We start from the raw sequence: 127390 nt of genomic DNA on the forward strand, positions 1-127390 counted from the left end.
CAGTGCCAATTCTGCTGCATACAACTGACCAAAGCAAGCTCTAGGACCAGTGCAGGTTCAGGGGGAGGGAAACAGACCTCATCTCTTGATGGGAAGAGGGCAAAGTCACGTGATCTTTCCAAACAACCTGTTACAGGTAGAAATGAATGTCCTGCCCCATGAAACTGTCAAGATCCCAGGCTCCTTCTAGCTCCCTCTCCACCATCCCTAGAATGGGACCCTCGTCTTCCAGGTTCAAGGTAGTGACTAGAGTCCAACTGTCATACCCATAGTCCAGGTGGCAGGTTGGGGGGATGGACAAAAAAGATGAGAAAGGACACATACATCAGCGGTCTTTTAAGAAAGGTTTCCAGAAGTTGCCCCATTACATTTCTCCTTATATCTCACTGACCAGAGTTAGGGACATGGCCACACTTAGCTGCCATGGAGGCTGGGAATACAGTCTTTATTCCAGGTGGCCAAATGCAGGTTCAGAATCTGGGGTTTTATTTCTAAGGAGCGAGGGGAACACGGACATTTGGAGCCCAGCAGTTTCTGCCACGGCATGGAACTTCTGCCCCTGGGACGGTATAGTGTGCTGGAGGAGGTCACCCCAATTCCCTTAGGATGGAGAACTTTTCCCTGCAAACGTTTAGAAATAAAACCCATACTATGGTATATTTAAGGAGCCCTGGTGGTGCAGTGGTTAAGAGCTATGGCTGCTAACCAAAAGGTCGGCGGTCTGAATCAACCAGCCGCTCCTTGGAAACCCCATGGAGCAGTTCTATTCTGTTCTATAGGGTCACTATGAGTCAGAATTGACTCGACGGCAAAGGGTTGATGGTGTATTTAAAGTATTCATAACACTGAAGAGATTTTCTGGCATGTTAAAGTATGAACAAATTAGCCTTGTGACTCCAATTTAAAATGTGTAATTGATTTTAGACTTGTGATTCTCCCATCAAGAAGTGTAAGACTCTTCTTATACTAAAGCTCTAAGTGATTCCAGAATGTATGAGAGACCTGGAGATGCACTATATGTATACATTTTTAAATTAGATTTTCCAAAGTGGTTTAAGTACTTGGGAAAGTTTTGCTTTTTGGGTCAGGCAATGGAAATGTTTAAAAAGGAAATTGAATGTATTAAATTAGTAAGCCCTGTGGAAAATGTTGAAGATAATTTAATTAACCAAGTTTGCAAATGGGCTGGATCATTTAACTGAGTCTGAGTAGACTGACCATGAATCAAAAGCCCCTTGAAAGTGACTGCATCGTGTAGAATAATAACTTCTGTAAATTGAACTTGTTTAATTACTACTGAAATATGCTGAGTGTTAATTAAATAACAAGCATTGACGAGGGGCCTTTTCTGTATGTGAAATTTCTCTCCCACATTGACATTCCCAAGATGATTCAGGTATGAGTTGGGGTTTCTGCTTGTTCCCCTGGCCACACAGTGGCTGCCAGCCTGGGTGGGGGACATCAATGTGATGGATTGGCAGGACATGGTCCCTGACTGGTTGAGGCAAGCCAGGGAGGAGGTGTGGAGAAATAACTCCCCATAGGCTGCACCCGCACCAGTGCACATGCTCAGAGAGCCCACGTGGGCTGGGAGCACACAGAGTGTCCCTGCCTCTGTCTCACCTCATCTGAACTTCTCGAGGTTACACATTGTTCTTCACTGGAGACTTTCCTTTGGAGAGAGGAATGGGCTCCTGGAAGACGCTCATAAAAGAGTTGAGGCTGAGCATGGAGGCCTCAGAGGAGCCCTGGAAGAGAGGGCATCTCCCAGAGGCGCCTTTGCACTCTCTGCCTGGGAAGGGCTGAATCCTGGACATAATGACGCCCATAATGATGTTGTTAACTGCTGTGGAGTCGGCCTTTGACTTATGGCCGCCCCATGCACCACAGGATGAAATGCTGCCCAGTCCCATGCCAACCCCATGATTGGGTTTGGATCAGATTATTGTGATCCGTAGGGTTTTCATTGGCTGATTTTTTTTGGAAGTAGATTGCCAGGCCTTTCTTCCTAGTCTGTCCTAGACTGGAAGCTCCACCGAAACCTGTTCAGCATCACGGACAGAGGGGTGGTGGCTGTGCTTGAGGTGCGTTGGCTGGGATTCCAACCTAAGCCTCCCGCATGGAGGGTGAGAATTCTACCACCAAACCACCACTGCCCCGACACCATAACCTGACACCAATCACCGCTGACCTTAGGAGTAGATGCTGTGGGGGGCCACATCCAGGTCCCCATTTCTGGCTGGTCCTCCCCTCCCGGGTTGAGCCCAAGCTGCTAAGGCTCACAGCGGTCCCCTTCTCTGGAAAACTGCCGGCTTCCCCAGGAGTCTGCCCCCAACCCCGGAACTGGGGGTACAAAGGCCCAGTCCCTCACCTCCTGGTAGTGCAATTTACACTCCAGAGCTTATCTGGGACCAGGCTGAAGCTGGTCCCCAGCGCGGACGGACCATTTTTTTTAGCAAAATGCTATGGAACGTCGGACTGGCTGCCAATAAAACTCATCTGAAGGCCAAACTTTCCCCTCGACCCTCAGCTTCCTCACCTTGCTGGATAGTGAGCCCCTGGAGGGCAGGGACCATAACTTAGTGCACAGATGGACTGGGGAGGTAAGCACAAGGCCTGCCCCTCACCGCTGGCCTCTAACGTGTGGAGTGAATGGCTTGAGTTATGGAAAAACCTGGCGCACAGCAGGCCCACAGTTTCGTTTCTATCGCCCAGCGTTTTTATAGTTACCCAGGGAAGTCTCTAGGAACGTCCTGTCCCTGCGTCTGGACTTCCTGGAGATCTTAAGGGGCAGGAGACCCCTGGCCCTTTTCTACCGGGCAGATCTGCAAAGAAGCGCCTTCCCCAGGAGGTGGCAGCAGCAGGGCAGGTGGGCTGCAGCCGCCTGTGTCTGATCTGGGAGTGCCCCCTCGTGGCGAGACAGAGCAATGCACATTGAGGGTGTTTTTCCCAGCAGTCTAGATGGCCTTGCTGTGAGTCGAAATCCACTCAACCGCGACGGTTTTCGGTTTTCGTTTAGATGGCTTTGTGGTTTGAACTTCAGGGGACAAAAAGAAAATGAAGGGATTAAGGAGGGAGCTCAGGGGCTAATATAAATGGGCGGCCGTTATCGTTAAGTGGAGAAGTCTCCATACTTCCTATTGAACGCTCTTCTCCAGTGCTGTCTTTTCTCTTTGGCTGCAAATATATGATCAAGCAATTTCCTCGTCACAGAGAAACGGAAGTAAGGTTTGCCATAGCTCTCATCTGCACCATTGGAGAGTGAGCGTCAACCATGGGCTTTCAGAAATGTAAGCCTCACTCCAGAACAAAGCACCTTTTCCCCCCACCCACTCCATCCTTTCTCCACTGGAAATTAAAAACAAAACAAAACAACAAGAAAAATAGGCCCCCAGAACAGTCCACTTAACCCTGCCTGAAGCTCTGGGGAAATTTTAAACAGTGATGATGATGATGACGATGATGATAAAGGCAACAATAATAAACTATATAACTGATAAGGGCTCTCAACCAAGACTGAAATGACCAGGATGCAGGGAGGAGCAGTGGGTTAAGGTCAACTGCTTAGCTGTATGAATGAGAAAGTGCACTTCTGTTAGAGACAAGGGCATGCTAGGGGCTTTGTAAGAGGAAAAAAAAAAAAAATCCTGGAAGGATTTCAAGTTATATACAGTCTCTTCCCAGGAAGGAACTAACATTTGCTGAGCCTCTGTTAAGGCCATGTAGAAGTAAGGATAATTATGCCCATTTTACAGATGGGGAAACAGAGGCTCAGAGAAGAATACAGATGAGCTCAGAGTGATATCGTGTAAAAGTGAAGGGCTGGAATGAGAACCCAAGTCTCATCTTTCTCTCTGTCTTTTTTTTTCTTATATGATTTCATTTATATAAAATGTCCAGATTAGGGAAATCTAGACACAGGTTAGTGGCTACTTAGGAGTGTGGGATGGAGAGGGATTGAGAGATAGGAGGGTGATGGCTAAAAGATCTGGGATTTCTTCTAGAGTTGATGAAAACATTCTAAATACGACTCTGGTGATGGTTGCACATATTTGAAAATACTAAAAACCACTGAATTGTACACTTTAAATGCACACATTTTATGGTACGTAAATTATATCTCAATTAAACAAACAAACAAAAAAACCCAAACCCACTGCCGTTGAGTCGATTCAGACTCATAGCAACCCTATAGGACAGAGTAGAACTGGCCCACAGAGTTTCCAAGGAGCGCCTGGTGGATTTGAGCTGCCAACCTCTTGGTTAGCAGCGGTAGTACTTAACCACTATGCCACCAGGGTTTCCCATATCTCAATTAAGCTGTTACCAAATAGAAGAAGTAGTAGTGCACATACTTATTAAGTAAAGAAATGGGTTGAAGAAACCAATTTTTACGAGCTTCTTGACTTTTTCTACAAAGGGATCTTGTGGGTTGTTGAGGGAATCGATGTTCACTCCAAATGACGAGCTGGTGATCGCATCCATGCTGCAGGCCCTGAAGATGCTTTTCAATGCCACAGGCTTGCCTTTCTCTGCTTCTTCTCTCAGATGCTTCACCAACACGTCTCCATACTGGCTGATGACGGAGAGCCCAAGCCTCTTAATATCTATGTCCCAGTGTTTACAACTGCACTGGATCAACTGGTCATTAGTTCATTCATTTATTCAACAAATGTTTACTGAGGACCTTCTATGCACTGAGCACAATTCTAAGCACTGGGCATACAGCAACGCACACAACCAGCTGAAGAGATTAGGACTACAAATGTTGCTTGGGTGGCCCGAATTACCCATGGCGTTTACTCATTCACCACTCTCAATTGTTTACTTACTCACCCATTCACTTGTTCTTTGTTTTGTTCATGCACAGTTTATTCAATTCTTTATCCATCCCTTCATTCTCTGGATCAGTTAGTTCCTCATCCGGTATTCTCTTCCCCACTCGTTCACCAGTTTGCTTGTTTATTCCTTCTTATGGTCATTCTCTGATTTACTCATTTGTTTATTCACTTGCCCATTCTATTACCCCCTCAATCACTCATTCATTTACTGATTCTCTGACTAATCCTTACACTCACCTATCTGTGTATCTTTCCTTCCTTCCTTCCATCCATTGATTCATCTACCCATTCCTTCATCCATCAATTCCTCCATCAGTCCCTCCCTTTCTCCTCACATCTACCTACCCATCCATCTTTCCATCCGCCCTCCCATTCTCCCAGTCTTTATGCTGACCCTGAAAAGTCAGAAATGGATAAAACCCAGCTCCAGTCTCAAGGCACCACCAGCGAGTGGTGGCCTATGACAAGAAGAAAAGCCATCAAATCACTGTGATTAGAATGATGACAAGGGGGTGGCAGAGCACAGAGGAGGGACCCTAAGTCATCTGAGAAATGGGAAAGTCCTGGAGCAGATGGAGGTTGAGCCCCAAAAGAGGCGTTAGCCACAAGTGGAGCAGGATGGAGGCAGCAGGGCTTTCAGGTAGAGAGAGCAGCATGCACACATGCTTGGAGGTAGAGCAAGCACAGAGCTATTGGGGACCTGCAAGTGGGACTGGATTTACATACAAACAGGGCAAAGGGCAGGGAGGCAGCCGAGGGTAGGTCTGGTTGCCTGAGATCACACTCGTCTCTCCCTGAGGTTATTGCCTCCTAAGGCTCTCGGCTTTGTGTATTGTGAGGATGGCCATGTTTGGCCTCCATCAGCCCTGTGTCCATGGTAACGGAGCACACTCTCCTGACCACTGAGAGCCAGTGGCCAGAATCATCCTCATTTGTGCTATTGCTCTGGGCAGTTGCGCCTCCCCACGAATATCTTCTAGATCAGCTCCAGTACAGCCTTCCCCAGCGTCTGCTTCCTGCCCCATGTCTGCTAGATTATCAGGCCCCACCTCTTCCACCTCTTCACTTCACCCATTCCTCCTTGTCACCCACTGATATTTACCTAAGCCAGATCCCCATTATCTCTTGCCAGCATCTCCCTACCTGCCCGCTGCCTTAGCTCTCTGCCTTCAGTGGCCTCCTCAGCCCCTACTAGCCATTCCTCTGCCTCTGGAGTGGTCTCTATGAAGCTCTAGTAACCCCCTACATAAAACTCTTGTTCCAGGCTAAGTAGTCAAGTCCAAACTCTCCGGCCTGGCATTCAAAGTTGTTTACCATTTGGCACATTCTATTTCTCCAAGCTTACCTGGCTCTACTTCCTCACATGTACCCTCCATGCATACCACACCCCTAGAAGCTTCCCAACACCTCCTGCTCTTACTCACCTCTGCCTCTTGGCACCTGACTGCCCTCTGCCTGAAGTGGCCTTCCCTGCTTGGCTACCCAGAAAGCTCCTGCTCATCCTTCAAAAAGGTGCTTCCACTATACTGCTGTTTCACTGGTCATCATGTTCTATTGCAAGGACTTCTGTCTGTTTCCCTCAACTGGACTGTGAGCTCCTGGGAGTCAGAGACCTTTTCACAGCCCTCGCCTATTCCCATGTCTAGAACAGTGCCTGGCACACAATAGGTGCTCCATAAATATTCTCTGAAAGAATGAATGGACGAGATATCTCTATGGATGCCTGGGTCTAATAACTCTTTCTTGGTCCTCTGAATTTGTGTCTAGCAGCTCTGCAGACATTGACAAAGGTCCACTACTCATCACCAGGGGATGCAACGTCAATCTAGTTGTTTGACATTTAAGGCAGCTTTTGAAGAGCTTGTCTGTATAGGAAGACCCTTTCTCTAATGCTGACCCAACAGAACACTGTCTTGAGGGCGGGCTGGGCCACCCAGAGGTTACAGGCTGCTGGGCTGACAGTCAGCTGAACTCTGGAATCAGAGCCAAGGCCCTGGGGCAGAAGGTGGTGGCAGAAGAAGGTAGGGAGGTGCTGGCAGCTGTTGCCCGAGGCTAACTTGCCTGAGGCTAACTTGCTGCTGCTCTGCACTGATACTCTGTAGCAGATGCTGGGAAGGCTCCTACATTCTCAGCCCCCAGCACAGATGGCCCTGCCTTCCACTTTGATCCCACAGGAAAGGGACCACACGTTCAAGAGGAGGCAGAGTGAAATGTCAGAGGACAGCTGCTGGGACCAGCCGGCTCCACCTCTTACTAGGAGGTGACCTTGATAAGCTCCTTCAGTTCTTTGGACCTCAGTTTATAACCTCAGCCATAAAATAGGATCTACCTCATGGGGCTGCTGGGAGGATTAATTTTAGGTGAGATAATATCTCAAACTGTACCAAGGATTACATTCCTATTGTTGAGTCGATTCCAACTCATAGTGACGCTATAGGACAGAATCCCATAGGGTTTCCAAGGAGTGGCTGGTGGATTCAAACTGCTGACCTTTGGGTTCGCAGCCTGAGCTCTTAATCACCGTGCCATACATTAGCTGTTATCATTTCCCAAGTCTTTACTATGAGAGTAGCAAACCCAAGTGCCTAAAGGGGCCAAGCAGGCAACCCAAAGTCATCCAGATGGAGATTTACGCTCCAGCGAAGGCCAGGGTGAGAACACCACTGACTGCACGTTGGAGGCACCCAGGGCTTGAATCACAGACACCAATGCCCAGGTCCAAGCCTAGATCAATTGTCTTAGTCATTGCGTTGGTCATTTAGTGCTGCTATAACAGAAATACCACAAGTGGATGGTTTCAACAAAGAGAAGTTTATTCTCTCACAGTCCAGTACTCTAGAAGTCTGAATTCAGGGTGTGGCGCCAGGGGAAGGCTTTCTCTCTCTGTAGGCTCTGGAGGAATGTCCTTGTCATCGGTCTTCCCTTGGCCTGGAAGCTTCTCAGGTGCAGGTCCAAAGGACGCGCTCAACTCCTGGTGCTACTTTCTTGGTGGTATGAGGTCCCCCTGTCTCTCTGCTCACTTCTTTCTTTTATATCTCAAGAAACTGCCTCAAGACACAATCCAATCTTGTAGATTGAGTCCTGCCTCACTAACACAACTGCCACCCATCCTCCCTCATTAACATCATAGAGGTAGGATTTATAACATGTAAGGAAGTCACACAATACCAGGAATCATGGCCCAGCCAAATTGATACACATATTTTTTGGGGGACACAATTCAATCCATGACAGTTGTGCAGTGCTGCTATAACAGAAATACCACAAGTGGATGGCTTTAACAAACAGAAGTTTATTCTCTCACAGTCTAGGAGGCTAAAAGTCCAAATTCAGAGGACAGGGGAATGCTTTCTTTCTGTGTCGGCTTTCTGGGAAAGTCTTTTTATCAATCTTCCCTGGTCAAGGAGCTTCTCAGCTCAGGTACCCCAGGTCTAAAGGACGCTCTATGTTCCCAGAGCTTCTTTCTTGGTGATATGGGGTCCCCATGTCTCTCTGCTCACTTCTCTCTTTTATATCTCAAAAAAGATTGGTTTAAAACACAATCTAATCTTGTAGATTGAATTTATATAACTGCTGCTAATCCCATCTCATCAACATCATAGAAGGGAAATTTACAACACATAGGAAAATTACATCAGAGGACAAAATGGTGGACAATCACACAATACTGGGTATCATGACCTAGCCAAGTTGACAGATATTTTGGGGGTACACAATTCAATCCATGACACCAATGAAGTCAAGATCCCTGGGAAATGGGCCCAAGACATTAATATCTTATGAATTGACTCCTTTATCATTATGAAACAACTGTCTTTATCCCTGGCAATATTCTTTTACCTGAAATTAGTTTTATCTGAAATTTATATGGCTACACAAATTTTCTTTCTCTCTCTTTTTTAACTGTTGTAAATATAATATGTAACAAAACATTTGCTGTTTCAACACTCTTCCCATGTACAATTCAGAGCTGTTTTTTTTTTATTATTGTTTTAAGTGAAATTTTACAGTTCAAGTTAGTTTCTCATACAAAAATTCATACACACATTGTTATGTGACCCTAGTTGCTCTTCCTATAATATGACAGCACACTCCTCCTTTCCACTCTGTATTTCCCATGTCCATTCGACCAGCTCCTATCTCTTTCTGCCTTCTCATTTCATCTCTGGTCAGGAGCTGCCCATTTAGTCTCATGTATTTTTTTTTTTTTTTTAATTTTATCTACTTGAGTTAAGAAGCACGCTCTTCACAAGTATCATTTAATGTCTTATAGTCCAGTCTAATCTTTGAAGAGTTGGCTTTGGGAATGGTTTTAGTTTTGGGCTAACAGACTGGGATGCCTCCAGTCTCAGTCAGACCATTAAATCTGGTCTTTTTACTAGAATTTGAGTTTTGCACTCCACTTTTCTCCTGTTCTGTCAGGGACTCTCTGTTGTGTTGCCGGTCAGGGCTGTCATTGGTGGTAGCTGGGCACCATCTAGTTCTTCTGGTCTCAGGCTGATGGAGTCTCTGGTTTAAGTGGCCCTTTCTGTCTCTTGGTCTCATATTTTCCTTGTGTCTTTGGTGTTCTTCATCCTCCTTTGCTCCAGGTGGGTTAAGACCAATCAATGCATCTTAGATGGCCACTTGCCTGCTTTTAAGACCCCAGAAGCCACATTGGTGGGATGCAGAATGTTTTCTTAATACGCTTTGTTATGCTAATTGACCTAGCCATCCCCTGAAACCATGGTCCTGAGAGCCCTGCCCCTGTTACTCTGTCCCTTAAAGTGTTTGGTTATAATTAGGAAACTTCCTAGCTTTGGGTTTAGTCCAGTTGTGCTGACTTCCCCTGTATTGTGTGTTGTCCTTCCCTCCGCCTAAGATAATTCTTGGCCACTACCTAGTTAGCAAATAACCCTCTTCCTCCCTGCCCCACCCTTGTAACTATCAAAGAATATTTTCTTCTGTGTTTATACCTTGTCTTGAATTCTAGGAGGTCTCTCACAGTATTTGTCCTTTTGAGACTGTTTGGTTTTTAATTTCACACAGCATAATACCTTCCAGGGAAACCCTGGTGGCATATCGGTTAAGGGCTATGGCTGTTAACCAAAGGGTCGGCAATATGAATCTGCCAGAAACTCTATGGGGCAGTTCTACTTTATCCTATAGGGCCGCTACAAGTTGGAATCGACTCGACGGCACTGGGTTTGGTTTTTGGTTTTAATGCCTTCCAGATTCATCCATGTTAGGAGATGTTTCTCGGATTCATCATTGTTCTTTATTGTTGTGTAGTATTCCTTTGTGTGAATATATCATAATTTGTTTATCCATTCATCTGTTGATGGGCACCTAGGTTGTTTCCATCTTTTTGCTATTGTGAACAGTGCTGCAATGAACATGGATGTGCAAATATCTGTTAGTGTAAAGGCTCTAATTTCTCTAGGATATATTCCAAGGAGTAGGATTGCTGGATTATGTGGTACTTCTATTTCCAGCTTTTAAAAAATTTTTTTATTGTGTTTTAAGTGAAAGTTTACAAATCAAGTCAGTCTCTCATTCAAAAACTGATACACACCTTGCTGTGTACTCCTAGCTGCTCTCCCCCTAATGAGACAGCACATTTCTCCTCTCCACATGTATTCCCCACGTCCTTTCAACCAGCTCCTGTCCCCCTCTTCCTTCTCATCTCTCCTCCAGACAGGAGTTGCCCAAACAGTCTCATGTGTCTACTTGAGCCAAGAAGCTCACTCCTTACTGGTAATCATCTATCTTATAGGCCAGTCCAATCCTTGTCTGAAGAGTTGGCTTCAGGAAAGGTTCCAGTCTTGGGTTAACAAAGGGTCTGGGGACCGTGACCTCCAGGGTCCATCTAGTGTCAGTCAGGCCATCATCCCTGGTCTTTTTATGAGAATTTAAGACCTGCATCCCACTGTTCTGCTCCATCAGGGATTCTGCGTTGCGTTCCCTGTCAGGGCAGTGATCGGTGATAGCCAGGCACCATCTAGTTCTTCCAGACTCAGGCTGTTGGAGTCTGGTTTATGTGGCCAATTCTGTCTCTTGGGCTCATCTTTACCATATGTCTACGATGTTCTTCATTCTCCTTGCTCCAGGTGGGTTGAGACCAATTGATACATCTTAGATGGCTGCTTGCTTATTTCTAGATTTTTAAGGAGGCTCCAAATCAATTTCCAAAGCGGTTGTACGATTTTGCATTCCCATGAGCACTGTATAAGTGTTCCAGTCTCTCTACAATGTCTCCAACATTTATTATTTTGTGTTTTTTGGATTAATGCTAGTCTTGTTGGGGAGAAATGGTATCTCATTGTAGTTTTGATTTTCATTTTTTTTTTTTAATGGCTAGTGATCGTGAGCATTTCCTCATGTATCTGTTAGCTACCTGAATGTCTTCTTTGGTGAAGTGCCTGTTCATATCCTTTGCCCATTTTTTTAATTGGGTTGTCTTTTTGTTGTTGAGGCTTTGCAGTGTCTTGTAGACTTTAGAGATTAGACGCTGGTCAGATTTGTCATAGCCAAATTTTTTTTCCCAGTCTGTAGGTTGTCTTTTTACTTTTTTGGTCTTTGAATGAGCCTGTTTGATTTTTAGGAGCTCCCAGTTATCTAGTTTCTCTTCTGGTGTTTGTGCATTGTTAGTAATGTTTTGTATTCTGTTTATGCCATGTATTAGGGCTTCTAACATTGCCCCTATTTTTTCTTCCATGATCTTTATGGTTTTAGACTTTATATTTAGGTCTTTGATCCATCTTGAGTTAGTTTTTGTGCATGGTGTGAGGTTTGGGTCTCGTTTCATTTTTTTGCAAAGGGATATCCGGTTGTGACGGCACCATTTGTCAAAGAGACTGTCTTTTTCTCAGTTAACAGACTTTGAGACTTTGTCAAATATCAGCTGCTCAAAAGTGGATGCATTTACATCTGAATTCTCAATTCAGGTCCATTGGTCTGTGAATCTGTTGTTGTACCAGTACCAGGCTGTTGTGACTACCATGGCAGTATAATAGGTTCTAAAATCCGGTAGTCTTCACATGTGCAATTCAGTGACACCAATTATTAATTGTTTTTATGTTGTGCAACCATCATCATTATCCATTTCTTAATTTTTCCATGACCCGTAACAGAAGCTCAGTATCCTCTAATTGAATCCTCCTTTCTCCCTCCCTCTCTCCCACCCCTCGTAGCCACTAATAAACTTAAGTCTATTATATACACTTGCCTATTCTATATATTTCATATACATGGAATCATACAGTATTTGTCCTTTTGTGACTTATTTTCACTCAGCATGGTGTTTTCAGGGCTCATTCATGTTGTAACATGCATCAGGACTTCATTTCTTTTTATGGCTGAGTAATATTGCATTGCATGTATGTACCATGTCTTTTTTAATTTTTTTTTTTTACATTTAACATATTTGTACTTAAAGTGGGCTTCTTGTAGGAAGCTTTTTTTCCTTTTCTTCTGCCTTCTTTTTGATTGATTATTTTTTATCATCCTATTTTATCTACTTTGTCAGCTTATTAGCTATAACTCTTTGTTGAGCTATTTTAGGGGCTGCTCTGGAGTTTATAGTACACACCTTTAACTTCTCACAGTCTACATTCAAGTCATATTGCACCACTTCACACGTGAGGACCTCACAGCATTATACTTCCTTTTTTCCCCCAGTCTTTGTGCTATTGTTATTACATATTTTACAGCTATATACAGTATAAACCCCACAGTACATTGTTGTTATTTTTGCCTTAAAGAGTCAATTATATTTTAAAGAGATTTAAAAAATAAGAAAGTATAACTACTGTACCACTAGTTTTTCCTGATTTTGAACTTCGTAATATGTCTTTGTATTCTTTTGGGACTGGCTTTTTTGGGTCCAACATTATGTCTGTGATATTCATCCATGTTATTGCATGTAGCAGTATTTTGTTCATCTCATTGTGTAAATATATCACAATTTATCTATCCAAAGGACAGTTGAGATGCTTCCAGTTTTTGGCTTTTATGAATAAAGCTGCTATAAACCAAAAAAAAAAAAAAAAATTTTACCCAAGTAGTTACCATTTCTGATGCTCTTTGCTCCTTTGTGTAGATCCATGTTTCTATCTGATATCATTTTCTTTCTGCTTGAAGGACTTCCTTTAATATTTCTTGTAGTGCAGGTCTGCTGGAGATGAATTCTTCCAGCTTTTATACCTGTGAAAACATTTTGATTTCCCTTGCATTTTTTTAAAAGATGTTTTCGCTTAATGTAGAATTCCAAGCTGACATTTGCCCCTGTTTCTTTCAGCACCTTAAAGATGTTACTCCTCTGTCTTCTCACGGACATTGTTTTTCTGAGAAATCCAACAGCCTTTTTACATTTGTTCCTTTGTACATAACCTGTTCTATTTCCTCTGGCTGCTTTTATGGTTTTGAACAATTTGATTATGATGGGCCTTGGTGTAGTTTTCTTCATGTTTCTTATGCTTGGGGTTCATTGGATTTTTTTGGACCTGCGAGTTTATAGTTTTTGTCAAATTTGGAAAAATTTCAATCATCACTTTCCCTTCAGGGGCTCCAATTTATTTCTCTCTCTCTGCGTTTGTGTGTGTGTGTATGTTTAAGATCCCCCGGTGGTACAAATGGTTTGCACTCGCCTACTAACCTAAAAGGAAGCCCTGGTGGTATAGTGGTTAAGAGTTCGGCTGCTAACGAAAAGGTCAGCAGTTTGAATCCACTAGGTACTCCATGGAAACCATATGGGGCAGTTCTACTCTGTTCTGCAGGGTTGCTATGAGTCAGAATTGACTCAATGGCAGTGGGTTTGGTTTTATTTTACTAACCTAAAGGTTGGAGGTTCAGGCCCATCCAGCAGTGGCATGAAAGAAAAGCCTGGTGATCTGCTTCCATAAAGATTACAGTCAAAAAAACTCTATGGAGCAATTCCACTCTGTAGTATATATAATATATGGGGTCACCATGAATTGGAATCCACTTTACAGTTATATATGTATACATATGGTTGAAGTTGTCTCACAGCTCACTGATACTCAGATTTCTTTTTCAAGTCTTTGTGTGTGTGTTTTTTGTTTTTGCAAGGTGTGGAATACCCATGTAGAAAGCAATGTGGTCTTTGTTCTCAGTTCTTTTGAGCTGGCCCCACACCTGAGGCTAATGAGTGGAGGCTGACTACACCAAGGTGGATCACTGGTGGACTGATGTTGACTAAGCCTCAGGAGGCATGAAGTCATCCATCATGACCACATTCTGAGGCTGATAAAAGCTTACTGGCTGGTGACCATATGGGAGAGAGTAGTGTGTCCTTCTTTTGGATGTGAAAACTTCTCATTGGGACTCCTCCCAGACCTCACTCTATGTGTCTCTTCATTTGTATCCTTTTAGGTAGCTTTAAGTATGGTAACTCCCCATGAAGTTCTTTGTGTTGTTCCAGTGAATTAACGAACCCACTGGGGCAGTGAGAGGCAGTAGGGGCTGGCATCTGCCTATTTGGCAGTCTGAAAGAAGGTATAAACTTGTGTGCTCTGATCCACCCAGGTGCCTAGCGTTGGAGAGAGAGAGTGTACCACTTGGGCGGCTGGTGACAAGGATGAAGAAGTGCGATGGTGAGGACTGGATCCATTTCCACACGTTGGGAATTGGGTTCACTCTGATCTTTACCACGCAGTTAGTAACAAAGGTGCAATTTTGGATAATATGTCTTGCTATATCTTCAAGTTCACTAGTCTTTTCTTCTGTGATGTCTAATGTTAATCCCATCTAGTGCATTTATCATTTTACACATTGCATTTTCATCTCTAGAAGTTTGATTTGGGTCTTTTTTATGTCTTCCTTTTCACAATTTAACATCCTCCATCTTACCTATACCTTCTTGGACGTATGAAGTACAGCTATAATGTCAGTTTTAATGTCTTTGTCTATCTATGTCATTTCTGGTTGATTTCCAGTGGCTGCTTTTTTCCCCTCCCCATTGATATGTTAAATTTTCTTGCTTCTTGCATGCCCAGCAATTTTTTTCTTTAATTTAAAAAAAAATTTTTATTGTGCTTTAAGTGACAGTTTACAAATCAAGTCAGTCTCTCATACAAAAATTTATACACACCTTGCTATATACTCCTAATTGCTCTCCACCTAATGAGACAGCACACTCCTTCCCTTGGCTCTCTATTGTCGAGTCCATTTGGTGGGCTTCTTACCCGCTCTGCCATCTCATCTCCCCTCCAGACAGGAGATGCCAACGTAGTCTCATGTGTCTACTTGATCCAAGAAGCTCATTCTTCACCAGGATCATTTTCTATCCCATAGTCCAGTACAATCCCTGTCTGAAGAGTTGGCTTTGAGAATGGCTCCTGTCTTGTGCTAACAGAAGGTCTGGGGACCATAACCTCTAGGGTCCTTCTAGTCTCAGTCAGGCCATTAAGTCTGGTCTCTTTACGAGAATTTGGGGTCTGCATCCCACTGCTCTCCTGCTCCCTCAGAGGCTCTCTATTGTGTTCCCTGTCAGGGTAGTCATTGGTTGTAGCCAGGCACCATCTAGCTCTTCTGGTCTCGGGCCGATGCAGTCTCTGGTTTATGTGGCCCTTTCTGTCTCTTGGGCTCATAATTACCTTTTGTCTTTGGTGTTGTTCATTCTCCTTTGCTCCAGATGGGTTGAGACCCATTGATGCATCTTAGATGGCTACTTGCTAGTGTTTAAGACACCAGAAGCCACTCACCAAAGTGGGATGCAGAATGTTTTCTTAATAGATTTTATTATGCCAATTGACTTATATGTCCCCTGAAACCATGGTCCCCAACCCCTGCCCCTGCTACGCTGGCCTTCGAAACATTCAGTTTATTCAGGAAACTTCTTGGCTTTTAGTTTAGTCCAGTTGTGCTGACCTCGCCTGTATTGTGTGGTGTCCTTCCCTTCACCCAAAATAACTCCTATCCACTATCTAACCAGTGAAAATGCCTCTCTCTCCCTCCCTTCATCGTCCCTCTTGTAACCATCGAAGAGTATTTTCTTCTCTGTTTAAACTATTTCTCCAGTTATTATACCAGCGGTCTTATACAGTATTTGTCCTTTTGCAGCTGACTAGTTTCACTCAATGTTATGCCTTCCAGATTCCTCCATTTTATGAAATGTTTCACAGATTCGTCATTGCTCTTTATCAATGCTTAGTATTCCATTGTGTGAATATAACATAATTTATTTATCCATTCATCTGTTGTTGGGCACCTTGGTTGCTTCCCTCTTTTTACTATTGTAAACAGTGCTGCAGTGAACATGAGTGTGCATGTATCTGTTCTTGTAAAGGCTCCTATTTCTCTAGGATATACTCCAAGGAGTGGGATTGCTGGATCGTATGGTAGTTCTATTCCTAGTTTTTTAAGGAAGTGACAAATAGATTTCTGAAGTGGTTGTACCATTTTACATTCCCACCAGCAGTGTATAAGTGTTCCAGTCTCTGCACAACCTCTCCAACATTTATTATTTTTTGATTTTTGGACTAATGCCAGCCTTGTTGGTGTGAGATGGAATCTCATTGTAGTTTTGATTTGCATTTCTCTAATGGCTAATGATCATGAGCATTTCCTCATATATCTGTTAGCTACCTGAATGTCTTCTTTAGTGAAGTGCCTGTTCATATCCTTTGCCCATTTTTTAATTGGGTTGTCTTTTTGTGGTTGAGTTTTTGCAGTATCATGTAGATTTTAGAGATCAGATGTTGATCAGAAATGTCACAGCTGAAAACTTTTTCCCAGTCTGTAGGTAATCTTTTTAGTCTTTTGGTGAAGTCTTTGGATGAGCATAAGCATTTGATTTTTAGGAGCTCCCAGTTATCTAGTTTCTCCTCTGCATTGTTAGTAATGTTTTGTATACTGTTTATGTCATGTATTAGGGCTCCTAACATTGTCCGTATTTTTTCTTCCATGATCTTTATTGTTTTAGATTTTATATTTAGGTCTTTGATCCATTTTGAGTTAGTTTTTGTGCATGATGTGAGGTATGGGTCTTGTTTCATTTTTGTGTAGATGGATATCCAGTTATACCAGCACCATTTGTTAAACGGACTATCTTTTCCCCTATTTAATTGACTTTGGGCCTTTGTCAAATATTAACTGCTCATATGTGGATGGATTTATGGCTGGATTCTCAATTCTGTTCCACTGGTCTATATATCTGTTGTTGTACCAGTACCAGCCTGTTTTGACTACTGTGGTGGTATAATAGGTTCTAAAATCAGATAGAGTGAGGCCTCCCACTTTGCTCCTCTTTTTCAGTATTGCTTTACTTACTCAAGGCCTCTTTCCCTTCCGTATGAAGTTGGTGATTTGTTTCTCCATCTCATTAAAAAATGTCGTAGGAATTTGAATCGCAACTGCATTGTATCTATATATCACTTTTGGTAGAATAGACATTTTTACAACGTTAAGTCTTCCTATCCATGAGCAAGGTATATTTTTCCACTTACGTAGGTCTCTTTTAGTTTCTTGCAGTAGTGTCTTGTAGTTTTCTTTGTATAGGTCTTTTACATCTCTGGTAAGATTTATTCCTAAGTCTTTTGTCTTCTTGGGGGCTACTGTAAATGGTATTGGTTTGCTGATTTCCTCCTCAATGTTCTTTTTTTTTTTTTTAATAACTTTTATTAAGCTTCAAGTGAACGTTTACAAATCCAATCAGTCTGTCACATATAAGTTTACGTACATCTCACTCCCTACTCCCTCTTGCTCTCCCCTTCTTGAGTCAGCCCTTTCAGTCTCTCCTTTCTTGACAATTTTGCCTGCTTCCCTCTCTCTCTATCCTCCCATCCCCCCTCCAGACAAGAGTTGCCAACACACTCTCAAGTGTCCACCTGATATAATTATCTCACTCTTCATCAGCGTCTCTCTCCCACCCGCTGACCAGTCCCTTTCATTTCTGATGAGTTGTCTTCGGGGATGGTTCCTGTCCTGTGCCAACAGAAGGTCTGGGAAGCATGGCTGCCGGGATTCCTCCAGTCTCAGTCAGACCATTAAGTTTGGTCTTTTTATGAGAATTTGGGGTCTGCATCCCACTGATCTCCTGCTCCCTCAGGGGTCCTCTGCTGTGCTCCCTGTCAGGGCAGTCATCGATTGTGGCCGGGCACCAACTAGTTCTTCTGGTCTCAGGATGATGTAGGTCTCTGGTTCATGTGGCCCTTTCTGTCTTTTGGGCTCTTAGTTGTCGTGTGGCCTTGGTGTTCTTCATTTTCCTTTGCGCCAGGTGGGTTGACACCAATTGCTGCATCTTAGATGGCTGCTTGTTAGCATTTAAGACCCCAGACGCCACATTTCAAAGTGGGATGCAGAATGATTTCATAATAGAATTATTTTGCCAATTGACTTAGAAGTCCCCGCAAACCATGTTCCCCAGACCCCCGCGCTTGCTCCGCTGACCTTTGAAGCATTCATTTTATCCCGGAAACTTCTTTGCTTTTGGTCCAGTCCAATTGAGGTGACCTTCCATGTATTGAGTGTTGTCTTTCCCTTCACCTAAAGCAGTTCTTATCTACTGATTAATCAATAAAAAACCCTCTCCCACCCTCCCTCCCTCCCCCCCTCGTACCCACAAAAGTATGTGTTCTTCTCAGGTTTACTATTTCTCAAGATCTTATAATAGTGGTCTTATACAATATTTGTCCTTTTGCCTCTGACTAATTTCGCTCAGCATAATGCCTTCCAGGTTCCTCCGTGTTATGAAATGTTTCAGAGATTCGTCACTGTTCTTTATCGATGCGTAGTATTCCATTGTGTGAATATACCACAATTTATTTACCCATTCATCTGTTGATGGACACCTTGGTTGCTTCCAACTTTTTGCTATTGTAAACAGAGCTGCAATAAACATGGGTGTGCATATATCTGTTTATATGAAGGCTCTTGTATCTCTAGGGTATATTCCTAGGAGTGGGATTTCTGGGTTGTATGGTAGTTCTATTTCTAACTGTTTAAGATAACGCCAGATAGATTTCCAAAGTGGTTGTACCATTTTACATTCCCACCAGCAGTGTATGAGAGTTCCAATCTCTCCGCAGCCTCTCCAACATTTATTATTTTGTGTTTTTTGGATTAATGCCAGCCTTGCTGGTGTGAGATGGAATCTCATCATAGTTTTAATTTGCATTTCTCTAATGGCTAATGATCGAGAGCATTTTCTCATGTATCTGTTGGCTGCCTGAATATCTTCTTTAGTGAAATGTGTGTTCATATCCTTTGCCCACTTCTTGATTGGGTTGTTTGTCTTTTTGTGGTTGAGTTTTGACAGAATCATGTAGATTTTAGAGATCAGGCACTGGTCGGAGATGTCATAGCTGAAAATTCTTTCCCAATCTGTAGGTGGTCTTTTTACTCTTTTGGAGAAGTCTTTAGATGAGCATAGGTGTTTGATTTTTAGGAGCTCCCAGTTATCGGGTTTCTCTTCATCATTTTTGGTAATGTTTTGTATTCTGTTTATACCTTGTATTAGGGCTCCTAGGGTTGTCCCAATTTTTTCTTCCATGATCTTTATCGTTTTAGTCTTTATGTTTAGGTCTTTGATCCACTTGGAGTTAGTTTTTGTGCATGGTGTGAGGTATGGGTCCTGTTTCATTTTTTTGCAAAGGGATATCCAGTTATGCCAGCACCATTTGTTAAAAAGGCTATCTTTTCCCCAGTTAATTGACACTGGTCCTTTGTCAAATATCAGCTGCTCATACGTGGATGGATCTATGTCTGGGTTCTCAATTCTGTTCCATTGGTCTATGTGTCTGTTGTTGTACCAATACCAGGCTGTTTTGACTACTGTGGCTGTATAGTAGGTTCTGAAGTCAGGTAAGGTGAGGCCTCCCACTTTCTTCTTCTTTTTCAGTAGTGCTTTGCTTATCCGGGGCTTCTTTCCCTTCCATATGAAATTGGTGATTTGTTTCTCTATCCCCTTAAAATATGACATTGGAATTTGGATCGGAAGTGCATTGTATGTATAGATGGCTTTTGGTAGAATAGACATTTTTACTATGTTAAGTCTTCCTATCCATGAGCAGGGTATGTTTTTCCACTTAAGCATGTCCTTTTGAATTTCTTGTAGTAGAGCTTTGTAGTTTTCTTTGTATAGGTCTTTCACATCCTTGGTAAGATTTATTCCTAAGTATCTTATCTTCTTGGGGGCTACTGTGAATGGTATTGATTTGGTTATTTCCTCTTCGGTGTGCTTTTTGTTGATGTAGAGGAATCCAAGTGATTTTTGTATGTTTATTTTATAACCTGAGACTCTGCCAAACTCTTCTATTAGTTTCAGTAGTTTTCTGGAGGATTCCTTAGGGTTTTCTGTGTATATAATCATGTCATCTGCAAATAGTGATAACTTTACTTCTTCCTTGCCAATCCGGATACCTTTTATTTCTTTGTCTAGCCTAATTGCCCTGGCTAAGACTTCCAACACGATATTGAATAAGAGCGGTGATAAAGGGCATCCTTGTCTGGTTCCCGTTCTCAAGGGAAATGCTTTCAGGTTCTCTCCATTTAGAATGATATTGGCTGTTGGCTTTGCACAGATGCCCTTTATTATGTTGAGGAATTTTCCTTCAATTCCTATTTTGGTAAGAGTTTTTATCATGAATGGGTGTTGGACTTTGTCAAATGCCTTTTCTGCATCAATTGATAAGATCATGTGGTTTTTGTCTTTTGTTTTATTTATGTGATGGATTACATTAATGGTTTTTCTGATATTAAACCAGCCTTGCATACCTGGTATAAATCCCACTTGATCAGGGTGAATTATTCTTTTGATGTGTTGTTGGATTCTATTGGCTAGAATTTTGTTGAGAATTTTTGCATCAATGTTCATGAGGGATATAGGTCTATAATTTTCTTTTTTTGTAATGTCTTTACCTGGTTTTGGTATCAGGGAGATGGTGGCTTCATAGAATGAGTTGGGTAGTATTCCGTCATTTTCTATGCTTTGGAATACCTTTAGTAGTAGTGGTGTTAACTCTTCTCTGAAAGTTTGGTAGAACTCTGCAGTGAAGCCGTCTGGGCCCGGGCTTTTTTTTGTTGGGAGTTTTTTGATTACCGTTTCAATCTCTTTTTTTGTTATGGGTCTATTTAGTTGTTCTACTTCTGAATGTGTTAGTTTAGGTAGGTAGTGTTTTTCCAGGAATTCATCCATTTCTTCTAGGTTTTCAAATTTGTTAGAGTACAATTTTTCATAATAATCTGAAATGATTCTTTTAATTTCATTTGGTTCTGTTGTGATGTGGTCCTTCTCATTTCTTATTCGGGTTATTTGTTTCCTTTCCTGTATTTCTTTAGTCAGTCTAGCCAATGGTTTATCAATTTTGTTAATTTTTTCAAAGAACCAGCTTTTGGCTTTGTTAATTCTTTCAATTGTTTTTCTGTTCTCTAATTCATTTAGTTCAGCTCTAATTTTTATTATTTGTTTTCTTCTGGTGCCTGATGGATTCTTTTGTTGCTCAGTTTCTATTTGTTCAAGTTGTAGGGACAGTTCTCTGCTTTTGGCTCTTTCTTCTTTTTGTATGTGTGCATTTATTGATATAAATTGGCCTCTGAGCACTGCTTTTGCTGTGTCCCAGAGGTTTTGATAGGAAGTATTTTCATTCTCATTGCTTTTTATGAATCTCCTTATTCCCTCCTTGATGTCTTCTATAACCCAGTCTTTTTTCAGGAGGGTATTGTTCATTTTCCAAGTATTTGATTTCTTTTCCCTAGTTTTTCTGTTATTGATCTCTAGTTTTATTGCCTTGTGGTCTGAGAAGATGTTTTGTAATATTTCAATGTTTTGGACTCTGCAAAGGTTTGTTTTCTGACCTAATATGTGGTCTATTCTAGAGAATGTTCCATGTGCGCTAGAAAAAAAAGTATATTTTGCAGCAGTTGGGTGGAGAGTTCTGTATAAGTCAATGAGGTCAAGTTGGTTGATTGTTGTAATTAGATCTTCCGTGTCTCTGTTGAGCTTCTTACTGGATGTCCTGTCCTTCTCCGAAAGTGGTGTGTTGAAGTCTCCTACTATAATTGTGGAGGTATCTATCTCGCTTTTCAATTCTGTTAAAATTTGATTTATGTATCTTGCAGCCCTGTCATTGGGTGCATAAATATTTAATATGGTTATGTCTTCCTGATCAATTGTCCCTTTTATCATTATATAGTGTCCTTCTTTATCCTTTGTGGTGGATTTAAGTCTAAAGTCTATTTTGTCAGAAATTAATATTGCTACTCCTCTTCTTTTTTGCTTATTGTTTGCTTGATATACTTTTTTCCATCCTTTGAGTTTTAGTTTGTTTGTGTCTCTAAGTCTAAGGTGTGTCTCTTGTAGGCAGCATATAGATGGATCGTGTTTCTTTATCCAGTCTGTGACTCTCTGTCTCTTTATTGGTGCATGTAGTCCATTTACATTCAGGGTAATTATAGGTAAATAAGTTTTTAGTGCTGTCATTTTGATGCCTTTTTATGTGTGTTGTTGACAATTTCATTTTTCCACATACTTTTTTGTGCTGAGGCGTTTTTCTTAGTAAATTGTGAGATCCTCATTTTCATAGTGCTTGACTTTTTGTTAGTTGAGTCGTTACGTTTTTCTTGGTTTTTATCTTGAGTTATAGAGTTGTTATACCTTTTTGTGGTTACCTTATTATTTACCCCTATTTTTCTAAGTAAAAACCTAACTTGTATTGTTCTATATCGCCTTGTATCACTCTCCATATGGCAGTTCAATGCCTCCTGTATTTAGTCCCTCTTTTTGATTATTGTGATCTTTTACCTATTGACTTCCATGATTCCCTGTTATGTGTATTTTTTTTTTAATTAATCTTAATTTGTTTGTTTTTGTGATTTCCCTATTTGAGTTGATATCAGGACGTTCTGTTTTGTGTCTTTGTGTTGTGCTGATATCTGATATTATTGGTTCTCTGACCAAACAATATCCTTTAGTATTTCTTGTAGCTTTGGTTTGGTTTTTGCAAATTCTCTAAACTTGTGTTTGTCTGTAAATATCTTAATTACGCCTTCATATTTCAGAGAGAGTTTTGCTGGATATATGATCCTTGGCTGGCAGTTTTCCTCCTTCAGTGTTCCGTATATGTCGTCCCATTCCCTTCTTGCCTGCATGGTTTCTGCTGAGTAGTCAGAACATATTCTTATTGATTCTCCCTTGAAGGAAACCTTTCTTTTCTCCCTGGCTGCTTTTAAAATTTTCTGTTTATCTTTGGTTTTGGCAAGTTTGATGATAATATGTCTTGGTGTTTTTCTTTTTGGATCAATCTTAAATGGGGTTCGATGAGCATCTTGGATAGATATCCTTTCGTCTTTCATGATGTCAGGGAAGTTTTCTGTCAGGAGTTCTTCAACTATTTTCTCTGTGTTTTCTGTCCTCCCTCCCTGTTCTGGGACTCCAATCACCCGCAGGTTATCCTTCTTGATAGAGTCCCACATAATTCTTAGGGTTTCTTCATTTTTTTAAATTCTTTTATCTGATTTTTTTTCAGCTATGTTGGTGTTGATTCCCTGGTCCTCCACATGTCCCAGTCTGCATTCTAATTGTTCAAGTCTGCTCCTCTGACTTCCTAGTGTGTTGTCTAATTCTGTTATTTTATTGTTAATCTTTTGGATTTCTACATGTTGTCTCTCTATGGATTCTTGCAACTTATTAATTTTTCCACTATGTTCTTGAATAATCTTTTTGAGTTCTTCAACAGTTTTATCAGTGTGTTCCTTGGCTTTTTCTGCAGTTATCCTAATTTCATTTGTGATATCATTAAGCATTCTGTAAATTAGTTTTTTATATTCTGTATCTGATAATTCCAAGATTGTATCTTCATTTGGGAAAGATTTTGATTCTTTTGTTTGGGGGGTTGTAGAAGCTGTCATGGTCTGCTTCTTTAAGTGGTTTGATATGGATTGTTGTCTCCGAGCCATCACTGGGAAACTAGTTTTTCCAGAAATTCCGCTAAAAAAAAATGCAGTCAGATCCCTATCAGAGTTCTCCCTCTGGCTCAGGCTATTCAGATGTTAATGAAGCCGCCTGGGGAGGGTCGGGGAGGGAACAGAGAGATAGGAGAGTAGCACCTCAGAATATAGCCAGAGTTGCTTGTCTTGCTTGGAATGACTATTATATCTGAGACTCCCGCGGGCGCGTCGCCTATGTGTGCTGGCTGTGTGGAGATTGCCCCCGGGGGGTCTGGCCCGCTGGAGTCACGGTCAGATCCTCCGCTTCCAGCCCCATGCCCAGCATCAAGGCTCCCCTACTGGGACGGTGCACTCTCGACTCCAAAATCAGTCGCTGCCTCCCGGGGACTTCTCGTCCTTCCAGCCGCGTGGCCGTGCCGCCTCCGAGAGCCAGTTGAGCCTCCTCCCGGGGTTAGTTCAGATGGGTGGAGCAGCTCCCCTTGCTTGTGCCGTGACCGAGTGTCCCAGCTGGGACGCTGTTCTCCCCACTCCAACACCAGTCGCTGCCTCCCGGGGACTTCTCCTACCGGCTGCGTCCCACGCTGCCCGTGCGACCCAGCTGGTCCCCTTCCCAGGGTTAGTTCAGGGGGGTGGAGCAACTCTCCGTGTTTATGCCGTACCTGCGTCCAGTCCAAATCTCTGCGGGACGGTTCCCCGGCTCAGATGCTGCTCTTTCTGCTCCAAGACCAGTCACTGCCTCCCGGGGACTTCTCCTACCGGCTGCGTCCCACGCCGCCCGCGGAACCGGCTGGTCCCCCTCCTGGGGTTAGTTCAGGGGGGTGGGGCAGCTCTCTGTGATTGTGCCGTACCTGACTGGTATGCTGGCTCCAGGCTCTGGAAACAATCGCTGCTTCCCCGTATTAGTTCGTTCTCCATCTCTAAATCTGTGTTTGTTGTTCAGGGTTTGTAGATTGTTATGCATGTGATTGATTCACTTGTTTTTCCGTGTCTTTGTTGTAAGAGGGATCCGAGGTAGCGTCTGCCTAGTCCGCCATCTTGGCTCTGCCCCCCTCAATGTTCTTTTTGTTGGTGTAGAGGAATCCAACTGATTTTTATATATTTATCTTGTATCCTGATACTCTGCTGAACCCTTCTATTAGTTTCAGTAGTTTTCTTGAGGATTCCTTAAGGTTTTCTGTGTATAAGATCATGTCATGTGCAAATAGAGATACTTTTACTTCTTCCTTACCAATCTGGATGCCCTTTATTTCTTTATCTAGCCTAATTGCTCTGGCTAGGACCTCCAGCACAAAGTTGAATAAGAGCAGTGATAAAGGGCATCCTTGTCTGGTTCCCGATCTTAAGGGAAATGCTTTCAGGCTCTCTCCATTTAGAATGATGTTGGCTGTTGGCTTTGTATAAATGCCCTTTATTATGTTGAGGAATTTTCCTTCTATCCCTGTTTTGCTGAGAGTTTTTATTATGAATTGGTGTTGAACTTTGTCAAAAGCCTTTTCTGCACCAACTGATAAAATTATGTGATTCTTGTCTTTTGTTTTATTTATATGATGGATTACATTAATTGTTTTTCTAATGTTGAACCATCCTTGCATACCTGGTATGAATTCCACTTGGTCATGGTAAATTATTTTTTTTGATATGTTGTTGAGTTCTTTTGCCTAGAATTTTGTTGAGAATTTTTGCAACTAAATTCATGAGAGATATAGGCCTATAATTTTCTTTTTTTGTGGTATCTTTACCTGGTTTTGGTATCAGGGATATGGTGGCTTCCTAGAATGAGTTTGGGAGTATTCTGTCCTTTTCTATGCTCTGAAATACCTTTAGTAGTAGTGGTGTTAATTCTTCTCTGAAAGTTTGGTAGAACTCTGCAGTGAAGCCATCTGGGCCAAGGCTTTCTTTTTTTTGGGAGTTTTTTGATTGCCTTTTCAATCTCTTCTTTTGTGATGGGTCTATTTAGTTGTTCTACCTCTGTTTCTGTTAGTTTAGGTAGGTAGTGTGTTTCTAGGAATTCATCCATTTCTTCTAGGTTTTCAAATTTGTTAGAGTACAATTTTTCAAAGTAATCTGATATGATTCTTTAAATTTCAGTTGGGTATGTTGTCATACCACCCATCTCATTTCTTATTAGGGTTATTTGTTTACTCTCTTGTTTTTCTTTTGCCAGTTTGGCCAATGGTTTATTGATTTGTTGATTTTTTCAAAGAGCCAGCTTTTGGTCTATTAACTCTTTCAATTGTTTTTTGGTTTTCTATTTCATTTAATTCTGCTCTAACTTTTATTATTTGCTTTCTTCTGGTGCCTGAAGGTTTCTTTTGGTGCTGTCTATGTGTTCAAGTTGTAGGGATAATTCTTTGATTTTGGCCCTTTCTTCTTTTTGGATGTGTGCATTTATTAATATAAATTGACCTCTGAGCACTGTTTTTGCTGTGTCCTAAAGGTTCTGATAGGAAGTGTTTTCATTCTTATTGGATTCTATGAATTTATTTATTCCATCCTTAATGTCCTCTATAATCCAGTCACTTTTGAGGAGGGTATTTTTCAGTTTCCAAGTGTTTGATTTCTTTTACCTGCTTTTTCTGTTATTGATTTCTACTTTTCTGGCCTTATGGTCAGAGAAGATGCTTTGTAATAATTCGATGTTTTGGATTCTGCTAAGGCTTGCTTTATGACCTAATACGTGGTCTATTCTAGAGAATGTTCCATGTGCACTAGAAAAGAAACTATTCTTGGCTGCTGTTGGGTGGAGTGTTCTGTATATGTCTATGAGGTTAAGTTGGTTGATTGCAGCATTTAGAACTTCCGTGTCTTTATTGAGCTTCTTTCTGGATGTCCTGTCCTTCACAGAAGGTGGGGTGTTGAACTCTCCTATTATAATTGTGGAGCTGTCTATCTCACTTTTCAGTGCTGCTTGGATTTGTTTTACGTATCTTGCAGGCCTGTCATTGGGTGCATAAATATTTAATATGGTTATATCCTCCTGGTATATTGTCCCTTTAATCCTTATATAGTGTCCTTCCTTATCCTTTGTGGTGGATTTAACTTTAAAGTCTATTTTGTCAGAAATTAATACTGCCGCTCCTGCTCTTTTTTGATTGTTGTTTGCGTGATATATTTTTTCCATACTTTTTTTTTTTGAGTTATAGTTTGTTTTTGTCTCTAAGTCTAAGGTATGTCTCTTGTAGGCAACATATAGAATGGACCATGTTTTTTTATCCAATCTGCCACTCTCTGTCTCTTTATTGGTGCATTTAGTCCATTTACATTCAGCATAATTATGGATAGGTATGAGTTTAGTGCTGTCATTTTGATGTCTTTTTTTTGCATGTTGTTGACAGTTTTTTATCTTTGGTTTTGGCAAGTTTGATTATAATATGTCTTGGTGACTTTCCTTTAAAAATCTTCCATATGTGGAGTTCGATGAGCACCTTGGATAGGTATCTTCTCATCTTCCACTGTGTCAGGGAAGTTTTCTGCCAACAAATCTTCAGCAATTTTCTGTATTTTCTCTTATCCCTTCCTGTTCTGGTACTCCAATCACTTGTAGGTTATTTCCCTTGATAGAGTCCCACATGATTCTTAAGTTTTCTTCATTTTTAAAAATTCTTTTATATGATCTTTCTTCAGTCATATTGGTGCCAAGTGCTTTATCTTCAAGTTCACAAATTTTGCCTTCCACTTGCTCAATTCTGCTCCTCTGACTTTCTATTGAGTTGTCTGATTCCGTAATTTTATTGTTAATCTTCTGAATTTCTGATTGCTGTCTCTCTATAGATTCTTGTAGCTTATTAAATTTTCCATTATGTTCCTGAATAACCTTTTTAATTTCTTCAACGGCTTTATCTGTGTGTTCTTTGCCTTGTTCTGCCTATTGCCTAATCTCCTTTCTAATCTGGTTCCTGAGGTCTTGAAGAGTTCTGTATATTAATCTTTTGAATTCTGTGTCCGGTAATTCCAGGAAACCACCTTCATCCAGAAGATCAGTTGATTCTTTGTTCTGAGATCTTGTTGAAGCAATCATGGTCTGTTTCTTTATGTGACTTGATATTGACTCTTGTCTCCGAGCCATCTGTAAGTTATCATATTAGTTTATTTTATACTTGCTTATTGTATCCTACCTTATATGTGTCTGTCATTTTGTCATACTGTGGGGGCTTGTGTGTTGCTGTGATGTTGGAAGCTATGCCACTGGTATTCAGATACCAGCAGGGTCACCCATGGAGGACAGGTTACAGCGGAGCTTCCAGACTAAGACAGACTAGGAAGAAGGACCCGGCAGCCTACTTCTGAAAAGCATTAGCCAGTGAAAACCTTATGAATAACAGTGGAACATTGTCTGATATAGTGCTGGAAGATGAGCCCCCCAGGTTGGAAGGCACTCAAAAGATGACTGGAGAAGAGCTGCCTCCTCAAAGTAGAGTTGACCTTAATGACTTGGATGGAGTAAAGCTCTTGGGACCTTCATTTGCTGATGTGGCATGACTCAAAATGAGAAGAAACAGCTGCAAACTTCCATTAATAACTGGAACCTGGAATGTATAAAGTATGAATCTAGGAAAATTGGAAATCATCAAAAATGAAATGGAACACATAAACATCAATATCCTAGGCATTAGTGAGCTGAAATGGATGGGTATTGGCCATTTTTAATTGGACAATCATATAGTCTACTCTGCTGGGAATGACAGCTTGAAGAGGAATGGTGGTGCATTCATCGTCAAAAAGAACATTTCAAGGTGTATCCTGAAGTACAATGCTGTCAGTGATAGGATCATATCCACACATCTACAAGGAAGACCAGTTAATACAACTATTATTCAAATATACACACCAACCACTAGGGCCAAAGATGAAGAAATAGAAGATTTTTATCAGCAGCTGTAGTCTGAAATTGATCAAACATGCAATCAAGATGCATTGATAATTACTGGTGATTGGAATGCGAGAGGTGCACACAAAGAAGAAGGATCAGTAGTTGGAAAATATGGCCTTGATGATAGAAACAATGCCGGAGATCGAATGATAGAATTTTGCAAGACCAACGACTGCTTCATTGCAAATACCTTCTTTCACCAACATAAACGGCAACTATACACATGGACCTCACCAGACGGAACACACAGAAATCAGAGTGACTGCATCTGTGGAAAGGGACGATGGAAAAGCTCAATATCATCAGTCAGAACAAGGCCAGGGGCCGACTGTAGAACAGACCATCAATTGCTCATATGCAAGTTCAAGCTGAAATGGAAGAAAATCAGAGCAAGTCCACAAGAGCCAAAATATGACCTTGAGTATATCCCACCTGAATTTAGAGACCATCCAAAGAATAGATTTGATACATTAAACACTAGTGACTGAAGACCAGATGAGTTGTGGAATGACATCAAGGACATCATCCATGAAGAAAGCAAGAGGTCAGTGAAAAGACAGGAAAGAAAGAAAAGACCAAGATGGATGTCAGAGGAGACTCTGAAACTTGCTCTTGAGCGTCGAGCAGCTAAAGCAAAAGGAAGAACTGATGAAGTAAAAGAACTGAATAGAAGATTTCAAAGGGCTGCTCGAGAAGACAAAGTAATGTATTATAATGAACATGTGCAAAGACCTGGAGATGGAAAACCAAAAGGGAAGAACACGCTTGGCGTTTCTCAAGCTGAAAGAACTGAAGAAAAAATTTAAGCCTTGAGTTGCAATAGTGAAGGATTCCATGGGGAAAATATTAAAAGATGCAGGAAGCATCAAAAGAAGATGGAAGGAATATACAGAGTCATTATACCAAAAAGAATTAGTCGATATTCAACCATTTCAAGAGGAGGCATATGATCAGGAACCGATGGTACTGAAGGAAGAAGTCCAAGGTGCTCTGAAGGCACTGGCAAAAAACAAGTCTCCAGTAACTGATGGACTATCAATTGAGATGTTTCAACAAACAGATGCAGTACTGGAGGTGCTTGCTCATCTATGCCAAGAAATATGGAAGACAGCTTCCTGGCCAACTGACTGGAAGAGATCCATGTTTATGCCTAGTCCCAAGAAAGGTGATCCAGCCAAATGTGGAAATTATAGAACAATATCATTAATATCACACGCAAGCAAAATTTTGCTGAAGATCATTCAAAAACGGCTGCAGCAGTGTATCAACAGGGAACTGCCAGAAACAGGCCGGTTTCAGAAGAGGGTGTGGAACCAGGTTATCATTGCTGATGTCAGATGTATCCTGGCTGAAAGCAGAGAATACCAGAAGGATGTTTACCTGTGTTTTATTGACTATGCAAAGGCATTTGACTGTGTGGATCATAACAAATTATGGATAACATTGTGAAGAATGGGAATTCCAGAACACTTAATTGTGCTCATGAGGAACCTTTACATAGATCAAGAGGCAGTTGTTCAGACAGAACAAGGGGATACTGATTGGTTTAAAGTCAGGAAAGGTGTGCGCCAGGGTTGTATTCTTTCACCATACCTATTCAATCTGTATGCTGAGCAAGTAATCCGAGAAGCTGGACTATATGAAGAAGAACGGGGCATCAGGCTTGGAGGAAGGCTCAGTAACAACCTGTGTTATGCAGATGATACAACCTTGCTTGCTGAAAGTGAAAAGGACTTGAAGCAGTTACTAACAAAGATCAAAGACCACAGCCTTCAGTATGGATTGCACCTCAATATAAAGAAAACAAAAATTCTCAGAACTAGACCAATGAGCAACATCATGATAAACGGAGAAAAGATTGAAGTTGTCAAGGATTTCATTTTACTTGGATCCACAATCAATAGCCATGGAAGCAGCAGTCAAGAAATCAAAAGACACATTGCATTGGGTAAATCTGCTGCAAAGGACATCTTTAAAGTGTTGAAGACAAAGATGTCACCTTGAAGATTAAGGTGTGCCTGACCGAAGCCACAGTATTTTCAATGGCATCATATGCATGTGAAAGCTGGACCACAAATAAGGAAGACAGAAGAAGAATTGATGCCTTTGAATTGTGGTGTTGGCGAAGAATATTGAATATACCATGGACTGCCAAAACAACAAACAAATCCGTCTTGGAAGAAGTACAACCAGAATGCTCCTTAGAAGCAGAAATGGCGAGACTGTATATTACATACTTTGGACATGTTGTCAGGAGGTATCAGTCCCTGGAGAAGGACATAATGCTTGGCAAGTACAGAGTCAGAGGAAAAGAGGAAGACCCTCGATGAGGTGGATTGACACAGTGGCTGCAACAATGAGCTCAAGCATAACAACGGTTATAAGGATGGCTCAAGACCGGGCAGTGATTCGTTGAGTTGTGCACGGGGTCGCTATGAGTTGGAACCGACTCAATGGCACCTAACAACAACATCCTAGCTTATTGCTTTGTTTTGTTTTGATTTGCCCAGATGGGTTGCTTGAGTGAGCTAGCTTGATTACTTTTGTCTTTGAAGCTCTGACATCCTGTCAGGAGATGGTTTGATCTATTATCAGGTATATCAGTCTAGGAGTCCATTCACTTGTGTGAATTCAGCTCATGTGTCCAGGTAGCTCGTCATCATTTGTGCGGTACAGCCTCTGTCCTACAGTCTTAGAGGGGCAGGTGTAATTGATGTAGGTACCGGTATGTAGTTGAAGCAGGGGTCATGCTCTGAACAAGGCAGGGGGCTGGGAACTGTCCCCCAAGTGTCTGTGAGCAAAGCGTGTCCCTGTTCTCTAGAGTGTACAAGTGGGTGGGTTCTGCAGGCAGACCATGGGCACCCAATGCTTTTGGTTGTAAGGACTGGGAGGTACCACTTTTCCTTGAACCCCTGTCACAGGTGGCTGAGTGACCCAAGTGGAGCCACCAGTCCTCAGACCCCTGATGTGGGTAGGTGAGGACTCTGTTCAATAGGCAAAGCAGTGTCAAATATCAAACACCCACCTCTTCACCGCACAGCTGAAATGGTTGCAGTCTGCCAATAAGGGTCTATTCTCCTGCAATAGGACTACACAGGTCCATGCAAGGGAGAAAGATATTCAAAGTCCATGGACCATTTATGCCTGGACAGTAGCTGCTTCTGTTCTGAGCTCCCCAGCTTAGTGGAGCTGGCACATTATCTTTTCCCCCAATTGTAAATTTATTCCTACTCCAAGGCTGGCAGGATGGCTCCGGGTGGTCAACAGGACCTATCTCAGGCCTAGGGAAATCAACAGCCTCTGAAGCTGGCTTGGGGGCAGGGGCATGGTAAAATATATGCAAGTACTTAGCTTTGGCTGAGTGCACCATTCTTCTCTCGTTTCAGAGGTGTGAGTAGGCTGTGCGGCTGGCTGCTTCTCCCTGAGGAAACTGCGGCCAAACACTACTACCAGCCCACCACAGCCGCTCACAGGGATGGTGCCTGAGGGATCCGGCCAATTCAGGTCCAGCAGCTCCTCTCCACTTCTGAACCGTATCCCCCTCCCCCTGCTGCTCAGTCCGTTTCTAACTTTGCCTTTGATGTTCAGGGCTCCTAGCTTGTCATAAATATAATCATTTCACTTGTCTTTGTTGTAAGAGGGATCACAAGAAGCATCTGGCTATTCCTCCATCTTGGCCCAGCCTTTTCTTTTTTTTTTTAATTTTTATTGTGCTTTAAGTGAAAGTTACAAATTAAGTCAGTCTCTCATACAGAAATTTATATACACCTTGCTATATGCTCCTTGTTGCTCTCCCCCTAATGAGACAACACACTCCTTCTCTCCACCCTCAGTAATTTTTTACTGGATATCGGACATTGTGAATTTTACCTTGTTGGGTGCTGGATTTTTTTTTCTTAATTTCTATTAATAATTTTGACTTTTTTTCTGGGATGAAGTTAAGTTACTTGGAATCAGTTTAGTCTTTGCTTTTAAGCTTTGTTGGATCTGACTATGGTAGTATTTAGTTTACAACTAATTTTGCCCCACTACTGAAGCAAAACCTTGTAAGTATTTTGCATTTTGCCCTGTGAATTTTCAACTTCAACTTCTGGGCACAGAAATTATTCCCAGCCCTGTGTAGGCTACTAGGAGTATTCCTTTTAATCCTTCCAAGTGGTTCTTTCCTGGACTCAGAAGCATTTGGTCATCAGTGCTCAGATGAAGACTTAAGGGGTCCTTCTGCAGATCTCCGAAATTTTCTCTCTTTCTGCAGCTCTCTCCTCAGTTATGCTCAGCCCTGTGGACTCTAGCTGCCTTAACCTCCCAGCTGCATCTTTTCAACTCCGGGTGGCCACTGGGCTCCACCTGGGTCCCCCTCTTGTGATGTAAGCCTCCAGAGAATAAGCTTGGACAATTGTAGGGCTTACAATTTTTGTTTTCTGTCTCTTAGGGATGTCCTTTGTTACCTGATGCCTAATGTCCTGAAAACTGTTGTTTCATCTATTTTGCCCAGAGTTTTGTTTCACGAGAGGATAAATCTGTTCCCCATTACTCCACGTTAGCTGGAAGCAGGAGTCAGTGAATGAGCTCAGATCTTTTCTAAAAAGGAATCAGTATATCTCTAGGTATTACTATTGGGTAACTAGCATGGAGAACTATTAATCGAAACTGTTCTCATTTCTCTTTAAACTTTTTTTCATAAACACTGGATGGACCAAAAAAGACCTTCTTTAAGCTATATTTGGCCCTTGGGCTGCCATTTTGAGACTTGTACCCTACCTATTTCCAGACATTTTTTTACTTGTAATTGAACTAGTTCAAGCCTCAAAATAGTCTTTCCATTTCACAGGTGGAAAAATGAAGACTCAGAGACATTAGGCAACTTGCCCAAAGTCAGAAGCTGGAAGAGACAGGGTTTGAGCCCAGCTTCCCTCTGACTTCAAAGCCAGTACAATTTCTTCCATGAAATTTCTACCCCTCTGTCCCCATCTACACGGTTACATTTCACATCGTTTTGTTCCCTGTGTGCACATCTCCTGGACTTCGAGAACCTTGAGGAGCCGGGTACTCTCCTCCCTGCCTTTGCACCTTAGGTGTTTGGCAGAGCGCCTGATCCACGGGAGATGATGAGGAATATTTGTTGAACAAATGACTTCTCTCCTCTGTTTCCCTCTTAATGATTCATGGTTTCTCTAATCCACACCTGCCTATTAAGTGGGAGGCATGTTATCGGCAGCATATGTGGGGTTTCAATCAGGCAGCTGTTACCTGTGAGACAACACCTCTGCTTCCACAGGGGTGAGGAGTGTGGAATGACGCCCAGAGAGAGAGATTCAGTTCATTAGAGGGGAAAAGGGCTGGTTGACATCATGTAAACACAACCTTTGAGGGACCGTTTTTTTAACTTAAAGTCCTAAGAAGGGGGGAATATTCAACTTCAATAGTCATCAAAGAAATCCAAACCAACAACATATTGACGTAATTTTTAAAAACAGTAACACAGGGTATTGATGTGAATATCCTTCGTAAAAGTGTCCTCCTGTGCTGCTAGTGGCATTATAAATCGGTATTATTTTTCTGGAAGGCAATTTAGCTAAACTTATCAAAAGCTTTAAATATGTTCATGTCATTTGACTCAGCAATTTCATACCAATAACATTATATCCTGAAGAAATAATCAGACAGGTGCACCAAGATTTATCTACCAAAATGCTCATGGCAGCACTGTTTATATTAGTGAATCCATTAACGCGAAGGACAACCCTACAGCCTTTATAAACAAATATGCAGAAGAATCTCCACCCACTGGCGTCGAGTCAGTTCCAACTCATAGCAACCCTATAGGACAGAGTAGAACTGACCCATGGGGTTTCTGAGACTGTAATTCTGCCACATCTTTCTCCTGCAGAGTGAAGGGTGGATTCGAACCACCGATCTTTTGGTTCGCAGCTGAGCACTTTAACCACTGTACCACCAGGGCTCCTTTGCAGAAGAATAATGGCATGAAAAGTGTTTAGGAACAATTTTTAAGAAAACTCAATTATAAAATGACATGTATATTAATCATAATTAATGCTGCCTGTGTACTTTACAGCTATGAACTCATTTAATCCTCATGAAAGTCTTATAAGGCAGGTACCATACTTGTGGATAGAAACCCTGCCAGTGTGGTGGTTAAGAGCTAAGGTTCCTAACCAAAACATTGGCAGTTTGAATCCACCGGGTGCTCTTTAGAAACTCTATGGGGCAGTTACTCTGTCCTATAGGGTCGTTATGAGTTGGAATCAACTCAATGGCAAGATTTTTTTTTTTTTTTTATCCTTGTGGGTATAGAAACTCGAGTATGGAGAGGCCAACCGACTTCTCTGTGGGCAGGTAGCAGGTGACAGAGCCAGGATTCCAACCTGGTTATTCCCGGAGTCCAGGCCCTCAACCTCTATACCAGTGGTTCCTGAAGCGTGCCCCCTGGACCAGCAGCTCTCTCGGTATCACCTGGGACTTGTTAGAAATGCTTATTCCCAGGCCCCACTCAGACCTCCTGTACCAGGCTCTGTGTGGTGGAGCCCCACAATCTGTGTTTTAACAAGTCCTTCAGGTGATGCTGATATTCACTCAGGTGTCAGGACCACTGCTCTGCATGATTCTACCTCTCCTTGGAGTTTTGTTTTAAGAAAAGTCTATATGCAAACAAAAAATGTCTGATGGACTGGGCACTAAAATAGTAATGGTGTCATTTCTGGATGGTAGGATTCTGGATGATTTTATTTTTTTTCTTTGTGTGTGTGTGTTGTATTTTGTTTTGTTTTTTGCAGTTACCAAAAGTTACACAATGAACTTTTGGGACCAGGAAAAAAAAAACATATATATATAATTTTTTATATATACAGTAAAGTGAAAAGCAAAAGCCTGAACCCATATGAGGTGGAAACCTGTCAGAGAAAGAAAACTCAAATACTTTCCACTAATAGAGAGTGAGGGAATGGGGTAAGACTGCACCCTGCCAAAAGAGGCAAAAATTGCAAGACCTGGAAAAACAAGGCAGTCCTATCAAGTTCTGACTCTCACAGGTTTCGCTGTACCTGTACAGGTGGTCCCCAACTTACAGTGGGGTTCCATTCCCATGACTCTGTGGTAAGTCAGTTCTAACACAAGCCAAATACGTCTTTTTGTTTGTTTTTTTTTTCAGTTTTCATTATTTTTGTCTTTTATTATCAGTATCTTTATAAATCTGATCTTTAGTTGTCTTGGGATATCACAAAAAATACATACAAATTTACAGATATATTTTAATATGTACATGCATAAAAAAATACACAAATCATAAAAATTAACTCTGACAATGAAGAAGAGTTGGATGACATTGGCATTTTGTCAGTTGGGGTAATAACTCCACTTGTGGAAGGTTCTGGATCATCTGGATTATGCCTGGGAATGGGGATGGCATTTCTCTTCAGAAGATTAGTGAGCGTTGTCTGTATGGTCTTTTTCTTCATCAACTTCAAATAACATCTCACTGCTTCCTGAATCTGCCTATTAGCTTTAGCAAGGTGATCAACGTTTGGGTCCATGTTTTTAAGCAACTGATTTAGTTTAGAAAAAACTCCAGCCAACCCTTCCACTGAAAAATCTTCTTGACAATCTCTCTCCTTCCTCTTCCTCATTATTTCTTTCTTCTTTAGCATTTCTTTCCTCTTCAAAATCCATTAAGTCCTCATCTGTCAATTCCCCTTCTTCATTGATCTATGAGCTGTTCCATATCAGTAATATCAAGTTCTAAACTCAGCTTTCTCGCCATATGGACGATTTTTCCACTGATCTCTTCCACCATATTATCCTGATCAAATGCTTGGAGCGTGTTCACATAACTCAGTAAATTTTTCCATAGCCCCTGCGTACATTTCCTCCCAGGAAAGTGCAATGTTCTAGATACACTGACTGTCATAGCGCAGTTCATCGTAACTCGAATACATTGTACGTAAGCCAGGGACTACCCTTATATAAAAGTTCCCAAGGAGAAGGAGCTCTTTTCTTTCGGTGAGGTATGAAAGGAAATAATTTTCCTAGAGCATATAGAAACACAAGCAGTGGTCCTGGAATATGTGCCAGTCACCAGGGCTCTTGTTAAATGTAGATTCTTATTCAGCCCGTCAGGGTGGTTCAGAGTCTGCACCTCTAACAAGTTCCCATGTGATGCTGATGCTGCTGGCCCAGAGACCACAGTTGGAGTAACCAGGGATCAGAGAGATGCAAGCTGTCAGCTACCAAAATGTAAGCTCCGTGGTGGGAGGGGCACTCTCTGGTCCAATGTCTTATTCCCAGTGCTGAGAACAGAACAAAAGTATCGTTACTGAATAAATGAATGGAGACAATGCAGCCCCAGGGGCCCTGATGGAACCTAGGAAACTGCGTTTTGGTCAAGGTTCTACACCTGCTTCTGGTGTCCCCTGGGATACGCTGTGGCCTCCTCATGATGATGGTGTTCTCTGGGCAGATGACAGCTCTGGGGACTCCTTTTCTTTGACACAATGGCTAAGAGCACCCAGGACCCCTATCCCACCGAGCCTGAGCCAGGTCTACCCAAGATTTTGGCCTCGCTTAAATCAAAAAGTACCCAGGAAACTTGGGTTCACTAGGCCAGGTAGAGTTCTGAGAAGCCCAAGGAAAGAAGTCAGAAGTGAAAATCGAAGCTGAGGTTTCCGTAGAAACATTAACTCATCCACATAGCCTGCGTGCTGCATTTGGATTACAGGTTAGGCTTGTGAGCCTGAAATAAATTGCATACTCTTCGTATTATTCAGCTCCATACTGTATAATAATAAATTATACAGTTATAGGCCTCAGCCCAAGTTATAACAAATTACACCACAGCATATAATTACTCTGCACTGCACCATATAATAATAAATTAGACAGCTACAAACCTAAGTTGTGATTCCAGAAAGAGATATGAGAATGAACGGGTGCTATTGATCCATTCCTCTGACCAGACCCTTGTTGCCAGACAAGCCTGCGGCCAAAGAGAAAGGGGTTGACCAATCCCCCCCTCCTTCCTTCCTCCCTCCCTTCCTCCCTCCCTCCCTCCTTCCCTCCTTCCCTCCCTCCCTTCTATCCTTCCTTCCTTCTGTCATTCCAGGCAAGGAGAAGAATAAAGATCAAGTCTTAGGCTCTAGGCGAACATCAGGTTCTTCCAGGTTGTTGTGTGAGCTGGGCAAGAGATGAGCTGGGGTGCAGGTAGGTCCTTGAAAGCCTTCCTAAGGGACTCAGACTGTCTCCTGAGAGCAATGGTGATCAATGTGAGGAGTATGGGCTTCTTGGGGACTTTCCAGATTCACAAAGTGATCTAAGATGGGGTAAACTGAGGCCCTGCCAGGACCAACCTTAGCTACTCCATCCTCCATGGCTCTTACATGCTGATTGAGTGCTTACCTGCTCTTCTCGTCATGCCTGGCTAGTTGAAGATGCTTAGTTAGCTCAGTCTCTCTGGAAGGGCATCCATTGGGGGGTGGAGATAGGGTTGTCAGATAAAATACAGGATGGCCAAGTTCAGTTAAATTTGAATTTCAGATACACAACAAGTACTTTTTAGTATACTCTACCAAAAGCCAAACCTGTTGCCATCAAGTTGACTCTGACTCATAGTGACCCTATAGGACAGAGTAGAAGTGCCAGCAGCTGAGCACTTAACCACTGTACCACCAGGGCTCTTTTTTAGTATAAGTATATCCCAAATACTGCATGCGATGTACTAAAAAAGCATTCTTTCATTTAACTGAAATTTAAATTTAACTGAACATCCTGTGTTTTCATGTGCTAAATCTGGCAGCCTTCAGAGAAGAGGAGCGGACCACTTTCCAGATAAACTTCAAAGCCCCGTTCGTCAGTCAGGGTCCGTCAGAGAAGCAGAACCTTAATCAATGTTACAGAATAAGGGGTTCACCATGGGGTGTGATGGCAGGTAGTGTGGGAGCTGGCAGGGCAAGCTTTGCCTCTGTCTGCACCTTGTGCTGAGCTGGGAGTTTCTGAAGGTCACCAGAAGAGAGAGCTGCCTGTGGACAAGAGCACAAACTAGAACAGCAAGTGTCTTTCACCACCTCCAGCCTTGACTCCGCTGTGGTGACCTGCAGGACAACCTGGCGCCCTTCCCCATGGAGCTGCTCGCACGCTTGGCCCAGGACTCAGAAGCTGGAGAAGGGTATCTGATGGGAGCTGCAGGAGTCAAAGGCTTAGGATGCTGCCCGGTGCCAACAAGATGAGCCACAGATCAGTGACAACACACATGAGTGGCCACTCTGCCTGACACCTTGCATTGGCCTTCAGAGTGTAAAATTATGGTGGCGTCTTCACCCATGCTTTCAAAACCTTGAGCTAAATGTCACTTGTGGCCAGTGCCAACCCAGAACCACACAGGGAAAGGAATCCTGGAAACATAGTTCCAGCTGTGCCAGGCTGACACTCTACAAAGCCCCTACACCCAGCTATGATGTTGACAAACGAGAGAAAAGCCAGTGGTGAAAACCGTGATTGCAAAGTGAGGGCACTGGTGAGTACTGGGTTTGCACCCCACTTCTGTCCTCCACTAACTCTGTACCTTGGGCAAGTTACTTGGATGGTGCTTAACTTTTCAACGTCCCCATTTCCTCATCTGTAAAATAAGTACAAAACTCAGACCTCCCTTATTGAGTTGCTGAAGATAAAATGAGACAATGAATCGAGCCTGGCACCTGATATCTCATAAGCAGTTCATTAATAATTCCTATTTGTGTCAGCACGTTTGCTGTTCTTCTATTTTGCTATGGGAAAAAAAAGTCACTTGTCTTAAAGGATAAAATATTAAGAGGCAGTATGTTGCAATATCCTCTCTCACTTAAGTAACTCACCAGGTCAGTCATGGAAAGATGAGATAAACCATCTTCAAAAACATCTTCAAATGCCAACATTAAAATCAGACACTGCATGCATGCTAGTTATGAATTTCTGAAGTCTTGTTGTTGTAAGGTGTCTTCGAGTCAGTTCGGACTCATTTGACTCAGTCTGTGAAAAAACAGAATGAAACACTGCCTGGTCCTGTGCCATCCTCACAGTCATTGCTATGTTGAGCCCATTGTTGCAGCCACCATGTCAATCCATCTCATTGAGGGTGTTCTTCTTTTTTGCTGACCCTCTACTTTACCAAGAGTGATGTCCTTCTCCAGTGACAGGTCCCTCCTGATAACATGTCCAAAGTAAGTGAGATGAAGTCTCACCATCCTCACTTCTAATGAGCATTCTGGCTGTTCTTCTTCCAAGACAGGCTTGTTCATTCTTCTGGCAGTCAATATTCAATATTCTTTGCCAAAACCATAACTCAAAGGTGTCAATTCCTCTACAGTCTTTTTTATTCATTGTCCAGCTTTTGCATGCATACAAGGCGATTGAAAATACCATGGCTAGGGTTGGGTGCACCTTAGTCCTCAAAGTGACATCTTTACTTTTTAACACTTTAAAGGGGTCTTTTGCAGCAGATTTGCCCAGTGCAATATGTCATTTGATATCTTGACTGCTGCCTCCAGGGGCATTGATCGTGGATCCAAGTAAATTGAAATCCTTGACAACTTCAATATTTTCTCCATTTATCATGAAATTCCTTATTAATCCAGTTGTGAAAACTTAGCACCCCCCCCCAGAAAGTAAAACTAAAAGAAACAAGCCCTTAAATGATGGGAAATAATAAAAGAATGTTTAAATGCTGTTGCAGATGTTGTGGCTGCTGATTAAAAAATACTTTCTTGAAAAAAAAAAAAGGAAAGGACACTCTGGCGGCAGCATGAGCATGGAATGGAAGCTGGGAGGTAGACCAGCCTGCCACAGCCAAAAACAGGGGACACAGATGAGGTATGAGGTGGGGAAGTCGGGGTGGGGGGTGGGACCCAGGGGGCTGAAAGGTAGAAGATTCAGAGGACTGGGCTTCCTATGTTCCTGGGATTCGGGAAGCAGCGAAGAGAAGGGTGTTCCAACTGCCCTTCACCATTTGTAAGGGCTTATTTCCACTGCCCCCTTCCTCCTCGCTGCTTGCTTTCAAGGCTGAACAGAAAAGAAGCAAATGCCCTGTCTGTGGAAACCAAAACCCGTTGCCGTCAAGTTGATTCCTACTCACAGCGACCCTTTCGGACAAAGTAGAACTGCCCCATAGAGTTTCCAAGGAACACCTGGTGGATTCTAATTGCTGACCTTTTGGTTAGCAGCCATACGTCTTAACCACTATGCCACCAGGGTATCCTGTTGGTAGAAGAATAGTGATAAATTGGCCCTTTTCAAGGTCTGACTTATGTGGAAAGAGGGGGACTTTGGGTGGTCTTTTTAGCCACTTAGCCTGGTTCTGAGCCCCTGGGTGGTGCAGTCAGTTAAAATGCTTGACTGCTACCCAAAAGGCTGGAGGTATGAGTCCATCCAGAGACACCTCAGAAGATAGCCCTGGCACTCTACTTCCGAAAGTCAACCATTGGAAACCCTGTGGAGCAAATGCCTCCTTTGCTATGAAACCAGAAGACCTGGATGGTGCCAGGCTACCACTACTGAACATTTTGATCAAAGGTTCTATAAAAAAAATCCTGATCAAAAGAGGAAAAATGTGGAACAGAATTCAAAATTCCCATGGAACCCAGCATTTCTGAAGCCATAGAGGCAAGATAAACCCCCGAAACTGTTAACCTTGAGATAATCTTTAAACCTTCAATCAAAAATATCCCCCAAAGTCTTTTTTAAACCAAAAAAAAATTTTGCTTATTTAGTCAAGAATGTTTGCCTTAAACACTGTGCTCTTTTGAAGAACTATCTATTTAGGAACAAACTGATGACAGCAACTTGAAAGGTCAGACAGGAAGCTTTGGGGGCAGTGAGTTCATGCTAATGGGGGAGGAACACCTTAGAAAAGGAGGGCAAGAATGGTTGCACGACTTGGAGAATGTAATCAATGTTACTAAATTGTAAATGTAGAAATAGTTGGTATAAGTTTTGCTGTATATACTTTCAACAACAATAAAAGAAACAAAAGACAAGAAGAAAACCCTGTGGATCACAGTTCTACTCTGACACACAAGGGGTCGCTGGCAACTGGTACTGATACTAGGCTAGTTCTTAGGTTTTCTTCTTAACAGCTTATATGCTTTATATATTTTCTTCTCACTTATTGACTGTCTCATTATCTGACATTTCACATTTATGGCAATTGTAAAAAATCTATCTGACTATTTTGCACATTAACAATGTATGTCTGACAGTAACGAATGTTGAAGTGCTGGTTTGGATGGTTAAGCTTATGTGTCTACTTGGCTGGACCATGATTCTCAGTGGTTTGGCAGTTTTGTAATGATGTAATTTGGCAGTTATGTAATGATGTAGTCATCCTCCATTTTCACATAACACTGATTTTGTGTGATGACCTGGTCTTTGGAACCTAACCATGTTGGTAAGTGAAGAGAGAGTGTAATTCCAGATTGCAACGAGAAATACAAACGCATTCAAGATCCTGGTTATGTTGGGGTGGAGGAGGCTGAAAGGAGGTGAGAAAACTGTTCCCAAGAGCACAGCAGGTGGAGAATATTCAGAGTGAAAACTGCCAGTGTTTGACGGGAGTGAGATGGAAGGCAAGTTGGCAGTTGGAATATAAAAAATGTTCATGCCTTTAACCCAACATTCCATTCTAGGAATTTGTGTGCAGTGATGTTTATTACAAAATTACTTACAAGTAGGGAAAATATAGAAACAGCTCAAATCTCTGCCAATGGGGAATTCGTTAATTAAATTATCATGGTGACATCATTAGTGGTAACTTGTTTCTCCTTTCCCTTCCACTTCTTTTCCCACCATCACCTGGTCCCGTGGCTCTACCATGGAGGAGAGTTCTAAGCTGGAGGCTCCCTCCCTGGTCCCTTCCCACCATCAAGCCTCTGAATTCTGCAGTCTGCCCGCCTTTCTCATTCCTCCGTTCATTCCTCTCCAATCCACTCCTACATAGTGGCCAAAGTGGTTTGCAAAAATACCTGTCAGAGCATGATGCCCCCTCGCAGAAAACCCTCAGGGCTTCCCATGGCCCTTCATGAGAAAATCCAAACTCCTCACCGTGGCCTCCCCGCCCTACCTCATCAGGCTTGGCCTGCCTCATTTCAAAAATCCTCTTTCCCTTCATTCTCTCCCTCCAAGCTCAGTCCATCCTCACAACTTTTGCCGTTGTTATTCCCTCAGCCTGGAATATTCTGGCTCAGGTCCTTTCCGTGCTTACTCCTTTTCTTCCTCCGGGTAGCAGAAAAAATGCCATGTTCTCAGGGGCTTAGAAGGCTGGTGGCTAGGTTCAAGGCAAGTGTCTCCCCTCAGAGCCCCAGGCACTAGCAGCTGTCTCCCCACAATGCCACTCCCACTGCGCTGGAATGCGCTCCCTGGGTGGCCCAGCCCGTGGAATGTGCAGGGGTCATTTTTGAAATAGCTGAGCTCAGGGGTACAAGTTGCCAAAAGCAGGAAGGCAGGCGATTTCGAAGGGGCTTTGCCGCATCTTCTGAAAGACAAGACTTTAAAACTTGTCTGCATCCACTGAATACATAGCTCGGAAAGGAAATCAAGTTACCAGAGGTGGCTCAGGAATTTGGGGCAAACCCGGGCAGGCAGCTCATTCCACACAGATCCGTGAGGAGGGCAAAGGCCGGGTTGGGATTGCGCGTTTGGGTTCCCCAGGCCTCCTCTCTGAGCTCTTGTCACCGACTGCAACTTCACACTTATTTTTCTGATGATTTGCTGGTCGCCTCTCTCCCCGACTAGGCCACGTAGTCCACAAGGGCTGGGGACTTGTGTTCACTGTGGGACCCAGAGTAGACGCTGAGTGTTTCTTGAATGAATGAAATTTCCCCTTCTGCCAGTTTCATCATGTTGGAAAGTCCCTGAGGTTTAAATCCTGAGATTGCATCTGGCCTCTAGGGCTAATTAGCTGGGTAACTTTGAACTTTGCCTTTAAAGGTGTGGGCTTAGAAGTCAGCCTGCTAGAATTTGAACGCACTTCATGTTACTTCTCTGTGCCTCAATGCCCACAACTGGGAAATGGGGCAGTAACCGTGCTTACGTCATGGGTTGGTGTGAGGGATTAAGTGACTTAATAGATAAAAAGCGCTTACACCAGGGACTGGCACACAGTCACGTCTAGTTAAATATTGACTTGTATGATTATTATTTATTTTAAACAAAATTTATTAAGGAATGACTTACAAACAATAAAATGGGCACATTTTAAGTATACAGTTTGATGAGTTTTGACAAATATATACACTCAGGTAATTACCACTTCAGAGTCCCTGAGGGGTGCAAATGTTTAAGTGCTCAGCTATTAAACAAAAAGCTGGTGGTTCAAATCCACCTGGAGGCACCTTAGGAGAAACCCCTGGGGATCTACTGAAAAATCAACCACTGAAAACCCTATGGAGCGCAATTCTACTCTGACATACATACAGTTGCCATGAGTCAAGGTCAACTTGATAGCGATTGGTACTGGTCATCATCTCCTAAATCAAGATAGATAACATTTCCATTTCCCCCAAAAGTTCCCTGTGCCCCTTCGAGTTAATTCCTCCCCCTACCCCCAGCACCCACCTCTCTGTCACTAGAGATTTATTTTGCAGGTTCTAGAATTTTATATGGAGCCCTGGTGGCACAGTGGTTAAGAACTCAGCTGCTAACCAAAAGATCGGCCGTTTGAATCCTCTAGCTGCTCCTTGGAAACCTTATGGGGCAGTTCTACTCTGTCCTGTAGGGTCGCTATGAGTCAGAATCTATTCAATGGCAACGGGATTAGAACTTTATCTAAATGGAATTGCACGGTATATACTGTATAGTGCCTGGTGTCTTTTGCTTAGCATAATGTTTTTTGAGATTCTTCCATGTTGTTGTGTTCTTTTTTGTTGTAGTTTGTTCTTTTTTTATTGCTGAAACTCGTGTTACAGTATTACCAATTATGTTCTGAGTCTCAGTTTCCTCCTCTGTAAAATGGGGTTAATAATTTCCACCTCATAGGATGTGGTGAAGATCAGCATGACTGTGGAGAGAGTAACTAACACTGCTGTTGCTAACACCATTTACTTCACACTCCAGAAATGCCAACTCCCACCACCTACGCCCTTCTTCCCCTTTCAACGTTACAGGAAGCCTGGAGCCAACAGGGTCAAGGGCGTTGCGGAGTGGACGGGGGAGAAACCTCAGGAATGGATGTACAGCTGCGAGATGATAGCCGTGTTTATGAAGCAGATTAGTTTCTAGTTCTTTGCCTTGTGTTCTTTCCCTACTTCCCTCTTTTAAGGATAATTAAAATGCAAACTGGCACTCCCTGCAAGGAGACAGCTGAAGATTTAATTGCCCCAAGAAAAATTTCCCAGTGAAAGGTACTGAGGTAATGGCACCTCCCCGGCCTGGCTGCTCCTCGCCTTTCCATCCTGCACATAACATTAGCGATAATGCATTAATCTGCCTGACCACGGGGTCCATTTACAGGCACCAGGGAGCGTTGGGAGAGCAGAGCTGACAGCGTCAATTGGGCCACAGCCTTCTCGCCTTTGACTCTCACCCGGCCTCGTTCTGGAGACAGGTCTGTGGCCCAGATCCATGAGGCTGGCTGCTGCACCAACTGACCTTGCTCAGAGCTGGCCACAGGGGCAGAAGGCCCGGGAGGTGGGCTGGAACCTTTTACCACGAGGGCTTGGCCTGTTGTCCTTGACATGGGGCTAGGAGGACTGTTTTGCTGTGTGGCCAAGCCCGCCAGCTCTTGAAGTTGTGCCATTTTCAGGTAGCTCCAGGGTTATGCAGTTTCAGCATGGAGAAAGATGCTATGGTCTTTCATCCTGATTTCTTAAGTAGAGCCCCAGTTTCCCCAGATGAGGCACAGTTGGCTCAGACAGGGGTCACTGGTTCCTCGCCGGTTGGGGAGCATGCACCACTTTTTAAAAAGTGATTGTTCTGAACTCAGGATCTGTAGGAAAGGCAGAGTAACTCAGTGGGAAAAGTCAGAGGTACTGGAGTTTGAATCCGGGTTCCTGCTACTGGGGGGCTTTCAGTTCTCCTAAGACGCCAATCAGTCTGCAATGTCCAGGCTTTTTTCAAACTCTCCTTTCTTTTCTCCCTCCCTTCCTCCCTGCCTTCCTTCCTTCCTTCTTTTCATCCTTCCTTCTTTACTCCATGTTCTCACATATCTGTTTATCCATCCATTTATCCTCCTTTCCATTCATCCATTGCTCCATCCATCCTCCCACCCATCCAACAAGTATTTATTGGATGTTTCCTATGGGCTGAGCACAGGAGTTACATTGGTGAGTGAAACCAACACTATCTTTGTCCTAATAGAGCATCCAGGGCAGTAGAAAAGACAGATGTGAATCAAGTACTGTATTTTTTATGCAAATAACGTACACCTTCTTTGTTTGCCAACCGCCCTCCCCCTGCAAGTATTTTTGTAAGCAAGCTATGCTAATTTTTTTTACAGCAATATGTAAAAAAAAAAAAAAATTGGCATAGTGGCACTTACAAAAATAACTCTTGTTGGGGAGGGAGCAGTTGGCAAACAAATATAGAAGACATGAGTTATTTGCATAAAATACAGTAATCAAGAGGTTAATATGTAGCTATAAACTACAGCAAGCATTACAAAGGAGAAGTTCTGGATATGGTTACTATGGTGTATAATAAAGGAACCCGGCCCAATTTCTGGATTACAGGGCAAGCAGGGGGGAACCAGGCAGAGGGAACAGCATGTGCAAAGGCCCTGTGGTTCTTTTCAGAAGCTGTCAGAAGGCTGGTGTTGCCAGTGCAGGAAGTGATGGGCTTGCAGGTCTTGGCAGGGTCCAGCTCCTACAGGGAAGTCTTGCCTCTGCTTGGCATTGGCTCATTTGCACCCTCTTTATCTGGCTCATTCTTACTCATCCTTTAGATATCAGCTCAGGGATTTCCTCTTCAGGAAGACTTTTCTGCTTGATGTAGGCTGAGTAAGGCCTATGTATTTTCCTTTAATAAGAAAATTTATTCAAAACTTGGAAATAAGGCAAAGGGAGGTGGCATTGTCTAAAACACCTACTAAAGGATTAATTATAAGGTCCCCACCCAATGGTACTATGAAAGAAAAAGCCTGGTGACCTGCTTTCATTAAGATTACAGCCAAGAAAACCCTATGGAGCAGTTGTACTCTGTAACACGTTGGGTCACTGTAAGTTTGAATCAACTAGGTAGCAACTAACAACATTATATCAGAGCTTGACTTTGATATTTGATTAGGGCCCAGATGTTGTACAGTTTTACACTAATTTGTAGATTTTTGTCCAGTAGAGATGGAAATGATTTCTGTCTGGTAGAAAAGAAAACTTGAAAGGATATGGTTTTATTGTCCTGTAGCACACTGAGTAGTTTTGTATCTAACCTAGAAATCTTACACTAACATTCTTTTTTCAAAAGCCTGCATATACCCATTTACTCTTGGAACCAGCTCTACCCTCCTGCTGGCTCACTCATGAATGTGTTCATTCTGTATTTGCGTCATGTTTCATAACTTCCTGGAAATCACATGTTGACATCTCCTTGTCCTGGAGGCATTCATCCAAGTGTTGGGACTGGCAGTTGCTCTGGCCCCCTCACACCCCACGAGCTCATGAGGCTGTGGCCCATCTTTTGTCAACATTATATCCTCAGAGTCTTGACCGATCCAGGCTCACAGTAAGAGCTCGAGAAATAATGATTGAGAATGAACGCTCTTGAGCTTATCCCTTCACCTCTCTGAGCCTTGATTGTCTTATCTGTAAAATGGTCATGATAACATGATATCTCCAAAGGATGTGAAGACTCTGTGAAATGAAGAGTTCCAGTGCCTAGTATCCTGTTTGGCACATGCTGGGCTTTAGTCCCCCTTTTCCTAGGGGTTGGACCCCAAGGGTAGGAAATGAAGTTCTGGGTGGGGAGTTCATGATCTGGTTGGAGGGATACCAAGTCACAGGGGAGCAACTCACTGTGGGGCCAGAGCAGTCAAAGGCGGCTTTCTGGAGGGCATGGGCCTGAACTGGCTGGAGAGGATTTCACCGAAGAGTTGGGTGGTGAGATCCAGAGTGTCCAGTCTGGGCTGGGGAGGAGCAGGGAACGCCCTTATATAGGTCAGGTTGGGTAAAGGAATAGGGCCCTGAAAACTAAGCTGGGGTATTGGACTCCCCAAACCTGAGAAGATGGAGCTTTCCCAGGTTAATGAGGGAAGGAGGGACTTGATGAGATTATTTCAGTGAGGAGAGAGCCACCATTGTTGGTGTGTGCCTGTGAGTGTTCACGTGTGTGCATGTGTGTATATGTATGTGTGGGTGGGTGCACACTTGGGCATGCCTGTGCATGTATATGTGTGCGTATGTTGACTGCTCACTTTGCTACTATCTTAAATCTATTGTATCATTTAACCACCATTAGAACCTCATGCAAGGATCCCTCGTGGTGCAGTGGTTAAGCACTCAGCTGCTAACCAGAGGGTTGATGGTTTGAACCCACTAGCTGCTCTGAAAGAGAAAGATGTGGCAGTCTGCTCCTGTAAAGTCCTATGAGGAAGTTCTACTCTGCCCTATAGAGTCGCTATGAATTGGAATCAGCTTGATGGCAATGAGTTTAGAATTCCATGTGGTGAAGACAGCTTCTATCTCCATTGAGCAGGTGAGGAAATGGAGGCTCAGAGAGGTGAAGCTGTTTACCCAAGATCACAGGGCAAGGAATCTGTGATTTGAGTGCCTCCTCTGATACCCATAGGTAGAGGGAAGAGGGGTGTGGGTCATAGAAGAGTGGGGAAGGAGGGGAGAGGAATTCAGTGTGTCTCAGTAGATGAAGCGATGACAGCTAAATGGTTTTATCCTTGTAGCTGTCCTTGATCTTCGAGCCCAGTTTAGCACTTTTTCTTTCAATGTTTCATGTGCTATTTTGGTCAGGGATGCTATCTTTTCAAATTAACTCAACAACATTCCTCAGGCCCTTTGCCAGGGCCAGGCCCTGGGCTGGGCCCAGGGGACCAAAGATAAGTGGTGACATCATCTTCGAAGCTGTCAGTCTGGGGCATCAAAGGGCCAGGTGGGGGGAGGTGTTTGAAATCTCAGGGGGTTGGGGTCCCAGGCTCTTTTAAAAATTTGAGGTACAATTTACACTCAGGAAAGGGCAGAAATCTTAAGTGTGCAACGCTATGAATTTTAACGTGTAAACCTGCATGTTAACGGGTGAAGATATAGAGCACCCCATCACCCTCAAGGCCTCCCTCCATGGGTGATCACTCTCCTGGCCTCTATCACCAAGGTTTGGCCTGTTTGTGAAGATTTGGGACACATGTCTTTTCAAAAAGCATTTTCAATTTCATAATTCTGTATTCAAGAAACAAGCTCAAACCTCAGTCAAGCATAGTGCCATGGTTAAAGGGAACAGTGGGGAACAGAGGTGGTGGGCTGAGCCCTGGGGGGGTGTAAGCCGGTGAACAGGCGATGCAGGACCTCCTTGACATTCTCATGCTTTGGTGGAGAGCCCATCTGTGTATCTTCTGGCTACCAACCATGCCTGTGCTCCCCAATCCTTACTGTCAATGGCTCTCACTGTCTTGCTAGTAACCCAGGCCCCACTACACCCAACCAGTGTGGGACTTGGCCATGCCCACAGCAGTATCACTTTGCAGATGGGGGTCTTTGAGCAAGATGCGCACCATTATTTTTGCGCAAATAACATTTGCGTTAAATAGTTTTTTTTTTGTAAACGAGCTGTCACGTGTAATATGACTGTGCACATCATTTGCGGGGCACATTTTTGCACAAAAAATACAGTAATCTCTCTGAGCTTCCATTTCTTTATTGAATGGGGCTAATCATAGTACCTACCTTGGAGGTTTAAAAAGATGGAAGTTAATATTAAACAACTTAATAGTGTCTGTTATGTAGCAAATGCTAAGTCAAAACTAAAATAAAATAGACTTGGAGGGAACATGCCAGAATTCTCAGGGGCAACTGGGCATTAGAATCTTGACGAAGCGCAGAAATTTTGCTGATGATCGTATAAAGTGGGCAGAGGCTGCAGAGGGCAAGGGCCTCCGGCTGGCCTTTGTGGAGGGAAAGTCCTCTCACTCTCCTTTGCACAACGAGGAACCCAGAGGAGGGGCGCAATAAATGCCAAATGGTTGACTGGTTTCCTGGAGGGCAGAAAAAGGATCACTTGGCTCCCATTAACTTTCATTTTACCTGCCAACTTCCAGCCCTGGAGATTTGGGCCATGGAGAAGTGAGGCCCCAGAGCTGCATGAAATACTTCCCCCAAGTCTCTTTGCCTGGACACGCAGGTCATCATCCCCACCTGCCCTAGAACAGGAGGGCAGTGTCCTGCCTACTTGGCCTTGATGCCCACTGTGAACAGCCCAGCCCTGCAAGGGCCACAGTATTTCACTGGCTTAGGCCCCCAAGGAGAGGCTGAGAGCTGAACCTGGGTCAAGGGCCAGGAACCTGCAGAGTTCTCGGTCATGGCCAAGGTCGTGGCCTGTGAGGCAGATGACCTCCCTGAGCCTCACAGGAGGCTCTTTGACTCAGAGGTCCCTGATCACATGGACCAGGCCAACGGTGCAGAAGAGATTCCTGGTGGGCTTGTGGGTCTGAGTTAAAGTCCTGACTCAAATAAAATTCACTATGTGATTGGCCAGGTTATGTGCACTTCCCAAGCCTCAAGTTTACTTCCCTGCAAAACGGGCACAACCAAGCCATCTGATAGTTGTAAGAATTAAACAAGGCACTAAGGTGTGGTGGGGAAGAGCCAGATTCTCTGGGTTCCAGCCCTGGCTCTGCCGTGGGACACTGGGGAAAGGACCTAACTTCTCTGTGCCTTGGTTTCCTCATCTGTAAAACAGGGATAATGAGATCCTACCTCACATGGAGGTTAGGAGGATTACACAAGTTGATTCATGTAAAGCACTTAGCATATTACTTACCAAAACAGGTATTAGCTATTACAGGTAGTCCCTGATTTACGACAGGGTTCCATTTTGATGACTCTCCCGTCAGTTAGGTCTGATGTAAGTTGAATACCTCTTTTTTTTGTTTTCATTATTATTGCTTTTTATTATCAATGTCTTTATAAATCCGATCTTTGTCTTGGGAGGCTGGGTCAGCAAATTATGCATTGTAACATTGTATGTAGTACGTAAAGATGTTAAAAAAAAAAAAAAAAAGGCTAGCTTTAAGTGTGATTAGTCATGACTTCAGTACATCCTAAGTCAGGAACTACTTGTATCAAAGTTGTTGTCAACTTGGCACATAGCGCCCACTGCATGGTGTATTGAGTTAGGCTGAAGTCAGACATCTGCAGTTTGACTCTTAGCAACATCACACATCAGCTGTGTGACCCTGTACATGTTACACCACCTTTCTGTGCCTTGTCAGGAAAAGCGGGTCAATAACATTACCTACCTCTTCGAGTTCTGAAGTTTAAAGGAGTTAACATGTAAAGTGCTGGCACATAGGAAGTACTAAGTATTACTGTATTAATATTGTATTGTAATTACATGATTATCATTATTAGCATTCGAATGGAGGGAGGGTAAGGAAATGAATATTTATTGAGCACCTACTATAGGATAGCTGTCAGTCAGAATCGACTTGACAGCAACGGGTTTTAATGGGTACTACATACCAGCAGGAAACCCTGGTGGCATAGTAGTTAAGAGCTATGACCAAAAGGCTGGCAGATCAAATCCACCAGGTGCTCCCTGGAAACCCTATGGGGCAGTTCTACTCTGTCCTTTAGGGTCACTATGAGTCAGAAATGACTCAATGGCAACGGGACATATCAACACTTCACAGGATTTGTCTTCTAAGGACCAGCACGTCACATGCATCATCTTAAGAGGATTACCATAGGGTAAGCAATAGATTTCTGCATTTTTAGGAGAAGAAAGTGGGCTCCAAGAGCTCCAGCCAGCTGCCCAAGAGCCCACAGGTAGTGAGGGGTGAGTGGCTCAGTTGGGCGATGTTTAGGGCAGAAAGGGAAGAACTAGCGCTTAGTGAGAGCCTGCTATGCACTCAGGATGGGGCTCGGTGCCTTGTCATATCCTTTTATCCTCACAGCAGCCCTAGGTGGTGGTTATATTCTTATCCCCATTATACAGGAGAGGGCCTGAGTCTCAGAGAGGAGAGTCGTTCCAATTCTTATAGTTACTAAGGGTGAAGGAGCCCTTGTGGCACAGTGGTTAAAGAGCTGCTAGCCGAAACGTTGGTGGTTCAGGAGAAAGATATGACAATCGGCTTCCCTAAAGATTTACAGCTTTGGAAACCCTATGGGGCAGTTCTACTCTGTCCTACAGGGTTGTTATAAGCCAGAATTGACTCAACAGCAGTGGGTTTGGTTTTTGGTTTTGGTTACTAAGTGGTACAGCCAGATTCAAACTCAATTGTTTGTCTGGATTCTGCTTAAGCAGGTATTTTGGTCACAGTCATATATGACTCCCACTGAGCAAGGGGACCCAAAAGCCTTTATCTACAGCTATAAAATGCAAGTGAGAAGACTGACCACTGGGGCCACACTGGATTCTCTTCCAGGCTCTTGGGCACAGGCTGTCACCTCCAAGGAGGCCCCCAGACACACTCATAGCGACAAAGACGATCAACATCCAAAGGGATCATTGTTACCCAGAAATCTTTATTACAAAAATATTTTGCAAGCCAAAAAGTTTAAGTTGCAACTATATACAAAATGGGGCCTGTTTCCTTCCCAGCAGTCTGAAAATAAACTCCCCAAACCACGCTTCTTCCGCGGCGTTTGTCAGCCTCTTCCTCTTCCTGAGGTTCGATACACAAGGAGTGGCGGAATCGCCAGGCTGCCAGGCTGAATGAAGCTGAAGCTACATGTCTTCCTTGGCCTCATTCCCTTATGCCCCCTCCAAAAGTGAAAATAAAATCAAAGAAAAATGGCACCAAGAAAACGTTCTTTTTAAATTCTGTGTGCGTGTATCTGTGTATACATATGTGCAAAAATGTGTATCTGTGTGTATGTAGGCATGCATGCCTGTGTGTGTACGTGTCTATGTGTATGTGTGTGAGTATGTGTATGTGTGTGCACATGTGATCTCTCTGGGTAGAAGAGAGGGAGACCAAGGTTTATAAGCCAACCCTTTGGAACCAGAAATGATAGAAGCCAGGTGGCTGGGCCACTGTGGCTCCAGGATGCCACAAAGGAGCCCTGGCTTGTCAGGCCAGGTGTGCCCACATGGCATGCAGGCTCAGTTAACTCCTGGATGCCATTATGCAAAACATCACCCCATCATCCCCCAGAGAGCTGGGTCTGTGCTGAGTTCCCCAAACTCCACCTGTAGGTCCCACCAGCGCGCCAGATCACCAGCCTCTCGCTCTGACGGACTGGGCCAGGAATCCCCTGGGCACTGAATGCCTAGGCCAACCAAGGGGGCCGTGAATATTAGCGCTTTTAACTCTACGAGTTGATCAGTTACAGCGAAGACTGAATGAATGGGGCTTGCTTGTGCTGGGGCATCAGCTCCCCGAATTGGAAGGGGTCACTGCTTCTATCAAGCCTCCTGAGATGGAGGGACAGAAGGCAAAACAGCCCTGGCTTCATAGCTGCTCAGTCTTCCTGGCTGTCTTTGATTTATTCCAGTTTGATCCCAAGAGGCTTTGAGAGAAGAAATGGAAGGTTCCTCGTTGAGGGATCAGCTCAGAGAGCTGGGGTAGGGAAGGTAGCTAAAGGGGTGGAGAAAACAGCCAGGCTCAGCTTCCCCACCCTGCAGATTCCTAAAGTGCTTGTGAGAGATGGTGGGGAGGGATGGCATCTTTCCTCTCCCCATTCTACAGATGAACAGACTGAGGCATTAGGTCTTGAAAAGACTGTACTGCCAAGGAAGTGGCCAAGAGAAGCACTGGAAGATTGGGACTTACCACAGTGGGTCAAGGACGGCAGGAGTACCAGCCACATGGCTCCACTGAGAACTTGGCCAATTTAGTCCTGGACAGAAGGCTTAGTGTCTCCACGGACCAGCCAAACTGGCCCTTCCTCCCCGTCCTCAGGGCTCTGGGACTTGGTGGAATTCAGTCTCTGCGATAAGAAAATCCTTTCAGGACAACATACTGTTAAACTTTAGACTTCACAAGACCCAACCATGTACTTCAACACATGACAAAGAGTCAAGACAATGTCATTGTTGTCTTAAGGAAAAAAAAAACAAAAAAAAAAAACACCACAGATCAAAATTTCTAATACCTCAGTTTCAAGATTGCACATTTCACATTTCTCAATAATTTACAGGCGTCCACAGCAAGATGTCGTGAATTAGTACTAGCTGGAGAAAGCAAGCTGGGCTAGAGAGAAGAGGTGGCTCTCCGTGGAGTGCCACAGTCAGGGCGATGGGTCCTTGAGGAGTTTTGGAGGGACACAAGGAGGAAGAGGAGGAGGAAGAGAAGGGGGTTTCACTGGTGGTCCTTCGAGGGGGTTCCTGGGAGGGTTCCCTCCTCCCCCAGGGCCTGCGGTTCCTCAGCCCAGGGATGAGGAAGTCCAGGACTATTGGCAGCAACCTCACCAGGGGTTGGGATGTGGGTCCCAGGGTTTTTGTCCAGCTTCTCCACGGATGGAGCAGTTCGGTCCAAAGGGAAACCTTTTTCCAGAAGTCCCAGTTGGGTGGTGGTGGCAGCAGAGGAAGTGGAATCTTCTCCCTCCTCACCCTGTGAGATCAGGCTGTGGAGCGTCAAGGGTGTCCAAGACCGTGACCAAGATCCAGGCATTGGTGGAGCAGAGGCATGAGTGCTCTTGGGCTCCTGGCCGCTGTGGTCAGTCCCCAAGTCGGCTCCCCAGTTGGTTTGGCAACACCAGCCTCTATGTGTCGGAACGTGTGGGGCCGTGGTGGGTCTGAAGTGTTGGAGAGCCAGGGTGGTGGGGAGACAAGAGCTGCCCTCACCCCTGGGTCCCAGGGCCTCGCCATCCTGGTGTTCCAGGGACTGGGCTGCTGTCCCCATAATGGTGGCTCCACGCAAGACAGGAAGCTTGTGGGGAACAGCCCTAAGATGACCAAGGCCTCTCACTTCCTCTGGACCTGGACGCTGGCATACTCTGAGAAGGAGGGCTCGGGCTTGGGGGCAGGGTGCTTGGGGGCCCGGTTGAGGTGGACCATGTCCAGGTCGGCATAGGTGAGGTTGTCCTCCAACCTGGGTGGTGGGCTGGCCCGAATGCTGGCATACTCTGTGTGGCTGTTGGGCTCAGCGGCCTGGGGTACAGGCTTCCTCCCCTTGGGCAGGTTCAGGTCTGCATAGGTGATGTTGTTCATGTCATTTTTGTCTTGTACCTAAACAAGAATGAGAGGGTCATTCTGGAGCCTCTAGCCCACTCACCGATCCACCGGGTACCAGGTCCTGATGCTCTGTCTTCCCTTGGCCCTTTCTGGCTCAGCCCTAATTCAGGCACCCTTTACTCTTGCCAAGGTTATCCTACCAGCCTCCTCCCTGGTCTTCCTGCCTCCAGCAATTACGTCCTCCAACCTACCTTTCTCCCCATGGCCTGAGGGTCATGCCACAGCCCAGCTGCAACGCCACGTCCTCCTGCTCCTCCTCCTCCTAGCCTGAGCCACCTGTAGTTCTCTTTGCCTTTCCCCATGCTCCTCCCTCTGCCTGGAGCATCCATCGGCCTCCTTCTCCAAAATTTAGCTCAACCATCACTTCTTGCAAGACCCTACCTACCTCCGCTCCCCCTGGCTGGGTCCAGGGCTCCTTCTCTGTGCTCCCTCAGTCCGTGCTGCTCCAACACGGCACCCACCACCCAGATCTGTGAGGGTCTGTTTGGGGGCCTGACTAGATGCTGATCTCCCAGTGGGTGGAGACATTCATTCATTGACTCATTTACTCAACACATGTTCACTAGGGCATCTGTTATGGTGCAGAAGATGCCGGATCAATGTTGAATGAATGAATGAACGGCAACAATGTCAGCTACGAGATTTTGGTAGCCTTACTCTGGGTAAAACTGGGGGCTTCGAGTGAGAGAACAGGGGCTACGTAAGAATGAGACCAACAGTTTGTGGGTGGTACAGGTTCTGGAGTCAGATGGGCTGGGTTTGAATCCTGGGTCTGCACTCTCTAGCTGAGGCACTTTGGGTAATTCACTTAGCTTCTCTGGGCCTCAATTTTTCCCAAGTGGGGATAAAAATAGTATCTATCACGAGGATTGCTGTGAAGATTGAATGAGATTATCCAGCCAAATCTCTTAGAACAGGGGCTACACATAGTAAAGCCTCAATAAATGGTATCAATCATCAACTCCTTAGCAACTTTAACCTCATCGCCCCCAACTGCTGTCTTAAAATGACACATGATGAATTAGCAACTCTGTGGCACCTGGGCTATAGACATGGAGTGAAACCACCAACAACCACCACGACTCATTCTTGTCACACAATAACAACCGCAGCTCTCAGCCACCGACAGCTGATAAGCACCACCCTTTCACATGCATCACCTCAACAAGGCTATGCCACAACCCTGCTAGGTAGGAATTATTAACCCCATTTTACAGGTGAAGAAACTGAGACCCGGGGAGGTAAAATAATTTGGTTAAAGTCACCCAGATGGTAAAGAACCAAAGTCTGTTGGATTCTAAAGCTGTGTCCTCTGTCACACAGGTCCTCTGTCCTGGACCTAGCACGCTCCCTCCCCGGAAAGGGCTGGTGTCTGACCTGGGAATCTGAGACACAAGACCACAGCTCCAAAGAGCTGGGCTGTGATTGCCTTGCTCACCCCACAGGGTCAGGCACATAGTACGTGCTCAGTAAATCTTTGCTGAATGTGAGTTCTATAGAGGCTTCAGTGACCAACTCTCACCACTGTCCTTTCCCCAGAAAGTTCCAGAAGGAAATTCAGAAGTAAAATGCCTGAGGAAAAAGCATCCCACTCTCACCATTGGAAATTATTGTGTTTTTCCTAATTACGACCTGAGCTTATGCCCGGAAGGCCAGGACTCAGGGCTGCTGTCGGGGTGGCAATGGGTCAGGAGATCAGGCCACTGTGTTCCAGCTGACAAAGAGCACGCCTTTCATCAGCCTGACTCCCTTCCGCAGATCACATCTAAAATGATGACAACCGCCTGGGAGATGTCAAGGACAGCTGGTGCTCTCTCGTTCTTGGGTTCAGAGCAGGGCCTGCCTCATTACCAGACGCCAAGAAGCCCTCTGCCTCCGAGGTCTGAAAGCATCAGCGGGTCGTAAGTGGGGCTAAGTTTCTCGGAAACGGGCCAACCATGTTGATGGAGAAATCTCAGCTGCAGGGAGAGTGTCCTCGCATGGGGTAATTAATGACACAGGGTCTTCCCATCAGCAAAGACTACAGAGATTCTGGCAGTGCTGGGCGGCATGGACTCTGGTTAAGCTGGGCTGCAAGGAGGTGGTGGGGAGCCTGGGGAGGGTGCTTCTGGTGGAAGGACTGGCCCGGGCACATGCACTGAGGCAGGAAGGCACAATCCACACCAAGGGAGGGCTGCAGCCTGACTCCAGGGCACCATTTATAGAGAACACGTTGTGAACAGTGCCCCCTGGAGTTGTACAACGGGTGGCAGTGAGTTAAGGAGCCTGTGGCCGACTCCCATGCTGGCTGGGGCAGAGAGAGGGAGTGTGCGAGGACAAGGCGGGGGACCAGGGATGTAAGGATCCGCGTCATGTTCCCACCCTGGGCAGGGAACATGTCTTAATTTAGAACAGGATCCGCAGCTCCGGCTGATCTGAGGAAATCACTATCTAGGTTCCCCAGAAGGGTGTCTCACCAAGGACTGTACCTGGGTTATCTCTCTGGCGTTCTTCTCAGGCTCATGCAACCTAAAAAGGAAAGAGACGCACAGATAAAAATATCCTCCCTATCTCAAGTGCTCACACAAACTGATAAGAATAACATTTAAGTTATACTTCCTTTATGGGTGGAGGACATGGATGTACAATTCAAACAAGAAATACAGCCGCTTATCAAATGTGAGGCAAAAGGGTCAATCTCAGTAAAAAGGAGTTTTAAACAACGCACTATCATTTTTCTGCCTACTATATCAGCCAGTTATCTTGAAAAAAGTTATAATACTCAGTGCTGGGGAAGGTGTGGTGAAACTGGCACTTTCACGCTGGCGACGGTGGGGAGCAAACCCATAGGACCCTTTTGGAAAGCAGCTTGGTAATACAGATCAAGAGCTCAGAAAGTGTCCTCAGCTTTTGACTCATGATTGCACTTTTTTTTTTAAATCCAAAATGCAGGAAAAGCTTTATGCGCAGACATTTGTCACCTGTGTGTTTATGCGGCACAGCTCTGCCAATTGGGACTGGTTACGGAAAGGTGGGTGGGCTCAGGCACAGATTTAAGAGGCTTCTAAGGACATTTTTCTTATTACAAGTAATTATATTAAAATGGTAAGTGAAAAAGCAAAATTCTCTGTGGAAAGACCTCAATTATGAAAAATGCATGGATAACACTGAAAGGAAATGGAAATGCTAACAGGTTTTCAGGTGGCATTTTTTCTTCTTCCCAGTTTCCCATATCCTCCAAACATTCTATATTATAAATATTTATGTATTATCATAAAAAAGAAAAAGAAAGACCAAGACATCTTGGCAAAGAGGTTGGTTCATACACTTGATTCTGTAACTGGAGGCCAGGCTTGGCTTACTTGTGGGGTCAAGGTGGTGAACAAACCTGCACCGCTGGTCCTGCTGAAGCCTGATGATTCTCAAGCCAGAAACCCTGGGGATGTGAGCCTGAATAATGTCGGAACTGAGCAATGGGGCTTCGAACAGGTTATTCATGGCATGAGTGCTGGCCTGAGAAGGCAGTTCTGGAGCATGACAAGCCCCATGTGGCCACAGGGACAGCCCATCAGGAGGGGAACAAGTCTGGTAGGGGATCACACAGATCTACCCATACCTCACCAGCTTCAAAAACTTCTGGGGTTCAAGCACAGCTCCTCTCTGGTTCAAGGGCAACTCCTGGCCATGCTCATAAGCCCTGCTGTGGTCTGGCCCCTGCTGACTCCCTCAGGCTCATTCACTATCCCACTTATCTACCTACTGAATATTTAGTGAGAGATACGTACTTTATGCTTTAATAACAGCCTAGATTGACCTTCTTGACCACTTCTTCTCCTGACTAATTCCTGTTTATCCTTTAAGACTCAACTATGGCATTGTTTCCTTGGGAAAACTTCTCTGACAGCACTGGGCTGGCTGGGATGCCCCTCCTTGTCTATTTTTATACCTAGTTTATATATCTGTCTGCCATGCTTCCTCAACAGATGGGAGCAGGTGCTCAAGAGGAGACTTGGAATGAATACCAGACTGGCCCAGGGCCTTTGCTCACTCAGTCCTGCCTTTCTCTCTATCTGCTTCATGCCATCTCTTCCTTAGATCCTCCTAGAGTCCTTTCTTGGGATACCATCACTGAATCCCCCAACCCCACTCTCAGCACACTGGGTTCCTCTGTCAGAGCAGTATTTCAGGCTGTGATCAATTATCCATTTTCCAGGTTCATTTCCCCTTCCCTGTCTTTCCTATCCCAGTGAATGACACCCACAAGATCCATCCTTGTGCTCAGACTCAATTGGGGTCATCCCCGATTCTCCCTCCTATTACAGCCCATGTCTAATCCATTCCAAGGCTCATCAGCGCTGCCTCCAAAATATACACCAAAACCCACCACTCTGTCATTGTCACTATCCCCATTCCCTCGTGTCCTGAAGAGCCTCCTCTCTGGTCTCCCTGCTTCTATTCCTGTCCCTCTGCATTCCACTGTCCACACTTCAAAGGCATACATGATGTCACATCACCGTTCTGCGCAGAACCTTCAGCCCCTTCTCACCAAGCTATCTGGCCAGTCCTGCCGACTGCTCTAGTCTTCTTTCTCATTCTCTCTCCCTCGCTCCACTCAGGCTGCCCTGACCTCCTTCTCGACGCTTCGTGAACATATCCAACTGCTCCCGCCATGGGCTCTGTGCCCCACTCTTCCCTCTGCCTGGTTCATTCCTGCTCCAGATCTCCCCGTAGCCAGAGACTGCTTGTCCTTATAGTTATTTTCTAAATGTCACCTCTCACCTCCACAGACATGCCTTTCCTGACCCTCCCACCTCCCTGCTCTGCTCCATCCCCTTAAAAAAAAAAAAAAAAAAACTCATTGCCATTGAGTCGATTCTGCCTCATAGTGATCCTATAGTAGCACTGCCCCATATATATTTCCAAAGAGTGCCTGGTGGATGTGAACTGCTAACCTTTTCGTCAGCAACCATAGCTCTTAACCACTACACCACCAGGGTTTCCTCCATCCCCTTATGTGGGTGTATTTTATTTAGTCAGCACCTGCATGACATCATTTCTTAACCTCCCAGCTCATCTGGTGACCTGCCTCCCTGCTGAACCGTGAGTGCCATGCGGGCAGAGACTCTCTAGGAACATGAGAATGGAGTTTGAGGGATGGAGTTCTGAGAGTGGAGTGTGGGGGTTCAGCACAGGTTTCCTAAGAAACCTGTTTAAAACAGGATCTGAGGAAGAGACATAGTGAAGCAGATGAAGAGACAGGGAGGGCTGAGTGTGCAAAGGCCCTGGGCCAGTCTGACTGGCATTCTAAGTCATCTCTTGAGCACCTGTCCCCATCTGGTGAGGAAGCATGGTAGACAGACAGACACATACATCAGATATGAAAACAGGCAAGGTTTGGGATTGCTATGGAGGGGCGTCCCAGCCAGCCCAGCACTGTCAGAGAAGTGTTCCCAAGAGGGTAATATGAGAGTTAAGTCCACCACCAAAGCCCCAGCACCTAGTACTGAACTAGCACAGGCTGGAACTCTCAAATACTTGCTGAATGAATGAATATCTCTCCCACTGTATCACAGGTGCCATGAGACCAGGGCTACTGTCTTCTTTGTTTCCCTCTGCAGTCCTCCAGCTCAAGGCCTGGCACTGAGCTGGGCTAATCCAGATGAATAAATGAAAGAACCAGGGAAGCTCTAAATATTCCAAGAATAAGTGCAGTGAATGTCTGACAAGTGAATGAATGGCTGACTGAATGAGCCCCAGTGCCCAATTAAGGGAGTAGAGCCACATTTTTCTCTCGTCTGAGCTGAGAAAGATTACAGACAATGTTCTGCTTCTATGTTCCTAACCCAGAGAGTTAGCAATCACCAATCCCTCCATGGCCTCCTTGCAACCGGAAGCGCCCTTTGAGCTCACAGCAGTGGCATTCCCCCAACACCCCCACCCCCCGCCGCCCCGGCACCCTCTAGGCTGGGTTGTTACCGTGGGCAGCGTCCTCTGGAAAGTGTCTGATTCTGACAAGCAGAAGCTGAAAGTGGTCTCTGAGAGGGAAGCTACCATTACTGCTCGCTAGCTACCACTTTGGTTTAGCCAGATGAAAGGGAGTGCACACTCTCATGGCTCCCTTGGTAGGCTCATTTTAGAAAATAAAAAACAGGCCAAAAATGGCTGGCTTCTCTGGGGAAGATGAAATAGGCAGTAAGAAGCATCCAAGCAGTGATGAAAAGTACCCGCTTTAGGCAGTCCTTAGCAAGTGGCACCTGGACCTGTAACTCCGCTGCATGCCAGGCGCTCAGGTCCCGCTGCGCCAATTTAGGAAATGAGAATGTCCACAGGTCTGTAAAGTCACAGATTCTGACAGTGTTTGGTTATATTGCCCTTGCTATTGGTAGAGAGTTTAAAAAACACCTTGAGGTATTATTGAACACTCTTCAGCGGGGCTCGCAAGCCCAGGTGGGCACGTCAGACTATGACACAGGGCATTATCTGAATGAGCTGAGGAAAGGCTGCTTGGAAGCCTATACTGGAATTGTCCAGGGATTGAAGGGAGATCAGGAGAACGTACACCCGGATGTGGTACTGGTCTAAGCCAGAGCAGAATGTATTGTTTTTCACTGACCATGCTCCTGAAAAAGAGGATTATAGAGATGGAGCAGCAGCTCGTCCTGCTGGACTGACAGAGGATTTATGTACAGCGTTTGGGAAGGACGTAGTACAATTAGTAGAAACTAGGCCCACAATTCATGAACTTTTAAATGAAGGAAGGAGATCAAAGACTAACAAAGCAGAAACCCTTGCTACCTGAGCAACAAGAGAACTGAGGAAACTGAAGAACCAAGCTTCATCTGTTACCGTTGGGATGATAACCAGACCCCCACTGGAAGTCTCCACTCTTCTGAAAAACCCGGAAGTGAGGAGAGTACATGGATGCTGAATGTTTGGGAATGAGAGGATGAGCAGGTGAGGCTTGGAAACACACCACACTGCAAACCCTCCCACAGCAGCCGCTGTAGCTTCCAAGAGCAGCGCTGTCATGAGGTTAAGTAAGCATTGTTTTTGTAGAAAACCATAATGTCAGCCATCTTGGAAAAGAGAACAAACAATGGACTTACCAGGGAGGGAGGGAGGGAAGGAGGGAAGAAAGCAGGAAGGAAGCCAGCCAGCCAGCCAGCCAGCCATCTCTTCCCAGGAGAGGCTAAAATCATCTTTTCTGTTTTTTGGCTGGTGCTATGTGGAATAACTGGTTTGGGAGAAGAGGGACTGGGTTCAGCTGTGGTGCCTTGTTATAAAACGCAGCCTGGCCTTTGCTATCGATAAGAAAGATGAAGCCTGGGTCTCAAGCCCACCTTCAGTGTACTTTTGCCACATAGTACTTAAACGGGTGCTGGCTAAAAGGAGGGTAAGGGATTCTTTTCAGTCTGAGAATGCATGTGTGTGAGTGAGGCCGTATCCATATTCTCCCCTTGAAGTCACTGCAGTTTCTTCACCTTCCCCCGCCCCGCAAAAAAAAAGGGGGTTAAATATTGCAATTCATAAAACTAACCGATGTTCTGTCTACTGATGCAGCACCAGTGATGTTAAAAAGAAAAAGAAAAAAAAAGGAAAGACACTCTTTAGGGTTTGTTCTGTTGTTGTTGTTTTTTTAAATTATTATCTTTTAGGGAAAACACCGATGAATGGTCAGAGCTCCCATCCTGATATTTTCATCCAGGTGCCCTTCCTAATAATATGGTTCAACTGTGGATACAGAAGTGGGAGAGGCCAGGGTGGAGGGCCGTGAGGTGAGCGAGGCCCAGCAAGGGGAGCGCAGAATGGTTGAGCCAAGGACTGGGTATGGGTCATGAGGGGGTCTGTCCAGTCAGTGCGTTTAGGCCAGGGGGTGCCTAAGGGCCTGGTTAGGGAGTCAGGACTTTATCTTGAGGGGCTCGGGGAACCACTGAAGGCTTAGGGAGAGGGTGGAAGTAGTGCTTTGCCCTTGGAGAGCATGTACCAGGTGTGGGGCACACAGTGGGCAAAGGTACGGTCAGAGGAACACAATTCCTGGGAGGCATGAGGGGCCTGTTCTACTGTGGGGCTGGCTCTGCCTGCTTAGGGACTAAGAAGGGAGGGTAGGCTGGGAGAGTAGGCAGGGCTCAGAGGAGAGAAGGAAGCCAGGGTTTGCCTGAGGGTGCTGCAGAATCTGACCACTTCTCATCCACCCCGCAGCCCCACCCTGGCCCAGGCCACTATCCTCTCCCGCTTGGGCCACTGCAGCCACCTCTCACTGGTCTCTGCCGCCCCCTCACCTCCAATTGTCTGGTCTCCACATGCAGGCAGGTAACCCGTTTAAGACGAAGTCAGTTTATGTCGTTCTACAGCTTCTGTTCCCGCTCACAGTACACCCAGAGTCCTTATAATGCACACAGACCACCGGCCTTCACTGCAGGCCCTCCAGCCTGATCTGCATTTCTGAAGTCACAAAGCTCTAGGACAACGAAAGAGTCCCTAAACCCACCTGGTGACAAATCTGAGCTGAATGGATACAAAGCTATTTAGCTTTTATTTACCCCAAGTATGGATGGTCACAACATAAACGGCGACTATACATGTGGACCTCACCAGATGGAAGACACAGGAATCCAATCGACTACATCTGTGCAAAGAGATTATAGAAAAGCTCAATTATCGTCCGTCAGAAGAAGGCCAGGGGCTGACTGTGGAACAGATCATCAATTAATCATATGTAAGTTCAGGCTGAAGTTGAAGAAAATTAGAGTAAGTCTGCAAAAGCCAAAGTAGGACTTTGAGTATATCCCACCTGAATTTAGAAACCATCTTTAGAATAGATTCCACACACTGAACGCTAATGACCGAAGACCAGACGACTCGTGGAATGACACCAAAGATATCATACATGAAGAAAGCAAGAGGTCATTAAAAACACAAGAAAGAAAGAAAAGACCAAAATGGATGTCAGAAGAGGCTCTGAAAGTTGCTTTTGAACACAGAGCAGCTAAAGCAAAAGGAAGAAATGATGAAGTAAAACAGCTGAAAAGAAGATTTCAAAGGGCAGCTCAAGAAGACAAAGTATTATAATGAAATGAGCAAAGACCTGGAGATAGAAAACCAAAAGAAAAGAACACGCTCGACATTTCTCAAGCTGAAAGAACTTAAGAAAAAATTCAAGCCTTGAATTGCAATAATGAAGAATTCTACAGAGAAATATTAAATGACACAGGAAGCATCAAAAGAAGATGGAAGGAATACAGTCACTGTACCAAAAAGAATTGGTCAACATTCAGTCATTTCACAGGGTAGCCTAGGATTGGGAACCAATGGTATTGAAGGAAGAGGTCCCAAGCTGCAGTGAATGCACTGGCGAAAAACAAAATTGATGGAATACCAATTGAGATGTTTCAACAAACAGATGCAATGCTGTTTAAATGCTCACCCATCTATGCCAAGAAATTTGGAAGACAGGTACCTGGCCAAATGACTAGAAGATATCCATATTTGTACCCATTCCAAAGAAAGGAGATCCAACAGAATGAGGAAATCATCAAACAATATCATTAATATCACACACAAGCAAAATTTTCCTGAAGATCATTCAAAAGTGGTTACAACAGTTCATCAACAGGGAACTGCCTGAAATTCAAGCCGGATTCAGAAGAGGATGTGGAACAAGGGATATCACTGGTGATGTCAGATGGACCTTGGCTGAAAGCAGAGAATACCAGGAAGATGTTTACCTGTATTTTATTGACTATGCAAAGGCATTCGACTGTGTGGATCATAAAAAATTATGAATAAAATTGCAAAGAATGGAAATTCCGGAACACTTAATTATGCTCAAGAGGAACCTGTACTTAGACCAAGAGCCAGTCATTCGAACAGGACAAGGGTTTAAAGTCAGGAAAGGTATGCATCGGGGTTGTAGCCTTTCGCATGCTTTCAATCTGTATGCTAAGTAAATAATTCGAGAAGCTGGACTATACGAAGAAGAAAGCAGCATCAGGATTGGAGGAAGACTCATTAACAACCTGTATTATGCAGGTGACATAACCCTGCTTGCTGAAAGTGAAGAGGACTTGAAGCACTTACTGATGAAGATCAAAGACCACAGCCTTCAGTACGGATTACACCTCAAGATAAAGAAAACAAAAATCCTCACAACTGGACCAAGAAGCTGCATCATGATAAATGGAGAAAAGATTGAAGCTGTCAAGGATTTCATTTTGCTTGGATTCACAATCAACTCCCATGGAAACAGCAGTCAAGAAATCAGGTGATGCGATGCATTGGGCAAAATCTGCTGCAAGAGGCCTCTTTGAAGCATTGAAAAGCAAAGAAGTAATCTTAAAAACTATGGTGCACCTGCCTTAAGTCATGGTGTTTTTAATTGCCTCATATGCATGTGAAAGCTGGACAATGAATAAGGAAGACTGGAGAAGAATCTTACGGTGTTGGTGAAGAATATTGAATATACCATGGACTGCCAGAAGAACAAATAAATCTGTCTTGGAAGAAGTACAGCCAGAATGCTCCTTAGAAGCAAGGATGGTGAGACTTCGTCTCACATACTTTGGATATGTAATCAGGAGGGATCAGTCCCTGGAGAAGGACATCATGCTTGGTAAAGTAGAGGGTCAGCAAAAAAAGTGGAAGAGAGATGGACTGTCACAGTGGCTGCAACAGTGGGCTCAAACATAGCAAAGATTGTGAGGATGGTGCAGGTCCAGGTATTGTTTCGTTCTGTTGTACACAGGGTCGCTATGAGTCGGAATCAACTTGATGGCGCCTAACAACACCATGGATGTACACGTATTTCTGTGCAGGTGCACCAACATGTTTGATTATGGGGTGCAGCCCATACCCTGCTGGGGTGAATATGGGCCTTCCTAAATGCAGAAAATCTGAATTCGTAGCATATTTGGCTGCAAGGGCTCCAGATAAGAGACTGTGCCCCTGCAACTCCAGGACCTCATGTCCTCCCTCCCCTCCTTCCCTCTGCCACAGCCACACAGGCCTCCTCCCTGTTCCTCGTGTCCACCACCCACACCCACACCCACACCCACACCCACACCCACACCCACACCCACACCAGGGTCTTTGCAGTGGCTGTTCTCTCACCCAGCATGCAGCTCCCTATCATAGCCCCCTAGCTTCAAGTCCCTGCTCCCATCACCTCTTCAGAGGAGGCCTCCTTCCTCTATCTAAGACCGTCCCCCCATTAGCCTCCAACTCCTTACCACGTCTGATCCTTCCTTACGGCCCTCACACCCCGACACGACATTCCACAGCGCTTTGCTTCTGTGCTCTTGCCTGTTTCTCCCACTAGTGCCTAAGCCCCATGCAGGCCTGGCCTGTGTCCCTTCCCTGCTGAGTCTCCGGCTCCTTGACAGAGCTGGCACATTGTCAGGGCCAACCCATGCCAGGTACTCAGTGGATATTCGATGAATCAAGGAAAGAGCAAAGTATACACCTAGGGCCTGGGGATGGAGTCTGGAGTGTGTGTAGGGCGTCTGGGAGTGCAGGAAGCTTGGGAAGCTTCTGTCACTGTCCAGATGGGATTTGATCAGGGCCTGAATGTCCGGGAACAGCAGGCAAGAACTCAATGCCTCAAATCAAAGCAACAATTAAAAACAGCCCTAGCATGAGGAGATTACAATGAATGACAAGGAATAAAAACACTGCATGGCACCGAAGTGAGGGTCAGTGGTGTGGACTATGCTTAGCAGTGCTTGGGGTTGTCAACGACCAACTAGTAACAGGAAAAGCATCTAAGCCCAATCAGGCACTTACCTTGTAGAAGAAGTGGAGCCCTTGGCTGGAAGAGAAAACCAAAAGCCAGTTATTTAACTTAGAAACACACTTTTCTTATGTAACTTTTTTTTCCCCCCTAAAGGTTTGCCTGCAGGGAGAAGGAATTGTTGAAATCATACCCTCAGAGCCATGGTGAGCCATCACGGGGTGGCCCATTATCTCCCACAGGGAGTAAGCTGCTTTCCTACTGCTGGGAGTTGCCATGAGTCAGATCCCAAAGCAGCCTCCAGCCTGGGAGGAGCCAAGTACTCTGCCTCTGTCTGGGCCTCACTTCCATTCAAACACAAACCTTAAGGGAGGCGCTACTCCAAGCCCAGACTAAGACATACTAGGAAGAAAGTCCCGGCAATCTCTTTCTGAAAAATCAGACAATGAATATCCTATGGAACACAATGGTCTGATCTTCCTGTGCATGGAGTCACCATGAGCTGAGGGACAACTTGATGGCCCAGCTCCCAGATGGGGCCCTTCACACTGGGTAACAGATTCCAGGGCTGGGAGCCAAGGACACCAGGCTTGAATCCTAGTTCCAGCACTAACTTACTGTGTGACCCCGGGTATGTCATTTCCCCTCTGTGCTTGGATTTCACCTCTACAACTCACAGAGTTGGGCTGGTAACTGTTTATCCACACATCACCACTTTCCAAAAACGGATCTCAGAAGGGAAGAAATGGCCTGTCTGGCTCAGAGGTTTTAAACCTGTGATATGGGGCACCCCATAGAGAAGCCTCTGGGGTTAGCAGCCATTTGACTCCCATTTCACTGTAAAACTGTAATTAAAAAGCAACGTGCATGCTCAGTGTGCTCTGTGCCGCACGCTAACAGGCTGGAGGCTGCCGTGACACAAGGATTCTTGCTGCCGGGTTAACGCCTGGAGCCCGGGCAGGCACTGGAGCTTAGGTGAGTGGGCTCCTGGTGGGAAGGCTGCAGCTTAGCATCCAACCTCTGAATGGAGGTGATGACTCGCAAAGCACTGGGACACGAGCTGTCTCCAGGGAACCCAGTGACAGAACACTGGTCATCCCCATTGTACACTGTGGACACTGAGTGACTTACCCAGGGGCACACAGTTGGTAATTGGTAGAGTTGAAATAGGGCATCCCGTGATGGATATTGAAAGCCCAACAAGGAGAATGGGTACCTCATTAGGGTGGAGGAGGTAGGCAGAATAGTCCCATATGTGGTCCCTGGAGACCTGCTACCTAAGTTTGAATCCTGGCTCCACTAAGCAGCTGGCGCGACCCCAAGCAAGTATTATAACTTCCCCCTGCCTTGGCTTCCTCATCTGTAAAATGGGGTTAGTAACAGGACCTCAGGGGTCTGTGGTAAGGACTAAGTCACCACGTACAAAGCACTCCGCACAGTTCCTGGTGCATCCAAAGAGCTGAGTGAGAGCTGGTCGTTACTGCCACTGGAGCCTGTGTCTGTGAGCTGGGCTCTGCAGACAAACACCTGCCACAACACAGCGACTGTGTGTGCAGCTCTCCCAGGCTCTGCTCCTCTTCTGGAGCCCTGGACTGTTGATGCTTAGCCCCAACGTAATAGGATCACGCATGTCAGGGATGGGAGTAGATGGGCTTCAGGCAGAGGGGCTGCAACTTCACTAATGACCGCCAGGAAGGCTTTATCAGATAGGCTGGCTTGTCACCCTGGTGGGCAAGGGACCCTTGCTTCCCCACCCAAGGAGGAGTCCTCCCCATTTGGGGAACCACTGGGTGCATCTCCTGCTGGGACGCCGTGCAGCTTCCAGCCCTCAAGGCGGGGCTGACACCAGCCCTCCTGGGTGGGGAATACTCGAGACCAGCCAGTGTCTAAGAGCAATGAGTTCATCCAGCCATCCCAGGAGGGAGGGAAACTTGTGGACAGAGGCAGAGGGGGTACATGACTGATGTAACAACTTGCCCATCCAGGGACAAAAGGTCCACTCAGGACAGGGTTTTTCACTTGCACACTGTGGCACAGTGGGTTACAACTAGCATTTGAAAAAGAAAATGGAATAGAATGTGATGAAAAGGAAAAGAGATTTTCAAATTTACATATAGCTGTGTGTGTGTGTGTTCTGATGAGATGGGAAATGTACCTCTACCTCTTGTAGTCAAAACAGTTTCAGGAATACCGACTTAGAACTGTCTCCTCTAAAAGTGAGAAAGAGAACACGTGTTTACTGAGGTCCCACTATGTACCAGCCTGTTAATACACAGGAGCTCACTTGGTTTTCTTAACTATCCTCCGAGGTAGGCATTGCTATACCCATTTTACAGATGAGGAAACTGAGGGCCATGGAGGCCAAACTGTTCAGATAGTGTAGCAAAACCCTGGAACCTTGGTTGGTGTGAGTCCAAAGTCAGAGGCCTTTCCATAGCAACAACCCCCCCCCACCCACTCTACACATGCCCAGAAATAAGGGGAAGACTTGAACTTGTACCCTCCTCCCCTAGAGTTAAAGGCTACATGTCTTGCCTTGGTGAGGGGGGCTTTCCAGGTAGGTGACTCACTGCTTCTGGGCTCACATACAATCCTGACTCCTGGAGCTAATACTTCCATTTCACAGGTAGTCAGCCATTTAATCCTCCCTACTTGGGAAGGTTGCCCGGGGTGCCTGGGAAAGATAGTTTCTCCCTGAGACAGGTGAGATGAGTCCCCCGTCCATATCACAGCTCCTTGGTAGGGTCCTGCAAGGACATGAGCCCGTTTTGCAATCACGAGGGGAAGGCCATGGGAGTCACTGACTTGAGTTTACCTGGCGAAGCTGCTACAGCAACTTTGGCACTGCTACCTCTGGGCTTCCTGTTCCTTGAAATAACTGGTATCCTTACGGTTTAAGCTCCCTGTAGCCCAAAGCACTCTCGTGGTCTCTCCCTCTGGAAGGAGCCCAGGGCAAAATGACCAGGGGGCTGCGGACGGGAATCCACGCACCTTTCTTCTGCCGGATTCGGAGAAGGTAGAGGGCCGCGATCAGCAGGGCCACCAGCAAGGCACACACCACGCCCACCACGATAAAGATATTCTTATTCTGCTCAGAACCGTCTAGGGATCACATGGAATAGAGCCTTCATGTTCACAGAGTAAAAACAGACACAACGAAAGCCCACCACCCCCCTTTCACCACCACACAGGCATCATTACTGGTGAACATCTGGCTGGGCATTCACAGATGTTCCGAGCTGCACAGGGACACTGGGGGATCTGCAAACACATCCCATGTGGGTCAGTCATGGGCAGCACAGAAACGATGCCGAGGTTCCAGGAGGGAAAATATTTGCTGCTGACAGCCCCGGGGAAGCCCCAACTGTAGGATGCTGAGAGAAACATCTTCTTCTCATCTGGAGTGAACCACAGACCAGGCACCACAGCCGCACAAATGCATCCAAAGCCCCGCGTCACTATCAGGTGTAGGGGAGGGAGCGGAGAAGGAGACAGGTGAGGACCAGTGGGTGTACATGGTACCAATGGAGGGCAGAGGGCTTGGCTCCTTGGCTGGCCCCAGGGCACATGTTGAGGATTCTAGACTGATGCACAGTAGTTAATCAGGAGCAGGGCTCTGAGGCACAGAAATGTGGGTTCAACTCAGTACCCTTACTAGTTATGACCTTGGGCAAGTCTCTCACCCTTCAATGCCCTCTTGTTATTGGGGCCAACAACAATCTCTGCCTCACTGGATAATACTGAGATTGGATAACACTGAAAACTAATCAACCAACCCTTTCATCCTTTCTAAAAGTGTTTACTGAGTGCCTTCTATATGCCAGGCTGTGCGCCAGGCCCTGAAGCTGCAGTGCTGAATAAGACAGTCACGGTTGCTCTGAGCCAAGATTCAGAGTTGGAGGGGTCAGGAAGCTCATCACCTCCAACACTCTTGTGAGAAAATGGTGCCCCGAGAGGGGAACTGACTTGCCCAAGGCCATAAAGCAGTCTGTGTTGAAGCCAGAGTGCAGGTCCACACATCCTGTCTCCCAGTGCAGCGCTCATCCCATGAAAACCAGGCATCAGTGAAATCACAGGGCCACCTTGATACGACCCCAAGGCTTTACACACTCGACTGCTAAGTGAAAGTTCTGAGGTGCGAGTTCACCCAGAGACATCTTGGAAGAAAGGCCTGGCAATATAGGTCCAAAAACTCAGCCACTGAAAATCCCGTGGAGCACAGTTCTACTCTGACACACATGGGGTTGCCATGAGCTGGAGTCAACTTGAAGGCAAAAAATTTGGATTGGTTTCCCTTGAAGGATGCAGTAAGGAATGAAACAGCTTCAAATCTAATGCATTCAAAGGTACTTCTATATACCAGGCATTAGCCACGTGACTGCCGGGAAATGGAACATTCTACAGGGCACTGAAGCGCCACTAGGTGCTTCCATTTTGAAGAAAGATGAGAAATATATGGATAACAGGTTGGAAAAAAAAAAAAAGAGAAAAGCATACCCACACCCTCTTACTCTCCCAGGGGAGTGAATCAGTACAACCCTTTCAGGGGACAACATGGCAGTGTTACCATCATCTTAAATAGGCATGCCCTTCGGCCAGAAATGCTTCTTTGGAAATTCATCCCACAGGAATAGTCACACATGAGAGAGATATGTACAAGGATGCTCTTTGCCCCATTAACTGTATAAGCTGCAATCATGCTAAGTGCAACCCGCAACCAGTGGGATGTTTGTATGAACCTTAGGACAGCCTTGCAAAGCTGTTAGGTAGATGAGGCAGAGGTTAGAAAGAGCAAGGAGGAGGGCTGTGGGCTCACATGGGCCTGGGGAAGTTGCGATTGTTAGGTGAGGAAAGCAAGGGGCAGGCCGCTATGAACAGGATGATTCTCTCCTTCCTTCCTTCCCTCCTTCTCTTTGTCTTTCCTTCCTTCTTTAATATGTATTTATGTAAAAATATCCACAAAGATATATGCCAAACTCTTACACTGCTAGGTCACCTTGGGCTGTGGGTTTTCGGGGAAGGAAGCTCACTTTCAACTTCTGCTTTATATTTTCAAGCATCTAGATTACTCTACAAGGAGCCCTGGTGGCGCATGAGTTAAGTGCTCGGTAGGTGGTTCAAATGTTCCTACCAGAAGAATGTGGCAGTCTGCTTCCATAAATATTTACAGCTTTGGAAACCCTATGGGGCAGTTCTACTCTGTCCTATAGGGTCACTATGAGTCATAATCGATGGGTTTGGTTTTGGGTTAAAAACAATAAGCATGAATGAAGGAGCCCTGGTGACACAAAGTTAAGCCTGGGTTGTTAACCGAAAGGTTGGCGATCTGAACCCACCCAGAGGCTCTGTAGGACAGAAACTGGGGAATCTGTTCTCGTAAACACTGCAGCCTAAAAACCCTGTGGGGCAGTTCAGCTCCGTCACATGGGGTCGCTATGAGCCAAAATCAACTTGAGGGAACCTAACCAAAACAAGGTGCCCTGCTGGTGTAGTGGTTAAGAGCTCAGCTGCTAACCCAAAGGTCGGCAGTTTGAATTCACCAGCTGCTCCTTGCAAACCCTATGGGGCAGTTCTACTCTGTCCTATAGGGTTGCTGTGAGTTGGAATTGACTCAATGGCGATGGGTTTGGTTTTTTTTTTTTTAAACAACAAGCATGATGGCTATTTTAACATTAAAACAATAAAGATAAAATTAATGTATGATTTAAAAAAGAGGTGGTGGGAGTGGAGGCCTCACCAGGGGATGGCTCTGTGGTCTGGTCCTTCGAGGGGGCGGTGAACTTCAGGGTCAGGTTTTTCGTGACTGCTGGCTGCCCGTCATGCACCACCTGGCAGGTGAGCACCACATCCTCCCTGTGGGCAGATGAGTTCACCAGGATCCAGTTGTTCAGGTTATAGGTCCCATCCTTGTCCTCGGTGGAGATTGAGACTGAATCTGTTCGGGACAGATTTCCGTTCTCCAACCAGGTCAGCTCTAGGCTCTTAGGGTAGAACTTCTTCACCTGGCAGGAGACGTTCACCCGGTTCCCTTGAATGGGGAGTTGGGTAACCTCCAAGGTGGGCGGAACTGAAAGAGCACAGGGCAGAGGCTCTCACCTCTTGGAACAGACAGATCACGGGGGTGAGGGATGGGAGAGAGGGCTTGGCAACGGTTAGCTCCCACCATCATGGCAAGGGAATCAGCGAGGACAGTGCTAAGCATGCAGCAGGTGCTCAAACAATATACGTCCTCTTTGCATAATGAATGAAATCACTAGGCACAGTGCCTGGCACACAGTAGGTGCTCATGGACTGGTAGCTCCTATCAGGGGTAATAACGAGTGAAATCAACAAGCACAATGCCTTGCGTGCAGTCGGAATGTAATAACTAGCAAAATAAAGTCACCAAGCACACAGGCGCTTAGCATGTAGTCAGCGCTCAATAACTGCTGTTGCTATTGGTAAAATAAATGACACTAACACTGTGCTTGGCCCATGGAAGGTGTTCAGCTGGAAGGTGCCATTAAAATTGCAGTAAGTGAACGTGCTGAGCGCATTGTAGGTTTACGGTAATCGGGAGGGACTACAGACATTCCTCGGATACCAACAGTTCCGTTCCTAAATCTGTCTTTAAGCCAGATTTGTACTTAAGCCAAACAGTTACATGTGGTTCCTACCTAATGTCAGTTATTCAAATGTTTGTCTTAATAATATAGTATACAGTGTATCATCCTATGTGTAAAAAACGTTAAAGAAACACTTCCAAATACAGGAAAACATTTTAACATAATAATACAGTAACAATAGTAATGTTTTGATGCACTGTTGCAGAGTATCTCCTGTTTGTTATTATGAACTATTGTATGTGCCTTGAATTTTTAACAGGCTTTATAGAAAGAGCCTTGGTGGTGCAGTGGTTAAAGCACTCAGCTGCTAAATGAAAGGTCGGTGGTTTGAACCCACCAGCCGCTCTGCAGGAGGAAGATGCGGCAGTTTGGTTCCCTAAAGATTTAGCCTTGGAAACCCTTTGGGGCAGTTCTACTCTGTCCTGTAGAGTCCCTATGCATTGGAATTGACTCAACAGCAGTGGGTTTGGCTTAGCCTTTATGGGGGTTGGTTCATAACTACAGGTTGTACGTAACTTGGACATTCCTAACCTGGGAACTGCGTGTATCAGGAATTGGATTCCAGGCACTTCGAGCCCTGTAGCAAACCCGGGGGGAGCAGCAGGCTTGGGGCTGGGTGGGGGTCTGGGCTGGTTGTGAGTGTCATCTACCTCGGATGGTCTCAGACAAGTTGGCCGTCCCACGAAGAGAGCCCTGTAAGGTACTGTGAGCCACTTCGCAGATGACCTGACCGTGGACGTCCTCTCGGGTCAGCGTCACCTGGGTCCTGCTGGAGACATTGTAGGAGACGCTGTCGCCCGGCGGGACCACGTTGGTCTGGAGGACTGGGAGCTCATTCCCATTTTTGTACCACTTCAGGGTGACATCTCTGGGGGAGAAGCCATGGGACTCGCAGGTGAAGTTCACTGTCTGCTCAGGTGTGGTCCTCACCGAAGGGCCCAATACCACGGGGGGAGAGGGCTTGGCTACAAGAAGGAACATTTGTGAACAATAACCATCACTGCATCGTCACCATGAACGATATGAGTGTGACACTGTTCATATTCTTCATGCTTATTATTTTCTAACCCTGCTAATAGTGCTGGGAAGGAGGGGTCACTGTCCTCACCTCATAGAGCAGGAAACAAATATTCTGAGAGGTGAAGGGACCTGACCGAGGGCAGACAGTGAGTGACGGGGCTGACATGGAATTCTAGGCCTGAGCCCAAAGTCCGCCTTCTTTTCCCTGCACCTGGACTGGAGCAAAATCACTCATCAGTCTCATTCTTTGTATCAACTATTCCTAGCTGGCCTCACCCAGAAACCTTCCCATTTCAGAGAAAGCGTTTATAGAAGTAATCGCAGGGAAAGAAGTGGCAGAGTAAGAATGACATGAAAGCAGGATACAGGGTGACCAGACTGGCAGTGTGGCTGCTGCACATTGCAGCTTCCCCATCTGTAAAATGGCACCATAAGCATTCTCCCAGGGCTAGCGAAGGTCAAATGAGGCAAAGCCAGCATTTCTGCTCTGGGCAAACGACAGAAGACGCTTAACAGAAATAAACAAACACAGACCTATCTTTAACCCAGACTTACATCCAGAGCCCCCTCTCCTTCAGGTATTTATTAATTATTTCATCCTTTTCATTGCTTCCTACCAATATGCCAAACCCGGACATTGAAAGGAGGGGGCAGTGAATGTTTCTCTGAACCTGGGGTCTTCTTTTGGGTCAGTTTTGGGTGGAAAATGGAGACCACTGAGTGCTGAGAAAGCCCAAAGATGGTAATTTATTAACCGTTAATTACAAGACGCACACACACACACACACACACATACACACACACACACTCTCTCTCCCTCTCCCTCTCTCTCTAAGCCTGGAAGCACTTCCAGTGCCCTGAAAGCTTCCAGGAGTCAAAGAATCTAAGAAGCAAGGCAGTCCGTACCGGTGGGCAGGTCCTAACGGAGCATCTCTGGGGTTTCCAAATTGTTAATTATTGCTCAAATTTGTGCACAGTCACTGGTCAGCAATAGTACAAATATTTGCATTTGTCACGATTTAACTTGCCTCCTAATACCCACGGATCATTTTCAGGCATAGTAAGGAGGGTGTCATGAGAACACAGGCTGTCTGGATATCCCTAAAAGCATGACATGGGGTGGCCAGTGTCCATTTACTGAGAGCTCCTGGGTCCTGATGCTGGGCTGATCCCTCCAGCCCCTCAGCTCTTTCATCCTCCCACCAGCCCTGTGCACTAGGAGACAGTGACCCCCTTTATTGGATGAGACTCAGAGAGGCACATGCTGGCCAAGGACACACAGTGGGTAATAGCAGAGCTCGCCCCACACAAGGGCTAATATTAGCATCTCTGTGCTTCATCTTTCTAAGCCTCAGTGTCTGTTTCTCCAAAAAGTAGATGAAAACACCAACCTGCTAAGATTGGGCATGGTGTATGTACAACGCAGAGCCTGGTGTGTAGTAGACGCTCAAAAAATAATACCTACCATTGAGATCGTAAGATCTGCTCATTAGAAGTTCTTAAACAACATATTTACACTTAGGCAGTAAGAAGGCAAAAAAAAGCACAGAAGAAACACCAAAAACAGTCCCAAATCCTGCTCCCCACAGCTACCAAAAAAAAAAAAACATGAAAAAACAGTAGAAACCACCAAATTATAATTCTTTTTTAATAATGCCCTCAGGAAGCATGTCTGGCTGATGGGTTTTCAAAACACAAACAAGATCACGGGCGTTTTCCTCCGGATTAGCTCTTTACGGAAGCTGGAAGCATCCTGAGGAGTGAGCGGACTTCGTCAGCGACATCGCAGTGTGCTGAGGCGGGGAGGGTCCTGTGGTTGAACGGCGAGGATTTGTTGAAATTCCCTCACCTGTTCAGACACAGACCTGTTTAAAGATGGGAAGGTTCCTCGACAATGAGCTGGATCTGAACCCGGCTTTGTCTGGGCTTCCCCTCCTGGTGGACAGAGAGGGTGGGAGCCCCTTCTCAGCCCCAGAGGCATGTCCATCGGTGGGGTGTCTGCACCACACGCCTGGGCCGTATTTTCTCAGGCCCTCCAAGAGCTGTCCCTGACACGTGCTAATATAATGCACCCACACCCTGGAAGCTGTTCTGAAGCCCCAGATCCTTGGAGAAGCTCCCTTGTCAGGAAGAAAAGCACAACTTTCCTTCTGTGATCCCAGAGAACATGTAGCTCAGGGGCTCTCAGCCCTGGCTGTGTATCAGAATCACTTACAGTTATTTAAAAATTCAGATGCCCAGGCCCATGCCAGACCAATTAAATCAGAATTTCTAGAAAGGGGCCTGGGTCCCGGGATTTTTTCCAAAGTTCCCCAGGTGATATAATGAGCAGCAAAGATTGAAACCACTAAGCTACTGAACCCTCACCCCAAACCCTGCTTATAGTAGAGCCCTAGAGAGAAAACGTGACCTGTCTAAGGTCATGTGGTTTGGCATAACATTTATAGCTGACATTTACTGAACGTTTACTACATGCTGGGCACTGTTCTAAGCACTTTAACACACATATTAACCCCTCTCCTCCTTGCAGGCTCTCTAGGAGGTGGAATAAACACTGACAGATGAGGCCACTGAGGCCCAGTGTGGTAGCTTGTCTGAGGTCACAGGCAGGAAGTGGTAGAGCTGGGATTTGAACCCAGGCTGTCAGGCTCCAGCCTGTGCTTTTGTAACCACTACACTACTGATGCTCAGTAATAATCACAATCTGCTGGTGCAGTGGTTAAGAACTTTGCTGCTAACCAAAAGGTCAGCAGTTCAAATCTACCAGCCGCCCCGTGGAAACCCTATAGGGTGTTCTGTTCTGTTCTATAGTCACTGTGAGTCAAAATGGACTCGATGGCAATGGGCCCAGTGCAATTTTCGGTTTAGGGGCTTATATACATCCTCTCTAATCCTCACAGAACCCCCAACTGGTAGCCAGGATTATCTCCATTTCACAGATGGAAAACTGAGGATTCAGGGGAAAATGAGACTTGCTCAAAATCACAAGCTTTGAGATGTCAATGACCATCATTTATTGAAGGTCTAGGGTGGTGCAGGGGTTAAGCATTTGGCAGCTAACCAAAAGGTCAGCAGTTCGAATCTACCAGCCACTCTTACGAAGAACGATGTGGCAGTCTGCTTTCATAAAGATTTATAGCCTCGGAAACCCTATGGGGCAGCTCAACTCTACTATAGGGTCGCCATGAATTGGAATTGAGGTGATGGCAACAGATTTTTTTTTTTTAAATTCTTGCACTAGGCTCATTATATTCCTTATAACATCCAGAAGGATGGGTATGATTATCCCCAGCTTACATATAAAGAAACTGAGGCTCAGTAAAGGGAACCAGGTTGCTTGAGGTTGCACCACGTTGAAATAGCACCTCGATTTTCTGAGTGCTTCCTCTGTGCTAGGTGCTTTTACACAAAGGACCTAAAATCTTTTCAACTCTCCTAAAAGGAGTTCATGATTATCCCCATTTTGCAGATGAGGAAACTGGGGCTTCAAGGGGTAAAGTGAATGTGTCAAACTGGGAATTTCCTGGTGCCCCTAAGCTTTCACATGCCATCAGCAGAGCAGTTGTCCACCTTCAGGAGCCCTGACACTGACCGCCACCCTCCCTTTTCCCTCTGCGATCCTTGGCTTCAGCAATTACAGTGAGAACTCGCTCTTTAGTGCCCAGGCTGGTTACTCTGCAGCAACAAACAGAAGACCCTGGGCTCCCGACAACCTGCATCTGGAATGTAAACACTTGCCCATCGGAACCCCAAGCCCTCCAGGGATTGCCTTCCTCTCAGCCTCCTCCGTCTTCAGAGCTGTGCAGTGGGTGCTCGTCCTCTGTGGGTTGCCCTGGGCCCCTCTCTGTTCCATCAGCACTGCCTTTTACAGCTCCCGGGCTGCTCGGGGGAGGAGCAGCATCACAGCAATGGGGGAAAGGACGCCTCTTGAGGAGCAGGTTCAACATATCCTGAGCTGTCTGCAGTATCTTTAGGACCTGGGTTGCAAAGTGAACCCCTCCTCACCCTGTGGGACTTTTTTTTTTTTAATGCTTATTGCTGCAAAACAGAATCATACAAGATTTTAAAAGGAGAGGGCTGGAGCATTCTCCACACTTTGACAAGCACAGCAGGGCGTGGCAGAGAGCAGGGGCTGTGGAGTCAGGCTACTTGGGGTTCAAATCTCAGCTCCCCTACTGGCCACAGACAGGTCCCCTCTCTGAGCCTCATGTCCTCACCTGTAAAAGGGCAGTGAAGGGCTGCTTCCTCATAGCTCTGGTTTAAGTGTAAATGCCATCATGGGGACACGATAGAGCCCCCGGCCCCCCTTCTCATCCCGGCCATCACTTGGGAAGACAGTGTGGCGGAGAGGGACGGGCACTCACTAGGAGTTAGCACTGAGTCAGGGTTGAGCTACTTGCTACTGTGGCCGCTTCCACAAGAGAAAGGGACGCACATCTGGAAACTTCAGTGTCTCCACCTGTAATGTCTGTAAATCACGATGAAGCTGCCTTCCCTGCCTGTGTCCGGGGTTGTACAGAAACTCAGATGCTGTGTCTGGGAGGGATTCTAGCCCTATCCAGGTAAACTAAACTACCCACTATCCACGTAAACTAAACTACCCACTATCCACCTAAACTACCTGTGCTCTCTGACCCAGCAGCGCCATCCCGAGTGGACATCCCGCGTGACGAGGGCGATGCAGGTGCAGGTCACCCCTGGCAGCACTGTGTTAACAGTTGGAGATTGGGGACAGCCTACATATCCATCCACAGAAGACTGTAAAATAAGTGATGACATGTCCATACGAAGGGACATCCTGTAGTCATTCAAACAAAGGAGAACCTCTATATATACTGCAACGGCTGACAAGGAACGCTCTGACTTAAGTTAGAGAGATTTTCCAATCACCTATGGGCCTCAGGGTCTGAGTGTGAGGGGCATTCTCGACTTTTGGGAAATTGATGAAAAGGAACAATGCTGGCTCCTGCTCAGTGGTTGGGTTCCATGAGATTTTATTCATCGCTTACTGTGTGCCAGGCTCTTCTGTGGACAGAGCATCTAATGGTGGAGCAGTATGGAGCCTGGCCTGGAGCCAGATCTGGGTTCTAGTCCAGACTCTGCCACTAACTCACCCTGTGACCACTGTCAGGGCCCTGTCATCTCCTGGCCTCAGGATCCCCAACTGTGAGTGGGGGCAGGGCTGGACAGTATCTGAAGGTTCCTTGAGGCTGAGGTTCCAGGATCCAGGAGTTGGGAAGAAGATCCTGGGCCTCTGGCAGAAAAGCCAAAAGGAGCGTCTTCTGTGTTGCCTCAGCTGGGTAACTCCTAAGTCACCCACGTGGGGGGTCTCATCCCTAGGGTGAGGGACATTCTGAGATGACTGGCCTGGCTCCGAGCCTCTGTGCTCAGTAGGGGTATAGGTCTTGAATCATGGGGTTTTCCCAACACAGACCTCAGCCAAGCCAACCCTCTTGGCATCTCCCCCAACCAGGGCTCTCAGATCAAACAGTGAGTCTCTGCCTCTTAGGGCTTTCTGCTTGGTGTGATGTTTCTGAAGACTAAATAAAGAAACTCACATCTGCTCTCTGCCCTGGACCGACCCCCTCCACCTTGGAGGGGAAGAGAACAGAAGCTTCATGGGAGGAGAGCTTTTGCCCGCCTTGGTCCTTGCTGTTTCAAACAAGAGCAGAGCCTGGCGCACAGTAGGTCCTCAGCAAGTTTGTGGGATAAGAGAAGACATGATCACGATGCAGGAAAAGGAATCTGGGGGCAGGAGGTGAGGTTTCTCCCTGTGACTGGGCAAGCTGCCCAAACTGTCAGTCCCCTCATCTACAGGGACCAGACTGGGAAAGGCAAGTGCTTGGAGCTAGGCTGACTAGACTTTTCTCCATCTACTATCAGCAGTGAGGCCTTCAGCAAATAGCGAGCCCTCTAGGTCTCAGCTCCCTGCTCTGTAAAAAGGGGTGAAAGGTGACCGTGAGTATAAACACCCACCACCACACCTGAAACTTTGTTGTTGCTCAAAGAATAGAGGGTGTTATTATTGAGTTGTCATCACACACCGGCGGAGGGGAGGCCCACAGTACTCACCACTCACAGTCACCTGTGTCCCAGGACCAGACTTAAACTCTACGTCCTCAGGGCTCCCCTTCCTGAACTTGACACAGAAGTAGGTGCCGGCGTCTGCTGGGGTGATGTTCCTGATGCGGATGGAATAGTCCGTGTTGCCTCTTATTGTCTGGTCTGTAACATTTGTTACTCGGGGGAAGAGGCGTACGCGGTCTAAGCCTCCTTTGAAACTGTAGACTAACTGCCGATCTGGTCCATTCCCCTTGAACCACTGGACGGGACCCACGGGTTGTGGAGAGGAGACTACACAGGACAGAGTGACCGCCTCTCCAGCCGCGACCGACACCGACGTCTCACGCTGAGTCACCTGCAGCTCCTGCTCACCTGTCACTCCTGCAGGGAAAACAGGCCATTATTAATCCTGCGGGATCCTGTCTGTTGTCTCGGGTGTTTATCAGCAACAACTTCCGCTGACCGAGTGCAGACCATGAGCTGGGCTTGTGCTCAGCACGTCCCATGTACCATCTCATGTAATCCTCACCACAAAACCTACCCAGTGAGACTGCATGACAAATGGGGAAACTGAGACACACTTTTTTTTTTTTTAATGGCCTGGCAGATGGGGGTGTGGACCTGGCCTGAGTGGAGCCCCGATTCCTCTCCGGAAGAGGCCTGTCCAGGCTGAGCTCTGGAGTTCAAATCTGGATTTACCAGGAAGAAAGGGGGCCTGGTGTTCCCGGCAGAGGTAACAGCCTGGGCTAAGGCTCGGAGGTCTGAGGCAGCATGAGTGCCTGGGGCTCAGAAAGCAGCTTAGTTCTGTTTTCAGCCTGGCCCAGGAAGCTGGCCCCAAGTAGGGAGCCATACTCAGTGGTTTGGGCTTGTCCAGGCAGTGGAGCCGTGGAAAAGATGCAGGATTTGAAATAGGAGAACTTGGGTTGGAGTCCTGGCCTGGTGGCTTCCAGCCATGTAACCTGGGCAATCAATCGCTCAGGTGACTGATAGGGTTGGAGAGGGCGCTCACGAGTGAGCTCTGCAAACTGCCTTGATTTGGGTGGGTCCCTGTACTGCTCCTGAGCCTTAATCTCCTCTTCTGTGAAATAGTTACCATGACCCCATCTCGACTCTCTGTGAGGATTAGAAACGTCTAGGGCATTAAAAAAAAAAAAAAAGGGCATAGACAGTGCCAAAAGGAAGAGTTTGGCCTCTGGAGTCATCAGACCTGGTTTGAAACCTGGCTGGACCCCTTATTCCTGTGTGAATAAGTTCATCCATCAGTTTTGAGTGTCCGTTTCCTTATCTATGAGATGGGTACAATAATCCACCCCTCTGCTTTGTTCTGAAAAGACAATGAGATCATACATAGAAGTCACTTAGCAGAAAGCTGGCACAGGGGAGGCTATTCTTGTCATTATACAAACAGCGAATGAATGGGGAGGGGCTGCTGCTCAAATGTCACCCCACCAGCCCTGGCTCATGCCCCTACAGGCCAGGCCCCTGCTGGATATGGGATACACAGGAGCTGGACCCAGTCCAGATACCAGAGCTCCCGGGCTGGGCAGGTGGGAAGGAGTCTGAGGCCCAAATCAAAGGCCACTGGATGCACATGAGACAAGGACCCTGTTAAAGTGACTGGGGGGGACGAGGGGAGGACACAGCCAGGATGATGAAGGAGCAGGAGGAGGATGAAGGGGCAGAAGGACGTTGTTGTGATGTGTAGAGACTGGGGTAGAACAGCCCAGGGCCTGATTCTGAACACACTGAGGGGTGAGGGGACAGGAAATGGAAAGAGACAGATCACAGTGACCAGCGAGAAACAAAGAGAGAAAGAGACAGAGAGAGGGAAAGGCAGACAGAGACAGAATTATAGAGTGAGGTGGAGTGGGGTTGGGGGGGAATGAACCAGACAGAGACGGGGCATGGTAACAGCCTGGTGTGTGGAGAGACAGGGGTCCGGTCCCAGCCTACGCTCTCCACTGCCCCGAGATGTGCCCTTGGCCAAATCCTGCCCTGACCTAGGCCCCTTTGCCTTGCACATCAGCCAGGGCTGCAGCAGGTGCCCTGAGCAGCCCATTCTGGCTCTGTCCTGGGCAGGAGAGAAACCTTGTGAATTTGCCCACCAGCCTGTGGGCCTGGCACTGCCCTGCCAGCAGGGACAGGCGACCACGGGAAAGGAGGGCCACAGATCCCAGAGCACCCTCACTGGGCTAGCCCAGGGCCTGAGAACAGGTCTCATCCACCTGTCCCTCTCCCCCTTCCCAGCCTCACCCCGCCCTGGCTCCTGGGCCAGGGATCGCCCTTGAGGCCTAGTTCTCACAGCAGGTGAGCAGAAGTCTCAGAGAGCAGCCTGCTCTTCACAGGACAGGGGGAAAAGCCAGGGCCCACAGAGGCTGGGGCACAGCCAGCATCACCCAGGTGAGGTGGTGGTGCTGGTACCAGGTGTGTGAGAGACACAGAGGGGTACAGGCGCACCGTGGCAGAGACAAGAAGCAACCCAGTGACATCAGAGGCAGCGCTGCAGCTGCCAACAGCAGTGAGCCAGGCACATTCCCAGTGGGTCAACACTTCAGCATCGGAGACAGGATGGACTGGAAGTGCTGCTTGGAAGAAGTGCAGGCTCTGGGGCCAAGGAGCAGGTGAGGAGAGGAGTTCCCCTCTCAGCCAGCTCAGAACCCACCCTCTCTGGGCCTCATCTTCCGTAAGGTGGAGGACCAGCATCTACCCCTTGGGTAGTCCTGAGGACTGCATGGCCCAGTCGTCCACACTGCCTGCCACATAGGGGGTGCTGGCCAGCTTCTGGTTCCTGTCCCACTGTTATCATCACACGGATACGTTATATTTGATTTTCTCTTAATCATCATACCCCCTCGCTAGCTTGTAAGATCCACAAGGGACTGTTTCTAACTCCTTGCCTGAATAGTGTCTGAGACAACACTACAAAAAACCAAGAGCTGTTGGATTGATTCTGACTCATGGTTCCCCACGTGTCACTGTAGACCTGTACTCCATAAGGTTGTCAGTGGCTGATTCTTGGGAAATAGATCGTCAGGCCTTTCTTCCGAGGTGCCTCTGGTGGACTCAAACTGTAAACCTTTCAATTGAGAGCCAAGCATATAACTGTTTTACCACTCAGGAACACGCTAAATCAAAAAATCCAGGTGCCATCGATCCGACTCATGGTGATCCTCTGTGCGCAGAGTAAAACTGTGCTCCAAAGACTCTTTAAGGCTCTTTTTGGAAACAGATTGCCAGGACTTTCTTCTTAGGCACCACTGGGTGGGTTCAAACTGCCAACCTCTCGGATAGTTGCAGAGTGCTTAACTGTTTGCGCCACCTAGGGACTTCAACCACAAACACTAGATCCTCAATAAATATATGCTGAATGAATGAATGAGGGAGGGATTGTACATGCTCCGTGAGCCTAGGCAAATCCCCCCTCTGAGCCTCTCTCCTCATCTGTGAAATGGAGCTAAGGTTGGCATTTCCAGGAGACAGTGCAAGCCTGGAGCCTGGGCTGAGCGGCTCACAGATTGAGTGTAGTAACTGGCAGTTATTATTATCCTTATCAATAACACCATGCCGGGCTGTGAGTCAGCAGTCGGTGCAGTGGGAGGGGAGCCGCGCAGTCAGGCAAGCGGCAGGCTGGAGCAGGGCTATTCTTGTGGTGCCACCGAGGCCTGTAATCACACCCCAGCAGGTGACAATAAAATCTGGAGTTGTGGAGGGCTGGCTCTCCCCTTCCCCCCGCCTTTTTTTTTTTTTTTTTTTTTTAGCTCTTCTTGAGCTCTCTCTCCACCAACTGCAGCCAGATTTAGGCGGCTTAATTAATTATCTAGTGTTTATAAGGTGTTTGAAGAACTTTAAAAGTGCGATGTAAGTGCCAAATATTATTTTAATCTGTGTATGTGTGTGTTTTTTTCTAGCAGAGTTCTATCTTTCTTCCTTTCTTTTCTTTTTCTCTGCAGGTTCTGTTCTGGGAAACAGGCTTGTTAAAAATCACTCCTGCCGCTCTGGGCCTGGGGTCATCACGCTGGTATAGTTGACAACACCATTTCCCGCTGCGCCTGTCCTCCTGGCAGGGAAAGCGACTGTCGGGGGCCAGAGAGGTCTCCCGGAGATGAGGGTGGCTGGGCAGGCGTTCTCCCACGCTGCTGGTGGGAGAGGAGATTGGAACCTCCTGAACGGTCCCTTGGTGGCACAGACGATTTTACACTCAACTACTAACCTGAAGGTTGGCAGTTCAAACCACCCAGTGGTGCTGCAGAAGAAAGACCCGGTGACCTGCTTCCAAAAGGTCACCGCCATGGAAACCCTACGGAGCACAGTTCTCCTCTGCAACACATGGGTGACGATGAGTCAGAATCAACTCGATGGCAATGAGCTATGGGGAAAGTGGTTTGGCAGGATGTACTGAAGGTGTGAAAACTGTTCACTAGCCTTTTTGCTGGGCTGGTCCACTCCTGGGACTTCACCAAATATGGAGTGTCCTTTCTGCATAACAATCTTCAAAAAATTGGAAAAAAGCCCAAATGGCCAATGATAAGGAATGGTTAAGTGAGTTATGGCCTATCCCCTACGTGGAATTACAAGCAGTAATAAAAAGCCATCACTATGAAAACTATGGTAATACAGAAAATTTTATGGTATAATTTTAAATGACATTGTGATTACACGAATAAAACATGTTCACCGCAAAGCATTTAGAGAAAACAAAATAATCTCACATAATACCATCTAAGATAACTACAACCAACATTTTGACGTAGTAAAACATAATGAGTAGGGGGAAAGAAACCAAAATCGTTCCATTAGGTAACTAAGGATATGTGCAAACATTCAGCTTTGTTCATTCAGGTGTTCTTATAAAAACAAAGAATTGAGAGTAACTTGAAACCCTGGCGGCATAGTGGTTAAGTGCTACAGCTGCTAACCAAAGCGTCGGCAGTTCAAATCCACCAGGGGCTCCTTGGAAACTCTATGGGCGCAGTTCTACTCTGTCTTATAGGGTGGCTATGAGTTGGAATCGACTTGACAGCAACGGGTTTGGTTTTGACTTTAACATCCAAAGAAAGAGGGCCAGCTGATCCCACGACAGTGAGTCCACATGATGCCAAGTCTACAGCCACGAAAACTGACAGTGTAGACTTACTACGGTCAGTGTGGAAATATGGTATGAGAATAGTGTTGGTTGCCAAGTGGCATATTTGGTGTGATTTCAAACTTTTTTTTTTTAAATGAATATATATGACATTAAGGATTAGCTGTGATTAATTTTGAATAGCAGATTTACTAGGGATTTTGCTCTTGTTCATATTTTGTTTTTCTTTTTAAATAAAGTATGCATAATTTGTACAATACGAAAAGATGAAGGAAAAACACGACTAAAATAAAACTATTAGCTATTTTATACTATATGTTTACAGTAAAATAAATAAGAATGTGTACAAAATACACATATAATACAGTGATACAATTTGTATAAAGTACAAATAAAACTATATGCATAAAACACGAATATATGCACACGTATGTACATAAACAACTACAAGGTATTATGCAAATTATCATGCACTGCCTGTATTATATGTGCAATTTCTTTGAATCATGAATCAAAAACTCAGGGGATTTTTTCCTTCCTTCCCTTCTACTTTGGGTATTTTTCTGATTTTCTGAACTGGATGAACATTTTATAGAATCTAGGTTTGTTTCCATAGAAAGCTGTACAGATACATGTGTTCCTTATGTGTTTATTGTCTGAATGAGCTGTCCCCAGGGATTGAGGCTCTTGCTCACTGTATTTCCCTAGCTCCTGATAGGAGGTTTGGCACAGAGTAGGTGCTCCATGAATATCTGCTAACTGACTAAAGGCTGAATGTACAGAGAAAGGGGTCTAGAATGGAAAACGCCCAAATGTTTCAGTGTGTCGCCTCTGGGAAGTGGGACGGGGAGGTGGGCAGGTTTTCTTTTTGTTTTATAGTAAAAAAAAATTAAAGTCTTTTTTTTTTTCTCACGGTGAGCATTTATTGCTTTTGGGAAAAAAATCAAAGTAATGAAATAAAACACATGACTAAGTTTTCTAATGGGAGAGGTCAGCACAGTGGATGGTGACGGCCCCCTGTATTTGCTGTACAGGAACCAGTGTCACTAGGACGCTGGGTGCCCACAGCACAGGGCCAGTCAGGACTTCATTCCTGGATCCCACTGGGTGCCAGGCGCTGAGCTCAGGGCTGTGAAGCAGCTGTGGCCCCTGCCCTCACGGAGCTGACGTGCTAGCCGGGGAGACAGAGGTTGAGGAAACAATTCAAATGATTACATCTGGAAGGAGCCCCTAGTCCCCTTAGCCATGTGGCTCCTGCTGATGTTTTGGCCCCCATCTCCTGCCCCCTCCCTGTAATCCACTGTGCTCCCTGCATCCCACTCTCCTTCCTCTTCCTCAAATAGCCAAGGAGGGCAGGGCCCCTTGTAAATGGTGCGGAGAGATGCAGCAAGATGGGGGCTGAGAAGTGGCCACTGGGCTAGGGAAAATGTATTTGATACAGTGATCCTGTGAGAGCCCGAAATCGATGGGACTGTCTTATTTGTCTGGGTCTCGCAGGTTTTCCAGCTTTGACAGAGTGCAGTCTTACCACTTTTCCATTGCTCATTTTAGTGGAAAATATTTTCCTTCTCTGACAGGTTACTACCTTATACAGGTTCTGGCTTTGGCAGATTTTACTATATATATATTTTTGCAGTGCATATGTATAGTTTTTGAGATTAAAAAGATTAAAATAATTTTTAAAAGTGAAAAAATAAGCATGGATACTTTTTCTTATGAGAAAACAAATCAACTTAGAATCAAACTTGCCCAGAGGGAGACAGGCCAACTTGATCCCTGGATGTAAATCCTCCGGAGCCTGTCTCATCTGGGGTACAGAGAACAAGCTGAAATTGCCGTTTCCAAGAATCAGCCTTGTCCAGGATGGAGCTCACTGGCACTTGCGTGAGTGCTATCTATCCATCGGTAAGCAGCAGACAGCAAGGTGACCACCCTTAGGTGGCCCATGAGCCAGCCAGGCTGGCACCCCACGAAGGACGTGCCAAAGAAACAGGCTGGAAGCCACCCGTCAGGTTTCAACAAATCCAAGCAGCCCAGGGACCTGGGGGCCTGCAGCAGAGCTTGGCAGTGCGCAGCACTCAGCATCCTAAGACGGCTAGAATGACACCCTCCCAGCACCCACAGCAGAGGCAGCTTCGCATTCACCCTTCCCGGACCACAGCCATTATCCACATGCTCAGGGGCTTATCATCATGCCCATGGCAGCACCTCATCACGTGTTATACCTTTCCTATACCTATACCTCTCATACCTTTTGGGTTGTGATTAGTGGCTGTGTGTGAATGTAGAGCAAGAGTGTGCAAAATACACATGCACATAAGTGTGTGTGAAACAGTATGCACGGAGAATGTAGTCCAGGAGTGTGCAAAACAACATGTAACCACAAGTATGTGTGAAATATGCAACAGGATGCAGTGCAGGAGTGTGCAAAAACACATGCACACAAGTGTGCTGAGTATGCACGAGTGCACACACAGGAGAGTGGCAGTGGATGCCAGTGTGCACACATATGCTCCCTTTTCTCTAAGGCTCCATCGTCTCATCTGTAACAGGGGATATGGCCCCGAACCCCTGAGGTGGAGGCCCAGTGGTTAGGAGGGCTGAACTGGGAACTGTACGTCTCTTAACTCCTCGCTCTCCCGTGCCCCACACACCACCTATTCGCAGATCCTGCCACTTCACCTTTGAAGACATGACCAAACCCTGCCCTCTTTCCACTATGTCCACGGCACCACCGTCTCCCACTTTTGCAGCTTCCAAACTGGCCTCCCTGCCCCCACCTTGCCCCTCTATACTACACACTCTCCTTGCAACCAGTTGTTGTTAGGTGCTGATGAGTTGGTTCCGACTCATAGCGACCCTATGTACAACAAAATGAAACACTACCAGGTCCTGCACCACCTTCACAATCGTTGTTATGCTTGAGCCCATTGTTGCAGCCACCGTGTCAACCCATATCGTTGAGGGTCTTCCTCTTTTTCACTGACCCTCTACTTTACCAAGCATGATGCCCTTCTCCAGGGACTGATCCCTTCTGATAACATGTCCAAAGTATGTGAGATGAAGTCTCACCATCCTTGCTTCTAAGGAGCATTCTGGTTGTACTTCTTCCAAGACAGATTTGTTTGTTCTTCTGGCAGTCCATGGTATATTCAGTATTCTTCCCCAACACCACAATTCAAAGGCGTCAGCTCTTCGGTCTTCCTTATTTATTGTCCAGCTTTTGCATGCATACTAGGCAATTGGAAACACCATGGCTTGGGTCACACACACCTTAGTCTTCAAGGTGACGTCTTTGCTTTTCAATACTTTAAAGAGGTCTTTTGCAGCAGATTTGCCCAATGCAATGCGTCGTCTGATTTCTTGACTGCTGCTTCCACGGATGTTGATTGGGGATCCAAGTAAAATGAAATCCTTGACGACTTCAATCTTTTCTCTGTTTATCACGATGTTGCTTATTGGTCCAGTTGTGAGGATTTTTTTTCTTTTTGTTGAGGCGTAATCCATACTGAAGGCTGTGGTCTGTGATCTTTATCAGTTAAGTGCTTCAAGTCCTCTTCACTCTCAGCAAGCAAGGTTGTGTCATCAGCATAAAGCAGGTTGTTTATGAGACTTCCACCAATCTTGATGCCCCATTTTTCTTCATAGAGTCCAGTTTCTTGGATTATTTGCTCAGCATATAGACTGACTAGGTATGGTGAAAGGATACAACTCTGACATATGCCTTTCCTAACATTAAACCACGAAGTATCCCCTTGTTCTGTTCGAACAACTGCCTCTTGATCTGCATACAAGTTCTCATTAGCAAAATTAAGTGTTCTGGAATTCCTATTCTTTGCAATGTTATCCATAATTTGTTACGATCCACGTAGTCGAATGCCTCTGCATAGTCAATAACACACAGGTAAACATCTTCCTGGTATTCTCTGCTTTCAGCCAGGATCCATCCAACATCGGCAATGATATCCCTGGTTCCACACCCTCTTCTGAATCCAGCTTGAATTTCTGGCAGTTCCCTGTCGACGCACTGCTACAGCCACTTTTGAATGATCTTCAGCAAAATTTTACTTGCATGTGATATTAATGATACTGTTTGATAATGTCAGTATTTGGTTGGATCATTTTTCTTGGGAATAGGCGTAAATATAGATCTCCAATCGACTGGCCAAGTCGCTGTCTTCCGAATTTCCTGGCATAGATGAATGAGCGCTTCCAGTGCTGCATGTGTTTGTTGAAACATCTCAGTTGGTATTCCGTCAATTCCTGGAGCCTTGCTCTTTGCCAGTGCCTTCAGCGAGCTTGGACTTCCTTCAGTACCATTGGTCTGTGATCATATGCTACCTTCTGAAATGGCTGAACGTCGACCAATTCTTTTGGGTATAGTGACTCTGTATATTCCTTCCATCTTCTTTTGATGCTTCCTGCATCATTCAATACTTTCCCCATAGAATCCTTGACCATTGTAACTCGAGGCTTGAATTTTTTCTTTCAGCTTGAGAAATGCCGAGTGTGTTCTTCCCTTTGAGTTTTCTACCTCCAGGTCTTTGCACATATCATTATAACACTTTACTTTGTCTTCTCAAGCCACCCTTTGGAATCTTCTGCTCAGCTCTTTTACTTCATCATTTCTTCCTTTTGCTTTAGCTACTTGATGTTTAAGAGCAAGCTTCGGAGTCTCTTCTGACATCCATTTTGGTCTTTCTTTCTTTCCTATCTTTTTAATGACCTCTTGGTTTCTTCATGTATTATGTCCTTGATGTCATCCCACAACTCGTCTGGTCTTCGGTTATTAGTTTAAAAAAAAAAAAAAAATTTTTTTTTTTTTTTTTAACATAGGGGCCTCTAAAACCTAACTCAGGTAATATGCCTCCTTTGCTCAAAACCTTCCTGCAGCCCCCACTCACTCAGAGTGAGATCCAGAATCCTTATGGTGGCGCATAAGGCCCCGCTGCCCTGCTCTTCTACAACCATGCCAGGTCTCCACTCACCTCAGGGCCTTTGTACTTGCCATTCCTTCTGCCTGCGACTCTTATCCCCTAGATATTGACAGGGCTGGCCTCCTTGCCTCCTTCAGGCCTAGCTGAGAGGCCTTCCCTGGCCACCTTGTATAAAATACTCCCCATTCTGTGCCCCTTGCTCTGCTTTATTTTTCTACACATCACCCACCACCTGTCATATAACATATAGAGTTGCTAACTTCTTTAGCGTCTACCTCCTCACCCTAGATTTATTCGTAACCAGCTTGAGAGCAGGGCCTCAGTTTGGTTCCCTGCAGTGTCTCCCAGGCTTAGACCAGTGCTTGGCATTTGCTGAATGAATATTTTGGTTAGAATTTCAGCCACGAGACCCAAGGACTTTTCTTAACCCCTCTGGGCCTCTGGTTCTTCATCTGTAGAGTGGGAATGATGATGACGATGATGATACTAGGGCTGCTCTGAGCATGAGATGGGCTAATAAATGTCAAGGACTTAGCACCATGCTGACAGAGTAAGCACTAAATACAGGGCAGCCGTTGCCATGCAGCCGGATATTTAACGATGAAGGGATGACAGATGATCACAGCCTTAAGCCCAGGAGGCTAAGGATTCTCACAAGGCAGACCCAGCCCTCCCCAGAATATGCTCTCAACAGCTCTGGAGCGGGACCTGCAAGCAGGCTGAGAATGCTGGCTGCAGGAAGCCAGGGAGGCAGGGGTGCCAGAGACCCCACTGAGCACTTACTGGGTTGGGACGGAACCTGGAGGTGATGAAGCAATGTTTGCTGTGTGGCCCTGTCTGCAAGGTGGCCGGGGAAGAACTACAAAGAAGTCTGCACTGGCAACACCTTTGTATTCAACAGGCCTAGGAGAACCGGGGGAGGCTAGGAGAGCATCCAGGGGATACCACCACCCACCAGCCACTGGGCTCGTTGCCTTGACAACCCGAGGACCTTCTGTCCCCCCTTGCACTGGTATTTTGTATTCTCTGATATTTTAGCGCTCCCTAACGATGGGCAGGGATTTGTGGTGGTCACCAATCTGGCCACAGAGGCAGGGTGGTATACTGGCGAGAGCAAAGGCTCTATTTTTGAACTAGGTTGCTGCCCAGATGACCTCATGATGCTTAGCCTACTACCCACCTTGTTCCTTCATCCAACCAATATGCATTAACCCACCTACTGTGTGCCAGGCACTGCACTAAGGTTCTGGGAAGCCCAGCACTGAATAAGCCAGATACAGCACCTACCATCACAGAGCTTATATCCTTGTGGGGAGACAGGGCTGAAATAATGAAACAAACATGCAAATGGCTACGAGAGCTGGGAAGCAAACAAATTTGGCACAGTGATAGAAAACAAGGGAAACCTCCTTTAAAATCAGTGGTTAGGGAAGGACATCGCTAAGACCTGAAGGAAGCAAGCAAGGCCAGGGATGTGTTCCAGGAGGAGATAACAGAAAGTGCAAAGGCCCTGAGGTAGGAAAGAAGCTACATACGAAGACCACAAGGAAAGCCACTGTGGCTGAAGCCCATGGAGGAAGGGGAATGCAGTATGAGAATAGGTTGCCAGGATAGATGGGGCCCAGATAATACCACACTCCATAGGGCATGGAAAGGAGTTTGACTTTAAGTGTAGAGGAAACCACTGGAAGGTTCTGAGCAGGACCTGAAATGATCTGATTCACCGCAACTGCTATGGGGTGAAAACACTGAAGGGGGCAAGGGTGGAACTGGGAGCCAGGGATGAGGATGATACAGGCTTCAGCGGCCTGGATTAAAATCCCAGCTCTGCACTCAGAAGTTGTGCAGCCTCAGGTAAGTCAGTTCGCCTCTCTGAGCCTCGGTTTCTTCGTCTGGCTAATGGGTATAATAATTGTTCCCATCTCACAGAATTGAGGTGAGAATTCACTGAGATAATGCAAGGAGTAACGATCCAACTCATGAGCTGGCATGCTCACTGCCAGGTGCTCAACAAAGGAGATTTCACTTGGTCTGGGCCTGATACCTCTCCTAACCCATGACACCCTCACTTCCCTCCCCTCCAGCCACACTGGCCTCATTGCTATTCCTGGAATATTCCAAGATCATTCTGGCTTTAGGGCCTTCTGCCTGCAGTGCTCTTTCCCTGATACCCCCATGGGTGCTCCCTCAGTTTTATTCAGGCCTCCGCTCCTCAGAGAGGCCCTAGACTGTCCCCATCCGCCCACTCTCTATTTTCCTCATTCTGCTTGGGTGTCCCTCCTGGAACCTGTCTCTCCACCTGACATGATTTGTTCACTTGGGTTTGTATTTTTCTTAAAAATTTTTTTTCTTTTTTTTATTAAATGCCACCTCCTTGAGGGCAGGTGTTTTTGTTCGTCTTGTTCATGTTTGTATCCACGGCACTGAAAACCACTCTTCCCACATAGCAAATGCTCAAAAATATTTTTTGAACAAATGATTATAACTGAAGTGGCCATGACAAGGACAGCACAGTGGTTAGGAGCAAACAGAGGCTGGGAGCCAGGCTTTAACCCTCACCAGCTGTGTGGCTTTAGGAGGAGCCCAACTTGGCTTTGAGGAGCCTCAGTTTCCTTATCTGTAAAATTGGTGAAGGACTCCATGCTTCTTGCCTCATTGTGGGGATCAGATTACAATGCACACCCAGAGATGCACACTGGAGTATCGATGGGTGGAACGATCCATAGTGTCTAGCATTCGCTTTAAAATGTCCCAGCAAAGCGAGGGGCAGGTGGAACAAGGATGGCAGACGGTGATAGCTGCTGCTTATCACATCATTTTTATTTTCCAAAATAAAAATACAAGGAAGAGCTAACAGGTGCTCAAGGCTCAGCCCAGGCCTGGCACACATTTGGTGCTCCACATACATTAGTATTTCCTTCTACTCTGGGCTTCCATTTCTGGACATGGCGGCTTGAAGCTCAGAGCCGTCCTGACATCCGCACCCACCTACTACCCCAGCCATCCTCCTGGTTGGAGCCCCATCGCTCACTCCTTGATTCCAGTCTCTCTCCTGACTGCACACTGATCTCCTCTGGCTCCTGGCAACAATGGGCAGCATAGCACCTGCCCTCAAATGGATGTGTCAGGAAATCTCACACACAGAGAGAACCAATTCCGTAGCATCGCCAGTTCCCACCTCAGCTGTTTTGCATCTCCCTGGACCGAGAGCCTGGTGAGACACCTGGCAGGGAAAATCCACCTTGTGGAGGACTTGATCAGAAGAATTGCCCAGGAGGGCTCAATCAGAAGAGCTGCCCAAGACGGCCTGAAGTAAACAGGAAAGCAGCCTCAGCTGTGAAAACAGGTACCTCCTTCTCCATTGAGGGAATGGAAACACATCCTGGGAAAGCCTGACACCCCACCTCCTGGGAGGGTACATTCATTAATAGAAATATGAGAGACACACCAAGAAAGCAGAATGCCAGCACCTCTGGGCCTCAGTTTCCCTACCTGTCAAACACAGTGAAGTGATATCTAAGGAATGGTGGTGGTTGACAACATGGACTCTGTGGTCAGTCTGGTCTGGGTCACCAACTCAACTGTGACATTAACTGTGTGGCTTTGAGCAAGTTGCTTTGCCTCTCTGATCCTTGGTTTTTTCATCGGTCAAAAGGGCCTGAAGGTAATTGTACACACCCCTCCAGGGTGACTGTAAGCACCACTGGGGTCATACACGCACAGCGCCAGGCCCAGTAAGTGGCTGGGAATGATAATTCCTATTATTATTTTAGTATTTTCCCATGGCATTTGGGATCCTGTCTGGCTTTGAACAGTGGGAACCTGCACGGCCCAATGTAAAAAGCCTCGGAGTGGACCACAGGCGGCTTAGCATCCCATCCAGGCCTGCCAGAGCTCTGTGGGGTGAGTGTGGTCAGTCCCTCCCTGTCTCTGGGCCTCAGTGTTCTTCCTTTGATAAGAGGATGGCCACCTCTCTCAGGTCTCCTCCAGCTTGGGAATCCACCTGGACAGAGACACCTAGAGGCAGACGGTGCCCACAGTACCAAGTCCCAGTAACAACTGAATCACATTAGCTGGGTTTTCATTCCGCTTGTCCATCCCCCAACAACATAAAAGCTATGGCGGGTGGGAGGCGCATCAAGCTGAAAGTCATTCATCCATCCACTTAACAGCTTTTGTTGTTTTTTGAGCACCTACTGTGTCCAAGGAGCTGTGCTAGGCGCCTTATAACACCAAAAGGACAAACACACAAACCACTGCCGTTGAGTCAATTCTGACTCACAGCGACTGGATGTGTTTCAGAGTATAATTGCTCCATAAGGTTTTCAATGGCTGTAATCTTATGGAAGTAGATTATCGGGTCTTTATTCAGCTGTGCTGCTTCGTGGATTCAAACTGACCACCTTTTGGTTAGTAGCTGAGAGCAAATGGTTTGTGCCACCCAGGGACCTAGGTGCCTTACGATGGGCAGTCCCAGTTTTACAGATAAGGAAATCAAGATGGAATCAAATAATGAAGATGATTACAATGCTAACAGGTATTGAATGCTCATTACAGACTAAGAACGGCTTCAAGCATTATATCTACATTAGTTAACTTAACCCTTGCTTAAAAGAGTTGTTAATATCATCTCTTTTTTACAGATGGAGAAACTGAGACACAGGAAGTTCAGTTAATTGTCCAAGTAGGCAGCGGAGCTGGGGTTCACACTGAGTTCCGGCTCCAAGCCCACACCTTAGCACTAGGCTACACTGTAGCTCTAAGCGGAGAGGCTAGATAGCTCACCAAGGTTGCACAAGAGTGATGTGAGGCAGCTGTTAAACATCCACGTATACAGTGATAAAACAAGGAGAAAGTAGCAAGCAGCCTAAGAGAGGAACAGAGAAACACCTGGGGTGAGGGCTCAGAGGAGGGAGAAGTCCCCTGGAGCACCAGGAGGAGGTGACACAAGCTAAACCTTCAAGGATGATGATTTAGACACATGAAGGCAAAGCTTGTTGCCATCGAGATGATTCTGACTCATGGTGACCCCATGTGTTTCAGAGGAAGACTGCACTCTATAGGGTTTTCAATGGCTATAATCTTATGGAAGTAGACTGCCAGGCCTTTCTTCCACAGCACCCTACGTAGATTCAAACTGCCAACCTTTCCGTTACTGGCCAAGCGCAAACCATTTGTACCTCCAGCGACCTAGGAAGACAAGGAGGTATTAAAAAAAACAGTGGCCATGGAGTTGATTCCAACAATGGCGACCCCATGTGTGTCAGAGTAGAACTGTGCTCCATAGGGTCTTCAATGGCTGATTTTTTAGAAGTAGGTTGCCAAGTCTTTCCTCTGAGGCATCTCTGGATGGCCATGAGCTTCCAACCTTTCAGTTAACAGCTGAGTGTAACAACTGGATGTACCACCCTGGGAGGTATAGGGAAGGGTATTGTCGATGGCAGGACAGCTAAAGCAAGGACACTGAGACGGAAGGAGAGCTTTCTCAAGTTTAGCTAAGGGCATGAATTCGAACAAGAACTTTTCCTGAACAGTGCTGGGTCCCATGTTAGTGGGTGTTATGCGAACCAAAAGACCTCTTGTTCATACATGATAGGAGAAAATTAGAGTAAACCTGGACCAACATATAATTCCACACTGCAGGACTTCTCAGGACCTTAAAGGTGCTAATGTACACGAATGGCCAAGCTTTGGCCTGTAGGAGGAAGCCTTGTCATCCTGCAGCATCTCAGCAGGCCAGTGCTTTGGAAAACACGTGGCTAGAAATAAGGCCAGCGAGGGAGAGGGCCCAGCCCTGCTGCTCAAGTTATTTTTTTTTTTTTAAGAAATGTTGGACCCACTCAACAGCTTTGAGCAGGAGAGTGACATGATCTGAGTTGTGTTGACAAGCCAGAAATCGGAGCACATTTAAAAAGAGAAAGAGAAGAAAAACCTCAGTCAGTCCAAGACAACAAATAAGAAAATAACCTGTCGCAGGAAGCCACTGGAGGTAGCGAGCGAATGCGTGTGGGTTCCGTGTAACACTTTTAGACTCCCTTCCTCTTGCACACCCCCTCTCCATCTGTCGCAAAGGGCACCGGGAAGACGCAAGTAGGAATATTCCGACTCTGGGGGCTCCAGAGCTCAGCAGCCCAGATGGGGGGCTCTTACGGAGCCATGTCACTCCCCAGGCGCTGTCAAGCTTAGAGGGCCAAGGGGCTGTCAGCATTTCTGAGAAATACTGACTCAGTTAAAAGCTTTTGCCCCAGGAGGAATTCTTCTACAAACCTTCCTCTAAACCCAGAGAGGGCTCCTGCCTTGCTCTCCAAACCCTCCAGCTTTGACAAAGTAATAATGACTGAGTCATTAAACTTTTTCTTCCCTCAGAGACCACCCAAGGAGGCCTGGATTCAAAACCCAGGCTTCTTACCACATACCCCTTGGACAAGTTTTGGACTGGGTAATCAGTTTTGGGGTTAGCTTTGGAGGCTGCAGAATCGAGTCTACACAGAGGCACCTTGGAAAAAAGCCCTGGCAATGTACTTCTGAAAAAAAAATCAGCCACTGAAAACATTATAAACCAAACACCTCACAGGATTTGGATCCTTGGTTTGGAGATTTAGGGTCATGGTTTCATGGGACATCCCAGGTAATTAGCCTAATAACATGTTTAGTGCTTCTGTTCTACCTCCTAGTTCACTGCGTAGTGCCTGGGGTCTTAAAAGCTTGCAAGTGGCCATCCGAGGCACAACAATTGTTCTCTATTTCCCTGGAGCAAGAGGGGAAGGAAAGTCAGGAATAACCCAAAACCTACAGCAGTCTAGATGAGTATGACTCATAGCGACCCTATAGGACAGAATAGAACTACCCCAGAGGGTTTCTAAGGCTGTAAATCTTTACAGAAGCAGACTGCCATCTTTCTCCTGAGGAATGCTGGTGGGTTCAAACCGCTGACCTTTTGGTTACCAGCCAAGTGCTTTAACCTCTGTGCCACTGCGGCTCCTTGAGTCAGGAATAGGAAGAGAAAATGGAATGTGTTGCTAATTGCTTTCATGAACAACTACCTCCTTTGCCATGAGACCAGAAGAACTGGGTGGTACCCAGCTATCACTACTGAATATTTTGATCGAAGATTCTACAGAAGACCCTTCAGAGCAAAGGAGAGCAAAGAAAACCAAAGACTAAAGGGAGCAACTAGTCCAAAGGACTAACGGATCACATGAACCGCAGCCCACACGACCCTTGGACCAGAAGGACTAGATGGTGCCCGGCTACCACAACTGACAGCTCTGACTCCTTTCACAACAAAAAGTCCTGGACACAGCAGGAGAAAAATGTAGAATAAAAAATTAAATTCACAAAAAAGACCAGAATCATTGGTCTGACAGAGACTAAAGGAACCCCCAAGACTATGGACCTAAGACACCCTTCTGACCTGGAACTGAAGTTATTCTTGGAGACCACCCTCCTGCCAAACAATAAGCCCATAAAATAAACAATAACGCATGAAAGTATCATGCTTCTTAGGGCAATTAATTATATGAGATCAAAAGGACAATGTCTTTTTTAAAATTGTGCTTTAAGTGAAAGTTTACAATTCAAGTCAGTTTCCCATACAGAAACTTATACACACATTGTTATGTGACCCTAGTTGCTCTCCCTATAATGTGACAGCATACTCCTCCTCTCCACCCTGTATTTCCTGTGTCCATTCAGCCAGCTCCTGTCCCCCTCTGCCTTCTTATCTCGCCTCCAGACAGGAGCTGCCCACATAGTCTCATGAGTCCACTTGAGCTAAGCATCACACTCCTCTCCAGTATCACTTTATGTCTTATAGTCCAGTCTAATCTTCGAAGAGCTGGCTTCGGGAATGGTTTCAGTTTTGGGCTAAAAGAGAGTCTGGGGGCCATGACACCTGGGATCCCTCCAGTCTCAGTCAGACCATTAAGTCTGGTCTTTTTATTAGAATTTGAGGTCTGCATCCCACTTTTCTCCTGCTCCATCAGGGATAAAAGCACAGTATTTGCCCAAAAGCTGAGAAGGCAGGAATGGGTAGAAAATGAGGACGAAAGGTACCCAGAGTGGAAATGGGGAAAATGCTGATACATTGTGGGGAATGAAACACTTTATGTAAAACTATCAAATGGGAATCTCACACACACAAAAAAAGTATGCTGTAGAAGTCATGACAATCCATATATACACCAAAAAAAAAAAAAGATTCTGTAGAAGAATCCTAATCAAAAGGAGGAAAAATTCAGAACAGAATTTTAAATTCGTATGAACTCCAGACTTTCTGGAGCCAGGGAGGCTGGATGAACCTCTGAAACTACTGCCCTGAGATAATCTTTAAACCTTAAACCAAAAATATTCTCTGAGGTCTTCTTAAAACCAAACAATAGTTTAGCTTAACTAGTAAAGAATGTCTGCCTTGAGCCCTGTGCTCTTCTAAGAACTACCTATACGGGATCAAGGTGACAACAGCAACTCAAAAGATTAGATAGGAACATTAGGGGGCAGTGAATTTATGTTAATGAAGAGGAACAACTCAGAAAACGAGGGTGAGAATGGTTGCCAGCTCAAAGAATGTAATCAATGTTACCGAATCGCACGTGTAGAAATTGTTGGATTGGTGTATGTTCTGCTGCTGTGTATATTCTCAAGAACAACGAAAATAAATTATAAAAAAAGAAAACCCTATGGAGCATAGTTCTACTCTAACACACATGAAATCACCATGAGTTGGAGTCGGCTCAATGGCAACTGGACTGGTAATCAGTTTTGGACTCAATTTTCCTCATCTGAACAATGGGGATAACAGCCACCTCATGCTTTGCTTTGCTGATTAATGAGCTTATGCTGATAAAACGCTGAGCACGCAGCCTGGCATGTGGCTGACATTCCGCGAACACTGGTTCTCCCCCCTTCTCTCAACACATGGTTTACATCAGGACTTCATATGTGCTGAATGACTGCAAGAAAAGGAATGAATCACACCACGTGCCTCCACGGGGTTGCTAAAGAAATAGCGAATGGCCAGAAAGTACCCAGAGAACACCACAGCTTTAAAGGGCCTTCCAACAGCCCGAGCCCATCAGGGCCAAAGCCCCCTCCACCTTCTCTTCTTATGAAAAAGGAAACGAGATTAACTTTATCACTTAGGAAAGTATAAAGGAGCCACCAGCACGCTGCCCTGATACACAAAGGGTCACAGGTTCGCCAGAGGGCCCAGATGCCCCCTCAGCTTGGCCTGAACCCCAACTTGGCCTGGCCTCTCCAGGCCAGAGGAGAGGAGTGAATGGGAACTCCTCTGAGCTCTGCTGAGAAGGGCGGTGGCGGGGGGGGGGGGGGGGCGGTGATCCAGAGCTCCCAAGGCCTGGGGGGGCCAAGCGAGCACTCTACAGGTTCAATGTGCAGGCTGCAGCCCTGGATGCACCCTGCAGGTGCTGCAGAACCAGGCTGTCTAGATGTCCTCAAGCTCCGGCCCCTTGCCCTCCTCGGTTACAGCATCTCCTTCTGCGCAGCTGTTTTAGAACACAGGCCTCACATTGGCTCCAAGAACACAGGTTGGTGACTTCACCAGCATCTTTTTAGAATTCCTCTTTGGCAGCGTTTGTGCTGAAAGCAATCTTTAGAAACTTCTTTCCCTGCCTCCCCCAACCAAGATAATTCACATGACCAGCCCCCTTCGCATGGTGATCATGTAAAGCTGTAGCCATCACGTGACACCTCCCAGGCTGACAGTTCTGCCTGAGACACTAGCAGTCATTCACTCCAAAGCCGCCTTGCTAAGCCTGACATTTGAGTTTCTCACTCGAACAAATCCATTTTCTTAGAAAATTGGACAACAGCCTGCTTCTACCTTCCTGCCCTTCTGTCCTGCTTCTCCTCTGCTTTGTCATAAATTCCATGCATGAAGGAGGGGCAAGAAGCCCCAGCCTTTAGCCAAACCAGGTGAATTCCATGGCCAGGCCTAGAGGGTGACAACAGGACCCTGTAGAACAGGGTGAAGGTTGCTGGGAGGCGTGAGCTACAAAGGTGAAACGTCCTCCCCTCCCCACCACCCTCAACTAGGAAATTCATGCTTACCGCCCAAGATTGATTTATTGCAAAGTTAATTTCGGCCCCTCTGCTGCTCCCACTTTTTCAGGCTATTGATGCTGAATGGATTGGAACAGAAGTTTTATGGCCTAATCTTTACCATTTTATAGATTGTTTTTATAGGCACAAGGGGGAGATTTGCTCACAAGAAGGGTGGTGGTGTTCCCAGCCATCACCCCAGGAAAGGCAGGTTGCCCGTCTGAACACTTGTTAATCAGCACCACCGCTCATTTGCCAAGGACTGAACCACAGGGTCTAGTCGGAGAAGGGTCTGGAATAGACATTTAGAAATTAACTTGGGCCCAGTTCCCAGCTTCAGGAAAATTAAGCACTGGTGAGAGAAGCTTATGCATTTCCAGAGCAGGAACTCGGACTTTCGCAGGGGGCAAATGACCAGTTCAGGCAGGAAGGAGCAGATTGGAGATACCACTCACTGACGACACGAAATATATCAGTACTTCCTCCCACCCTGGTGGCACAGTGGTTAAGTGCTACAGCTGCTAACCAAAGGGGGTGGGCAGTTCGAATCCGCCAGGCGCTCCTTGGAAACTCTACAGGGCAGTTCTACTCTCTCCTGTAGGGTCGCTATGAGTCGAAATCAACTTGATGGCACTGGGTTTGGTTTGGGTTTTCCTCCCACCCAGCAAGGACCCAACTGGAACTGAAAGAGCTGGGGAGGGGAGAGGGGATAGAGGGGGTACCCATGTGGATTCCCAAGGTTCAGGCAAAACTGCAGGGCAGAGAGAAGCTGTTGTCCACCGCCACTTCTCCCTCCACCCACTCTTTGCTAGTTCTCCCTTTTTCCCTGCTATCTGATGGTTACCAGTCTCCAGGCAAATGCGGGGTGGGGGGTAGGGGGGGAAGAGCAGATACTGAGCTCATCCTTACCTCCCTCCTGGAGGGTAGGAGGTACAGAAACTTCTCTGCCAACACAGAGATCTCCATTCTGCCCCCGCTCCCTTACATGCCCAGTTGTCTGAACTCCACACCCTCCCAGGAGACCTGGTGTTTTGCAAAACCCCTTTAAGAAGCGGGACTCGTGAATGGTGACCTCACCTCTTGGCGAATACACACACAGTAGCCTTCAGAGCCCGCCTGCTGGTGACAGCTAGGTGTTTGATGTAGGCCAACAAAAAGACATGCTCAGAGCCACAGGTAACAGCCCCACAGAGCACCTGAGCTGCAGGGAGCTGCCGAGAAGCTGGGGAAGGCAGGAGGAAGTAGGGAGCCGATGGGAAGGAAAGTGGTAGGAAGGGAGAGCAAGGAGCTCAACTAGGCAGCTTTGGCAACCACAGGGACAATCTGGGGTGTTTTCACATCAGGATCTGTGGTTTGCAGCAGCTCACGCCAGGGTTGCAGCAGCCTCCTCTCCTCTCTTTCTCTCCCCCGCCACATACACTAAGGCTGTTTACTCTGTGTAACAGAGTCCCCTATTCCCGCATTTTTGACAGCCGGTTTCTGTTCCATGCCAGGCAGCCTAGGGATGACCCCTCTCAGACCCAGAAATCAAACATGTGGAAAGGGTAAATCCTGGACCAGAGAGCTTCTAGAGAAGCAGGGCGCCTTGCTCTGAGAACACAGATAGCCTGCTTCCCCCACGGGGCAGGTGCCTGCTGAGCCAACTCATCTGGTATGCCTCAGCGCCCGGTCAGTTCAGTGCTGGCACGGTAAGGGTCAAGAGAGACAAACAAGACTACGCGGCAGGAACCTGGGTTCTGTCTTTCTTTGGCTGTGTGACTCTGGGCAAGTGGCTGGCCCTCTCTGGGCCTCAGTTTTCGCATCTGTAGCCCATCTCTCCCCCTAGTACTGCTCGACATTAACCGAGAAGCTCCGCGTGGCACTCTGAAAGGCCTGAATCTGCAGTTTGGGGAGGGCAGGGAGGTGCTTACCTGGCCAGGCGCAGGACAAGGCGAGCAGCAGACAGAGCAGCGGCCCGAGGCGGCCGGGGGCCGGGCCGGCGGGCTCCATGGGCCCCGGCTGCGGAGCGAGGAGGGAGAGCGGCCGTGAGTGCGCGTTCGGGCGGGCGCGGGCTGGAGCGGGGAAATGACTAAGGCTCCCCCCCTCCTCCCCCTCCGCCTCCCCTCCCGGCCGGGCTGCCCACTCCCCGTACCGACGCCCGGGGCGGTGAGAAGCCGCCGTCCCCGCCGCAATTTTCGTAGAACCCCCCCAGGAGAGACTGAGAGCCGGAGAGGGGAGACCCCAACTGCGCGAGAAATAAAGCCGGAGACGGGTAGAGAGGCGGCGGGGTAGAGAAACAGACCCAAGGGAGCCAGGCAGAAAGCCAGAGACAGGGAGGGAGAGAGAAAGAGGGAGAGCGCGCGCGAGAGAGGAGTGAGCAAGCAGCGCGCAGACCGAAGCAGAGCGGGAGAGAGGAGGACGGGCGGGCAGCGGCGAGGAGCAGGCACTGCCGCCCGGGCCGCCCCCGCCGCAGCCCACTTGCCCCGCCCGGGCTCCTCCGCGGCGCCGGTCGCTCGCTCGCTCCGGCCTGGAGTCCTGGCCGCTGCCCCCGCCCTCCAGCAGCCCGGCCGCCTCCTCCTTCCCTCTCCTCCTCCCTCTTCCCGCCGGAGGAGGTTGTGGGCTCCGGCCGTCGGCACCTTCCCGCGAGCGCCCGCCTGCGCGCCCGCCGGCCGCGCGCCCCGGGGGAGAGAACGCGCGCGGGCCGCGTGGCGCACCGGGCCGGGGAGGCACCCCCGGCCGGTCCGCGGCCTCGCGCTCCCCGCTTGAGGTCAACTCCGAAGCCCCGGCGGCTCGCCCCCCAGCCCCGAGCCAGCCTGCTCCCCCCGCCGCCTCCACTCACTGCCAGGCTCGGACCTGCGCCGCCTGTGCGGGCTGGAAGACTGTGGACGCGCCGCCGGGGGCTGCCCAGAGGCTGGGCCCCCCGCTCCACTTTGCGCAAACTTGTTTTTCTAAGGTCAGCGCCGCGAGCTGGCGACAGCGTCCTTTTAAGGTGGACTGGGGGAGTTGCGGCTGGCCTCCCCTCGCCTCCGGACTCCACTCCGGCCGCGGACAGTCCCCAGTTAGCCCCAGCTCCCCGCTGGCGAGAGGCTGGGGGCGACGAAAGGGTGTGTGTGTGAGTGTGTGCGAGAGGGTGTGTAGGGGCGGAGGTGGCGCCGCTTTTGCTCCTCCCCGAGTGGCCCTGCCCCTGTGCCCCAAAGCTGAAGGGCCCCTTTCGGGGTTGGGCGCCGGCGAGAGGGGCGCGATTCTTTCACAGCTGGACCGAGGTGAAGGAAAAGCAGGAAGTAAGTGAATGTGGGGGGAGGGGGGAGAGGAAGGAGTGAGTGGTGGTACAAAAATAGCGCGTGTGTAGGAAGGACTTCAGTACCGCCTGGAAAAGAGGCGCTGGAAGGAGAGTGGAGCGAGGAGGGGGTTGTGGCAGGCAAGCGAGGGGAAGAGTCCGGGTCTCCCCGAGGAGGTGGGTTCTCTGGCCAGGTACCTCTCGGTCTGGCAGTGGGGTAGGCCCTGGCGGGGGTGTGTATTGGGAGGAGCTTGAAGGACTAGGCTCCAGTTAGGGGGAAGACGACAGGCAGTGAGGAAAATGAGGGGCCAGGAGGAGAGCAAGGGAAGAGGCCTGGAAGCTGACAACAGAGCCTTGTCGTGAAAAAAACAATCCCGCGCTCTTGTTCCTTGAGGGAACTCTGTGTTCTCAATGGAAGCCAGGTCAGTGATGGGGAATGGGAGTGCTGTGGACACCTGGTAGAAGGCTCCGGACTTTGGGAGGGGAAGGAGTCCAGGACCTCTGCTAATTGGAGGGCTCTTGAGTTGGAAATAAGCTCGGAGATAACCAATTTTGCTTCCCTATGCAGCGAAGACGGAGTCCTCATGGCGTAGCGGTTGAGAGTTCAGCTGGTAACCAAAAGGTCGCAGTTGGAATGCACCAGCGGTCCTTGGAAATCCTATGGGGCAATTTTACACAGTCCTATAGGTTCGCTGGAAACTGTGGTGGTGTAGTGGTTAAGTGCTACGCCTACTAACCAAGAGTTCGGTAGTTCGAATCCGCCATGCGCTCCTGGAAAACCCTATGGGGCAGTTCTACTCCGTCCTATAGGGTCGCTATGAGTCGCAATGAACTCGACGACAGTGGGTTTGGTTTTTGGTATAGGGTCAAAGTCGACTCCACCACAACTGACAACGGCAACAGTCAGTTAAGTGCTCTGAATGAATCCGGGTTGGGGGGGAGCAGACGGTCGGGGGGAGGCCCAGCCCTGCAGACAGAAACAAATTGAGGCCCACAGAGGGAGTGGACTTACCTAAGGCCACACAGGAAGGCCTGGAGTAGAAACAAGATTTGAATTCCTGATTCTCAGGCTAACAATCCTCTCTTCCTTCCCCACCAGCCTCCTAGTCCAATGCTTGGTCCTGCTGTTATGCTAAGACAGGGAGGCAGGCAGGGTATAGCTACTGAAAGCATGGGCCAGGCTCCCTGGGTTCAAATCCCGCCACCACCTCTTATGAGCAGACTTGGGAAAATAACTTATCCTTTCTGTGCCTCAGTTTCCTTGTATGAAATGAGGCCAACATGAGTAGTGACTAAAGGTTGTTGTGGGAATTAGCAAATTAATGTTTGTAAAACACTTAAAACCGTGCCCAGCACACACCAAGTGCCATATCAGTGTGTGATAAATCAAGTGCTTGACAACAATCCTTGGGCACCCACAGGGTTCTGGGCAGCATTTGAAGTGCAAGGGAATTTTCATTTCTGTGGATGTAGAAGATACAACAGCAGCCCATACTAGGTCCCTGTTAAGAGGAATTTACATTCTCATAGGGGAGACAGGTAAGTAGACAAGTAAGTGCAAATAATTAATGAACAACAGAAGGTTGAGCTGAGAGAGTGAGAGGTGAGCTAATTTAGATAAGGGTGGTCAGGTCAGGCCTCCCTCAGAAGCGAGTCACATAAAGGGGCAGCAAGCCGAGGACTGGGGGAGAAAGATGTTCCAGGAAGAGGGAATAGCAAATATAAAGGCCCCAGGCTTGTGGTGCAAGTTGTTAAGCACTCAGCTCCTAGCTGAAAGGTTGGCAGTTCAAGCCCACCCAGAGGCACCTTGGGAGAGACAGGCCTGGTGATCTGCTTCCAAAAGGTCACAGCCTAGAAAACCCCATGGAGCAGTTCTACTTTGCACACATGGGGTCACCATGAGTCACAATCATCTTGACAGCAGCTGACAGCAACAGGTCAGCTTGGTTGGAGGGGAACAAGTGGAGGGTGAGGAGGGCTGGGCAGCCCTGCAGACCTTGGTAAGGAGCCTAATTTATTACCATTGGAGGACTTTATGCAGGAGAGTGCCATTGCCTGATTTATGTGTTTAAAAGGCCACTCTGGCTGCCAGTGGAGAATGGGTCAGAGGGAGGGGAGCATGGAAGTGGGGTACCGGTGAGGTCCTCAGCATCTGAGGTGGGCGGCAGGGAAAAGGTTCTGACTCTTCGGGCAGGGCCTGGCTGGGACCATGAAGGTGACCATCACCTGTATCCAAGGGTGCTGAGGAAGGTCAGAGGGGAGGCAGCTCCCTGGCCTGGGCTTCCAGAAGGCTCTGCTGGCTCACTATTCTTTACGACACAGACATGCACAAACCTGCCCAGGATTAGGAACCTGCCTGGATTAGGGAAGGATAATAATTGAACCACCTGCTATTTATATAGAGCACCTTTGGCAAAAGCGCTCAACAGGGCTTTCTGACACAGGGGTCATTTTCACCCTCACCCCCACTCCAGGAGGGGCCCTGGGCCTTGTTCTCTGGATTCAGAGTCCACATAAAATCACCCTTGGCCGACTGTCAGCCCTGGGAGGTCATTGAGACCAATGGGCAGATGGGTCAAATGAGGTGGAGGGGACACCTTGCCTGAGGTCCTCTAGAGAGATTACGACAAATAATTGATGTGAATCAGCCACCCCCATAGCAGACTCCTGGGATGCCCTGGATCAAAATAGAACTGTGTTCATACATGTGTCATTCATTCATGCACTCAACATTATTTATTCGGCATCTACTATGTGTTGGTCATTGTGCTAGGCATTGAGAGGTAGCAGCTGGAAAAAAAGACAAAAATGTCCTCAAAGAGCTGACATTCTAGTGGGGAAAACAAATCAGCAAGTAAAATATTTAGATGAGGTTAAGTGCTACAGGGGGTAATAAACCAAGGAAGGGGCCCAGGGGTGCCAGTGAAAGGGGTGGGGTGCAATTTAAAAATGGGTCAGGGAAGGCTTCACTGAGGAGGTGGTTTTGAGCAAAAACTGAGAAGAAGGTCTATGGGAAGCCAGAGGCAGCCCCACCGTCCAGTTGTTCCCCATGTGTAACCCACCAACAAATCCTGCTGGCTCTGCCCTCAGGTCTCATCCAGAACCAAACAACTCCCCCTCTGCCATTGCCCCTGGTCTGAGCCCCCAGCTTCTCCCCCTGGGCTCCCTGCTTTCACGCTTGTCCCCTCCTGTCTCTTTTCCCTTCAACAGCCAGAGGGACCCATTTAGATAAGTCGATCCCGTCCCTTTCCTGTTGTCAGGATCTGCTGGAGGGAGGGAGGATCGGGCCAAGGCTGCCAATTTGACTTATGTGATGTGGGGGAAAAAAAAAATGTTTTGAACCTCAGTCTCTTCATCTGTGAAATAGAAATAAAAAGGTCTACCCTGATCTGAACAAGTCGACAAGAGCTAAAGTACAATCTTGACTATATCCTACCTGAATTTTGAGACCATCTCAAGAATAGATTTGACACGTTGAGCACTAGTAACTGAAGACCAGATGAGTTGTGGAATGACATCAAGGACATCATACACGAAGAAAGCAACAGATCATTAAAAAGACAGGAGACAAAGAAAAGACCAAATTTGATATCAGAAGAGACTCTGAAGCTTGCTCATGAACGTCGAGTAGCTAAAGCAAAAGGAAGAAATGATGAAGTAAAAGACCTGAACAGAAGATTTCAAAGGGCAGCTCGAGATGACAAAGTAAAGTATTATAATGATACGAGCAAGGATCTGGAGATAGAAAACCAAAAGGGAAGAACATGCTCGGCATTTCTCAAGCTGAAAGAGCTGAAGAAAAAATTCAAGCCTCAAGTTGCAATAGTGAAGGATTCTATGGGGAAAATATTGAACGACTCAGGAAGCATCAAAAGAAGATGGAAAGAATATACAGTCACTATACCAAAAAAAGAATTTGTCGATGCTCAACCATTTCAAGAAGTACCATATGAGCAGGAATCAGTGGTACTGAAGGAAGAAGTCCAAGCTGCACTGAAGGCATTGGCAAAAAACACGGCTCCAGGAATTGATGGAATATCAACTGAGATGTTTCAACAAATGGATGCAGCACTGGAGGTGCTCACTAGTCTATGCCAAGAAATTTGGAAGACAGCTCCCAGGTCAACCAACTGGAAGAGATCTGTATTTATGTCTATTCCCAAGAAAGGTGATTCCACTGAATGTGAAAATTATCAAACAATATCATTAATATCACATGCAAGTAAAGTTTTGCTGAAGATCATTCAAAAGCAGCTGCAGCAGTATATTGACAGGGAACTGCCAGAAATTCAAGCCGGATTCAGAAGAGGACGCGGAACCAGGGATATCACTGCTGATGTCAGATGGATGCTGGCTGGAAGCAGAGAATACCAGAAGGATGTTTACCTGTGTTTTATTGACTATGCAAAGGCGTTTGACTGTGTGGATCATAACAAATTATGGATGACATTGCAAAGAAGGAGAATTCCAGAACACTTAATTGTGCTCATGGGGAATCTGTACATAGATCAGGAGGCAGTCATTCAAACAGGTCAAGGGGATACTTCGTGGTTTAAAGTCAGGAAGGGTGTGTGTCAGGGTTGTGTCCTTTCACCATACCGATTCAGTTTGTATGCTGAGCAAATAACTTGAAAAGCTGGACTATATGAAGAAGAATGTGGCATCAGGATTGGAGGAAGTCTCAGTAACAACCTGTGATATGTGGATAACAACCTTGCTTGCTGAAAGTGAAGAGGACTTGAAGCACTTACTGATGAAAATCAAAGACCACAGCGTTCAGTATGGATTACACTGCAACATAAAGAAAACAAACATCGTCATAACTGGATCAATAAGCAACATCCTGATAAATGGAGAAAAGATTGAAGTTGTCAAGGATTTCGTTTTACTTGGATCCACAATCAACAACCATGGAAGCAGCAGTCTAGGAATCAGACAATACATTGCATTGGACAAATCTGCTACAAAAGACCTCTTTAAAGTGTTGAAAAGCAAGCATGTCACCTTGAAGAATAAGGTGTGCTGACCCAAGGCATGGTGTTTTCAGTCACCTTTTATGCATGTGAAAGCTGGACGATGAATAAGGAAGACCAGAGAAAAATTGACACCTTTGAATTGTGGTGTTGGGGAAGAAAATTGAATATACCGTGGACTGCCAAAAGAACAGATAAATCTGTCTTTGGAAGAAATGCAACCAGAATGCTCCTTAGAGGCAAGGATGGCAAGACTGTCTCACATACTTTGGTCATGTTGTCAGGAGGAATCAGTCCCTGGAGAAGGATATCATGCTTGGTAAAGTAGAGAGTCAGCAAAAAAAAGGAAGGTCGTCAATGAGATGGACTGACACAGTGGCTGCAACAATGGGCTCAAGCATAACAAAGATTGTGAGGATGGCGCAGGACCAGGCACTGTTTCATTTTGTTGTACGTAGGGTTGCTATGAATCGGAACCAACTCGATGGCAGCTAACAACAACGACACCCTGATCCGAGGGGTCCGTAGCAGCATGGATGAAAGTGACCATAGTGGGAACATGATGTCTGTCATTTTGCTTCTGCCAGGAGAGGTGATAAAGCCCCCTGCCATGGGCCAGGCACTTTGATATCCATCATCTCGCTGGGGTCCCAGAGACAGGAAGTGAGCCCAGAAAGTGACCGGACCAGGGTCACTCCACTGGGGCACTGGAACCCGCACGACCCCCTCTGCCTGGCACCAGGGTCTGCCTGGGCTCTGCTCCCCCCTTTCCGTAACCCTGGGCTGGTGTCAGCAGGCAGGCTCGCCAGGCTGCCTTTGTGTGGGGCCAGGCTGGAGCCTGGAGCTGCCAACGACCTATTTTTCTGGGGAAGAGGTGCCATTTGGAGCCAGAAGCCTCAGCTGTGGAGACAGAATAATAAAAATAAAGACAGTGAGGACTCCTGAGTGGCCTGAACCAGGGAACCAACTGCCACAGAGAGGAGCTTCTGACTGGGTTAGAGAGGATGCAGGGGTGGGGGGCAGACATTCCTGAGCTCTCGCTGTGGCCTCTGACCTTTACATGGGTCACTGCCAAGGCTCCCAAGAGCCTCTTGCAGGGAGGCTGTTCTCTTTCCCGTTTTATATATAACTGAGGAAACTGAGGCTCAGAGCAATGCAGTGACTTGCCCATGACACACAGTTGGTGAGTGGCCTAGCCAGGCAGGATTCAAACTCAGTTCTACAAATAGCAAGTTGCCATCTGTTCAGCACCTATTTTGTATGTAAGCATGTTCTTGTGAGATACTTACACTATACCTTGCTAATAAGGAAACCCTCGTGGTGTAGTGGTTAAGAGCTACTGCTGCTAACCAAAAGGTGAGCAGTTTGAATCTACCAGGCACTCCTTGGAAACCCTACAGGGCAGTTATACTCTGTCCTGTAGGGTCACAATGAGTTGGAATCGACTAGATGGCAATGGGTTTGGTTGTCTAGTTTTTCCTGCTAATAAAGGAGCCCTGGTGGCACGGTGGGTAAATGCTTGACTGCTAAATCAAAGGTAGGCAGTTTGAACCCACCAGCTGCTCTGTGGGAAAGAGATGTGGCAGTCTGTTAACATGAAGAGTAAAAAAAAAAGTTGCCGTCAATTCTGACTCCTAGTGACCCTACGGGTCAGAGTAGAACTGCCCCATAGAGTTTCTAAGGAGTGCCTGGTGGATTTGAACTTCTGTCCTTTTGGTTAGCAGCCATAGCTCTTAACCGCTATACCACCAGGGTTTAACGTAAAGATTATAGCCTCAGAAACCAGGTTTGGTTTGGTTTTTGTGCTAACCCAAATAATTCCCCCATTTTACAGATGAGAAAACTAGGACTTAGAAATTTCTCTACTCACGTCGTTTTCTCAGAAAGGCCTTGCCAGGTCATCTTGCTAAAATAGTCACCCTACCGCTGCCCCACCTCACCCTGTTCCCTCTCCTACTTTATTTTTTCTTCATAGCGTGCATCACAACCTGCCATTATTGTGTATCTTTACTGCGTTTTGTCCTCTCCCTAACTAGCCACGGGAGTCCATGGGTGGTGCAGATGATTAATGGGCTCTGCTGCTAATCCAAAGGTTGGCAGTTCAGGTTCACCCAGAGGTACCTCAGAAGAAAGGCCTGGCAGCCTACTTCCAAAAAATCAGCCACTGCAAACCCTATGGAGCACAGTTTTACTCTCACACTCGTGCGGTTACCGTGAGTTGGAATCAACTTGACTGCAACTATTCGTTTTTTTGTTTTTAACTAGCCACAGGTCAGTCTAGCCTAGTGGCTCTGTGCGTGGCCCTGAAAGCAGATCCTACAGCTTTGCCAATCTGTGCTTTGCCTGCCCAGGTGGGGGTAATGATGGAACTGTACCTAAAATGTTTCTCATAGGGGTTAGGTGAATAACTGTATGTTAAGATGTTGGCTGTGACCACTGTTTTGTCCCAGCGCTGCAGCCCCAGGACCTTCAACAGTCAATAGTATGTTGTAAATAAATATGTATTGAATGAGTAAAAATCGTGACCTGGCCAAAGCACCCAGTAAGGAACCGGGGCAGAGTCTGGATTTGAGGGGAGGTCTGTGAGCCTGTGCTTTGGTCTACCGTACCTCCCCTACAGCTGCTCAGGAATCAGAGCGGTGGGTCTCCAATTTAATCGGGCATCAGCAGCTCCTGGAGAACCTGCTAACTGACACGCAAATCCCGGAGCCTCACCCCCAGAGTTTCTGATTCAGTAAGTCTTAGGTGATGGTGCTGGTTCTGGGACCACACTGCACTGAATAGACTGAAGTTCAAGCCCTGGTAGGACCAGTCCATGAGGCAAGTCCTACCTTCCCAGTTAGTTGGCCAGACCATCACTCTTGCTCCTGTCCTTTCCACTGGCTCAGAGGCTCCAGCCAGTGCCCCAGAGCAGAGGAGCTGTGACAAATCATGGAGCCAGGGCCTAGGGGAGCCACGTTGTAATTAGAGCTTTCCCAGAGAAGGCAGCGACTCAGCAACTGACTGGGCAGGCAGGCAGCTCGCCCAGCTCCTCAGGGGTGGGGCCGTGCTGTCAGGCCCTAAACACTGTTCTCAGGCTCTGGGGATCTGGCTCCGCCTGAGCCAAGCCCAGCTGTACTGAGCAGAGCCTCCCCCCACGCTGTTGGGTGGAGGTCCCCTGCCAGGTGGGGGTTCAAGGGTTGCAGCAGGACACGGAGCAAATGGCCTCAGCGTGCATGGGGAGACCTGGGTTCCAGTGCTGACTCTGCCTAGTAATAATACTGTTGTTTTGTGCCATGGAGTCAATTCCAACTCGTGGCAACCCTGTATGTGCAGACTAGAACTGCTCCATAGGGTTTTCAAGGCTGTGACCTTTTGGAAGCAGATCACCGGGCCTGTTTTCTGAGGTGCCTCTGCGTGGGTTTGAACTGTCAAACTCTCAGCTAGTAGTTGAGTGCTTAACTGTTTGTGCCCTCCAGGGGCTGACAATAACAATACTATTAATAACTAAAATGCAGGAGCTGTTACCGAGCCCTAGGCATGTGGATTCTCTCATGACCCCTCACCATGACATTGTAATGCAGACCCAATTCTTTTATTTGTTTATTTATTTATTGTGCTTTAGGTGAAAGTTTACAAATCAAGTCAGTCTCATACAAAAAGTTACACACACCTTGCTATATACTCCTAGCTGCTCTCCCCTTAGCTGAGACAGCACACTCCTCCTCTCCACCCTGTATTCCCTGTGTTCATTCAGACAGCTTCTGACCCTCTCTGCCCTCCCATCTCCCCTCCAGACAGGACCTGCCCACATAGTCTCATGTGTCTACTTGAGCAAGAAGCTCCCTCCTCACCGTTATCATTTTCTATTCTATAGTCCAGTCCCTGTCTGGAGAGTTGGTTTCGGGAATGGTTCCAATCTTGGCCTAACAAAGGGTCTGGGGACCATGACCATCAGGGTCCCTTCAGTCTCAGTCAGGCCATTAAGCCTGGTCTCTTTATAAGAGTTTGAGATCTGCATCTCATTGTTCTGCCCCATCAGGGATTCTCTCTTGTGTTCCCTGTCAGGGCAGTCATTGGTGGGAGCTGAGCACCATTTAGTTCTTCCGCAAACCCAATTCTTATCCTCATTTCACAAATGAGGAAGCCAAGGCACAGAGAGGCTTAGGGGCATGTCCGAGAGCACACAGCTTGTGAGCTGCAGAGCTGGGCCTTGATTCCAGGAGTTCTCCTTCCACAGCACCTGGTCTTGACCTCTGCACATTCTAACCTCACTTTGCTACAAGCTTGGGAGGCCCCATGGAGCCCTCACTAAGTTTCTGCCACCACCGAGGGGCTGGTGTGATGATTTCCAGGTCCCAGTTCAGGGCCTGCTGACCCGGCGTAGGCACACAAGTGTTTGATGAATGACGGGTGACTGGGACCCTTTCCAGGACTGATGGGACGATACGGCACAGTGGCGGAGAGAGCTGCACTCAACTCCTGGCTTGCCCCTCACTGCTGTGTGACCTTGGGCGGGGGCGTGTCTCAGCCTGTTTCCTCATCTGAAAACAGCTGGAGGGAGGATTAATGCATAAGAGAGAGAGAGATCAACACAGGCAGCTGAGAAGGATGTTTGGGGCCTGCTCCTGCCCCATCTTCCCCACCTCAGTCCCCTCATGCAGTTGCTCAGATGAAACATTCTCATGGCCTCCTGGACTCATCTCTCTCTCACTCCCCACTCACAGTCCTGTCAATTAGCTCTCTTGGCTCTACCTCCACATAAGTGCAGATCTGATCGCTCACGCCGCACCCTGTCCCTGCACCTCCGTCTCTCACCTGAATCGGTGCTGGCATCTCCCTGGCCTCCTGACTATTCAGACCCTGCACACCAGCCAGAGATATCTTGTCCCTCCTTCCGTCAAAATCTCCCAATAACTTTCTATCTCCTCTCTTGGAATAAAACCCCAAGTTCTCAGTGTGGCCCATAAGTCCCCACGTGATCTCACGCCCTGCCTCTTACTGACCTCATGTCCCCCTCGCTCATTGCATCTAGCCATACTTGTCTTCTTGGCACTCCTTCAACATGTCCAGCTGGCATCTACCTCAGGGCCTTTGCACTTGCTATTCCCTGTGTCTGGAACTCTATTCACCCAGTTAGCTTGCTCTGGCTCTTCTTTTGGGTGTCTGCTCAAATGTCACCTCCTCAGAGAGGCCTGTCCTGACCAGTTCATCTAAAATTGTCCCCTGTCACTTCCTGTCCACTTATGCTGCTTTAGTTCTCTTGATAGCATTTATATTTCTTGGTAGCATATAAATATTATATATTGATTGCTTTCTGTCTCCCTCTCCCCAGCACCTGGAGCAGTGCCTGGCACAGAGTAGGGACTCAGGAGGTAGCTGCTGACAGAGTAAGAGAAGAAGCTGAGCAGAAAGCAGGAGGCAGCTCTGTCACCCGGGCGCTGGCAACTGAACTGAAGGGTTCAGGCCCTCCTTCTTAAGGGCTCAGTGTCATGGATTGAATTATGTCCCCCCAAAAATGTGTGTATCAACTTGGTTGGGCCATCCTTCCCAGTATTGAGTGGTTGTCCTCCGTTTTGTGATTGTAATTTTATATTAAAAAGATTAGGGTGGGATTGTAACACCACCCTTACTCAGGTCACCTCCCTGATCCAATGTAAGGGGAGCTTCCCCGGGGTGTGGCCTGCACCACCTTTTTATCTCTCAAGAGATGAAAGGGAAGCAAGCAGAGAGTTGGGGACCTCATACCACCAAGAAAGCAGCACTGGGAACAGGGCATGTCCTTTGGACCTGGGGTCCCTGCGCCTGAGAAGCTCCTCAACCAAGGCAAGATTGACAAGGAAATCTTCCTCCAGAGCTGACAGAGGGAGAAAGCCTTCCCCTGGAGCCACACCTTGAATTTGGACTTGTAACCGACTAGAGTGTGAGAGAATAAATTTCTTTGTTAAAGCCATCCACTTGCGGTATTTGTTATAGCAGCACTAGATGACTAAGACACTCAGCTTGGCCTGGGTTTCCTTGAAAAACAGGCATCCTCACTGAACCCTGGTTTCCTTCCCAGGCAGGGAGGGTGGGAGTCCAGTTGGCCTCATTACTGTTTTTGAGAGGAAGTATCCATCCTAGAGCAGGAACAGGCCTGGCTCCCGGGGCAGCTGAAGCAACATAAACCACTTTGTCTGCTGCTGGCTTCTGGTGAACCTGGACTCTGGCCTCTGGAACGAGGAGGGCAATGGGCCTAGAGGTGGTTTCCAGAGCTCTTCAGCCTGTTACTTGATGGGAGTCGCCAGTTATGTGGTGTTTTCAGAGTGATTTCCAGAGCCCTTTAGCCTGTGACCTCAGGAATCTCCCAGCCACGTGGTGTGAAGGCTGGGCCCAGAAGCTGGCCTCACCTGACCAAAGTTTGTCCCACTCACCTCTGACCACTTGCACAGATGTGCGAATAGAGCCTCTGCGAGAGGGAGAAGGTGCCTGGGTGGCAGAATGAGCTAGTGCCAAAGTAAGGCAACGAATCCAGATCTTTTGATACCAAATACCTTACTCCTCCTCCTCACTCCCAATCCATCCACTCCTCGGCCCTCAAATGCCCTGGGCACTGGGCTGGTTCATGCCTGAATGCCACCATGTCACTGAGTCTCATCCCCTGTTTACCAAAGAAAGTCATCACGTAGACAAGAAAGCGAAGCTCAGAGGGGTGATGCGTAGCCTGAAGTCTTGCTGTGTAGACACATGACAGGCCAAATTAGAAAGTGTTAGTCTGTGTTTGTCCACCTAATGTTTCTTCTCTCCAATTTCCAGGAAATAACTGGGCCTAGTGTGTATGTGTGAGTTAATATGTGGAAACCCTGGTGGTATAGTGGTTTAGAGCTATGGCTGCTAACCAAAAGGTCGGCAGTTCAAATGTATCAGAAGCTCCTTGGAAACTGTATGGGGCAGTTCTACTCTGTCCTATAGGGTTGCTATGAGTCGGAATCGACTCAGTGGTAATGGGTTTGGTTTGGTTTTGGTTTAGTAAATATGTGCTACAGGGAATTTGGCAAAAGTGTGCCCAAAATTACCACCCCCCACCCCCTGGTCTTTGTGAGGAGTCCTGGTGGTGCAGTGGTGAAGAGCTCGGCTGCTAACAGAAAGGTCAGCATGTCAATCCACCAGCTGCTCCTTGGAAACCCTATGAGCAGTTCTACTGTGTCCTATGGGGTCGCTATGAGTCAGAATCAACTTGATGGCAACGGGTTCTTTTTTGGTTTGGTCTTTGTGAAAGCCTAAAACCCAAGAGATTGCCAGGGAGAATTGGGAGAGGCAGGAGTGGGGGTTGGGAGGGCACTTTGAAGAAGCTGGAAGGTCTCAGATGGGCAGGGGGGTGCTGCCCTTACCCCATCAGGGCTTGGCGAGGGGTTGGGAGATGGGCAAGGCTTCTGGGGCCTTGGTACCCTGGAAAGCTGGACCACAGAGCTGCTGAGCCTGGAGGGCCTCCTGGGCCGGGACAATGCACACAGTGAAGTAATACACGGCCTGCAATCAGGCAACAGATGTTTACTGAGCACCTGCTATGGGCCAGGGGCTGTGCCAGGTCTAGAAATTACAGTCACAGCTCCTGCCCTCAAGGCCTGCACCTTCTAGTGGGGAAGATGGAGAGATAAATGCGTGAACGAAGAAATACAGTGCATGCTTTGTAGGGACAAGTGCTGAGACAAAGGCATCAGGGTGAGGGGACAGAGAGGGATGGGGGCTGCTATCCTACACAGGATGGCAGGGAGGGTCTTGCTCAGGAGTGGAATTTCCTGAAGAAGTGAAAGCGAGAGCCACAGGCAGGCCCGGCAGAGGGGACAGCCAGTGTGGAGACCCTGTGGGGGCATGTTGAGGACAGCAGGTGGCCAGGAGGTGGAGAGAGGGAGGGAGGGAGAGTGGTGGGAGAAGAGGGTGGAGAGGGAGTAGGGTCTCCCGGGCTACGGTCAGGCCTTGGGGTTTTACTCAGAGCAAGTCTGAGCTGCTGCAGGGTTTTGGGCAAAGGAGCTACAGAGAGAGCATTTGGACAGGCTCCTGGAAGCCACCTCAAATGCTGGAGCACTGGAACTGAGCAAGCTCTGGAGAGGAAGGAGCCCAAAGAACGACAAAGTTTGGGCTTCCCAGCATCCCAATGGGATAGGACCATAGAACAGATTAATTTAATGGCTTCTTAAACTCTAATGTGCATCCGAGTCACCTGGAAACCTCGTTAAATGCTGATTCTGACCCAGTAGACCTGGGGTGGGCCTGAGATTCTGCATTTCTAACATATCCCAGGTGAGATTGAAGCTGCTGGTCCATGGACCACATTTTGAGCAGCAAGGATTTAAAGGCAATTTGAGTCCCTGGGTGGTGTAAATGGGTTAAGCTCTAAACTACAGCTGAAAGGTTGGTGGTTCAAACCCACCCAGAGGTACCTCAGAAGACAGACCTGGCTGGCGATCTGCTTCCAAAAGGTCACAGCCTCGAAAACCGTAAGGAGTACAATCCTACTGTGCACACATAGGGTTGCCATGACTCGGAATTGACTTGACAGCAACTAACTGCAAAGGCAATTAAGAATAACCATGCCTTGCCCACGGTGCCAGTGGCCTGAGGGTCAGTTGCAAACGCTAATCCTTTAGGGTGACATCTGAGGCCTTTGCAGGTGGAGCAGCCCCGGCCACTCAGCTGGAGAACCCCCACCTTGAAGCTGTTGCCTACAGAAGTCAAATGGGTCTTTCCCCAATCCACACAAGGCCCACACCTTCCCTGCACGACCTGTGAACAGCAAGGGGATTAGAGGGTGGGATATGGGCTCTGGGCCAGCCTGTGAGGGTCCAAATCCCAGTCCTGCCAGCTACAGGCAGCGTGGCCTCAGGTCAGTGACTTTTCCTCTCTGTGCTTCAGCACAGCATCTATAAAATGCAGAAAAACAAACAAACAAACAAAATAAAAACAAAGGAGAGCCTCTTCACAAGGATATCTTGAGGATTAATAGAAAAACTAAATTAAGAGTCTGGTAGATCAGAAAAAACAAACTCATTGAGTCGAGTTGATTCTGACTCATAGCAAACCTAGAGGACTTAAAAAAATTGCCCGCAGGGTTTCTAAGGCTGTAAATCTTTACGAAGTCCAGCAGAGTAGCTGGTGGTTTGAACAGCCAACATTCTTGTTAGGAGCCAACCACTTTAGCCACTGTGCAACCAGGACTCCTTCTGGCACACAAACAAACAAACAAACAAAAACCCAAACTCGTTGCCGTCAAGTCCATTCCAATTTACAGTGACCCTAATAGAACAGAGTAGAACTGCCCCATCTGGTTTCCAAGGACTGGCTGGTGGATTTGAACTGCTAATCTGAGGAAGTATTTAATAAATGCTACATCACTTTCATTCCAATTCTTCCTGCCCTTTAAGACAGTGTTCTACATAGTTTTATCTCATTATTTAAAGGTTTTCTATTTTTGTGTATATTCTATGAACTACGTATTTGTCCCAAAAGTACATATTTACAAATAAACAAATGTACATGTGTTGGGGTACCTCCTTAAAATGTTTTTACTGATAAAGTAATAAAAAAAAATTGAAGATCACTGTTTTGAAGCCCAGTGGAATTGATAGAAATACAAAATATCAGAGTTAGAAGGAATTTTTAAGGTCTTCAATTGCCCCAGCACTCCCTCTCTCATCCGATGTACAGATGTCTGTTTTACTAGATTGCCTCCAGTGACGGGGAGCTCACTACCTATCCACCAAAACAAACCAAACCTACAACTGTCGAGTCAATTCCAACTCATAGCTACCCTATAGGCCAGAGTAGAACTGCCCCATAGGAGTTCCAAAGCCATGAATCTTTATGGAAGCAAACTGCCACATCTTTCCTTCATGGAGCAAGTGGTGGATTTGAACCACCGACCTTTTGGTTAGCAGCCAAACACTTTAACCACTGCACCACCAGGGCCCCTTTCTTTTGTACAACCCTGGAAATGGTTTCCTTAAACCAGTGCTTACATGTGTTCCAGCTGTCTCTGAGCTCCTGCAGCACGACTGGACTGTCCCTTCCCCCCCACCACCCAGTCCACTGTGTCACAGCTCTGCAGGCTTCGTACGCTGTAGGCTGTGTGCATAGTGGGTTATGTGTCTAATGTCTGATGAAGGAGTGGGAGTGGGAGAGGTATAAGAGGGAAATGGAAGGGTGAATTTGCTGCCATCTTTATTTGGAGGGGACACTCAGTGCCGTGGCCCTGGGAGTGTGTTGGTCTGTGTAACTCCAATACATAACTACGTGTGGGTTTGTTTGCCCGTGCACGTCTGTACACATGTGTGAGTGTGTATGCCACTGGGTGTTTCACCGTGTGGCTGTGTCTCTGTGGGAGGGTGAGTGTGTGTGTTTGAGTGTGTGTGTGTGTATGGCTCTGCAAATCTCCATGTGTGCTGTGCTTTCTCTCTGTGTCTTTGGATGTCTGCGTGCGGGTGTGTGTCGCTGGGAAGCTGTGTCTGTGTCTGTTTGCATATGTGTGAGTGCTGCACACGTGTGAGTGTGCACTCAGTGTGAATGTCTGCATGTGGTATGCATGTTTCTCTCTGTGCTTTTGTATGTCTGCCTGCCTGGAGCCTTCCTCTGTGTGTGTGTGTGTGCATCTGGGTCCTCGTGTGCATGTCTCCCCTCTCCTGCTCAGCCCTTTCTGGGAGCCTGAGTGACTCCTGCAGCCCGGCTGACTTAAGGCTGCCTGACTGGCAGGCAGCAAGGGCTGCACACCCCTCTTCTCCTGCTCGGCTGTGCTAATCACTGGGTTACATGCAGATGGCAAATGTGCGGCTGCCAGGCTTGGAGGAGGGACCGTGGAGGGGGTGTGCAGATGAGCAGACACCAAGGAGTGAGAAGACAATTTAAAGGCAGAAAGGGGGAAAACAAGCCTGTTTGGCTTAGGAGTTATGGGGTGTGGGGTTCTCTCCAGAGGCGTGAATTTTATCAAGAGGAGGTGATGGCTGTGATGTTTCACTTTCCCTAATCAAGCTAGTCTTAGAATCACAGGATTCTAGACTCTCAGAATTTTAAATCTATAAATGCTAGAATCTCAGCCTAACGCAATTTTAGACTCTTAGAATCATATTCAGAGACTCTAACCCCCTGAGATCTTGGCATCTTCAAATGCAGCTCTTCTCATCCTTTCTCCTTCCCTGACTGTTCTTTGCACAGAATCATGGCCAAGGGATGACCTTGAAAGTTCATCCCGTCCGTCCCCCTGGCTCCGGGCAGGGCAGCAGAGAGAGACCCTGACAGCTGGGGCATTTTTACAGATGTTGAACTGGAATCTTCCCTCTGCAAGGACTTGTTGCTTGAAAGGCCTGTGTTTCATATTACCTGTCCCCCTCCCCCGACCTCTGCAGAGACTGGGTTCTCAGTCAAACACAAAGGCGCCTATGTTCTCAGGATAGGTTTTCAGCAGCTCAGGAACTGGTGTAACAGGTTGCAGGTGTGAGGAGAGCGAAGGGGTGGACCCTCAGAGGAGCTCTGGCTGCAGCACAGCACGGGCACCGGCTTCAGTACCCAGCCTGGGTGGGGGTGGGCGGCTCACCAGCAGCCACATTCCACTTCCGCCAGGTCTGTAGCAGTGCCTCCTCCTCTCACTGCCTCTCAGAATGGCAGCTTAAACGGCCAGTCTAAGTCCTATCCCAGGGACCCTGGGAGCCATGGACTATCCCTGAGAGAGGTCGCTCCGCTGTTCTTTGAAATCCTCCAGAACTCACCCAAACCCTTTAGTATGGCAGCTTTTCAGGCCTCATCTTCTACCCCTCCCATCCCTCCCTCCCAGCCACACGGGACTCCCTACTCACCTTGAGTTTACTTCTTGTCTCCAGATCTTTGCCTTTCCTTTCTGCCTTTCTTCATGGTGAAGCTCTTATTCATTTGTAGAATGCAAGCTCCTGCTGAGAGAGCTGTAAGGGCCATGAGAGAAAGATTTGATAATTTAATACTCTACTTCCTAGAACCTATAACAATTTTTGACACACAGTAGGTATTCCATGAATGTTTGTTGAATGACTAACTGATTGAATGTATCCTTCAAAGTCAGTTCATTTCCCCTACCCACTTCCAAGTGTTTCCTGGGGCCCTCGCTAAGCCTGGGATTACCTGTGGCTGTGAGTCTTTGCTTACTTTGCCTGTCTTCTTCACCAGATGGGGAATCCCTGAAACCCCACGTCTGGTCCTTCTTTCTACCTGCAGCCCCCCGTCCAGGGCCTGGCACCCAGCAGGTGCCCAGTCAATACCGGGCACTTGCCAGCAGCTTGACTTGATGACTTGAAATCCCCTGTTGGTCCCAAGTGCGCGCCGGTCCAAGCTGTTGGCAACATCTGCTTAGGAGTCTTATTTGCAGTTATACATTCCCATACTCTTGCCACTTAATATTTAATAAGCAGAGGGCTGGCCTTTTCCAGCAGCCACTTAAGCCCCTGATTGCCTCTCGTCTGAACCTGGCCCCAAGCGAAGTGGGGGCCACTCTGGGGTTAAGTATAAAACCTGTATGCCAAGTCTGGGGCCAGCAGAAGGCTGGATCCTTGGGGACTGGAGGAAGGAATGCCCTCCTAGTGACCTCACCAGGCAGGAGGCAGGTTGGGTACCGGCTTCAGCTGGCTCCACCTTGCCTCCTCTGCCCTGTGGGCTGTGCCTGCTCATACCCTCATACCCTTGTGGGCAGCAGAGGAAGAGACAGGAACTGCCAGTGGGACCTTCCCTGACTCACAACCAAGTTGGGTGAGGAGGAAGAATGGGGGATTCCACCTGGGCTGTGTCCCAGCAGGAAAGGTGGTTCTATTCTGTGTGGCTCAGCCCCCAGGAGCCAGAGCATTCACGTGGGGGCCCATGGCGCCATGAAGTAGGGTGTTGGCAGCTATGCCAGCCTCCCCTGGCATAAAGCTAGGGAGCCCTTCCAAGTCGGCTGTGGAAAGAGATGAGGCAATGGTAATGGCCTGCCCCGGATTGCCCAAGCGGATACCCAACGCTGGGAAATCCACAGGCCAGGGGAGGCCTGGTCAGCACTGCAGGCTGACCTCAGCAAGGCTGCTGGGGCAAGAGGTGGCGAGGGACAAGGATCACCGTCAGCATGCTGAAGCCCTAGGGGTCCAGATCGGGGTCAGGAAACAGCCTTCACAGCCAGCCTTTCAGCGGATGTTGGAGGAAGATGCTGCTGGAATTCATGCCTGGGAATTTCAAACTTACGGGATCCCAGAGGGGATTTTACAGGATCAGCAGACTGGATTTCCTGTTCTTCCTCCACATTTTACAAGCCCAATGACCTGGGGCAAGTCCCTGCCCGGTGCTCATGCTGTCACAGCAGATGTTGGACAACATGACTGCCTGACCCTCCCACACTCCCCTGCACGGTCATCTGGTCCAGCCCAGGAAACTGAGAGCAGAAATGCCACCCTGCGTGACCTGCAGGGCTGGGCCCTTTAGAAGGCTGGGCTGGGTACTGATGGAGTAGAATCCCTGGCAGCACGAACGTGAAGCGCTGTGTACTAACCGAACTGGCTAATAGTTCAAACTCATCCAGAAGCACCTCGGAAGAAAGGCCTGGTGATCTACTGATGTAAGATTAGAACACTGAAAACCCTGCAGAGCACAGTTCTACTCTGAAACATACAAGTCACCATGAGTGAGAATCAATTGGCCATTTATCAAGCACTTACTATGTGCAAGGTGCCATGCTAAGCCCTTTACCAGCAATCACGATCTTATTTAATCCTTGTCATCCTTGTCCCCTCACTAGCCCTCACCATTCGCAGGCTGTGTTGACAGTACCTTTGGAACCCAGCTTCTTTCTGTCCCACCCAGCACTGCCCTCATCCAAACATTGCTCTTGCTCAGGCCAGCTCCCACCCAGCTCTCCTGCTCCCACCCTGGTCCCTCCAACCCATTCCCTCCCAGCAGCCAGGAGCCTTTGAACAATGTAAATCAGATCATGTCCCTCCCTGCTCTGGCCTTAGCGGCTGCGATGACACCAAAAGTAAAACCCCACATCCTCCAGCCGGCCCCGTGACTGGCCCCTTGTTCTGTCCACACAGAAGCTGTCTTATCTTCACTGCCTACTGTGCTTCAGCTGTGCCGGCCTCCTTTCTCGGCCCAGACGTGCCCGTGGAGTCTGACCCAGAGCCATGGTGCTTGCCACTCCCTCTTCCTGAGAACTTCCCCTGACAGCAGCAGGTAACTTGGGCCTCAGTTCGAATGTTACTAACTCAGAGTGGGCTTCCCTGATCACTTTCCAAAATACCCGGGCTCCCAAAGGGCCACATAAACCAGAGATTCCATCGGCCTGAGACGGGAAGAACTAGATGGTGCCCAGCTACCACCAATGACTGACCTGACAGGGAACGTGATGGAGAGTCCCTGACAGAGCAGGAGAAAAGTGGGGTGCAGAACTCAAATTCTAGTAAAGAGACCAGACTTAATGATCTGACTGAGACTGGACAGACCCCAGAAGACATGGCTCCCAGATTCTCTGTTAGCCCAAAACTAAAACCATTCCCGAAGCCAACTGTTCAGACAAATATTAGACTGGACTATAAGACACAGTGGCTACAACAATGAGCTCGAGCATAAAAACCATTGTAAGGGTGGCATAGGACCGGGCAGTGTTTTGTTTTGTTGTGCACAGTGTGGCTTTGAGTTGGAACTGACTCAATGGCACCTAACAACGTAAGACATAAAATGATACTGGTAAGGAGTGAGCTTCTTAGCTCAAGTAGACACATGAGACTATGTGGGCAACTCCTGTCTGGAGGCAAGATGAGAAGGCACAAGGGGTCAGGAGCTGGTTGAATGGACATGGGTATACAGGGTGGAGAGGAGGAGTGTGCTGTCGCATTACAGGGAGAGCAGCTAGGGTCATGTAACAATGCGTGTATAAGTTTTTGTATGAGAAACTGACTTGAATTGTAAACTTTCACTTAAAGCACAATGGAAAAACAAAAAAACAAAAACAAAACACCCCTGTTACTGACAGCCAGTCCTGTGTTATCCCATTTCCAAATTTTATAGCACTTATGGCCTTCTAATATTTTTCTTATTTATTCCTATGTCTCTCCCCCCCCCTCCCCCTCCTCCCACCCCGCTGGAACGTGAACTTCATCAGAGCAGGACCTTAGTCCATTCTGTTCCATGCTGGATCTTCAGAGCCTAGAAGGTGCCTGGCACATAGTAGGTGCTCCATGGAATTTTTTAGAGTATTGATTACATTGCCTTAATGCATGAGACATGTTCTTATAATTCCATTTCATGAAAGCTCTTACAACTCACCACCTTGTAGAGGGTGTAGTCAGGAGGCAAAGCCCAGTTTGACTGGCTCCAGAACTTCAGCTGAACACTGGGAGGCTAAATATCGGGTCTGAGCCCTCAGGAGCACAGAGCTCGGTTACAGGGGGGATGGAGGCACTGGCAGTGGTGGGCTAGGGTTGTGCTTATTGATTTTGCCCCCAGTGGGGTCACCAGGGAGACTTAGAGGTGCAGTGGTTAAGAGCTTGGCTGCTAACCAAAAGCTCGGCAGTTCTAATGCACGAGCCTCTCCTTGGAAACCCTATGGGGCAGTTCTACTCTACCCCATAGGGTTGCTGTGAGTTGGAATCAACTCGATGTCAACTGGTTTGGTTTTTTTTTGGGTCACCAGACTCAAGACTGGAATGGGGCTTCCATTTCCAGGATAGCAAGTCCTGGGGGCTGAGGGTTTAGGATGAACTCGGCTCCACACACACCTCTGTGTCCAGAGGCCATCCCTGCAGTTCCAGCTGAGCCTCCAGGTCAGCCCCAATTTGGTTGCTGGTCAGGGATCTCAGCCCCACCCCCTTACCACCCACAGTGTAGGTTTCCAAGGCTCCTTCCTTCTGCTGCAGTCGTTGCTACACACGTTAATGAAATAACAAGGCACTTCACTCATTATCTGATGCAAACACCTATTGTTGCCCAAGTCAGCTCTATAGCTCAGATCTCCCTGCAGCCCAGTGCACAGGGCCTCCTGCTCCAGTGAGGCAGGGCACAGGCCCCTAGGGGAACACAGCCCTGCCCCGCTGCACCTGCACCGGCAGTGTTCGGGGTCAAGGAAGGAGGCAGTAGAAGGTGTGTTGCTGAATGAAGGCGGGGTGTCCCAGAGGTGGGGTATGAGGCATCCCTAGGGGTAAGGGCACCAGCACTTGTTAGGGGCACTGTAAAGTGAAACGTAATAGCAGCTACTTTGTAGGCTGGCCCACTGGGTATTTGGCATGTGGAATCTTTACATGATTACATTTGTGATTCTCGTTGTGCAGACTTGGAGACAGAAGGCTCATTCAAGAGTGTCTAACCCTCAAGTGGAGGTCAAGGCTGGTCTGGCCCACTCTCTCTGCTCTTGTAACCACACCGGGACTTGACCCCACCTCCCATTCACTTCCTAAGGGTCTTATCCATTTGATCCCATTTGGACCCTATTTTTTCTAATAGTCACATATTTGTTGCTATTTTTAACTCCTGCCAATTGGCCTCCGAATCATGGTGGCCCCATGTACAACAGAACAAAATACTGCCTGGTCCTGTGCCATCCCCATAATTGGTTGTGGATCTGGCTGTTGTGAACCACAGGATTTTCACTGACTGATTTTTGGAAGTAGATCACCAGGTCTTCCCTTCTAGTCTTAGACTGGAAGCTCTGCTGAAACCTGCTTAACATCGTAGAAATACACAAGCCTCCAGTGACAGATGCGTGGTGGCTGCCCGTGAGTGCACTGGCTGGAATCAAACACAGGTCTCCTGCATGGAGGGTGAGAATTCTACCACTGAACCACCAACCACCTCAGCCACTTATTAGCGTCTCTATTTTACAGATGAAAATGAAGAAGACTCAAAGAATGCTAGAAGGTTGGCGTCCTGCTCACAGCCACATTGTTAAGTGGGGCTGTGCCCATGCTGGGGAGCCCAGGAAGGAGGATGTATGAGGTGGGGGTGGGGTGGAGTAGGGGTGTTTCTAAAGCTTGTCCCCTTCGAAGCTTCCATCTCTGACCTGTGCCACTAAAACACGCCTGGCTTAGTTCACCTTTAGTGCCTGAGACATGTACAGGGCACTTGCCAGATACTGGGGTCATCCAGAGCGAGGGCTGTCATCCCCCAGTCAATTGTTTGAATCTCAGAGGACAGTGAGAATGGGAAGAGGAAAAGGAACGTTTGAACACAGGCAGGAGGAGAGGGGGTTTCTCAAGAAGAGGGCTCCTGGAATGGGCAAAAGCTGGGAGGCTGGACAGTGAGGGGTGCCTCAGAGGCGCTTCTGCGCTTACATTCTAGCTGGTAACCTTATCCGGCCTCAGCTGGAAGGCCCACCTCTACGCTGATGACTCTCACTCAGGTATCATTAGTTTCTTTGTGGACAGCCCCCTGGGTCCCCACAGGCACTCAGATGCAGCGCGCCTGTTATGGACTCACCATCTCCCCCTAGCCTGCTCCTCCCGGTGCCTTTGTCTCCTGGTTGCCGACATTTTCACAAACCCCTTTCCCGGCCGCCCTCTCCTTCTCCATAGCTACCCGGCCCCAGTCCTGTCTGGTTTGCCCCAGAGTGTCCTCCTATCTGCCCCGTTCTCACTGCTACTGCTCAGTCCTTCTGCATCCCTGAACCTCTAATCTTCCTGCCTCCAGTCTCTCTGTCTTCAATTCAGCCTTGTATGCTACAGGTCCAAAAACCCAATGCCTCCGAGTCGATTATGCTACAGGTCAGGCTTCCCAAAAGTAAAGACTGTCATCTACCCTCCAGGGGCATTGTGGGATGCAGTCCAGGACTTTAAGGCCTTTCTAAGTCACCAAATTCTCCCCCACCCACCATGTGACTGTCACATGGCATTTCTTTGAACAGGCTTCCAGGTCTTCATACTTGTGTTTCCTCTGCCAAGAACACCATTCTCACCATATTTGCCTGGCTGGCAAACTCCTATTCATCTGTGAAAGCCTAACTCTCCAGGGCCTCCTCTAAGAAGGCTTTTCCAACAAGCTCCCTCTTCTGGGCTAGGGGTCCCTTTCCCATGCTTCCCCAGCTCATACAGCCCCCTCCATTGGTGCACATGTCTACGAACTGTATGGCCTGTGCATGCTTCTTGGTTTCCCACTAGCCTATAAACTGGGGAGGGGTGGTGGAAAGTCAGCTGAAGATAGGACCAGTAAGAGGGTAGGCTCTGGAGCCTCCACCTGGATTCAAATTCTGGCTCTGCCACTTTTTAGCTATGTAATGTTGTATAAGAGAACTTAAGCTCCTTATTCCTCAACTTTCTGGGAAAAATTATAATATTAGCCCTTCCTTGGGGCCGTTTTAAGGATGAAGTGAGCATGAAACACTTAGCAAAGGGCATAAAAACCAAAACCAAACCTGCTGCCGTTGAGCTGATTCTGACTCACAGCGATCCTATAAGACAGAGTAGAACTGCCTCATAGGGTTTCCGAGGCTGGGATATTTATGGGAGCAGACCACCACATCTTTCTCCGGTGAAGCAGCTAGTGGGTTTGAACTGCCGACCTTTTGGTTAGCAGCCAGCAGGGCTTCTTCAGCAGAGGGCCAAAAAAAACAGCAAACCCGTAGCCGCCCAGTTGATTCTGCATCACAGTCCTATAGGTCAGAGTAGAACTGCTCAGGAGCGTTTCCAAGGAGCAGCTGGTGGATTCAAACTGCCAACCTTTTGGGTAGTAGCAGAGCCTGAACCACTGTGTCACCAGGGCTCCTTCAGCAGATGGCCTAGCACCTAGTGAGTGCTCAGTAAACCATGGTGACACCTCTGGATCTTACATAGGCAGCTCTGCTAAAGGTCTGTTCACCCAGCCA

The 127390-nt window shown here is 46.9% G+C and overlaps 1 protein-coding gene and 1 long non-coding RNA gene across 5 annotated transcripts; one reads left to right on the plus strand and one right to left on the minus strand.

Annotated features, from left to right (window-relative positions):
• Positions 1-52230: 52230 nt before the first annotated feature.
• LOC100676425 (tyrosine-protein phosphatase non-receptor type substrate 1) lies at positions 52231-103434 on the minus strand. Of its 4 annotated transcripts, none has more exons than XM_064275882.1 (9): positions 103193-103434; positions 102285-102372; positions 80305-80676; positions 73863-74177; positions 72345-72674; positions 69599-69709; positions 66661-66685; positions 57360-57411; positions 52231-54897 (listed from the first exon to the last, which is right to left on the minus strand). In XM_064275882.1, the coding sequence occupies exons 2-9, from the start codon at positions 102361-102363 to the stop codon at positions 54634-54636; spliced, it is 1548 nt and encodes a 515-aa protein (XP_064131952.1). In that variant the 5' UTR covers positions 102364-102372; positions 103193-103434; the 3' UTR covers positions 52231-54633. The 4 variants fall into 4 exon arrangements, with proteins under 4 accessions (XP_064131952.1, XP_064131949.1, XP_064131950.1 ...); XM_064275879.1 differs by having other exon boundaries at positions 103207-103304; XM_064275880.1 differs by having other exon boundaries at positions 57372-57411; positions 103207-103301.
• A 208-nt stretch (positions 103435-103642) lies between these two features.
• Positions 103643-117606, plus strand: LOC135228598 (uncharacterized). Its single transcript, XR_010319227.1, has 2 exons — positions 103643-105169; positions 113918-117606. It is a non-coding gene; the product is annotated as an uncharacterized LOC135228598 (long non-coding RNA).
• The last annotated feature ends 9784 nt before the right edge of the window (positions 117607-127390 follow it).

Source organism: Loxodonta africana, chromosome 24 (genome assembly GCF_030014295.1).
Source record: "Loxodonta africana isolate mLoxAfr1 chromosome 24, mLoxAfr1.hap2, whole genome shotgun sequence".
Classification (NCBI taxonomy): domain Eukaryota; kingdom Metazoa; phylum Chordata; class Mammalia; order Proboscidea; family Elephantidae; genus Loxodonta; species Loxodonta africana.

Excerpts from the sequence above, each read along its gene's own strand:
- LOC100676425 (XM_064275882.1), bottom strand. The coding sequence starts at position 102,363 with ATGGAGCCCGCCGGCCCGGCCCCCGGCCGCCTCGGGCCGCTGCTCTGT. Across the intron at positions 80,677-102,284 it reads CTTGTCCTGCGCCTGGCCAG|GAGTGACAGGTGAGCAGGAG; the intron begins GTAAGCACCTCC and ends TTTTCCCTGCAG. Across the intron at positions 66,686-69,598 it reads CCGAATCCGGCAGAAGAAAG|CCAAGGGCTCCACTTCTTCT; the intron begins GTGCGTGGATTC and ends TTTCTCTTCCAG.